We start from the raw sequence: 144,179 nt of genomic DNA on the forward strand, positions 1-144,179 counted from the left end.
CCTGCAGCAATGGCAATGAAGGCTCTCTTGATTTTTCTGCACTATATACTTTTAGAAATCCTAGGGACTCGCATATAATGTAATGTAATCAATGTCCGAGTCATTAGCCGATTGACGATATTACTGGAAAGCGCCCTTTAGGAACTATGAGAAACTCGGTGAAGATACATTCTTTGCACTTAATACCTTCAAATGAACAAGTGAACTGTTGGTGTGTACTAATGTACAGCAGCTAAAATGTTTGGCCTAGAAATGCAAACGACACATCCTTACTTATAATAGGATATTGTAAGGCATTTCTCGAGAGTGAGTATCTGAAATCTCCATGAAAGGTCGCAATTAAGGTGCATTTTAATGTAGATGTGCCCTAGATGGGGAAGTCCTCCATGAGACGTGGCTTTGCATGCGTGGCCATGGAACTCAGTGCAGTGCTCAAAATGAGTTCTTTATAGTCAGCTTTTAATACACTTCCTATTTTTCTACGTCGTATGAGTGTACATTATTCATTACAAAGGATACATTTAAAATAGCAAAAGCAACAGAAATGCAACAAAATCACAACATCGGTAAGGTGGGATTTTGAACAATGTGCGGCAGGTCAGTACCATGCATAGCTACCTCGGGCCCTGAACCGTATTTGAACGCGTTAAGGCATACGCTGTACCAAATAATCCAACTTGTTTTGGACCAGATTATCCCACTCTTGGATAGCAGATTCATTCAGTTGCTGAATGTTAGCAGGAGAATGGGAAATTACTCTCTTCCGTTCCAATTCAACACAGCTCATGTCCGCAGAATATGTCAGCAACACCATTCGCTGTATGCCATGCGTTTCAAGGAACTGGCTCAGCACTCTGGCTCGATGAGATCGGACATTATCAGTGGCTGTAAGTCCTGTTATTACAGTTTGGAGGATGTTGTCTCTTTATACTAGATCAATTATTTTACCCTGCATTGGAATTACAGGCGTACGTCGTCCAGACATGTTATCACCCCTCAAAACATGATGGAAACGGAACTCCATTTCAGGTGACGATGCTCCAGGTTGAAGGACTTGTTCCGTCTCTCACAGGATCGTTTTCAGTCAATAATTCTCCTCTAGTATCGGTGCAGGCTTATGGTAACATCACAATTCTTTAAATTATTATTATTGACATGACCTTTGTCGAGGAGACATTTGGTGATAAACACCGTACATAGATATTAAAAGTAGTTCACCATCGCAATTGCACACAGTACACAGCCAATTACATAGTTACTTTGAAATAGCTGTTCATTTTGTCCAAATCAGCCGAGCTCCCTCAAAAAGAAAAACACCAACACAAAGATAATACTAATGACAGCAACCACAATTATAAGAACTTCACTGAATTACTTAGACACACTTCCAGTCTCTTCAGAAAGGAGGAAATTTCCCAGTATATTTCCTCTGGATAATAACAGGTGAACATTTGTTGGCTGTGGACCTCCACGGTGCACAACAGCTTTGATGGTGTCTAGTGTTTGGTATAAAGTCCTCGTGCATTCAAACAGAGAAACATCACAAAAGAGCGTACTTTTACACTATTTCTGATGACATGGACTATGAGTTGTTGCCCGCCTCACATGAGCTATCTTATGGTATGGTTTAAGAGAAGGTTTTGTAGCAGGCCTCCTTCATAACAGTCCTCCGTCGTGTAGCTTATTTCTCACCGTCCAATCAAAGTAATTCATTACGGCGTCCTTCAGAAGATCCTAGCTGAACGAGGTGGCAGTAGCAGTGGGCCTACGACATGTTAAAACAAAAATATACAGATCCCACCTGCGAGTTGTATTGCATTATCACGATCAGCAACCGTTTGTGTCAACCGGAACTTTTTTCAAACTCTGGAGACTTCACTCTGACTCGCTCCAACATTAGCGGTGACATCCAGTTGTCACCATCCTCCTTGCAGCAATATCACAATTCTAATGGGGTCAGTAGCAGAAATGGGTGGTCTTGTCACGTTTACCTCAGACCTACATGTGCTGACCGAGGCTAAAAAGGCCTCCTACCGGACTGATATCGAACCTTAGCTTTGTATCACTATGCGTTCCAGACACTGGCTTACTGTGTATATTGTAAACATGTCTGAGGTACGGTGACATATACCGTATGAAATTGTAATATGGAGAACTTCTTTAGAGCGGTGTACAAGGTCTGAACCGTTTGCCAACTGCAATGCAATATCGATCTCCAGTACTCTGTAGACGGAAGTGAGTCATGACAACCGCCTTTACTGGAATGCAACGTGACTGTACTACCTCATAGACGATTTCTTTGTCGATTGGAACCAATGTGGATAGGGCAGTTATAAGACAAGTTTCGTTGGCCAGCAAGAAGCCATTTGCCTGTAATTGAGAAAAATAACGTAATACTATTTTTCACATTATTATAGAGGTAATTCAGAATCTACTCAGACACAAGCGTTCAATAAGAAAGTGGATTATTGTCTGAACATGAAGACGAACTGTAGTTATGCATAACAAAGAGAAATAATGCCTGACTTCCGACGACGCACATCATTCAAAAAGAAGTGTTTTTGATAAACAGGTGCAAAATCGTTTGATGTGCTTCATTGGGTCGAAAATTACCGATTTACTGAGAACAAAGGAAGGCCCGCTAGAGAACGGTTTCAACGCCACGGGCTGTAATAATGAAAAAGATCAATGTTAGTACTATTATCATTATTATGAATTTTTGAACAATTTTGCTGCACGTCGCGCCGAAACAGATAGGTCTTACGGCAATGATGGGATAGGAATGGTAAGGAAGCGGCCGTGACCTTAATTATGGTACAGTCCTAACATTTGCCTGGTGCTTAAATAGGTAACCGCGGAAAACCACCTTCATAGCTGCCGACAGTGGGATTTAAACCCATTCTCTCCCGAATACAAGCTGGTAGCTGTATAACTCAAACCTCGCAAAGACTTGCTCGTTATTATTATTATTATTATTATTATTATTATTATTATTATTATTATTATTATTATTATTATTATTATTATTATTATTATTATTATTTCGAAGAGATGTTGCGTCATACATAGTCACTGTTTGAAATTTGCTAATTAGAATGTAACACGAGAATCAAATAAAATCTCTAGCAGTCCTTACATACATTATACTGTAGGAGTGCTTTGCCGTCCTTCTTAATCGTTTAGCTTCGCCGACATCATTACGTATAGATGTTACTCCTTAACTCTGTGAAACCCGCTAAGTACAGAATGTATTGCGGGCTAGGGCAATCTTCCGCCAGCTATTACTGGAGTGGTCATTTAGTGATTTAATATTAGAATTACTCAAAGATGACTGAAATGAGAGACTTATCAATGCCTGATAATTCACCGGCGGGAAATTCTGAAGAGGATTATGATCCAGTATAACGGCCGGACGGACTGGGAAAAAGTGTTATTAGTTAACATTTTTAATATATAGGTCGATAATAACTATTACTAAAATATTTCGACATAATTTCTAAGCCAATATGGAGGGATGTATTCACTTTTGCGAGTTCCTGTGGTGGTTGGTAGTGCGATGAGTTGTGGGTAGGCCGATATAACAATATTAATAATAAAAAACAACGTAGTCACCGTCCAGAGACATGAGACTTTCATAATCACGTTGGATTTTTGAGGCGAAAGCGGTAAGACTGATCGCCAGTAAAAGAACCCTTATAATCTATTATCCCAGTCGCGTAGTATACGTACAATGCTTCGGGATTCGATGACAGTAAATTAGGGAGGGGGGGGCTGGACCGATTACCTTAGATGTTAGGCCCCTTTAAATAACAAGCATCATCAAACTAGGTGGGCAATGTTTATGGCAGAGAAGTGAGGGGGAAATGACCATAAGAAGGGCCAAAATGTGAAATAAGAAGATGTAGAGGAACAGAAAATTACTCCGACAGAAAGAAATGCCGAGCTCTTGTACACCACTCCTGGGAAGCTGAAGAAGGAAAATGATGAAGGTGAATATTTGTGTCGTCAACGTGAACTACTCTCGACAAACGACGAGTCCAAGGCTGACCGTTCAGTCATGTAGGCAACAGCGAGGAGACGTCTTACCTGACGGCGCATGCGCGTGTGCAAGCGTGTGCGCCCTTTAGAATCGCCTTCACACACATGGCAAGCAGTGGACCAGCAGGTGGCCTTGAAGTACTGGCGAGTGCTTTGGCCATTCAGAATGCAACATTTTTCTTTAATAATTTAAAAATATACGGAAAAATAGTTGTTTGCTTTTAAAAACACTCTGCAAATCTACAGACCAAGAACTTTCGTCAGAATGCTTTACGATGCCAATCGGTTCTGCCTTTCCCTCGAATTTGCGGTAACAAAAATCAGTCTAGTATTTAAATATATAGATAATAATAATAATATTAAATAACAATAATAATACCAATCAACTGGCTGTGTGTCTGGGTCACGTAGCTACTAGCTTGCATTCGGGAGACAATGGGTTCCAACCCCACTGTCGGCAGCCCTTAAGATGGTTTTCGTGGTTCCCTATTTTCAAACCAGGCAAATGCTGGGACAGTACCTTAACTAAGACCACCGTCGCTTCCTTCCCATTCCTAGCCCTTTCCTAATCCATCGTACACATAAGACCTGGCTGTGTCGATGTGACATAAAGCAAATTGTATAATAATAATAATAATAATAATAATAATAATAATAATAATAATAATAATAATAATAATAATAATAATAATAATAATAATAATAATAATAATATGAATTAGAATAGTCATCATCATCATCATCATCATCATCATAATCATAATAATAATAAGCCACTTCAGTGCACCTCGGCCATCTATGGCAGCTTATGACAGCTCTATTGAGGATACAACCAGCCCTCGGGCTGAGTACTGTTATTATTATTATTATTATTATTATTATTATTATTATTATTATTATTATCATTTTCCTTTTTCAATCCGCGTACCCTCCAGGGTTGGTTTTTCCGTCGGACTCTGCGAGGGATACCACCTCTACCGCCTCAAGGGCAGTGTCCTGGAGCGTAGGACTTTTCTATAGAATATTTTCTATTTTTGGAGCAAAGATTCACAATACGGTCAACCGTATGGAATTGAGCTTGTTAATCCCTCGTGTTGCCGCAACGCGGTCAGATTCACAACAGATAAAGGAACGGTCTCGTACATAGATGAAACCGAACACAGAAATAAATTTAAATAATAATGTTATTGTTTTTACGTCCCACTAACTACTTTTGACGGCTTTTGGACATGCCGAGATGTCGGTATATTGTCCCATAGGACAGTAAATCTACCGACACGAGGCTGACGTACTTAAGCACCTTCAAATACCACCGGACTGAGCCAGGATCGAACCTGCCCTGTTGGGGTCAGAAGGCCAGTGCCTCAATTGCCTGAGCCACTCCGCCTGGCAGCTTGCTTGTGCAGTCGAAGATATCGCCGTTGGGGAAGTATTTTATAACAATTATGCACATTTCGGAATTGCACAAATGTGTCGTTGGGCCGGATGTTCTCTGTACATCCACCAGTTCAAGCTAGAAGTAATTGGGAATATTCTCAACCAAAAGCGAGAAAGATTTGGTATATAAATTGAAGTCGGTCTTCATCCCTTTGAAGTTCTGAAACTCCTTAAAAAGGGACCGGTTGACAGGCTGGCAAGGCTAATGTTCTGCTGTCGTGCGTCCAGAGCGCTAACCTTTCTCTCCTCTCTCTTCGACAACACTCAATCCAGCATTACACTCGAGGCGCAAGGCAGGAGCACTGTTTGGCCAGACCGGATGTAAACAAACACTAGTTATCGAATAACTCGTTGATATCATTGTTTCCAACCAACCCCGAGAAGATAATGTACTACTACTTTAAAGTCTCATGTCAGTGGATGAATTTCTGTTAAATCTGAGACTCATGAAGGGGTTCATTTAAACACATAGATCGGATCAGGAATGACACCCAAATTAAAAGTCGCACTTCCTGTCTTTTGAAGCCACACACATATTGTATATATATCAGACGATCTTTCAGGAAATGAAATAGCCCTTAAGAGAAAAATACGAAGGTTACACATGACATCATTTTCGAGAGGTGTAGATATACTTTTCACGGCTTTTGGACATGCCGAGATGTCGGTATTTTGTCCCATAGGACAAAATACAGGGTGAAAAACTTTTTTTTTTTGCTATTTGCTTTACGTCGTACCTACACAGATATGTCTTATGGCGACGATGGGGTAGGGAAGGCCTAGGAATTGGAAGGAAGCGGCCGTGGCCTTAATTAAGGTACAGCCCCGGCATTTGCCTGGTGTGAAAATGGGAAACCACGGAAAACCATATTCTGGGCTGCCGACAGTGGGGCTCGAACCCACTATCTCCCGATTACTGGATACTGGTCGCACTTAAACGACTGCAGCTATCGAGCTCGGTGAAAAACTTATAAGATACTACCTAGCATGAACTAAATAATTCAAATAAAGGGTAAGTCATAACAACTGTTTCGAATGAATTGGTTTACTATCAGGAATTACCTTCCCAGTTTGAGCAGTGTCGACCACATCTTCTAGTATTATTACACCCACTGATTCCTCATTAGGCCTGATCTCCCCAGAGGCTTTTCTCAAGCTGGATGTGCTGAAAATACGCCCTGTCGAAGTAATCCACTCCAAACCTGATGTATTGTTTTATATTAATCAGTGATCGTTCATAGTGATACAGCAATAACGGTATTTCATGGTTAATGGATTCAGGTGCTCCTACGCCAGTTTTAGCGTGAATCTTCTGGTGTTCTTGCAGCCATATGATTGTCTACCCCTGAGGTGGAGATAGCGTACCCGTATAGTATTTACTACAAGATAGTGAAATCTAATATTTTACTTACAGAAATACATAAATCTAAGAAATGGTCTCTATCACTTTTCAGAATACATTCAGTACAACGCAAAAGAAAACTCATCTTCTTGGGAGTCCTTTCGGGTAAAGTCCTTAACTATCAAAGTCAGTTTATAGTAATATCTTAACTCCCTTTCAAATTGGTATGAATTCTTTTAGGTTCGCCTCTGTGGTGTAGTGGTTAGTGTGATTAGCTGCCACACCCAGAGGCCAGGGTTCGATTCCCGGCTCTGCCACGAAATTTTAACAGTGGTCGAGTGCTAGAACGGGGTCCACTCAGCCTCGGGAGGTCAAATTAGTATAGGTGGGTTCGATTCCCACCTCAACCATCCTGGAAGTGGTTTTCCGTGGTTTCCCACTTCTCCTCCTGGCAAATGCCGGGATGGTAGTTAACCTAAGGCCACGGCCGCTTCCTTCCCTCTTCCTTGTCTATCCCTTCCAATCTTCCGATCCCCCATCACTCGGCCCCTGTTAAGCATAGCAGATGAGGTCGCCATTGGTAGTGACGATGGATACTAAACACACATACTTGTAACAACAAAAATAATTATTTACCACGTGATTCAGCCGCCCCTTCCAATGTAGTTTTATCCAACGCGCAATATTTATTCCGTCCTGAAAATATCTGCCCTGCCGGTATGCTCAGACAACACAACCGGATATCTTGGTATTTACCGCCCCACCATGATAGGACGCCGTATTATTATAGTCGTATTAAACACTGGAAGGCATGCGTGTGCCTTCTGGATCATATGAACCTGACACGCCGGTGAAACACTAAACTGATATTGTATCCGCAGAATACCTAATACATGCTATAAGCTGCCCAGTGTGCCGTATGGAACCGTAGCGTAGTTGGTAAAGGCGTGGTGGAGAGGTCCTACGTTGAGGTCGGAGGGTTGAGTTCTGGGCGAAGGTACTGTATTTTAAAAATATTTGTTTAACACGCACCGCACGTACTGTAATGTAAGTTTCATGCATATTGTGTCTGAATGAATGTGTCTGTGGCCCTAATAAGGGCCAATTAGTTAACAGGCCAGGCACATACGGACCGGAAATAATAAGAACACATCTGTCCCGACAATGTTTTATCGAAGCAAATGCTCGATGTGATGGCTCTTTTGGTTCATGCAAATTCGGACCCGGTGTCCAATAGAACGTCTTGCGCGCTGAAGCATTCGAGGTGAAATTGATCGCCAGGCGTCCGTGATGAATTGCCAGAGCTGGTCGGGGTTTTCCGGCGTTTGTGTGTATACGACGTTCCTCAAATGCCCCCACAAGAAGAAGTCTAACGGCGTTAAATGCGGTGGTCTGGCGAGTCAGGAAACAGGGCCTCCTCGTCCTATCCATTTCCCTGGCAGTTCCTCGTTCAAATGCTTCCTTGGGGTAATCACATAAACATGATTGTAAATAATCGGTACAGATCTCTGCACATAGTTATGAGAGTATTTAGGGGTTGTAGTCAGAATGTAGTCCGCCTCTGTGGTGTAGTGGTTAGTGTGATTAGCTGCCACCCCCGGAGGCCCGGGTTCGATTCCCGGCTCTGCCACAAAATTTGAAAAGTGGTACGAGGGCTGGAACGGGGTCCACTCAGCCTCTGGGGGTCAACTGAGTAGAGGTGGGTTCGATTCCCACCTTAGCCATCCTGGAAGTGGTTTTCCGTGGTTTCTCACTTCTCCTCCAGACAAATGCCGGGATGGTACCTAACTTGAGGCCACGGCCGCTTCCTTCCCTCTTCCTTGTCTATCCCTCCCAATCTTCCCACCCCCCACCAAGGCCCCTGTTCAGCATAGCAGGTGAGGCCACCTGGGCGAGGTACTGGTCATCCTCCCAAGTTCTATCCCCCGAACCAGAGTCTGAAGCTACAGGACACTGCCCTTGAGGCGGTAGAGGTGGGATCCCTCGCTGAGTCCGAGGGAAAAACCAACTTTGGAGAGTAAACAGAATAAGCAAGAAAAAAAGTAAGAATGTAAAGGAGAGGGCATAAGTCCCTGGTAAGACACCAACTGGAGTATGGTTCCAGTGTATGGGACCCTCACCAGGATTACTTGATTCAAGAACTTGAAAAAATCCAAAGAAAAGCAGCTCGATTTGTTCTGGGTGATATCCGGGAAAAGAGAAGCGTTACAAAAATGTTGCAAAGTTTGGGCTGGGAAGACTTGGAAGAAAGGAGACGGGCTGCTCAACTAAGTGGTATGTTCCGATCTGTCAGTGGAGAGATGGCGTGGAATGACATCAGTAGACGAATAAGTTTGAGTGGTGTCTTTAAAGGTAGAAAAGATCACAATATGAAGATAAAGCTGGACTTCAAGGGGACAAATTGGGGCAAATATTCGTTTATATAAAGGGGAGTTAGGAATAGGAATAACTTACCAAGGCAGATGTTCAATAAATTTCCAATTTCTTTGCAATCATTTAAGAAAAGGCTAGGAAAACAACAGATAGGGAATCTGCGACCTGGGCGACTGCCCTAAATGCAGATCAGTATTGATTGATTGATTGATTGATTGATTGATTGATTGATTGATTGATTGATTGATTGATTGATTGATTGATTGATTGATTGATTGATTGATTGATTGATTGATTGATTGATTGATTGAACCGGCAAAGTACAATGTGGTGGAACTCCATCCTGTTGCAACCACATCGTCAAACGATCGTGCAAGGGCAAATCCTCTAGCAGCAGTGGGAGTTCATGGCGCAGAAAGAGCAGGTCGCGTAGGCCCGTTCAATCACCCTCAAGGAAATAAGGTCGAATCAGGCGATCACCCAAGATCCCACACCACATGTTAACTCCCCATTCTACTTGATGGGCCGCTTGTCGCACCCAGGTGAGGATTGTCCGGACTCCAGTAATGCATGTTGTGGCGATTGAGGTTCCCATTATTGTGGAAGCGCGATTTGTCCGAGAACAAGATGTGCGATGCGAATGCTGCATCATTGTACAGCCTGCCTAACAGCCACCGACAGAAATTCATTCGATCTTCGAAACCCCGCCCATGGAGCTAATGGTGTAGCTCAAGATGGTATGGGTGAAATTTATCTTCATGCAGTACTCGCCAGATTGACGGCTGGCTGGTGTTCACCTGTCGTGCAATCGCCCTTGTACTCACGTGTGGATTATTAAGAGCTGCCTCCAGAAGGGCCTCTTCTGTTTCACTCGATGTTTCGTCCAATCAGAAAGTACCTTACTATCATTCCAAGGTATGAAGCCATTCCATCCCTGCCTTCCCACTATGTTTCACCATTTCAGGTTTACTTTCATCTATCCTTGCTGCTTTATCACAATGAAGTTCGTTTACCATCCTTTCAACTTCCTCAAGCGTGATTTCATTAACATCGTTCTCTTCCTCTCCATAAGCTCGGTTGTTCAATACGTCGCCAGAAATATTTTCTTTTCTGCCATTGAGAAGAACTTCAGAATACTTTCCAGATTATTACCGAAATCTTCCCATGACTTCTTCTTGCATTCAAGAACTATTTTTTCGCTCTGTTTCCTTCATGTACGTACAATTTCCTGTTTACACCAGTCTTTGATAAGAGCTATTTCTGATACGCCTTCCTTCTACGTTTACAAACTGCCCTCCGTTCCTCACTCCACCAAGACGTTAGCCTTTCCCCATCTTTACATACAGTGTTTTCTAGGCATTCACTTGCTGTTTCTATCCCTGTATACCACTCAGTCTCTTTCGATAGGGCCTATCCTGAATCTGCTTATTGTGTTGTTTGGAACTTTGCACTAGTCGTATCCATGAAGTTCCGTCTAAATCAGGGCCTCTCAGGGTGCATGCGCGTGGTGCATGCACTGTGCACGGTGCAAGAGACGACTTGGCTTGGTTGACCAGAGTGCAGACCCCCCACTCCTCGATTTGGAGCAATAGCGCTTACTCTCTCTTTCCTCACGCCTGTCTCGCTCGCTCCGCCTGTCTCCCTCTGCCCCACCTGCGCCGTAGCGCTCCAAATCCAAGCTGACTTGAGCCGAGCATAGGCGAGTTGAGCCGAGCTTAGCCGAGTAGCCCAGAAACGAAGCGTTGATCCAAGCCATGCCGAGCGGCAGCGATGCACAGTGCACGGAGCTCTTGCGCCTCTATCTGCACGCGTGAGATTTTGGGCGTTTGAGAGGCCCTGGTCTAAATCTCTCGTCCTGGAGATTTTCTACCCTTATTCGTCTGCATAAAGATTTCACTTTATCTGTCATAGACCTAGAGGTACCTAGTTCATTGCAGATCAAATAGTGATATGTATCATCAAAAAATCCCCATAATACCCACTCATTCCCACATTTCGTGAATACATAGCCGATTATGATATAGTCTATTTTGGATCTGGTGCCCCTACCTTCCCATGTGTAGCGCTGAATAACCTTATGCTTGAAGAAAGTATTCGACTGATAATCCTATAATAGCACATACGTCCACTGAACACTTCCCATTCCTACAACCTTCCATATCTTCCCAACATTTATACATCAACTTTTCTTATCCTTCAGTTCTATTTCCAACTTCCGCATTGAAATCGCCCTTTAGCACTATCCTATCCTTGATGTTAATATTGACTCCAATTTCAAACATTACTTCGTAAAACTCATCAACTTCATCCTCATCTGTACCCTCACATCGTGAAAACACTGAGACAATTCTCGTCCTAATTCCTCCAACAGCTAAATCTACCCAGTAAATATGTCGGTGTTAGTGCTGTCAACCTCTCGTGACTGTTCTCATTACGGCTCCGGACGATAATGAGGAGAACAAGTCCACTTGACAATGTAACCAAGTGCTGGCTTCGTGGTCCTCAACTCCCAAGAACAAGCACTGATTACAAACAGACACAGTATGTCACGAGAATGTCAGATTCTGCTTCAGGTCACTCCCTAGCATACTGAAGAAATTTAAAAGTATTTACAGAAAGTATTAAGAGAAGCGTGTTTATGCGGCCTTCTCAACTAAATGGTCTACGATCAGGCCTTTGGTTGAGAGGGTTCTGGGTCCAATTCCCAGCCGGGTCAACAGTTTTAACTCCTCCTGGTTAATTCCCCTCACTCGGAGACAAGGTGTTGAAATTTATCCCAGTACACTCCTCTCCATGTACACACCACTACAGAAACACGCAATTGTGAATACATACCCCCACATAGGGTTGTCGTCAGAAAGGGCATCCGGTCGTAAAACCAGGGCATAGTCCTTATTTACGACATTATTTGCTTTTGCAACCCCACCAGGGTGTGAGAAAAGCGCTATAAACAGATGATGTTGATGATGATTCTATGAAGCATATTTCTTTTCGTTACCAGTACACACAATTGTATCTATCACGCACAGGTACTGTACCTGTAGAGTCAAGTATTTGTGCCCTGGACGAGGTTTACGATGAGGAATAATTCTTTACGAATTCCTCTGCACAATACAGCACACGGTTCGTGTCATATAGCTGTGAGCTTGCATTTGGGAGATAATGAGTTCGAACCCCACTGTATGCAGCTCTGAAATGGTTTTCCGTGGTTTCCTCATTTTCATAACAGGAAAAATGCTGGAGCTGTACCTTAATACTAGTTTACTTACATTCTTCAGCTTATCCTAGGTATTTCTGGGGTCGCTGGAGCTACTCAGGCTCATTTTGGTTCTGGCCGGCCAGTTCGAGGACAGATGCTCTTGCTGACGCCACATGATTTTTGACATGAAAACATCAATCCAGGATACGAACCTCAGCCTTCCGGGTCCGAGGCCAGCAAATAGGAAACTGAGCTAATTTCGGACTCCTGAGATTTTCCAATGATATTGTTCCCATTTTTTCTTCAGATGATCGGGAGAAATTTAAACCAAAAAATGTATATTCACTCTTTCAGAGCGAAAGGAATTTCAACAAACTGCCGGCACGTAGTTGGCAGCCCGAACAATGCTCGCCGTACTTGTGCTTTTTGAGATATTCTTACTGACTACAATAACGTCGTGAAAGCTAAATATTCAATTCTAGTAGCCGACAGCAGGCGACTAGCGTGCACTCTAAAGTTGCGCTGTCCCTAGAGCCAGGTCTGTAGCTCAGATCTCCATCAGCAGGAGAAGAATGACCGAGGCTATTGTAGCTCAATCGGGAGAGCATTCGACTCAAATTCAGAAAGTAATGGGTTGGTTTTGCCCCGGTAAGCGATTGGCTAATTTTGTTATGTATTTAACATCCCTTCGACATATACTGTATGCAGTCAACAAGGCATAATAAGCTTGAAGTCTGCTTCAAATATAAAGTATTTCTTTCTCATTTGGTTCGTCTTAAATTATGATAGATACTGGAGTAGCCAACCCTAACCTCTCAATAAAACCTCTCTCTCTCTCTCTCTCTCTCTCTCTCTCTCTCCACGTGTGTGTGTTGGCGGACTGTTTATTTCCTAGCGCGCGCTCTTTCATCGGCCCATCATGTTTTAATACAGTAACGGCTCAACACATGGCTGAAATTGGTTTATTCCTTCCTTTTGATCGTATAATAAAGCAGAATGTCGTGTATCATAGCATCAGTTTCGGGAAGTATAAACAAAAATTCCCTCCTTAGAGAAGAGTTCTGAAGGGTGAGTGTAATCATCCATGGAGAATAGTAAAGTCTGGCAAGAGACGTGCTTCATCTGGAGTAGTTTACATTTACCGCTAGATATCGTCAACAAACTATCACAATTAAGTACCAACTCCGCCTTCTCGCTTTCCAGTGCTGGAGATCACCATTCAGCCATACAGAATGATCTACTGTAAGAATTCTAAATGCGGTTTAACTGAAATTTGGAGCCCTTTAAATAAAAGATAATCTGCCTTAGTAGCCAAGCACGTCAACTTGTGCACCATAATAGGGCCTGATTTTTTCGTCGTTCAGAAGTACGAGGTTCGAATCCAGGAAATGACAATAGATACACCGAGTATAATTTTATTCTGACTTCTTCACATTCATTTCATGAGAACTCTGGTATGATAACTTAGTTCATGTTCACTGACGTCTGTCTCCGGTCTCAAACAGTTACAACAGTTAGCCTTTGCACACTACCGCAGACCCTGTGACAACACAAGGGGTAGATCTTTGACACGATGTTTACTGTTTACTGTTCATACTGATTTCAAATCTGAAAACCGATTTGCTCTATCACGTCAGATTTTGAAGATACTGGCGAAGTTTTGCTTTTCATGGAACAGCATTCTACGAGAATTGCTTTCACAGTTTTTTTTGTTATTTTTCATGCAAAGCCGAATATTTTCATTTGCTTCTTCTTTATTGTCAGTGACAGTGGACATTAAGGGGTCTAGAGGTTGCATTATTTCACCAGATTTGATTTGCTACGTGTGCGGCTATGTAACAGACAAACCCACACCAATGAAGCAAACTATCTGGGAATCACATTAGATAGAACCCTCTCCTTCAAGAAACACCTGAAGAAAACTGCTGAAAAACTGAAGTCTAGAAACAACATACTTCAGAAACTGTGTGGCACTACATGGGGTTCGTCAGCTGACACTTTACGCACCACCGCCCTCAGTCTGGTCTACTCAACAGCTGAGTACTGTTCTCCAGTGTGGCTCAATAGCAGCTATACCAAACTTGTCGATGCCCAATTGAATCAGGCAATGAGAATTGTATCTGGCACAGTAAAATCAACACCTACATTCTAGTTACCAGCACTGAGTCACATTCCACCAGCGGAACTTAAACGAAAACACGCCTTACTCCGGGAGTATAAGAAGATAAATGCAAACGACCAGCTACCAATACACCAGGACATCATTGCTGCTGAAGCCAGGCGTTTACGTTCGCGGAACCCCTCCATCCGGACAGCGAGACACCTGGTGAACAATAATTTCAACCTCTTACAAACCTGGAAGGATGAATTAATAAAAAGCATTCCATGTCAGCTGCAAGACATCACAACACCACCAAGTGGCTTTCACCTACCCCGGAAAACATGGTCAACACTGAACAGGATAAGAACAAACCATGGCAGATGTGCAGATCTTCTCTACAAGTAGGGACATATACCTTCGCCAGAATGCAGTTGTGGTGCTCCCAGACAGACCATACGGCACATAGTGAATGACTGCCCGACGTATTCCTATAGTGGCAACTTCAGTGACTTTGTGGAAGCAGGTCCAGCTGTAATAGACTTTATTAACAACTTGAAAGTCAAACTGTAAATAATGTAAAAATGTCTGTTTTTTTTCTGACTAATATTGATATGTACAGCCAAACGCTAAATAAAAATAAATAAATAACAGACAAATCCAATAAGTGCCATGTGGCGCAATTGTACTAATCTTAGCTAAAGTCACATTAATTAGTAAGTTACTTCATAGTAGTGTAAAGTTGACAGTTCTGTCGCACCTCCTCCTCCGACCTCCTGGACGAGGCCTCCACCTCATTGACTGCACTCACTAAGACTGTTTGCTTAACCTTACTTGGTGGGCGATTTGAAAAGTAAGGTGGTTGGCTAAGACTTTACCCTTAACCTTACTACGTGTTCAGACTTAACCTCACAGACCCCCGGTTCGACCCTAGGCTTAAGAGCCTAATGCCCAAATTCGATGCCAAGAAGTGCAAGCTGATCCCAACTGCTAACGTGATTATAGTCAAGAGTTTAAGCTTAAATTAACAATTACGGATTCGACTCCAAGCTTAGCCGTAAGTTCTGGATTCGACCCTTGGCTTAAGGGATGTAAAGGAGAGGGCGTATAAGTCTCTGGTAAGACCCCAATTAGAGTACGGCTCCAGTGTATGGGACCCACACCAGGATTACTTGATACGAGAAGTGGAAAATATCCAAATGAATGCAGCATGATTTATTCTGGGTGATTTCCGACAAAGGAGTAGTGTTACTAAAATATTGAAAACTTTGGGCTCGGAAGACTTGGGAGTAAGGAGACGAGATGCTCCATTAGTAGACGAATAAGCTTGAGCGGAGCTTTTAATAGCAGGAAAGTTTATGAAGATAAAGTTGGAATTCAAGAGGACAAATTGGGTCAAATATTAATTTATAGGACGAGGAGTAAGGATTGGAATATTTTATCGATTCACTTCCAAGTTCTCAGAAAATGTTTACGAAAAAACTAGGTAAAGATTTTTTTTTTTTTGCAAGTTGCTTTACGCCGCACCGACACAGATAGGTCTCATGGCGACGATGGGACAGGAAAGGGCTAGGAGTGGGAAGGAAGCGGCCCTGACCTTAATTAAGGTACAGCCCCAGCATTTGCTTGGTGTGAAAATGGGGAAACCACGGAAAACCATCTTCAGGGCTGCCGACAGTGGGGTTCGAACCCACTATCTCCAGAATACTGGGGTAAAGAATTGATAGGGAATCTGCCGCCCGGACGACAAAACTAAATGCAGATCATTGATTGATTGATTGATTGATTGATTGATTGATTGATTGATTGATTGATTGATTGATTGATTGATTGATTGATTGATTGATTGATTGATTGAAATTTCGATGACTATGTTCATAATATCAACAGCCGCCTAAAACAGCAAGTTTCGATCCTTCTAATTTCTGTTTCTCCCTGGAACGATGGTCCATCCAATCAACTCTGAACCTGAGAGTCTCTAATCTGATTCCTGGCGACTTCGGTTGATTTTGACAATAGGACTAGCGCATGATGACAGGAAGGATACCTGGCCTTAAACCCGTGGCCAGGATTAGAACCGAGCCCGCGTGCTTCGCCGACCCCACAGAAACGTGGGAATGTGGCGTTGAAATGAAATCGAACAATTTCTGCATACGGTAATACACAGGAATTATGAGCAAAGCTGTACCAAAGCCCCTAATACCAAAAAGTGGAGGTTGCGTCCTCATGATAGTATTTGGTGGTTGTGAAGGATGTTTTACAAGAGAACTTATTCCGTTTAATTCGGAGACAAAAGGTACGAATCCCGTACAGACAGTAGGTAACCTGAATATGGTTTTCTCATACGATTTTCCGAAACAATTAGTTGATTTTTTATACATTTTCCAGTGGAAGGGTTAAATAGAGTTTCATGAATTACAGATCTGAAAAAGTAACCACGATGTATAGGGCATAAAAGGGAAAAAAAAGAGTAAGATATCGACCAGATGAGAAAACTTCCCTGAACTTCTTCTTTCCTACGATGCTAGCTGTGGAGTAGAATCCCATAGTTGTCTATAACTATTTAACTAGAGCAAATTGCTCTCACTCTCAAGGTGGGCTATGAGAAGGAGCAAACTTGTTGCTCTGTAAAGCATGTAATATCTTCGAGATGGAAAGAAAGAAGTTGGTCCCTCGTTCCTGGATAGAGAATACTTCGAAAGTGCATTTCTTGATGTAGCTCCTTTCTATTTCTGTTAATAACTGCTGACCTCCAAAACCGTGCACGTCAATTCGCTTACAATGAGTCATATTATTATTATTATTATTATTATTATTATTATTATTATTCCTAGTCTTTTACAAATTATTTTGGGTAGGTATTTCTCTTGGAATAAGCCCAGTTTTGCTGTCAGATGCCTTTCCTGACACCAAACTTATATGGAGGGATATCTTCACTCTTGCATGTGTGTCGTGTTCCTGTAATGGGTATGATGAGATATGTTGTATGGAAGTGTGTATTAAGACGAAAAGAAACAATTTTCTTTTACGCCGCATGGACACAGGTAGTTCTTATGGCGACGATATTATAGGAAAGGGCTCTGAGTGGGAAGGAAGCGACCGTGGTCTTCATTATGATACAGCTCAAGCATATGCCTGGTGGGAAACCACGGAAAACCATCTTCAGGGATGCCGACAGTGAGGTTAGAACCCTCTATCACCCAAATGCAAGCTGATAGCTACGTGACCTAAACCGTACAGTCATTTTCCCGGTGAACACAAACAACCAACCAACTCCAGACGTAGAAGAATTAACCAGACGTGGCTATAAACCCCAGCTCTCCCGGGAATAGAACCCGGGGCCGATGGTCACTACGCTAAACCTTCAGCCAATGGGCTGCACCATTCGTGTACCAGGAGTACTAAACCAAAATTGAGTGATTCCAATCCAAGTTAAAGTTAATTACGATGGTAATCTACAACATGTCAATAACATTCTTCTTTAATCATTTCAGATAAACAGTTCAAATTCCCGATAAACTTCACCCTTATATTCAACAGTTATACATATGGCCACAAATGACACCTATACACCGACTTCATAGCAGAGTATCCTAATTAAGTGGTAAATAGTTAATTTTACACTTATTTGTATAAAAACCACTCACACGTGAGTCCTTCATTTCAAATATACTGCACCCTTTAGTCGTCTATCACCTATCATTTACCCTGGCTACGTAGGCGGCATGTATAGGAGATTCTTGTAGTCTCATAGGGTTTATGGGCTCTTCTACCACTTGTTGACATGATCGACAAGGAGAAAGAAAATCCTAGCTACCTTAAATTAGAGGCAAGAGTAATGCTGGTTAAAATATATTGTACTCGAGAAATAATATAAACAAATGTAATGAACGACTAAAAGAAGTTAATGAACAATTTAAAAACTGTTGTAACCAAGGTTGAAATTTACAGAACACAACTTTTATTGCTTCACTTTATGATATTTACACAAATAACTGATATTTATTTTGAAGCAAAAGGAATATTGAATCTTGAGAAAAGTCTGTCTTTATACAATATGTACAGGTTTACAGTCTTTATATACACTTCTATCTTGAAAAGATAGTCTTTGTGAATTGACACGTTGATAGTCGAGAACTATCTGGCACACTAACATAAATGTCTTTGAGAGTCCTTGTTTGTTGAAGTGCCTGAATTCCTAAAAAGCAAGTTCAATTGATTGAAGAAATTCCACCTAGCGAAACTAAGGGAGCTTGCATAACTTAGGGAATGAAAATGGCTTGTAAAAGAATTACGGAACATAGGCAGCGGAAACAGGTAAGGGAGCGGTGACCAGAGGTGAGACCTCGTACTGCCAGAAATTCAGTCCACCTGGTCGAAGCACATTTTCAAGAGGAGTAGCCTCCGTGCTCGACGTAGGGTGTATTCTGGAGCTGGACACCGGGGCAAGTGGGCAATTGAGCAGGCAGGGAGCTCCTATTTATAGTACACTCGATGGTCAGGCACGCGCACTGAGGGCTGCGCGTCGAAGCTAGCAGAATGATACACAGGCGCGCGTGCAGCTGGCTGACGGAGCGAGAAGAGAGCGCCGGACATACAACAAAAACAGTTAATAATCAACTTACAGTTAACTAAAACAACTACACCACTTCTTCGCCGTATCTAATTATTTTGCCTTATATGCTGCATCATTGTAAAACGATAACAACAAAACGTGGAAGTCGTAACAGTCGACTTCCATGAATAACCGCGACTTAATCCACTTGATTCGTGAAAGTTCAATTCTCGTAAACCTAGCTCCATACTTTCTTTAAGGTTGTCGACCAACGTAATACCATCACAAGGCACCTTACAATCCGCCGCATGGACACTTAATTGCGTCGAAGTAACCTCCAGTCCTCCAGTTCTATTTGGACCAATCATTTACTATTCACTCATATTTAAAACGGCTAACTGTGCTTACAACAAAACATTACACTCCAAAGTTCAATTCAAATGATTGAAGATAATTAAATGTGATTGCACCACTTGTCATAATACATGCAATGTCGTATGGATTTTAGGGCCGGGATGAGTCCGAGGACTTCGGCTCGCCAGGTTCAGGTCTTTTGATTTGACTCCCGTAGGCAACCTGCGCGTCGTGATGAGGATGAAATGATGATGAAGACGACGCATACACCAAGTCCCCCTGACAGGGGAATTAACTAATTATGGTGAAATTTCCCTACCCTGCCGGGAATCGAACCCGGGACCCCTGTGACCAAAGGCCAGCACGCTAATCATTTAGAAATGGAGCCAGACACTCGTGTCATAAATTGGCATCGTAAAAGTATCAAGTACCGACAATGCTCAAATACACACAAAATCATTGGCTATATTACAAGAACTACTTATTAAAATACCGGTAATCAGATAATTAAAGGAATTCATTAACCTCCCGGTTATTTCTATGTTCGTCACTTGAACTTGCTTAAACAATCGCGTACGAGTTTAGCCAATAAACTATAACATTGAACAAATAACTGAAATAAGCATTGGGCAACAATAAAACTAACATTTGAACATCGAAAATGGTTTTTATTTATCATCAAAATGGTTTTCATCAAACAACAAAAATGGTTAATATTGAACATCACAATTTATTGATTTTTTCTTTTGTGTGAACAGAGTACTAACATAGGTGTTGAGAACATGAACATATGGAATGGCCATTCCACTGCGATCACAGTCTTAGCATTGTTACAACCTTTTATACAGATCGAAATACTTCAGAAACGCTGCTTGATTCACACTGTATTTGATTTCCTGTTATTACTCTAATGTAATAGTGAAGTGGAATGCCTTTTTCTGAGGTGATATTAAAATATCAATGAAGTTCTCTTATCTTTAACTTGTGGCTAAAACAAAATAGCTCACAGCTGCGTGTTACCTCATACAGAAGACATGGCGCTGAGGGTTCTCGATGACGTCACCGACGACCAAGCGTGGTGGGGAGACCTGCGCGTGATCCCTACCTCTCACTCTAACTACCTTAGTCTCAACTGCCTGGTGTCGTAATACATTCAGTATCTCGTCATTTGTACAACGCTAACAATGCAGACATCTTGGAATACCAGTCCTGTCTGGTCTGAAGAATTACTAAGTCGTCCTGGAAGTTCGTTACATTATTTGTTTCCACATGGAGAAAAATTTCTAAGTGTTGAAAACGACGTGAAATTTTCTGAATCCTCAAATATAATATGTGCAGAAATTTCCAGAGTCCACGCACAGCCACTTGAAAAACGACTCAGTTCTCTGGTAAACCAACATTACACGGAGCAGCATAGAAACACCTTCCCTCTTCACAATAAATAATGGCTGATCATCTCATCTGCTTTCTTTTACGTATAGTCAGAATCATTCCCCGCCGGAATCGTGGTGCAATGTCACGCCATGAACTTTCTCGTCTACTGAATTTCACACCATAATGTGTTCCTAATATTCCGAAAATTGTCGTCATCCTAGATTGAATAACAATACACCTTAATTTTCAGGACATTATTTAAGGCCGTAACGCTTAATGCATCACCTTTCCTAACTCGCGTCTCACGACGACCCAAGGACTCCCATGACCTCAGTAGTGTGATTTAGCTCGACATTTCTCAGGCTTGGGATTTACGTATGATTTCCCACTGAAACATTCAATTATTTTCTTGGCTTCCTGCCTTTCAGATTTGGGCTTTATATGTTCCACAGTGGCTTAAACATTATTAAAAAGAGTGTCCGACTCGTTGGCTGAACGGTCAGCGTACTGGCCTTCGGTTCAGAGGGTCCCGGGTTCGATTCCCGGCCGGGTCGGGGATTTTAACCTTAATTAGTTAATTCCTACGGCACGGGGGCTGGGTGTATGTGTTGTCTTCATCATCATCATTTCATCCTCCTCATGACGCGCAGGTCTCCTACGGGAGTCAAATAGAAAGACCTGCACCTGGTGAGCCGAACCCGTCCTGGGATATCCCGGCACTAAAAGCCATACGACATTTCATTTCATTTCATTGAAAAGAGTTCTCCGAATGGTTCCAACCTCACGATACTTCACGAACATTGCTAGCTTACTTCAGATAAAGATATTGTCGCTCTGGATTGATGAGCTCACAAAATCCGTACGAACATGAAGGTCGGTAACATATTGATAGCTTTTTCACCCCCACAGCCTTACATAAAGTACACAAGATGGCGTACTGTTTCAGACTCTGAAGATAATTGGTTCAATACCATACTTCTGCAAAATAAATGTATCAGCATATCAAAGACGCTATTGTCGTTCAGAACAATAGACTTCATTATAAAGTAAGACAATAAAGAAATATATGTTTCAGATAGTTTTCGCAATCTCTCCGTTAACGCTTTGAAAGCCCACACCGGACTCCACGTGGAAAAAATGAACTGGAATGGCGTATGGCTTTTAGTGCCGGGAGTGTCCGAGGACATGTTCGGCTCGCCAGGTGCAAGTCTTTTGATTTGACGTCCGTAGGCGATCTGCGCGTCGGGATGAGGATGAAATGATGATGAAGACGACACATACACCCAGCCCCCGTGTCAGCGAAATTAACCAATGATGGTTAAAATTCCCTACCCTTCCGGGAATCGAACCCGGGACCCCTCTTACCAAAGGCCAGCACGCTAACCATTTAGTCATGGAACGGGACACTCCACGTGTAATCTGTCATATACAAGGTAAACATGCTTTTGTTTGAGAACCATCTGTCATTGTCCGATAGGTGAACCGTGTGGTCATGCTTAACGTCTGAGTACTGTAAATATGGAAACAAATGATATCTGGTAAAACGCTGGACTTGATCAGCCCCCTGTCCTGGATAATGACCCCAAACCTCCATGGCACCACAGCCCTTGAAGGCCCTTGGCCTACCAAGCGACCGCTGCTCACCCCGAAGGCCTGCAGATTACGAGGTGTAGTGTGGTCAGCACGACGAATCCTCTTGGCCGTTATTCATGGCTTTCTAGACCGGGGCCGCTATCTCACGGTCAGATAGCTCCTCAATTCTAGTCACGTAGGCTGAGTGGACCTCGGACCAGCCCTCAGGTCCACGTAAGAATCCCTGACCTGGCCGGGAATCGAACCTGGGGCCTCCGGTAAAAGGCAGGCACGCTACCGCTACATCACGGGGGTCCTGGATAATGAGTCCATTGATATTTGTACTAAAGTACCAAACTCTCAAGTAGTTCTAATCAGTGTTCGTTTGCTTGGTTGGTTTGTTAAATGTAAGAGAGGTTTTATCTTACCGAACCACCAATCGGGTGTGATTAGGCAGTAGAATAATTGTCGCTAGCTATAGACTGTGACCCAGAGAGGTATTTCAGCGGCCGCTATACGGTTGCACTCCGTAGACATATATCACTCGCACCCGGCCAAAATATTTTTAATTCATAGGAACGATTGCAACGGAAGCAGCTTTTCATTTGACATAGAATAAAGCTCTTCATCATAACGAATGAAATTAGATTTCTTCTATGTATCTCATATTCTCAAAATGGAAAGCCAAATTCATATTGTTCGTAATTTACTTTAAACTGTATATTTTGCAGGGTAAACTTAACTAATTCCGTGACATTAAGCATTTTAGTTATTTTTAAATGATAAATATTACAAAAATGTATTTTAAAAACTGTAAATTACTGTTGAATGTATGTTCATTGAGGTCTTGCATGTCAACAAACCTCAGCAATACCGGTTTTGAACACAATACGTCTTTGAAAAAACAACTGCATTTCTCCTAATTCTGTGGTAAACTCTTTAGTTCCGTGATGCGCAGTGTGTCACGAAGTACTTCTGCGTGCTTTCCATTGTGATATTTTGTCGCTAATGCGATAAAATTCTCTTGTTGGCTGTAAAGGACAGTTAAGCATCGCAGGAAGTCACCGGTGCATATTTCGTTATGGAGTTTATTAGAAACTCTGACCACAGAAAGGCACCTAGCCATCCCAGATTCTGAGAAAGACTTAATGCTGCTGTATGCAGTTGAGACACTCGAACTTACTGTATTTCACAGATATAGGGTTAGAAATCGCAATTTTAAAGCGAACTTTAGCAATTGAAACTATATTCTATACGAGATGAAATTCACCAATTACTTCACTATACTCCGAAAATTAAACGAGCTGAAACAATTTTTCTTCTTCTTCTTTTTAATCTGTTTACCCTCCAGGGTTGGCTTTTCCCTCGGACTCAGCGAGGTATCACACCTCTACCGCCTCAAGGGCAGTGTCCTCGAGCTTGAGACATTGGGTCTGGGGATACAAATGGCGAGAATGACCAGTACCTCGCCCAGGCGGCCTCACCTGCTATGCTGAACGGGAGCCTTGCAGGGATGGGAAGATTGGAAGGGATAGACAAGGAAGAAAGAAGGAAGCGGCCGTGGCCTTAAGTTAGGTACCATCTCAGCATTTACATGGAGGAGAAGTGGGAAACTACGGAAAACCACTTCCAGGATGGTTGAGGTGGGAATAGAACGCACCTCAAGTCAGTTGACCTGCCGAGGCTGAGTGGACCCCGTTTCAGCCCTCGTACCACTTTTCAATTTTCGTGGCAGAGGCGGGAATCGAACCCGAGGCTCCGGAGGTGGCAGCTAATCACACTAACCACTACACCACAGAGGTGGACTGAAACAATTTTTATTTTTTAATAATTACCTAGATATGTACAAAAATGTTACATTGTTCACATAATGTAAAAGTATGTAATATTATTAAGAAGATGTAAAAGCATGTAAAATCAAACACAGGTATAACCATATCAGAACCACAATTCGCCGACATTTTCCATATTTAGTCGTCTAAACGTAAACGAACTGAATAGGCCATTACCGATTAATGATGTTATCTGACAGATAACTTTTGAAAAATCATTCAAGATGCACCCTACATAGTGAGAGCTCATTTATTCGTTATCACGGAATTAAGTGAGTCACGGAATAATATGAGTATACCCTAGCTCAAAATAGGCCTGATAGTATTTAAAATAATCTAGAACTATCCGCTCACCTGCCAAAGTACTAAATATTATAGTGACTAAAGCGTAAGATAACTACTTTTGAGAATAAATATGTTATTAATTCATGTTTATTCATAAAATCAGACATGCCACGTTTACTTTCGTGTAAACATGAAGTAGTAGGGATCAATGAACATGCTATAAATTTTCGTGAAAAGAACAATTTAAAAACATTCCAGAAATGGCCTTCCTTCATTAATTAGTCTGTTACAAGAAGATCAGTGTCATTGATGATGAAATTAAGAGCGAAAGGTATCTTAATCCGACTTGCAGCAGTTCGTTGAGAAATTTACTGCTATAAAATCAAGCCAGTGCATTAGACAGCATTAAGTAGACTGATTAATCGAGTCATCTATATAAAATGAGTTTTGTCTGTACATTGCTCAGAATTTGAAAAGAATGGTATTTCTGTATCGATCATGTCCACAGTAACAAGAAAATGCAGTTTTTACTTTTCCGTAATGTCTGTCTGTCTGTCTGTCTGTCTGTCTGTCTGTCTGTCTGTCTGTCTGTCTGTCTGTCTGTCTGTCTGTCTGTCTGTCTGTCTGTCTGTCTGTCTGTCTGTCTGTCTGTCTGTCTGTCTGTCTGTCTGTCTGTACACGCATCACGAGAAAACGGCTGAAAAGAATTTAATAAAAATCGGTATGTAAAGTCGGGGAGTAAGCACTAAAATCTAGGCTATAAATTATTTTGTTCACGCTGAGTGAAATGGTAGTTTAGGGGAAGGCCTGAAATTTAATTCTCAAATATTTATGCTATTAGTGGCCCTGTCGATAAATATTAAATAATTAAAGCTATATAAAATTCAATTTCCAATCATTTATGTCTTATACATTTTTACCATACAGGCTATGATAAGAGATATTCCTGAATTTGTATTTTTGTTGCTAAGTCCATATCAACGCCGAGCCACGAGGAAATGGGTGAACCGAATTTAATGAAAATCGGTATATAGTCAGGGAATAAGAAACTACAGTACAGTCTAAGCTATAAATAGTTTTATTCACCCTGGATGAAATTATAGTTCAGGGGAAGGCATCAAATTTCTTTTTATTACCTATGTTATTGGTCCTGTCGAAAAGTACTACATAACAAAAAGAGAGAGAATACCATTTCCGATCATTTTGTTTTATTCAGTTTTACCATACTGACTATGATAAGAGTGGTATTTCAGAGTCGGAAGAAAACTAAATGTGAAGGCCTATAATGTCGAAAGCTCTTAACATTGATCAACAATAACATTATATTGACCATTGTTTGTTGTGATGTTCTTTGTCTCTTATGCTGCCACTGAACTCCGATAAAAGGGATTACTGCTGCGTACCGAGTATAACAGTCTGACTGAATATTGACAGGAAATCGCTTCTTCTTTATCATGCTATTCCTCTGGTTCAAACATTTCCTGATACTGTTGGTGCGTAACACACTGGTTCATCATAGTATTCCAGCTATTCGATCCCTACTCTGACGCGCAATTTTGAATGAGCAGTGTGCACATTTAAGGCAAAGGCTCACGTCGTAGTAGTAGTAGTAGTAGTAGTAGTAGTAGTAGTATGACCTGGTCTAGAATTACAATTTAGTCCTATTCCAAATTATAGCATCACAATTCACTAAACAACCCTGAAAATAGCTGTTTCTTAAAGAAAGCTTCTTCGTCTTCACTTTTATTAAATTCTACATTCATTTTATTCCAAAGTAGCAATGAAGAGGGGGATTGAGATTTTCCGATTCATCGGGTACGGTAATCCTAGGAAACAGATTAGCAAAAGAGCATAGTTTTTGGCCTGGGACTCTCCACTATTCGATCCCCCACCGCCGGAAAATGACGAAGAGTTTTCACGGATTACGGCTGTCTGTGGCTTGGTCATTCCAGCTCTGGAACTTTGGACTTTTAAATCAGCAGTGTAGTACTGTTCGTTAAAAGTGAGAAAATGTGTTGTTTTTCATTTGATCGAGTATTTCATATGAAAGTATTGCTTTTAATCGTGCCATTCTTACTGACGTCATTGTAATGACCTATGTTCATTTCAGTTGGGAAATCCACTAAGAGAGTCTTTCTGAGAATCTATAAAGGCAGGCGGAGAGTGAGTGTCTGCCATTATAATGAAAAATCCCAAACCTGATTGTGATTGATAGTAGGCAAGCAGGCCTACCGTTACAATGAACATTTCTTAACCCAGTCTTCATGTGAGAAGAGACGTTTGGTGACTTCCCCGTCGCGTTTCTAGGGTAACGTTGAGAGCTATGCAACTTAATACAATCTTGCTTACAACGTGTACACTACCTAACCTAGAATTCTGTATACAGTGTAGAATTCCGTAGCGAAGCACGGGTACATCAGCTAGTACTTACATAAAACAACTTAGTGTAATGTACTGGAGTTTAACCAAATATTCTAAACTATCTGTTGACCAGTAGCTATTACTTTTAGCGTTAGCCCGTCCATGCTAGTGGAACCATGCCTCTTCACTAAAAGACACCAACTGCAGGTCCAAAATACCTCCATGCAGTAAGAAAATCACTAGCAATAATTTATTCTTACAGGGTCGGGGACCTAGAAATAAATTTCGGTATCTATAAATGAAGATGAGTAATTTGTAGTGCGAAAACAGATCTAGGAGATATCACAGCCTTCTCGCACTAGCTTTGAGAGATTTTTTCCTTTTGATGATTGAAGAAATCAATCATGAACATCACCAAGCTATTTTCCTGGTTTAATGTGGCACCTTGTACTACTTTTTTCTGTTCAATTCGTTCCCTGTTGTATGAACTGTCCAGCTATTAACCCTCTACGGCACTAAACTGCAGGTTTGTTTATTTTCCAATAGAATACGGATTTTTTGCCATTAAGTAAATAGATAAAAGGATTGGTCAACTGCAAACATGCACGCTCGCAGAAGCATGCTGCATACGCAGGACACAGGTCTGCTGAAGACCCACCCACACAAGTGAAAACTCCGTCGAGGACATATCGTACAACACTTTAATTTACTTGTTATACTGTAGAATATTGTTTAATTGTTGAGTTGTGGTACCTATACTATAATACAATAATCTACCGACACAAAGCTGGAATATTTCAGTACCTTCACATTCCACCAGACTGAAGTCAGTATCAAACCTGCCAACACGGGATGAGAAGGATAGCACTCGACCACTTGAGCCACATATATAGAGTGGTCACAAACAACGTGAACATCGGCGTTAGAAGGTTGGTGATGCTGATAAATAATTTGAAAGAAATAATTCGATATCTCACACCGTTTTCATTTTTTCAGCAGATGAATTTAGCCAATCAGATCTCTTCGCGGGCGAATTCACGTGGGCTTTGCGAGGCGGTGTTGCCAAATCTGTGTTTAGCTTAAGACCATCAAGAAGATTAAAACTCCTGCAGGGGAGCGGTTTAAATATAGACCTCCGAGCTCACAGCATTGTGCTACGGCAACACTGGCGGTGTGTTTGTGTTTGATTTCTCGGCATGGCTCTCAAGCTGGTCTTAATTCAAGTACAGATATGGCAGCGGTGCCATACAAGGCACATTTCAATTCGCTCGCGAAGCGATTTCATTGGGTAACTTCAGCAGCTGATAAAATTATTATGATTTGAGATATTGAATTATTTCTTTCAAATTATTTGTCAGCATGAACAACCCCCTGACGCTCTCATATATCCGCATCACGTTGTTTCCGACCACCCTGTATCTATAGTTAAAACACAAAGCGAAGTCATCTCCGTACAGGCCATGATGACCCTTGGAGCAGTGGAAGGTAAGGGCTTCGACTATCCGTAACTTCGGCACTTGGCGGGGTAGAGTACGTCCGGCCACCACTGTCCTCATGAATTAACTGGTACTCATTTTTCGTGTAGGCTGAGTGAACCTCAGGGCCATGTGCTCGTTCCGAAGTGGAATCTTGTTTCTCACTATTTTTTTCACTTTAAGCATTTACTAGACAAGTCGAAAAAAACGTACAACTCAGTATAACACCTCCTCAACTCAAAGTCCGAACTTGCCACCACATACAAGTAGCAAATATATAAAACTTACCTTACGTCTTTCACACTAAATTCTCTGCATCAACAGCGGTGGGCACAGCTAAGGAGCGTTACATAAACACACTAAGAAAGTTTCGAAGCAAAATACTCCAAATCATTTCGAATTATTGTCAACGCCCATTACCACTAGCCAATAAGGACATTCACAAGCAGCTAAAAGTGGCTACTATCACAGAAGAAATAACCAGAGCTGCCAAACGCTTCTACCAACCTGACCAACAACATACCAGTGCACTCATCCATCGGCTCCACGACATGGATTCTGGCGTGTTCTACCGATATAGACACTCAAAACCTCTCGTCAAAGACTAAACCTAAAAAATTAATTGCGGAAACACAACAAGAACTACCACTGCTACATTTCAGATAGAAAGAAAGAACTAAAGAAAAGCTCGGCGGATTGCCTATCCTGCCCAGCAAATTGCATAACATGCCCCTGACTACATGCGTTAAATCCACCACTTTCAGCACACAGAAACCGATCTCTGCTGCCGTGAATACACACGACTCTTACAAACCCACAGATACACACGCTTGAGTGTACATGTAGATATGTAAATTAAAGTCACAGGCTTCCCGGGTTCGATTCCCGGCAGGGTCAGGAATTTTAACCTTAATTGGTTAATTTCGCTGGCACGGAGGCTGGGTGCATATGTCGTCTTCATCATCATTTCATCCTCATCACGACGCGCAAGTCGCTTACGGGAGTAAAATCGAAAGACCTTCATCTAGTGAGCCGAGCTTGTCCTCGGACAATCCCGTCACTAAAAGCCATACGCCATTCTTACAATAGTGTAGCTTAACTTGTACATACATCTGTATATACATATTACCCAAACTGTAAATAACTAGTCGTACGAATCTTGTGCATATGGCCATAATACTTGTATATAGCATGTAAATACCTCCGTACAGTAATGTTAACTCCCTCTACTAAATACTGGATGACCCTCCTTTACACACACATCCCCCTCGCTCGAAAACTTTATACCCCCACCTTTCGACCCTAAGAAGCTAGTCCTTGGAACCTCGTTAAGAACGGTCTCATGTACTCCAAGAAATCCAGCTTCTAATTCGAAATTAATAATCTAGATACAGCAATAATAATGTTAATTTTTGTCCCGCAGGTGTTCTTTTACGTGCCACTAAATCTACCGACACTAGGCTAACATATTTGAGCACGTTCAAATACCACTGAACTGAACCTACCAAATTGGGCTGAGAAGGCCAGCGCTCTACCATTTGAGCTACAGAGCCCGACTACATACAAAAGAACACATCCCAACAATAAGTTAATTCACACAACAATCTCACACTCCAAATTTACCTAACAATACCACCAGTCCACTCTCTAAGAGCCGTCAAGTTAACTTGAAATGTAAGACCAAATTGGTCGGTAATTTCAAAATTTTACCATAGCTGCCGCTCTTCTCAAAGCGAAACCTCAGATCTCAAAGACAGCGAGCGAACAAGTGAATTCTAGTGCGTTTTCAGTGGAAGTAGTTAGCCCGATTTACAATAAACTGATACAATTATCGCCATACCCATGCAAAAGCGGCTGATGAGACGTGGTAAAAAGAGATCCCATGAAAGTGATTTACAGAGGGCTTGTCCTCCTGCAAAAATATTCATTCCTAATAAGGATCAGGATTGTAATTTAATGAAACTATCATGAATTTAATGATTCCTCCGCGTCAACTTCCGCTCCAACAAGCAATATCAATTCTACACCCAAAACGAAAGTGTATAAATATAAACACTAGGTTTTAGGTTTTACCAGCATTCCTTTGAATAAACAGGAATGAATTCAAGGCCTTCTTTGTTTGGAGATTTTAGCCAACGACAGCTTGAAGCCTGTGAAACTTAGGAGACACTTACAGACGAAACATCCACATCTCGACTGCAACTGGAAGGGGATCTAAGGGTTACTCTTTCAAAGATCCAACCAAGACTGGGTCTACTTTCGCCACAAACTCATTATCACCCATCAAAATCAGAAATACCAGAGAATTACCGATTTTTGAACCATGTATATTTTTATCCTCCTGTTTTACACTTGGTTGGGTGAGGAGTTGAAATATTTGCTAATGCACATTTAAATGCTGAAAATTATAAATTATATATTTTTCTATTGTCATTTATAAGTCACGAGCTTTCGAATATCAAAAACATTCCATATGAACTAAAAGCAACACAGGTGCCACAGTTACAAGAACTAATTCGCAAAAAAATGTGTAGCGAATTATACGAATGTTCTCTATTCCAATAACTGCATATGCAGCCGTTGTTTTTTCTAATATAAGCAAGTAGTAATATATAACCTTCAACACCTTGGAATAATACAAATGCATGAACATTTTTTACAAAAAAATATTGAACTCTGATGTGCTCTAAGAATATTACATTGTGTTATTTATTATTGTTGTTGTTGTCGTAGTTGTTGTTGTTGATGTTGTTGTAACTAGGAGTTGCTGTAATTATATAAAAATCAAATACTGTAGATCTCATGAGCCGTTTTTGTGCCAAGTAGGCTCTACGTTACACCCACAAAGTTTGTACAGTGACTTACGAATAACCCTGTATTATTGTTACATATTTATGTTGATAGAAAAATAATACATCTTAAAGCAGTCGTAAGCACAAGCCGAATACATTCTCTGAAACTGTCAATAATGGCACCATCCTCTAAAATATCGGAGGGCGATCATTACGAAATAGGATACTGCAGGCAAGCAGTGCCAAGTTACTTCACTGTGTTCGAATAGAGAAATGCTGGCCTAATTAAGTGGGAAGGTAGGAAGAGATGATGGCAAGCAATAGCAATACCCTCGACAGTAGAAGATATCCCACCGGGCGAGTTGGCCGTGCGGTTAGGGGCGCGCAGCTGTGAGCTCGCATCCGGGAGATAGCGGGTTCGAAACCCACTGTCGGCAGCCGTGAAGATGGTTTTCCGTGGTTTCCCATTTTCACACCAGGAAAATGCTGAAGCTGTACCTTAATTAAGGCCACGGCTGCTTCCTTTCCATTCCTAGGCCTTTCCTGTCCCATCGTCGCCATAAAACCTATCCGTGTCGGTGCGACGTAAAGCAAATAGCAAATATATATATCCCGGGACTAGTCGCAGTCATTGACACAGAAGTATGTTCTATGTAATGTGTAGCGAGCTAGTGGGCCCTCACATTTGGGACATGATGGGTTCAATAGAAACCACCGGTATCCCTGAATATGGGTTTGCGTGCTTTCATATTTTTACATCAACGAAATGCTTAGGCTGTGCCTTAACTACCGCCGCTATCCTTGCGTCGCCGAAATCCTTCTATGCGTTAATGCAACGTCATACCACCCTAAACGTAGATTTACGTTCCTCGATAACGGGCACTTGGAAAGAAAATTTTAATAATAATAATAATGTTATTTGCTTTACGTCCCACTAAGTACTTTTACGGTTTTCGGAGACGCCGAGGTGCCGGAATGTTGTCCCGCACGAGTTCTTTTACGTGCCAGTAAATCTACCGACATGAGGCTGACGTATTTGAGCACCTTCAAATACCACCGCACTGAGCCAGGATCGAACCTGCCAAGTTGGGGTCAGAAGGCCAGCGCCTCAACCGTCTGAGCCACTCAGCCCGGCAAGAAGAAGAAGAACATGTTAAGACGGTTTTAGTGTTTGGGTAGAACGCATATATTGCCGAAAGTGTTTGACTTGCGATTATGTTTAATGTTTCAGTTGACAGATAAAAAGGAGGCTACCTGTTGCCAAAACCAATTGGAAATCTGAATCGTAGATTTCGTGAAATAGCGCTTCAAAGTCAGGCAAAATTTGTGCTAAATATGTGACGTCAAACGCATACTCTGTTACAAGATGGCGCTGTGTTGACTCGCGAGCTCAGCTGTCGTTGTGAATACATCGTGGTAAGTTTCTAATAAGTAAGTTTACGCCGCTGCTCAGCCCGAAGCCTGCAGATTACGAGGTGACGTGTGGTCAGCACGACGAATCTTCTCGGCCGTTATTCATCTCTCTCTAGACCGGGGCAGCTTTCTCACCGTCAGATAGCTGCTCAGTTCTAACCATATAGGCTGAGTGACCTCGAACCAGCCCTCAGATCCAAATAAAATCCCTGGCCTGGTCGGAATCGAACCCGGGGCCTCCGAGCAGGAGGCAGGCACGCTACCCCTACACCACGGGGCCGCCAACGTCAAACTGGTAGAAATGAATATATCTTCGTTCAAGAAACAAAACCTCGTATATAACAATACTCTTCCTTAAGACTTGCCGCGCCTCCCAACCACACATGGATATGAAGTCCATCAGAACATTTTTCGTTGTGTTCGTTTTCCTATGACGATGAGTAAAGGAAAATGAACCTTAACTCACCGGACTGTAGGAATGAATGTTTTAATGGCGTATTTACGCCCTCCTACAGTGTAATGTATTAAAAGTTCATTTTCCTTTACACATTGGCACAGCAAAACGAACACAACGAAAAATGCTCTGATGGACTGCATATCGATGTGTAGCTGGGAGGATTGACAAGTCTAAAGAAATATAATGGATAGGAAGAATATTTGGGATACGAGGTACTGTTTCTTCACCGACTGTATATAAAGTGAACACACCGCACTTTCTGCTGTTTGTTGTCTCTTCCGCGCCGCCATCAGATTTGCCTAGGCGATCCATCGCACACTTCAGCGTGTGAGACAACGTCGTAATAGTCCAAGAAGGTAAAATTCAGACAGCTACGGCAAATTGTTGTGGTGTTAACTTAGTGTTTCGCCGTTCGCGAACAGGTCATCTTTGCTTAAGATAGTGGCTGAAGATCGTTTCCGTGTGGTAATCACCAGGCCAACCTCTATGCCCAGAGCCTTTTTTGCAACGGGCATCAGGAGTCCTAGTTCTCCCCCTGAGCGTCAGTGAAATGCTGCGTGTGAAGTCTTTACGCTCAGGGTGGTCCTCCATGGTGTCACCATAGTTGCCCGCCACAAAGTGCACTTTAGCAGTGGCCCCAAGCCCACCACGGATGTGAATCGCAGTGTGGCGTTTTTTATATTCACAGACGGTAAACCTTGCATCCCGAAACTTGTCTTACAAGGGTCTGGAAGATGCTGGGACTGCTTGCCAGGCTACAGCAGTCCAACAAGTGCACGTGTATCAGTCGTGTTAGGGACTGGGCTAATGACCTAACACTGAAATTAGAAACGCATTTGGAGAGAACTGCAGAATAATGAAGTCGCTTGTATCTTACGGATAATTACAATATGTAGACCATTTTAACAACTTACAAAATACGTATACAAAGCCACTTTTTATAAAAGAAATGTATGATGAATTTATCTTAAGCGTTTTAGTAATTAATTACATCATAAACTGCATCGTACTGACATTCTGGTATAAGTTCAATTCCTCAGTATGCAGTTTCCTCCACAGACCATTTCCCTGAGCATAGCTACAACTGTACAAATGGTAATGATGTCAGCTGTTTGTTAAATAGAATTCAATTTTTTATAAGCGTGCATGAAAAAGCAACGAAAAGCAAGACGCTGTCAAAGATTTTCTGACTGCCAAAATCTACACGGCGTTTGTCGAGAAACGCAACCTTCTTCGGGCTGGTAACAGGAGAGAAATGTCTGCGGCAAGTGAAGGAGCTTCCTTCTACAGAGCTCATCTGTCATCTGTGACAATGCGAAAAACTGAACTATAATTACCACTCCAAATATTTTATTATTCAAGTGTAGATAAAATAACGTAATTGTGTAATTAATTAATAGCGTTGAGAAATATACGCATTAAAAACATCGCTTTGCTCGCAAATATTCACAATAAAATGCCCAAATATGCAATATGATACGCCAATATGCACTAATAACCAAGAATGTGCAACGTTACTGTTATATAGAATAAGCGGAAAAGAAAACGCGTGCAACATAATATGGAATGTTATAAATATGTGGGTTCCTCCCCTGTGAACCATGTGACCCCACCACTAACATTCTCCGAGATTAATGACAAATGAGGCGTGATCGTAATGTTATTTCCTAGTTTCGTACCGTGAATGTTCATTACTGGAAAGTTTTAAAATCCTGATGAAAATTAAGTAAATAGGTTTAGTTACTTCATTCATTTTTTATTACAATTGGCTTTACGTCGTACCGACACAGATAGGTCTTATGCGACGTTGGGATAGGCCTAGGAGTGGGAAGGAAGCGGCCGTGGCCTTAATTAAGGTACAGCTCCAGCATTTGCCTGGTGTGAAAATGGGAAACCACGGAAAACCATATTCAGGGCTCCCGACAGTGGGTTTGGAACCCATTATCTCCCGGATGGAAGCTCACAGCTGCGCGGCCCTAACCGCACGACCAACTCGCCCGGTACTTCAATAATTTGGAATTAACTGATACATATTGTGTAAGTTTTAAGAAACTCTCGGGTATAGGAGTCTGCTTGGAAAGCGCGCCGGCTGTTCAAACTGCCGCAGGTCTTTCACAGTGGGATGCCGCCCGCAAGAGGATAGCTGGGTTGCATTTCCCGGCGAACGCTATGTAGGCCTACGTAACAAATACTTTCAGTTATATCCGAGTGATTACAGCGGTACTCTGTAAAATAGATTGTAATTTTGCCAAAACACCTTACCGGCGCAACATAAGCGCTGATAAGTGAGAGAAACGGACCGTAACGATATTAGTAGAAATCAGTATTCACGCTTACGATTCAAAAGTGTACCAATCGTGGTAATGGGCAAAAGTACCAGGAACATAATATTCTATCTATGTATGTAAGACAGTGTTCAGAAAGTCTGGGTTGTACAAAATATAACTGTTGAACGACTGTTCCAGGCACCAAGTTCCTATGCAGCGAGGTGATCGCGCCCATCAAGAGCGAGGTGGACGATATCTGTCTGTATATCATCAACTTCGAGGACCTGACGGCGCCACCCGTGACCCCTGACGAGGGAGTCACCGCAGCCAGCAACAAGCTCAGTAAATGTAAGTCGCTCCTTTCACTGTTGACCAATAAGGAATTCCTGACGAAGGAACAGTCAACCCTGCCTCTGCTTTCTTTGATACTTGCACGCACAGCTCACACTGGACTGTAGTATAAACTAATTGTGGTGATGTTCCTAGCAATATTTAAGGAAACTCTGCGGGGTATTTCATCTGAAATCGGATGGAAAAGGAATTTTAATTTTGAAGACGTGCCTCAGAAAAATAAAGTGGTTGGAGTTATTCAATTCTGCACAAGATCAGCTTTCTCTCTTCAACTGCCTTCGTTATATTGAATGTTGATATATACGTAGTATATTTTCCTGACAGTCATACTTTTACAAATACATTATGAACAAACTATTAAAGATAAGTAGAAAACAATACGATTTAGTTATTTATTAGCATATTATAAAATATATTTAATAAATTTGATCTAATTCCCCACATTAATGAAATATTTTTAAATTCACTACAATTTCCACTTCAAAGTAGGAGGTGGACTGCGTTTACAAAACTTCGTAGGTCTTCCTGTATTTATGTTGTCAGGTCATCAGCTCGAAGGTTGGTTGGATTCTCAAATATAACCTTTTTTACAAGTTGCTTTACGTCGCACCGACACAGATAGGTCTTACGGCGACGATGGGACAGGAAGGGGCTAGGAATGGAAGGAAGCGACCATGGCCTTACTTAATGTACAGCCCCAGCATTTGCCTGGTATGAAAATGGGAAACCACAGAAAACCATTTTGAGAGCTGCCGGCAGTGGGGTTCAAACCCACTATCTCCCGAATACTGGATACTGGCCGCACTTAAGCTCGGTCAAATAGAACCACCAAAGGATATGGGGTTATAGGAAAACTGTCAAAATGAGGCGTAAGCCTACTCGGCAGGATGAGGAATGAAGAAGTTTGCCATTGTTTTCTTCACTGGGCCAGAAAGTGCCATTGAAGCACGACCAGCCCTATGTGTAGCACCTTTCGTAACACTCAGAAGCAATAGTTGGGCTCAGCACCACACATACCTCAGTAGCTTCCACACTGCCACAGCTGTCAATGAGACTGAGACTTTTGTGGAAGCTACATTTTACACTGGCCTGTGCCAAGAGACAGATGCAAAATTGCTGCATCCATCAAGAAATAGGAACATGCGGAACTGTACTTATATGATTGTGAATTTATTTGTTCAATTTTCGAAACTGGCACATTTAACTCATTGAACCCTCTACGAACTGCAACCACCGACACTGCGCACTACAGCTGAACATCCGCCTTGTTAATGACCGCTTATTGAGTGGCTATGTGCTTCAAAGATCAATCACTACTGATCAGCATTTAGGACAGTCGCCCAGGTGGCAGAATTCCTATCTGTTGTTTTCCTAGAATTTTCTTAAATGATTTCAAAGAAATTGGAAATTTATTGAACATCTCCCTTGGTAAGTTATTCCAATCCCTAACTCCCCTTCCTTTAAACGTAGATTTTCCCCAATTTGTCCTCTTGAATTCCAACTTTACCTTCATATTGTGATCTTTCCTACTTTTAAAGACACCACTCAAACTTATTCTACTACTGATGTCCCCCCCCCCACGCCATCTCTCCACTGACAGTTTGGAACATACCACTTAGTCGAGCAGCTCGTCTCCTTTCTCCCAAGTCTTCCCAGCCCAGACTTTGTAACATTTTTGTAACGCTACCCTTTTGTCGGAAGTCACCCAGAACAAATCGAGCTGCTTTTCTTTGGATTTTTTCCAGTTCTTGAATCAAGTAATCCTGGTGAGGGTCCCATACACTGGAACCATACTCTAGCTGGGGTCTTACCAGAGACTTACATGACCTCTCCTTTACATCCTTCTTGTGGGAGGTCACTTTCACCAGAGTAATCATTGTAATATAATCCCAACACTTTTGCTTCCGAGGGAGTCCACAACTTTTAAGACCATGAGACCTACAGCCAGTGAAATTTCTCTAAATCACAATTTTTTATTACTTTTTATTCGTATGCCTTTCACAACGCAGATTCATTCAACTGCCGAAATTAAATGCACTATTATATTCAGTTTTTCTTAGTTTTGGAATAAAACTGAAATTAAAACATTCACTAGCCTGCAAAATAAAACTTTTTTTGTGCGGTAAAAACGAAACCAGGTGGGTTTTATGAATTTCTTAACGCAGAATTCGAGAAAAAAATTATTTTTGGCGAATCACATCTGGTTTGGTGGCAATTTTACGAAATATTATTTTGTTCTTACGTAAAATTGTTGATACTTAGTACTGATTAAATTTGATGTATTAATGTAAATTTCAGCTTGCAAAACCCAATCATATTTTTCATGCATTGAATACACATAAATGCTGCTTTGTAAGCAAGTAGGTAGTATGTATTATATTTTTAATATATATTGAAATTCGTGAAACTGGAGCATAAAGCGCCTATTTAGTTTCGACTGTACAGTTGCTTTTAAATTAATATAACCGTACCTTGAATAAAAATTACATGGTTAAACATACATAGTTTTGTTACTTACATTATGTGCAGGTTAGATTCACACCTCCGTCTTTTCCCGTTTCCCGTGGAATTTCCGGGTTTTTGAAGTTCTTGAATGATCTCTAGAAGAATCGTCTCGTGCAATCGACCAACAGTAATCTGCCATCATATTCACATCCCAACGTCCCTGATAGCGTCGTTCTGCATCTTTGAGATCCTGGTGAAACCTTTCACCTTGTTCTTCACTGACAGCTCCGAAATTTAGAGGGAAATAATCCAGATGCGAAACTAAGAAATGAAGCTTAAGACTCATATTACAACCGAGTTCCTTAAACTTTACCAACATTTTCCTTACAATTTTTTTGTATTGAGGGTCCTTAATGTTGCCAAGAAATTCAGTCACTACATCTTTGAATGCGTTCCATGCCTCTTTCTCAATTTTAGTCATCGTGTCTGTGAAAATTTTATCCTTCATCTGTTTACGAATCTGTGGTCCGTCAAGTACGCCTTCTTTGATTTTTGCATCTAATAATGAAGGAAAGTTAGTGGATAAATATTGGAAGCATAGGCTACTTTTATCTAATGCCTCGACATACAGTTTCATCAATCCAAATTTCTTCTGCAAGGGTGGAAGTAAACTTTTTTTCACGGTCAATAAGACTTACATTCAAGACATTTTTGGATTCTGGTTGTAGTTGTTTCCTTTCTGTCCAATTCACTGTATCCCAATGTTTATCCCGTGCCCTGCTATCCCATTCGCATAGGAAACAGGGACATTTTGTATAGCCTTTTTGTTGTCGCAGCAACAATCCAATGATCTTCAAATCACCGCAAATTTGCCACCCATGCTCATGATATTTAATTTTTCAAGGACCAACCTTAAGGTCTCGTATGTTTCAGACATTTTTGTGGAGTGCGCAAGTGGACGAATGCCAGAACATTTGTATTATGAAGCAAAACAGCCTTTAAACTTATTTTGGTAGAGTCAATAAAAACACGTCACTTACTAGGATCATAGTCTTTCTCTCCCAATCGACGTAGAAGATTTGAAACATCCGTACAAAATACAAGTTCATCTTCTTGAGTATAATACTTTCGGACTGTTATCTTTGAAAGGAAACTGCTTTATCAGTCCATCATAAACATTGCATAAGGGCTGGGGCTTTTAACACGTCTGATTATTCAAGTGGTCTAAGATGAAAGACAAACTCTCAACTGTCTTATCTTCAATCCTACATACCTCGCGGTCTATTGCGTATCTGGGGGAGTTTGTTATGAATTTACCAGGAAATCCCCAACTACAAAATGAAAATTTAGACAGCAATAAACCTATAATAAAATGCAAACAATAACAAATCAAATCACATAATTGTATTATAAAAAATGTTGCGCGAGAACATCCCTCAACATTACATCTTACGAATTCATGCAGATACTAAAACACCGAATTGCGTCAAAACTACACGTGATAGGAAAAAATAGCATTATTTTCGGAATCAGGGCAGCGATTTCCATAAGAATTACGTATTTTCTATTTTACCGCAAAATCATGCTGGCTATAATTATTGAATATCTCAACAATGTCATCAACAACCCACATGTTTTAGATACGATCAGAAAGCTTACAATATACGTGTGAAAATAAAATCTCATTCAGTTTTCTATCTCTAAGGATAACTGAAATATGGACCTCGCAATTTACGAAAAATAACATTACGATAAATCAAAGGAATTTTTCTGCAAGTACCATTACTGTTAGGAAAACATATTTTACATAATCTTGATTTTGACGCATTTTTACATCTATTTTAGAATTTTCTAGATGTAAAAATCATAAATTAATTTTAGCTGATTTCTTTCCTGATTCGACATGGAATGTCCCCTACATATCTTGTACGGGCCTGAGCACAGGCGAACTAAGGATTAAGCATACTGAACCGTAATGTACTTGCATGACCCTCCACGGAATTCTGTGCTTCAGCATGGCTTCACGTCATTTGGTAAAACTAGAATTAAAGGGTAAGTGTTCCATACTAGAGCTTAGGTAAATGCTCAGCAATCAGCTGGAATGTTCTCTTACCCTATGTTATTGCAGTCTGTGTTATAGTAACCTCCTTTGCGGTTGGCCTGGCTTTGATTCTAGGATTTGGCACAAATTCCAGGTATTTGACATGCATCTTCCATGCCATTACTAAGGCCAAACCAAGCCCCATGACACTACAGTAGTGACGGTCTACCAAGCGATCGTCGCTCAGCCCGATGATGCGTACCCAGCACGACGAAACCTCTCGGCCGTTATTCTTGATTTTCTACACCAGGGCCACTATCTCACCGTCAGTTAGCTGCTCAGTTGTTCTCACCGAGGCTGAGTGAACCAGCCGTCAGATCCAGACAAAATTCACCGACATGGCTGGGAATTTAACCCGGGTCCTCTGGGTATGAGGCAGGTCGTAGACTGCGGGGCTGATTTCTTATCATTACTACACCACAGCTACACAGGTTATGCCAAACACAAAGTGAAGGAGCTGGCTACCCACAATGATCTAACTACTTTGGGCCTGACATTGAGGTTTATGGAAATCTTAATTTCCAGTTAGGTACTATCCAAATATTTTTCTAGAGGTGTGTTTCTTATTAATGATGCTTGTTGTGTAAAGGAGCCTAACATCTAGGTCATCGCCAATCTTATTAATGCAACACTAGAATATCCGAAGACAAACTTCTCAACTTCTGATTCACAGTCGTGTCATAGGGTGTCTAGTGCCTCGACTCTGAACATGCATGTCTAAAAATAATTAACAAGGACATGGTTCCTCTGTACGTAAATCTTGTAATGTCGACGATCCAGGCTCAGTCCGATGATATCTCAAACGAAACCAAACCCCATGGCTCAACAGCCCCGAAGGGCCTTGGCCTACCAAGCAACCGCTGCTCAACCCGAAGGTCTACAGATTGCGAGGTGTCGTGTGGTCAGCACGACGGATCCTTTTGGCCGTTTTTCTTGGCTCTCTAGACTGGGGCCAGCATCTCACCGTCAGATAGTTCCTCAGTTGTAATCACGTAGGCGGAGTGGACCTCGAACCAGTCCTCAGATACAAGTAAAAATCCCTAACCTGGCCGGGAATCGAACCCTGGGCCTCCGGGTAAAAGGCAGGCACGCTACCCCTACACCGTGCGGCCGTCAATGATATTTAAATGTACTCAAACACGCCAGCCTCATTTCGGTACGTAAAAGAACTTCTGCGGGACGAAACTTCCTACACCTCGACGTCTCGGAAAACCGTAACAAAGTATTTATTGGGACAAGTAAAATTGTTGCTCTAAATGCCACTGCATGGAGGTTAGTTATAACAAATGTTTATTAGGCCTATTTTCTTGTTGTCCTTACAATTGTTACAGCTTTAACATTAGAAAGACGGAGGGGTCATTTTTGACACTTTCATGAATTCACAGCTCTGTTGTTGCCGTAATTTATGTTACATTCAGTTCAGACTATATGACATGTCATCATTTAGACTTTATTTACCATTGTTGAAATTTAAATGCCCCAGCCTTAACAGCCTGGCTCATATAATTCAATCAGTTGGAATTACTCTTCTTCTTCATCTGTTTCCCTCCAGGGTCGATTTTTCCCTCGGAATCAGCGAAGGATCCCACCTCTACTGCCTCAAGGGCAGTTTCCTGGAGCTTCAGACTCTGGGTCTGGTATACAACTTGGAAGAATGACCAGTACCTCGCCCAAGCGGCTTCACGTGCTATGCTGAACAGGGGCCTTGTGGGGGGATGGGGAGATTGGAAGGGATAGACAAAGAAGAGTTAAGGAAGCGGTCGTTGCCTTAAGTTAGGTACCATCCCGGCATTTGCCTGGATGAGAAGTGGGAAACCACGGAAAACCACTTTCAGGATGGCTGAGGTGGGAATCGAACCTTCCTCTACTCAGTTGACCTCCCGAGGCTGAGTGGACCCCGTTCCAGCCCTCATACCACTTTTCAAATTTCGTGGCAGAGCCTGGAATCGAACCCGGGCCGTCGGGGGTAACAGCAAATCATGCTAACCTCTACACCACAGAGGCGGACTAGTTGGAATTCGAGAGGACAAATTGGGCGAAATATCCTAAATTGCCGGAAGTATCCTTTCTGACTCCTGTTGAATTTTACGAAAATGTGCTTTCTATTTACGTAATTTAGCTTCATTTTTCTTCCCGCTGTACGGTATTCACGATTTGTGTCTTCAACCACTCCATGTTACGTGGTACCCAGAGTTCCCGCTGTATCACCGAGAGTCAGGAGTGGAGTATATAAACGAGCCATTGGTTGTGGCTACAGTGCAGTTTGTTGGATTTATTTTATGAATGATTCCAAAAACATCAGGCACAGAAGGAATCTGCGACAGTAGGATGTCATAGCTACTCTCCAGAAACCCGCAATGATGACTCTGGGGACGAGAGCGGGAGGAACAGCGGAGTAAATGGCGACAATTCCACTCAAAACTCTCCTTCAGATTCTTTGTCTGAATCGAAGAATGAAGAGTTATCCAGCTGACACATCTCCGTCGGAATCGGATAATGAAGGAAAGTCACATGCGACATCTTTTCCACAACACTGCAGCTAGCTGAAAAGCTAAATTACTGGGGAACCAGTCTCCTTCATGCAATAAATCGAGTCAGAAGGGAGGTTCCACTAGAGCTCAAACGTTCTAGTTCTCTGCTGAATGACACCCAGGGGCTCAAGATATTAGACATAACTCTGACTGCTTATCAAGTTAAGGTCAGTTTCCTTCACCCAGATGTCCAGGAAGAAGAAGCCAGACACGCTAATGTATTACAACGGAACGAAGAATGGATTTGACGTTATGGATGAAATGTCCAAAAAGTGTACCGTCAAGCCAGCTGCGGATAGGTGGCCGTTACTGACATACAGTAACATTCTAGAGTGTCCGGCTCCGTGGCTAAATGGTTAGCGTGCTGGCCTTTGATCACAGGGGTCCCGGGTTCGATTCCCGGTAGGGTCGGGAATTTTAACCATAATTGGTTAATTCCCCTGGCACGGGGACTCATCACGTCGTGCAAGTTGCATACGGGCGTCAAATTAAAAGACCTGCACCTGGCGAGCCGAAGTCCTCGGACACCTGTCGGCACTAAAAGCCATACGCCATTTAATTTCATTTCATTCTAGACTTGTACAAGCAAGTTACAAGAATTAGGGTCTTGTGCTCAACATACCTGCTACAACTCATCGAGGAACTTACTGAGCCAAACACGCAGAACAGTAACCAATTGCTCGACATTATCGCAATTAGGCATGCTGAAATGTCTGCGACCTCAGCCGAGATCAAATCCAGTGCCTTGGTAATAGAAAGGCAACGACTAACCAACGTGCCACTGGGGCCGGCTAGTAGATACCAATAATAGTGGTGCGTAGATGCTGGCTATAAGGTCATGTGATGTCAAATGATACTCTGCAGATTTTCTCGAAGACTTCGAACACTAACCACAACAAAAAGGCTCCTATAATTTACATACAAGTAATATTGAGTGTTCGCTAGTCTCTTATTAACTAGTGGGTTTGTGCGTAAAAAGAACGTGTTTGTGGCCAAGTTATCTTAATAAGCATCAATGAATGACGAGCAAGAAATAAATCCTAGGCTCTTTAATTTTCTAACTCGTGTTTACATGGAAGTAGTTCGTGATACGGGCTATTAAATGCTGGATACGTTCAGGCTAATCGTCCAGCACTTGGCCAACCATTTGTCATCCAGCGAGCAGCTGTCTAACAACTTCCAGTTGGGTCACTCTCTGGATTTCAAACGAGAGTTTACAGATTTCGTACAAGATGGCGATAAATCATTTATCTGATCGGAGGATCCCCATCATTACCCTTCGACATTAATGTGACGCCAACATCCAGTCTCTACTGTATGCCATGGTTACATTCCATTCAATCGCAATGAACAGAGTTCTTGCTGTGTGCTCTTATTGTCGGCATATCGCAAAGAAGTTTGAACTTTATCGCACGTGCTGCTGATGATGTTGATAGTATGCGAGTATCCCCAAACTGTCCAAATTGCTCCCAACGGAAACAGCTACGATATCTTTGTCACAGACTGAGATAACATTTTTCCGATCAGTTTTCATAAAGTAGTTTGGGCAACGAAATTGATCTTCAAAGTTACCATTCTCACAATCAGTATTTTGGTTTTACTCCATGCTTTGAGTGTAGTCTTAGTTTTTGGAATGCGAGTTCTAGTCCTCCATATCAGTCATATTTCTGAAGCATGAGTTGGAGTCCCCTATGTTACTTAATCCAGTCAAATAGTGTAGACATTGACACTAGAGCTGTGTTCGTGTCCTCGACCCGATGCAATGCGCCTGTTTTCAAGCTAGAGTGACCAACCGTCGTGCATTTTAAGTTATTTTGTAAATGTCCCACACGGGACGTCATTTGTCCCGCAGATGTTTCATTTTCTATCTAAAGCAGGGCCTCTCAGAGTGCATTGCACTATGCACGGTGCAAAAGACGACTTCGCTTGGTTGACCAGAGTGCAGACTCCCACTCCTCGATTTGGAGCAATAGCGCTGTCTCTCTCTTTCCCCGCGGCTGTCTCGCTCGCTACCCCTGTCTCCCTCTTCTTCACTTGCTCCGTAGCGCTCCAAATCGGAGCTGAGTTGAGCCGATTTGAGCCGAGCTTAGCCGAGTAGCCCAGAGACGAAACGTTGGTCCGAGCCGAGCCGAGCGGGACCGATGCACTGTGCACAGGAACTCTGCGCCGCTGTTTGCACGCGTGAGATTTTGGGTGTTTGAGAGGCCCTGATCTGAACGAATCTTCGTGTTATTGTGATCGGTATGTTTACTCACAAGACGCAGCTGTTCTGCCATCTAGCTTCAACTAAACATAGTGTAAACGTGCCAAGCGTATGATCTTTGAAAGTGTAGGGAAGCAGGTTATAGTATCTTCAGAAGAGCGTTCCGGATCTACTGAATGACAAAGAAATGTTGGCTTCTGCATGAAGTGCCGATCAAGCAAGATAAATGATGCAATAGTTTTACTTATTGTATGTTGGAATTTTTCAGTATTTCTGTACTTGGTGGTTATAACTAGAGGTTGAAATTTACAAGAAGTGCTGATGCTTGTTTGTTGTTTAAATTGGACTAACATCAAGGTCATTGGCCCTATAAGTGCTGTTAGAAAGTATTTCATGTAAATTATGAAACTAAGAATTGCCATCCCTATATTTTCATTTTTTTTTTACTTGTGACAACATTTAAGCTATAAAATGTCCAATACTTGTTTTATTATTTCAGAGTTTGTTGACTTTTATATGTTTTCAAAGTGTCTTCAACCCACAGACGGTAAAAGAAATTCTATAATACAGATAATTGGAATTTTCCATGTAATTACATCAGTAAGAGTACTTCTGGCAAAATAAAAAAGGGAGGGAAACTGGCAACACAATGCTTTTGAAAACATTAAAAATGTTGTCGTTTTAAATTTAGAGCTAAAAGTGTAATCGTCCCCCAAAACTATGGAATGTCCCCCTTCTTTTACTGTCTTGTCCCTTATTCCATCCTTCTACAGTTGGTCACCCTCCAAATTCCCCACACGTAGACAATAATAATGGCGTATGGCCTCCGTAGAGGCCTGGTGTAGGTCTTTCGAGTTGACGCCAAAGGGTGACTTGTGCGTCTATGAGGATGGGCCCTAACTAGGATGAATTCTAATGTTGTGGTCGGAACACACACATTCAGCCCCCGAGATAGAGGAATTACCATTAAATTTTAAATTACCCGACCCGGTCGGGAGTCAAACTCAGGACCCCTTGGACCGAAGGCCAGCATGCTAACCAGCCGGATCCCAATGGGGCTGAGCTGCATGTACCATGTTTAACCGGCCTACCTGAAGTTTCTGGAAGTAGCGGGAAAAGAACCTAGGCCTCCGAGGACAACAGTTAATAGTGTTAACCATTACACTACTCAGGAGTACCACTGCTGGTTGCTACGAACTCTGGGTGTTCTATAGGTGTACGTTCTGTTACCAAACTTGTCTCACAGACTTGGAAATCTTCATAACGGCAATTCCTTCGTTGAGGTACCACACACACAATGCCCACACTCTTAGTAAAAGCTATGACGTGCGAGGGGGGGTAGCATAAGTATTGAAGCGGTCGTGGCTTTAATTAAGGTACAGCCCCAGTGTTTTCCAGCTGTGATAAAGGGGAACCTCAGAAACCAACTTCATGGCTGCCGATGTTCAGGTTGGAACCCACCATCTCCCGAACGTAAGCTTACAGGTAACTCGCTCGGTTTTACAAAAATAATTTTCACATCAGTTTTGTTTTAATGTATACAAAGGTTTATTGACTCTCTCCAAGGAAACACACAAAGTACTCTCAGCAGTCTACACCAGTTTCATTAACTGTAACGCGTGAGTTGGCTGTACTTTATGCATTCGGGATATTACACGAGTAGGACAAAAACTGAAAAAAATGGAATTCATTTAGGGTAATTCCGGGAGAGTTGCCACACTTTTTATGTCTTTTGTTATATCTCGGTATATTTACTTTAAAAATTGTTGCAAATTCATCGAGCATAATTTGAAAACATGTACATTTGATCAGGGATGAACAAAATATTGGCAATTGAAAGTAAATGGGAGAAAGGAGTGAACAAAGGAATTGTTGCATCTGCGGCGTCTCTCCCTGCATCCCGGTATAGATGCCGACTTTGCTCGGGAGAGATGCCGCGAGTAAAATAATTAATGACAAAATCAAATTTAAGCCAATTTCTTCAACTTTAATATAACCGAACACTAGAACGTACTACAAGACAATTATATCCACATAATATAATCATTCAATGGAAAAAATCTATCTGATAATTTACAACATTAAAATCATATTTTAATTTCGATTTACTATAAATGTGCATGTGCAATGGATTCTTCACTGTGTTATATAAAACCCCACGGCACTTAACACCCTTCAAATGGCTCTGGCCTGCACAGCGACCGCTGCTCAGCCCGAAGGCCAACTATCAGGGAGAGACGCCGCACGCTCCTGTTTTCATACCTCAAGGCTATCATGGCCCAAAATTAGCTTACTCTCAACTACAGTTATGTTTCTGACGTCTACTGTACTAAAAACGTCTGATTTAAGCATTTGAAGCCAACTTAATATACAATAAATTAACACACGCAAAAACTTTGTCAGGAGGAAACATGTACTCGCGTCATGATATCGGCTATAATTGGCGTAATATACGAGCAAATTTCGTCACACTCGCAGACAGTAGTTCTTCCTTAGAAACTGAAAAACCACACATATTGCCATGTAGCTGTAACGATGGGAACCTTTAGCTACAGTGTATGCGGCATCTCTACCGGGGCGGCATCTGTCCCGGATTTACATTATTTTTTAAGAAAGAACAAAATATTAAAATAGATGCAAAAACAGCTTAAACATAAATATTACATAATTAATTTTCTTAACTGTAGGCTAATAGCGCTCGCAGAAGAAGTAGTTAAATTTATCGTATTATGTTATTTTTCTTAATTCCGTAGTTCGTATTTCAGTTATGCTTAGAGACAGAAAATTGAATCAAATTTTATTTTTACACTTGTAATATAGGCTTTTTAAGTATATGTAAATGATGTGTGTTGTTAACGACATTAATTAGATAACTCAAATGTTAAATTTATTCCGCAATGGAAAAATATCTAAATACATAAATGTTTTTAGTTTCGCAGTTGAATAAATCTGCGTTGTCAAATTTATGGGGCCCGTGGATGTTAAACAAATAAAAAAGTGTTAAGTAATTACTATGGTGAGGTTTAGGTCACACAGTGAGCACACAGATAGTCAACAAGCTGGCAGCAATGCAGTACGTGTTCAGCTGAAGTGAGCAGAGATGGCATTTCGTGTAGGGCACGTAAGTTTCGAAAAGAACAAATACATTAACTTCCATAGAATTACAGAACACGCCCAAAGTGTTGTAAACGTAGTCCGTCTCCTGCTTTGAAGAGGAAACCATACTGACTTTCGAAATCCATATTTTAACGTGGGGAAGTCGATCAAAAATAACAAATATTGATTTACATCGCACCGACACAGATAGGTCTTATGGCGACGATGGGATAGAGAAGGTTTAGGAGTGGGAAGGAAGCGACCGTGGTATTATTTAAGGTACAACCCCAGCATTTGCCTGGTATGATAATGGGAAACCACGGAAAACCATCTTCAGGCCTGCCGACAGTGGGGTTCGAATCCACTAGTCCCGAATGCGAGCTCACAGTTTCGTGGCCCAAACCACACAGCCACTTGCTGGCTAACAAATAGTTTTTCAGACCTTGTTAATAAAAATAATATTCTCAAGAGAGTCATTAATTAATTCTATGTGGTATTATATTTATAACTTGTTCATAATATTTCTGTAAATGTCGAGTGTAGCAAAAATATATTATATTCAACTGACTGATTCAGAAACTAGTGCTCCCTACTTGGAGGTTCGATTCCGATGAGGAAGAATTTTCTTTCGTTGATAATGTTCGTGTGAGTTGCGTAAATTGGGACAAATCTAAGTCATGATCTTACGGCAGATGCATTGCATCCTTAAGTAGCTCTTAAATGAGCCACTTGTAGTAAAATAAGCTATTACCGACACAGGTGCATTGGGTTTGTATGTGGCCGTTCGATTACTCAAGTAAATGTTCAAGAAGACCTCCTTCTTTGTTAATGCAAATCTCAGCATGGTGGAGGAGAGATATTCTTGCACGCTGTAGCATATGTGGTTAAACTTGCCTGCAGGCTTCAGCTGATGAGCCACTGTAAATGATTTGGTCTCTCCAGCTCCTGTACATAACGTTTCCCTTTAATTTACCCCAGAGGAAAAAATCTAGTGGAGTAAGGTCGGGTGATCTAGCCAGCCATGTGACAGGACATCCTCGTCCAATCCATCGTCCCGGATATGTCCCATGGAAGTGGTTCCGTACTGCCAACGACCAGTGTAGAGGAACTCCATGGTGCTGGAACCACATCCTTAACCGTGTCGTAAGAGGCATATCCTCCAATTATAGTGGGAGGTTTTCTCGAAGAATCTGTAGGTAGCGTGGTCCCGTGAAGTTTTGTTCGAAGAAATACGATCCAGTTAACTTGTCACCTATTATTCCGTACCGCACATTGACTCTCCATAGTACCTGAAATCGAAATCCCTTATCCAGTGAGGATTTTCAACGCTCAAGTGATGGTTAACAGTTCCATTGTCATGAAATTTGGCTTTGTCAATAAAGAGAATGACCATAAAGAAATCCACATCAGCTTCAACTCGTTGCAATATCCATTGCGAATATTCAATCCGTTTTTGGAATTCATCTCCGTGAAGTTCCTGATGTAGTTGTTGATGGTTGGGATGGAACTTATTTCGGTCCAATACGCGCAGTACAGATACATGACTGATGTTCTGTTCATTCCCAATGGCCCGTGAACTCGTATGCGCTTTGTATGCAGTTGTATTTTGAACAGCTTCTTCGTTATTTTCAGGGGTCACTGTAGCCTCCCGAACAGGAGGTATACTATGAAATGACCTCGTCGCACGCTACCGTCTTCCAACCTTACGGAACATGTCTACACTTGGTAGATTTCGTCCAGGAAATCATTCTTGATACAAGCTTCTCGCCTCCCATGAATTCTGTCTTGCTTCCGCATACAGTAGTACCATATACACTTAATCATCCTGGGGCGCAAACAACCAAGTATTGAGATCTACTGCTCTAGCTCTTTGCTATTCAGTTGCCGAATACTGCGCTTCAACTTGGCTGAACAGTGCTCATACTGCGAAGATTGATGCTTAACTAAATCAAGCAATGCGCATTATAACTGGTTGTATTCGCTCTACAAACGTGGCCTGGCTGCCTACACTCAGTAATATTCCACCGCCTTGCTTAAGAAGGTCTGAAGCTCTTCTAAAACTGTGGAAGAAGACCAGCCAGGACTCCAACCTCCCCGTTCACCAGGATATTACTCAACCTGCCCCTCCACGACTTAAGTCTAAGTCTCCACCCTGGCGCACTGCACTTACACTGGAAGAATCTGGGTTCTCCATCACGAACTCCTGGTTACACCAATGGCAGCAGTCTTCTGTTCCCAATCAATATTTTGTGACTCAACCTCATGTTCAACCTCCCGGATTCTATCTACCCAGACGTCAATCGAGGACTCTAAACAGGATAAGAGTCAATCAAGGAAGATGCGGCTATACTCTTTATAAATGGGGCTGGCAGAAGTCTTCTGGATGTGATTGTGGAGCTACCTCACAGACCATCCACCACGTAATTGCCGAGTGTCCACAGAGAGCATTTCAAGGTCCTTTGGAGGACATTCATAACGCAACTGAGGATGCCTTAAAATGGATCAATGGACTTGATTTGGAACTATAGGCTTCTGCTTGTATATATTGTATACTTATTTATATAATCTATCTGTGCACATCATACGATAAATAAATAATCCCATGAATACATAATTTTTCCTCTGCGATAACCGTGACCAATTCGTACGGTAGGCGCTCGCTCTTCGCTTCAAAGATTACGATATGCTGATTCACGTGCCCTACGTCTGTAATCCAGACAGCTGTTATTTTAGTTGTTATTCGAGTCGAATGGGTGTGTCATAATGTTGATAATGAGTGCAGTGCGCTTAAATCGTCTTAGATATTTACCATATCAAAGCCGCAAGTTATTCTTTCCTTCATATGTATGCTTTCTTTGTAAAGGTGAAAAGTTACATTGTTTGTACAATTTGCTTTACGTCACACCGATGATAGGACAGGAAAGAGCTAGGAGTGAGGACGAAAAGGGGAAAACACGGAAAACCATCTTCAGGACTGCCGACAGTGGAGTTCGAACCCATTATCTCCAGAATACTGAAAACTGGCAGCACTTAAGCGACTGCAGCTATCGAGTTCGATAAAAGTTACATTGAAAATATAACGAAGTTAACCTTAATTACGAATAACTACATGAGTATAATATTTAAACAGAATTAGAACGTTTGAAACTACATAAGAAACTAGCTGATGTACCCGTGCTTTGCTACGGAATTCTACATTGTATACAGAATTCTAGGTTAGGTAGTGTACACGTTGTGAGCAAGACTGTATTAAATTGCAAAGCTCTTAACGTTACCCTAGAAACGCGACGGCGATGTCACCAAACATCTTTTCTCATGTGAAGACTGAGTTAGGTAATTTTCACTGTAACGGTAGACCCGCTTGCATACCATCAGTCACAATAAGGTTGCTGTATTAAATTTTCCACTTTGAACGTATGTTTCAATTTATTCAAGATTGAGCTTTCAAGTAATACAGTGTTCGTGTGCAAATAACTAAATAATTAGCTCATACATGCAGAATTTTCGAAGTATGTGGTCTGCTAAATGATCTCAGGAATCATACCAGTATGCTGCCTATTCTCTGTTGACATCAATATATGCCTGACATCTTGCATACAAGCGGTCATTGGGATCCTGCACTACGTTGCTGTACCTCCGCTGCAACTGCTTTGGCAACGTTAAAATACTTCTAGGTGTTTTGACAGTACATATGAAGTGTTAAATCACCCTATCCCAAACATGGGGAGAGGTCCAGAGATCATCCCGTCCAGTGAGTGGAACAATGTTGTCTGGATGTACGTGGTACTGACCAACATCCTCTTCATAAACATCAAAGGCGAGCAAGAGTTTTAACTAATGGTACGCCATGCGTTAATCCTAGGAATGGATCTCTGCCGTGGGTGAAGACACTTTGGACGATGTTGCTCTCCTGGCCAAAGTCGCACATCTCTTGCGTGCTGACAGAACCTGTTGACACCGAAGAAAGAAAAAAGGCGCTACAGGACACAACTTGGGATTTTTTGTTTAAATGGTGCTAATTCCACTTCAAAATATGCTTTAGTATTCTGTCCACATGCATTGCAGTAGTTAAATACTATCGAATGCCGTGAGCAATCCAGACCAGAAGTATGTAATCCCTTAAAGGTAGTACCATACCCATGTTCCGTGTGCCTTCAAATATACGTTTCCTTGCGTTTTTCCACAAATTTCTCAGAGTGGAGTTATCGCCTTTTAAACAGATACTTCTCAATTCATGCTCACGTATACACCTCTCATGACATGGCGTGACGCAAGTCTAAATCGACCCGAAAATATGCGTGGCCTGCTTTGAGTAATCGATTCCTAATTATCTGTTTCGACACTTGTAGCACATATTTGCCTCTGATTTACGCTTGGAAGCCGCAGAATGCGTCAGTACAGCCAATTGGAAGTGTCGATCCTAATACTAAATAGAGGAAAAACGGAAATAGAGGAAATATCTTCTAACTCTTCATACGTTGTTTTGATTTCACCACCATCCGCTGAAGTAGAATGCATATAGACCTGTACTATTGTGGTGGGCATTGGCTTTATGTCTACCTTGACGACAATAATCCGGTGTCCATAGCAGCTTGCTCGCTTCGCTGTTCTCGTATTCATTTACCTGCCAGAACGTTGTCCATTTGTGTCCCAACATCGGAAAACACGGTTTATGCGTAGCGGGCAATATAGGCCTACACAAAAGAGCTTACTTTAGGGCCATCCAGCTTCCAAACGACCTCAAGATGATGTAAGAGCGGTACTACGGAACATCATGAGAGAAAGCTTTGGAATATTAATCATATAATATATAGCCGCTAAAAAGTGACCTGTAATACACCCCAGTCTTTCAAAATGACAGCGAAAAGTAATCGTCTCATCATATTCCAGTTTGCTGATCTTGTTAACCCCTAGTGGTGCTTGTATAGTATCTGTATGTCTTGTGACTATCCCCTGAATCGAGTTCGTCGCTCTGGGTGATAGAGTTCTGCACACTGCCTCACCTTCCCTCCTGGACCTCACGGCTGGCCCCAAACGTCGGCTGTCCTGAGAATTGTTTCCTGTGGTTTTCCATTCTCGTGCACAAAGGCGAATGCCGGGACAGTTCGTAGTATAGGCCACGGCCGCCAAACCCCTCACCTTCTCCGAAGATCTCCTTCACCGTAACAAATCTCCCGGCCTGAGAGACGGCGTCACCGTCTAAGAGGCCCGCATCCCCCTTCAGGGGAGGAATGAAAACATTTATAGTAATAGTAGTCACCTTCCCTCTAATACACAAATGGTATATTACCGACCGAGTTGGCCACGCGTTTCGGGTCGCATAGCTGTAAGCTTGCGTTCGGGAGATGGTAGGTTCGAATGCCACCTTCGGCAGCCCTGAATATGGCTTTCCCTAGTTTCCCATTTTTTTGCTAGTGGTTTTATGTCGGACCGACACAGATAGGTCTTATGGCGACGATGGGAGAGGAAAGGTCTAGGAGTTGGAAGGAATCGGCCGTGGCCTTAATTAAGGTACAGCCATCTTCAGGGCTGCCGACAGTGGGATTCGAACCCACTATCTCCCGGATGCAAGGTCACAGCCGCGTGCCTCTAACCGCACGGCCAGCTCGCACGGTTTTCCCATTTTTACTCCAGGCAAATGTTTGTGATTTACCTCAATTAAGGCCAAGGCAGTTTCTTTCCTTTCCTTTTCATTCCATTTTCACTCAAAAGCCTGTCTTGATTAAGGCGATGTTAAACCACCATCAAAAAAGAAGTACAAGTAATAAGATCTCCATGTTTTCGGCAGCGAAGGAGGAAGGATTAGAACTGAAGTGGTTTCTCCACATGGAAGACATTCGTGCATAGTCTGCATTAGTATGTCTAATAGATTTTAATATGGGAGAAATAGAGTGAATCTGTCAATGTAGGCACGTATAGAACACAGTATTACAAAGATCGATATCAGACAGTAAGTAAATTATTCATATACATCTTCGTTTCTCTATTGATTAGCTTCCCCTTGAGCAGACCTATACCCAGTGTAGCGGCCACTGACTGATTCCAAAAAGCGAACCCTGATACATCAATAAGGCCAAAATCAACCAATGCAAACTAGTGTAGAAACATGAAAAGTAGTCACATTGCATAATAAAAAATGCATTAGTTGCCTGATAATCAGTGTCGTGATAAATTTAAAATTCGCCTATGACCTCTCACCGGTAGGTACGTACTCATAGCCAACTTGCTCGTTCCTGAAAGTTTAGCGCGACGTTAAAACACTAGGACATATACATATTACACCGATTTAACCGAACATAAAAGAAATTGCAGTAGTTTAGGAGATAGATAAGAATACAGTTGGGAACTTAAAGTAACGATTTCTTTGATTTAAATAATGTTATAATAAGGCACAACAATCACACGACACGTGACAGTTATCTGTATTTAGAAAATTACAAACGCTATGTAATAGTGCAACACGAATAAACACTTATAACAACAAAAGATCACATCTTCATAAGTTGGCAATGACTAGAAAGGACAGTATTAAGAAGGACATTACATCGACATGCGCTATCACGGAAAACGTCACAATCAGGTATACAGGGTTGATGAACTGTCCCATACCCCTTACATGAAGCACTACAACACTCATAAAACATCACCAGAAATGGAATGGCTATGCATTTCATATCCAAGGAAATTCTGTTGAATTAAACAGTTTAAGGCAGTAGTGATGGGACATTCGATTCATTTTACTGAATCGATTCATTTGATTCCGTTCACGTTACTGAATCGATACAGTGATCCGATTCACGGCACATTAGTCACCGCTCCTACTGCATCTGTGTAGTACAGTTTGTACTGGTAAGACAGCAGCAACAGCATTCAGTGCTCGCAGCTGCCATCTGGTCTTCATACTATGAACTCCTTTCTTAGAAAAAATGCTAGTCACTCTAATACATCGAAGGTTTCCGGCGACGCAGGATGGGATATATCTAGGATTAGGAAGGTAGCAGCCATGGCCTTAATTAAGGTACAGTCCCAACATTTCCTGGTGTGAAAATGGGGAAACTACGGAAAACAATCTTAACGGCGGCCGACGGTGGGATTCGAACTCACCATCCCCCGAATACAAGTGCATAGCTACGTGATACTAACCGCACGTCCAACTCGCTCAGTCATTTTTGAAAATATGTATTTTTTTATCAGCTGAGGATTTTTTTAAATCGTTATATTTTGTGTAGGCTACCCGAGATGTACAGTAGCCCGCTGGTTTTCTGATTCAACATACTGATGGTTAAGTTATTGCATCTGTCCACATGTGATTGAAGTCTTGTGTAACGATGTGACGTATGAACTGAGAGAATACTGAGCTGTTCTTCCCAATATAAAACAGGTACTTTTGAGTGGTCATGAGCATGACTCATAGTCATAGGGCAGGCTAGAGTCGAGTTTAATTGTCAATGCCGGAAGTTATAATACTAAGATACATTAAACTAATAAACAGTATAACCTAACAGCCTACCTACTTACTAGCTACTTCAGAATTATGTTTGGACTACCTTTTTAACACTGCAAATAAATCCATCTATTATTTAAACCTCCCTGTAAGAAGAAGATAGTGAATGCAAGTGGGTATTATTTTCAAATGAGCTGAGCTCGAGAGTCCATTATAGCATACGATTCTTTAGTGTACGATGGCTCACTGTATGTCTCGCTGCAGCGGAAGCTCGGCTCCCCGTCAACGTCCAGTGAGTGCGCCACTCAGCACTGTCCGCTGGGAGTAAGCTGAATCGTGTGCCGTGAGCTCGCCGTTCCTGTGAATCGATTCACTCGGACACTTGAATGAATCGATACACTGCTTCGAATCATGCATTCAGTAGCCAACAGTATAAGGCAGCGGTGACCAATAATTTGCTCTCCTCTCGTACTGGCCCGCCTTTCCGGCTGTTCCCCGCCACTGCAATATTTCGTGAATACTTGTGAGAGATGCTGACAATCGAGGCGGGCGGAGGTGATTGGAAGGTGTGTTCGAGGTGAAACCACACTGATCGAGCAAAATCCATGTTCACAGCCTTCGGAATCAAACATAATATGACGACAATAACAATAGGCCTATTATGTACTTTATAATAACAACAATTTCAGGAACAAACACGCAGTGCACATTAACGGGTTTCAAACACAACCGATTGACAATGAACCGAGAACGCAGTGTAAAAACCGAAGGATAACATTTCTAGTTACTTTTAGTTCAATATGTGGTAATATTGTTCACGCAGACAGCACATAAGGAGCTGCAATTATTTTTATGGTTTTAGGTAACAACTTTTAACAATCGCAATATTAATTATTGTATATGAAATACTGCTCCGACAATGCGTGACAATGGAGGTAAGCGGTAAGGAAACTAGCGTTAAAACACCTTCTTTCTGCCCTAGCACAGACTCTCAGAAATAGCACTCAGGTCATTTTCCTGTCATTACCATTATGTTACCCTCACCTATATATTTCGGGTTTTCACCCTCAGTTCTTTGTCAATCTCTTATGTTTGAAACCCGTTAATGTGCCTGCGTGTTTGTTCCTAACAGCTTAAAATGCTTTCGAAAAGGCGCAATGCTGATAGCGAGTGTAAAAGGCTTATGAATTTTGGTTGGGAAATTATTTCGTAAAAGAACATGGAAGTAAAGTGATTTGTGTTATATGCAGTGAAGTTTTAGCAGGTAAGGAAGATTACACTATTAAACATTATCAGACGAAACACTTTTATGATTTTGATAAACTTATTGACCATGAACGTATTACTAAAGCTAAAGAATTATCTATCCGGGAGATAGTAGGTTCGAATCCCACTATCGGCAGCCCTGAAGATGGTTTTCCGTGGTTTTCCATTTTCACACCAGGCAAATGCTGGGGCTGTACCTTAATTAAGGCCACGGCCGCTTCCTTGCAACTCCTAGGCCTTTCCTATCCCATCGTCGCCATAAGACCTATCTGTGTCGGTGCGACGTAAAGCCCCTAGCAAAAAAAAAAAAGAATTATCTGCTAAAATCACAAAACAACCTCAAACTTTTATAGTAGGTGGAGGTGTGAAACAAAAAATCACGAAAATAAGTTATGAGATTTCAAAGCTGATTGCGAAGCACGGAAAAGCTTTTGCGAAGGGAGAATTTGTTAAGAAATGTCTCGTAGTAGCTGCAGAAACATTGTGTTCTGATAAAACCGACATTTTTATTTCAATATCTCTCTCGAGACACACTGTTGGTAGATGCATGGAAAAATTAGCGGCAGGAATTCAGCAGCAGCTTATTAAAAAAGGCAAGGAGTTTGAATATTTTTCTATTGCATGTAATGCGAGCAGGCCGGCCCCACAGTGTAGGGGTAGCGTGCCTGCCTCTTACCCGGAGGCCCCGGATTCTATTCCCGGCAAGTTCAGGGATTTTTACCTGCATCTGAGGGCTGGTTCGAGGTCACCTCAGCCTACGTGATTGATTACAATTGAGGAGCTATCTGACGGTGAGATGGCGGCCCCGGTCTAGAAAGCCAGGAATAACGGCCGAGAGGATCCGTCGTGCTGACCAAACGACACCTCGTAATCTGCAGGCCTTTGGGCTGAGCAGCGGTCGCTTGGTAGGTCATGGCCCTTCGAGGCTGTTGCGCCATCGGGTTTGGTTTGGTTTGGTTTTATGTAATGAGAGCATTGATATAAGCGATACTGCTCAACTTTTGATAGTTTTTAGAGGTGCGATTCCACTATAACCGAAGAGCGTATAGTAGTGAGAAGCATGCATGATACCACAAACGGGACTGGCGTATTTGAGGAGGTATTAAAATGTGTTGATAGCGTCGGACTTGAGTGGATTAAACTCTGCAGTGTAACTACAGATGGTGCACCATGGATGTCGGGAATTCATTCGGGAGGATGGAACTAGTAAAGTAAAAAGTAGCATCTTTTGGGGGGCACGGTGCACAAACTTCATTGCGTTATACAACAAGAATGACTTTGCACAAAATGCATTAAATCCCGCTCGAGTTGTGCAGACTGTCACAAAATTAATGAATGTCATTCGATGTCGTGCCTTGACTTATCGAAGTTTGAAAACGTTCTTGGATGAACACACCAGTGAATATAGTGACGTAATTTATCATGTGGAAGTAAGATGGATGAGCCGCGGATACACACCGGCACGATGTGTTGCACTTTGACAGGAAATCCGGCAATTTCTTGAAGAAGAAGGAAAGTCGTTTGATTCGTTAAGTGACCCTGATTGACTATCCTACCAGGCATTCCTTGTCGATATGACAAAATATTTTAATACCTCGAATACAGTGTTGCAGGAAAAATCAGCTAATCAATGTTGTCTAGAGTGCAGTAAAATAATTTCAATTGAAACTGAAATTATTCAAGAAACAAATTTCTGCCTGAAACTGGATATATCGGACGAGTTGGCCGTGCGTGTAGAGGCGCGCGGCTGTGAGCTTGGATCCGGGAGATCGTGGGTTCGAATCCCATTCTCAGCAGCCCTGAAGATGATTTTCCGTGGTTTCCCATTTTCACACCAGGCAAATGCTGGGGCTATACCTTAATTAAGGCCACGGCCGCTTCCTTCAACTCCTAGACCTTTCCTATCCCATCGTCGCCATAAGACCTATCCGTGTCGGTGCGACGTAAAGCCCCTAGCAAAAATAAAAACTGGACATATTTTCCGATAATGAATGACCAACAAAACCAATACCCTGACATAGTCTACCTTTCAAGAATGACTTTTTTCGTACAAGCATTGAAGATCAATTTGCGTCCAGATTTGCTGATTTTTACAAAGGGATTCACATTTTTTTCCTTCACCATTTATCTTTGAAGCTGATAAACCACCTGATGAACTTCAGTTAGAAATACTGGACTTGCAAGACGATGACACATTGAAGGGAGTCTTTGGTCCTAATGATCTTAAGTTTTATAAGTTGTTGCTAGAAGAAAAGTATCTAACTCTGAAGAAAGAAGCCCGGCGTTTGAACACCAATTCTTTTTTCAAATTATATACGTGATTAAATATTCTCCGAGTTGAAGATCCAGAAATCAAGATTGAGATCGACGCTGAATGATGCTACTCAGCACCACCAGTTCCACACTTCTCACTTGGTATTTACTGCATGCATGTTTTTGCATAATTTAGAAAATAGAATCAGTTAGTATAATATCACTAATCACTAAGACTAAGGGAAACAATATACAGAGTTTTATATGTTTACTAACAGCGAGGTTAATAATAATAATAATAATAATAATAATAATAATAATAATAATAATAATAATGCTATGGGTTCGGAAAGGGACGTTCAAACTTTCTTGTATGGAGGGCCAATAGTTATAAAAAGGGCAGTTCTTGGGCTGCAGACTAGAATAACATATAATAATATCTAATAATAATAATAATAATAAGCGGCCACCTGGCTCTGACTGTAGAGCGCTTGTCTTCTGAGCCTAAGTTGGCGAGTTCGATCCTTATACAGTCCGATGGTACTTGAAGGTGCTCAATTACACCAGTGTCGTGACTATACAGTAGCTTTAGCGACACATGAAAGTACCTACTCGTATGGGGCAAAATTCCAGCACCTTAGCATCTCCGAAAGGCTTAAAATGAATTAGTGGAGCAAAGTAATAATAATAGTAATAAATGACATGATAATACCTAGCTCGTTGGCTGAACGGTCAGTGTTGCAGCCTTCAGTTCAGAGGAACCTGGGTTTGATTCCCAGCCAGGCCACGGTTTTAGGAGCATTTGTTGAATTCAGTGTGTACTTAATTTCACCTTACAGTCAAGTCCGTGTGGATCGGATTGCATGTAAAACTGTAGGTCCCGTGGCTATGATCGCGATATCAGCTTTCACGCAAACACGCAAGCTTAGTTAGCATTTACTTTCGCTCACCGTTTTAAAAGACGCTGGACGACCAGAATTCCGCTCTAGAATGGGGTTTGCCAACACACAATAAATTTCCTGAGAAGAGTCCCTCGCATTTAAGCACTTATCTGTGCCACCCGACTGCGATCATGAAACTGGGAACATTGGTCTGTGTGCGCCTAACGAAGTACTGTAGTCAGCACGTCTCTTGTATCAGTGTCGGCGCTCAAACAAGATGGTGTAGACTATCCGAGGAAGGCGCTTGTCTCTAATGTACACATCTGAACTCAAAATACGATCGGCTCCGTAATGCAAGCTGCAATGTTCGTGGTACAGTTGCCATCAAATGTGAAAGACATTTGACAACTCGAATTCAACCATTACCTCTTGCCACAAGGTTGGTATTCTGAATGAAATGGGACTGTACATAGGAAATATGTTTCGTCCTGTCGTAAATATCCCGAATGACAATTACGAAAGTAAAGCAAAATGGTACAAGTTATTGGTACTGAAACGGACAGTACAGTCAAATGCCAGGTTTAACGAGCACTCTGGGAGTGTCTAATTGTGCTCCTTTATGCTCGTTGTGTCCACATTCACGTCGGGGATAACGATCTCTTGGTGTCCGGGAAGTAACTACCAAAGCTACCCCGTTTTGTTCATTAGAACAAGCGCGAATACCCAGTCCCTGGGTCAAAGGAATTAACCAGACGTGGCTAAAATACCCAAACCAGACGAGAAAGGAACCAGGGCCCTTTGAAACGAAGGGCTCGACGTTGACCATTCTGTAAGTGTCCGGAAAAAGTACTACGAGCATTGGTTGCTTAAAATCACACTCTCATCCTAAAAGTGGCGTTCGTGACCGGCTCCTTCGATGAATGATCAGCGTTCTGGTCATCAGTAAAGAGGACCCCTGGTTCAATTCCTGAATGGATCAGAGATTTTTGCCTTAAATGATTATTCCCTTGGATCGGGGACAGCAAAAAGTCAACTCTTGCAACTCGCTTCCTCCCGGGTAAAATGTTACGGAGGTAAAACATTCGGATATCCGGGACGGGAGTACTCGAGAGGAGGCAATAATCAGGAAGATTAACACTGATATTCATATGTCCTCCATTAAAATAACACGCTGTCTACCACGCACGGCAGATGATGCCCACCCTCGTCGGAGTGTCTCTCTTACAAGGGCTGCACCAGGCGATGTTATGCTTTAGTGATTGACGTACTTCAACTCTTTCTCCAGTAAAGTCCAGACGTTATCCTTATCCACAGCCTGCCAGCATATTAAACGTGTTTACACCGTGTTTGCAGCCTAATATGCTCCCACCCTCCTGTGGACGATGTGACCTTGCCGGGGTGGAGAGGCTTCTGCGTCCCAATGAAGAAAATAGCCGAGTCGTACGTGCGACCATATCGGGTGGCTTTCTGTCGAGAAACCAGACTAACGAATGGTTCATCGAAAGTGGGGTAGCAGGCTGTCGAAAGTTGTAAGGGCGGCAGTCTGGATGATTGACTGATATGGCCTTGCAATAATATTTAACATGGCCTATCGATGGTAATCAATCAGTCAATACTGATCTGCATTTAGGGCAGACGCCCAAGTGGCAGATTCCCTATCTGTTGTTTTCCTAGCCTTTTCTTACATTATTTCAAAGAAATTTCAAAGATATGGAATCTGCCACTTGGGCGACTGCCCTAAATGCAGATCAGTATTGACTGATTGATTACCATCGATAGGCCATGTTAAATATTATTGCAAGGCCATATCAGTCAATCATCCAGACTGCCGCCCTTACAACTTTCGACAGCCTGCTACCCCACTTTCGATGAACCATTCGTTAGTCTGGTTTCTCGACAGAAAGCCACCCGATATGGTCGCACTTACGACTCGGCTATTTTCTTCATTGGGACGCAGAAGCCTCTCCACCCCGGCAAGGTCACATCGTCTACAGGGGAGGGTGGGAGGGTATTAGGCTGCAAATACGGTGTAAACACGTTTAATATGCTGGCAGGCTGTGGACAAGGATAGTCATCTCCGTACAGGCCATGAAGGCCCTTGGAGGGGTGGAAGGTAAAGGCTTCTACTATCTGTAACCTCGGCACTTGATGGTGTAGAGTGGTTACCTCTACGTCCGGGCGCCTTTGCCCGCAGGAATTAACCTGCTACTAATTTTTGGTGTACGCTGAGTGAACCTCAGGGCCATATGCACCTCCAGAAGTGGAAATCTCATTTCTTAAATTTTACGACTTCATGACGGGGATTCGAACCCACGTCCTTGCGGGTGAGCCGAGCACGCCTTTACTGCCTCGGGTAGGCAGCCCCTAACTACGTAAACCACTAACGCATAATATCTCGTGGTACTGCTAGCCTGTATTGTTATACGGCTGAAAGCAACGGAAAATTACAGCCAAACTAACTCCCGAGGTCATGCATCTCTCTCTCTCTGTATGAATGAATGCAATACTGACGGTGGCTCCCTCCCGGGTAAAATATTCCTAAGGTAAACCAGTCCCCCATTCGAATATCCAGGACGGGGAATACTCGAGAGGAGTCAATAACCAGGAAGATTAATACTGATATTCTGCCAGTCAGAGCGTGGAACGTTATACGTTTGAATCGTTGTGGTAGGTTAGAGAATCTGAACAGGGAAATGGATTGACTAATGTTGGATGTAGTTGGTATAAGTGAAGTACGTTGGCAGGAACAGCTCGAATATTGGTCTGCGACTACATTATTATCAGGGCTAAGGAGGATAAGGTAATCCAATAGGAAACTTCGGTCTGGGACAAAGGAATGGAAGAGTAAGTTGGCTGGGTGAAATCTACACCGATCAGAACTTATTCATGCTCAAACCTGGTTCAAACTCCACAAACAATGACTGCCTACGTGGACAACACACAGAGACTCTGTAAGGTATTAAATAGAATTCATTACGATTAGGCAGAACTTCAGAAACTGGATGCTGGATTGCACACCTTTCCCAGGAGCAAACGTGGGCTCTGACCACAACTTGGTGGTCATGAAATGCCTAATTAAATTGAAGAAAGGATGGAATTCAAGGAGATGGGAGCTAGAAAAGTTGAAGAAAAAGAGAGTGAGGGATTGTTTCAAGGAACATGTTGCACAATGGCTAAATGAAAAGGCTATTAGGTGTGGACAGTCGTGAAGAATGAGATCAGTAGGGCTGCTGAAGAAGGAAAAGAATGTAAGATCGAATAAGAATCAGAGGATAACTCAGAAGATATCAGACCTGATTGACGGACAGTGAAAGTACAAGAATACAACAAATAAGCATGGCAGAAAATAATACAGGAGATTAAGGAACGAAGTAGATAGAAAGTGCAGGACAGCCAAGGATGAATGACTGAAAGAGAAGTGTAAGGATGTTGAAGGTTGTATGGTTGTAGGAAAGGTAGATGCTTAGCAGAGCTCCGTTGGACAAACCCATGATGGGAAAGAAGACAAGGTAGAACGATGGCAGGAACATATTCAACAATTGCATCGAGGGAAAGAAGAGGATGATAACGTTGTGGATTAAGAAGAGGCCGTTGATGATGGTGAAATGGGAGACCCAATTTTTAGGTCAGAATTTGACAGAGTTTTGAGAGACCCTAATAGGAGTAAGGCACCTGCAACTGATGACAAACCCTCGGAATTACTGACGGCCTTAGGAGAAACCGACATCGTGAAGTTATTTCATTTTGTGTGTCAGATGTATGGTACAGGGTATGTAACATCCGAGTTTAGACAGAATGTTGTTACACGTATTTCCAAGAAAGTAAGTGTTGACAAATGTAAAAACTACCGTACCATTAGTTAATATCTCACGCTTGCAAAATTGTAACACGTATTATTTAGAGAAGAATGAGAATACAAGTTGGGGAGAAGATCAGTGTGGCTTCAGGAGATATGTAGGAACACGCGAAGCAAACTTGCTTTTACGTCGCACCGATACAGATGTCTTATGGTGACGATGAGAGAGGAAACGGCTAACAGTGGGAAGGAAGCCACCGTTGCCCGAATTAAGGTACAGCTCCAATGTTGATTGGACCAAGCTGTTTCAATCAATACTGATCTGCATTTAAGGCAGTCGCCCAGGTGGCAGATTCCCTATCTGTTGCTTTCCTAGCCTTTTCAGAAATGATTTCAAAGAAATTGGAAATTTATTGAACATCTCCCTTGGTAAGTTATTCCAATCGCTAACTCCCCTTCCTATAAATGAATATTTGCCCCAGTTTGTCCTCTTGAATTCCAACTTTATCTTCATATTGTGATCTTTCCTACTTTTATAAACGCCATTCAAATCTATTCGTCTACTAATGTCATTCCACGCCAGCTCTCCGCTGACAGCTCGGAACATACCACTTAGTCGAGCAGCTCTTCTTCTTTCTCTCAATTCTTCCCAACCCAAACATTGCCTCTTTTGTCGGAAATCACCCAGAACAAATCGAGCTTCTTTTCTTTGGATTTTTTCCAGTTCTTGAATCAGGTAATCCTGGTGAGGGTCCCATACACTGGAACCATACTCTAGTTGGGGTCTTAAAAGAGACTTATATGCACTCCCCTTTATATCCTTACTACAACCCCTAAACACCCTCATAACCATGTGCAGAGATCGGTACCCTTTATTTACTATCCCATTTATGTGATTACCCCAGTGAAGATCTTTCCTTATATTAACACCTAGATACTTACAATGATCCCCAAAAGGAACTTTCACCCCATCAACGCAGTAATTAAAACTGAGAGGACTTTTCCTATTTGTGAAACTCACAACCTGACTTTTAGCCCCGTTTATCAACATACCATTGCCCGCTGTCCATCTCACAACATTTACGAGTCACGTTGCAGTTGCTCACAATCTTTTAACTTATTTATCACTCTATAGAGAATAACATCATCCGCAAAAAGCCTTACCTCCGATTCCACTCCTTTACTCATATCATTTATATATATAAGAAAACATAAAGGTCCGATAACACTGCCTTGAGGAACTCCCCTCTCAACTATTACAGGGTCAGACAAAGCTTCACCTACTCTAACTCTCTGAGATCTATTTTCTAGAAATATAGCAACCCATTCAGTCACTCTTTTGTCTAGTCCAATTGCACTCATTTTTGCCAGTAGTCTCCCATGATCCATCCTATCAAATGCTTTAGACATGTCAATCGCGATACAGTCCATTTGACCTCCAGAATCCAAGATATCTGCTATATCTTGCTGGAATCCTACAAGTTCAGCTTCAGTGGAATAACCTTTCCTAAAACCGAATTGCCTTCTATCGAACCAGTTATTAATTTCACAAACATGTCTAATATAATCAGAAAGAATGCCTTCCCAAAGCTTACATACAATGCATGTCAAACTTACTGGCCTGTAATTTTCAGCTTTATATCTATCACCCTTTACTTTATACACAGGGGTTACTATAGGAACTCTCCATTCATCTGGTATAGCTCCTTCGACCAAACAATAATCAAATAAGTACTTCAGATATGGTACTATATTCCAACCCATTGTCTTTAGTATATCCCCAGAAATCTGATCAATTTCAGCCGCTTTTCTAGTTTTACTTTTGTCATTGTTATCATATGTAAATTTTATTACATTTTTGGCCTTAGTCTCTTCCTCTATCTCGACATTATCCTTGTAACCAACAATCTTTACATACTGCTGACTGAATACTTCTGCCTTTTGAAGATCCTCACATACACACTCCCCTTGTTCATTAATTATTCCTGGAATGTCCTTCTTGGAACCTGTTTCTGCCTTAAAATACCTATACATACCCTTCCATTTTTCACTAAAATTTGTATGAATGCCAATTATGCTTGCCATCATGTTATCCTTAGCTGCCTTCTTTGCTAGATTCAATTTTCTAGTAAGTTCCTTCAATTTCTCCTTACTTCCACAGCCATTTCTAACTCTATTTCTTTCCAGTCTGCACCTCCTTCTTAGTCTCTTTATTTCTCTATTATAATAAGGTGGGTCTTTACCATTCCTTACCACCCTTAAAGGTACAAACCTGTTTTCGCATTCCTCAACAATTTCTTTAAACCCATCCCAGAGTCTGTTTACATTTTTATTTACCGTTTTCCACCTCATACCTGCTTTATCAGCCATATGGTACTGCCTAACAGTCCTACTTTTAAGACCGTCCTTTCTATCGCATTTATTTTTAACTACCACAAAAACAGCTTCATGATCACTAATACCATCTATTACTTCAGTTTCCCTATAGAGCTCATCTGGTTTTATCAGCACCACATCCAGGATATTTTCCCTCTGGTTGGTTCCAGCACTTTCTGAATCAGCTGTCCTTCCCATATTAACTTATTTGCCATTTGTTGGTCATGCTTCCTGTCGTTCGCATTTCCTTCCCAATTTACATCTGGCAAATTCAGATCTCCCGCTACAATCACATTTCTTTCTATGTCGTTTCCCACATAGCTGACTATCCTATCAAATAATTCCGAATCCGCATCAGTGCTACCCTTTCCCGATCTGTACACTCCAAATATATCAAGTTGCCTATTATCTTTAGAAATGAGCCTTACACCTAGAGTTTCATGTGTCTCATCTTTAACTTTTTCGTAGCTTACAAATTCTTCTTTCACCAGAATGAAAACTCCCCCTCCCACCTTTCCTATCCTATCTCTACGATACACACTCCAGTGCCGTGAGAAAATTTCTGCATCCATTATATCATTTCTCAGCCATGATTCAACTCCTATTACAATATCTGGTAAATATATATCTATTAAATTACTTAATTCTATTCCTTTCTTTACAATACTTCTACAGTTCAACACTAACACTTTTATGTCATCCCTACTTGATTTCCAGTTCCTTGTTCCCTTATCACCGCTCCCTAGGCCATCCCGTTTCCCTGAATGTACCTCCCTATTACCCTTCCAAACAAATTTACTAACTTATACGTACCACTGCGGTTTAAATGAAGGCCATCCGAGCGCAGATCCCTATCTCCTACCCACCCATTAGGATCTAGAAATTTCACTCCCAGTTTCCCACATACCCACTCCATAGTCTCATTTAAATCCCCAATCACCCTCCAGTCAGTATCCCTCCTACACAGTATTCCACTAATAACAATCTCCGCTTTCTTAAACTTCACCCGTGCTGCATTTACCAGATCCCACACATCTCCAACTATGTTGGTACTTATATCAGCTTGCCTTACGTTGTTGGTACCAATGTGAAACACTACCACCTTCTCCTTCCCCTCCTCCCTCTCTTCTACTTTCCTCAACATCTGCCTCAACCTAATTCCTGGATAACATTCTACCCTGGTTCCCTTTCCTCCACACACTTTCCCCACGTGTCTAACGATGGAATCCCCCATGACCAGAGCCTCAACCCTACCCACCTCATTTGATCCCCTCCCCTCCTGGTCAGCCCTATCTTTGCTGATAGCTGCAGAAGCTACTTCCTCCTCCCTTTTCTCCTTCCCATGACCTTGTTCCACCTGTCTTTTCCTATCCTCTACTCTACATTTTCCTTTCCTACCATTTCCCTTCCTCCTACTTCCATGCATCTCAGCAACAGTTCCCTGTCCCTCATCTTCCCTCTGTTGTTCTACCTGGAGTGACTCGTACCGATTTCGCACAGACACCTGTCCTGAATTCTGATCCTGAATAGAGCCCTTGGCCTGCAATCTCCTTCCCCTTAGAACATTAGACCACCTGTCTTCTACAACTCCTCCCTACAATCTGCACAAAAGCCACTCTGCAGAGATAAGAATCGAGGGCTATGAAAAGATGCAACGATCCAGAAAGGAGTGAGGCAAGACTGCATTTTCTCCCTCTCCTTTTCAATGTTTATATGGAAAACGCGGTAAAGCAACTCAAAGAGTAATTTGGAAGTGAATCTCAATCCAAGGAGAAGTAATAAAAACTCTGAAACTTGATGATGATATCGTTATTTTGTCTGAGTCTGCAGAAGATCGGGAGAAATTGTAGACATAGTCTTGTAGAAGGATTATATGAAGAATATAAGTAATTCCAAAACAAAAGTAATGGAGTACAGTCCAACGAAGTCAGGTGATGCAGGATATATTAGAATAGGAAAGGAAGTCCTAAAGGAAATAGATGAATATTAGTATTTGCGCAGCATTATTCGAATCACGAATGATGAGAGGAGAGTGATTTGGCAAAATTTGACCAAAAGATGAGATAGAATAATAGGGCACATAGGACACTCAGGGCTTGTTCAGTTGTTTTTTGAGCGAAGTGTACGTGGTAAGAACCGTAGGGGTAGATCCAGGGATGAATATGACAAAGATTTAAGTAGATGCAGGATGTAACAGTTACGTAGAAATGAAAAGTTTAGCATAGAATTGGGTGGCATGGAGAGCTGCACCAAGCCAGTCTACGGACTGATGTATCAAACAACAAAATTGTGCCCACTCATTTGGCACAGAAAAATATTGAGCGAGGGTTCGCTAACCACTTGTGGAAACTACTCCCGTAACTGGGCGGTACAAACAAGCCTGACTGATGGTATTGTGATCATAGCCACGGGGTCTCCAGGTTTGCTTCCAAAGAGAGGTGGATTTTGATCTTCAAAATCCCCCATTCGTTGGCCGGGATTCCAAGCACCTTGATGAGGAGCTAGTGACAACAACCCTTGAATGAGCAGTATCTTCTCCGTATGAAGTGGTCTTGAAGTTCGACCAGCCGTGGAGCAGTTATCCTTGTTGAAACGGTGAGGTTGAAATCTGCAATTTGCAGTTTATTTCACTGACATAGAGGCCTCCGTGGCTCAGGTGGCAACGCGAGGCCTCTCACCACTGGATTCCGTGGTTCAAATCCCGGTCACTCCATGTGAGTATTGTGCTGGACAAAGCGGAGGTGGGACAGGTTTTTCTCCGGGTACTCCGGTTTTCCCTGCCATCTTTCATTCCAGAAACACTCACCAATATAATTTCATTTCATCTGTCAGCTATTAATCACTGCCTCAGAGGAGTGCGACAGGCTTCGGCAGCCGACATAATTCCTATCCTCACCGCTAGATAAGGCTTCATTCGTTCCATTCCTGACGCGGTCGAATGACTGGAAACAGGCTGTGGCTTTTCACATTTTTTTTCATTGTCATGGATTAAACCTGTACAAGTATCTTTCGGCCAACAATCTTGGTACATTATTGTGAAGGTTATCATGGTTATTATTTAATTTTGAAAAAGAAAGAGTACAACTACATTACTACATTACTACATTACTACAACTACATTGTTTGTGTTGAAAATGGGCTTGCAATATTCTAGTATTAACACGGTATTTGTAATAACTGTTAACACAGTTTGTAGTTGTAACTTTATGTGATAGATTGCCTGATTATGCTAACTACAGTCGATCTTCAAGAACTAATCTTGTGAAGGTGATTTCAGGGCTAAAAGTGTCGAGCACCCCTGATCTGCACTAGTATAGTTCGTTGCAGTTTATCATGGTCTAAAAGCAACTAAAATGACTACTGTGAAAGACAGTGTGTTTTACTATCCACTAAATTTTATTCTACAATTTCCCTCGCGTTTGAGTTTTCCACAACATATTTTTCTCTCGGGCTGTCACGCTGCACACCGGCACGTTGAACTTCTCGTTTCCACACGGCTTCTCACTGCGCAGTGTCGTTCCAGAACAGTTCACAACTAACAAGGCTCGTCTAACTCCGCATAACCCACTGACGAACTCGCGACCTTCTCTACCTGCTTACTTGCACTCGCTATTGACGCACTCAAGACTGACTCTAGACTGACTGGCGTGCACTAGTTGCGCTCTTTATAAAGGCCCGTATAAGCTTCTAGTAGTTCCCACATTCAGAACAGTCTGGGCGCCTGATCCTACTGAGCTTCCAGCTTCTTCTAAAAACTTCCTCGGCAATTCGCCGGTACTCTCTCGATCTCGTAGCTGGCCTCGTCCTCGCAACAGAGCAGCAGTTATCATTTCTCGCTGGCATTATTGTACTTCTATGGAACAGAGACAACACGATCGTGTAATAAATGTATTCGGCAAGTTTTATCAACGTGGATCAGCTGATCGGAAGTCTTTGTGTGTGTGGTGGAGAGGGTGTTACCAATGAAGTGACAATGGCAACAACCAAACCAAACCCCATGGTGGTCCATCCCTGATGGACCTTGGCCTGCTAAAACTGTTGCAGTGTAGCTGCAGGCCTACCAAGCTCCCAGTTGAAGGCTTGCAGGTTACGAGGTGAAACGTGGTTAACGCAACGAGTCCTTTCAGACTTTATTCATGTCCTTGTAGATCACGAACACTATTTCACCGACAGATATATCTCCAATTTTCGTTACGCAGGTAAAGTAGACCTCGAACCAGTCCTCGGATTCTGGTAAAATTTTCTGACCTGGCCTGAAATCGAACCAGGGACCTCGAGGTGGGAGACAGGTGCCCTACCCCTAGACGGTGGGGCTGGCAGAGGTAAGAACTACTCGACATAAATTCATTCCCTGTAGCTGTTATTCAGTTTTCACAGAATGTTATGTAGCATACTTCATGACTGGATCTGGAAGAGAGCTTCCTGCAAGACCCGATACACTGATGGCAGGCTGAGTGATTTATTTTGATGTTCTCCTCAAGATCTATCATTAGTACTATCGCTGTTGGGTTACAGCCAGAAGTTTATCGTGGTTGAAAGACGTACAATATGCTAGACGATCACGTCGTTAGCAGGCATGGAAATCCTCCTTAATGCTTAGAGGTTCACAGTAAAATGCAGAAGGTCAGGAGCTTCCACTCGAATTTTGCATTCACTTAATTCCCATTCCCTTTCCACTCCTCGGATCTCACGCCGCTGAAAGAATCTGTTTTCTGGTCCATGACTTACCTAGAAGTATTCTGGAATTACGAGAGCAGATGCGGTCAGTTCAGTGCCCTTGCGTCAACCTGAGTTCATCAACTTGTTTGACAATATACGGGTCCGCTATGAACAATGCGTGAGACGTAGAATGCACACTATGAACTCTTGCTGTACCGACGCAGTTAGATGCGTGTTGCTGCCGTGTTATAGTGACGTATCTTGATGTTCAGATCATGTCTGTTTGTTTTGCTGCGTACTGTATATATTCAATGGTTTGAAATAATCCTCTCATTTACATATGTATGTTAGTTTTAAAACCTGTAGAGGTCAGCTGCTCTAGTATGACTTTCTTTTATTCTCTCTGTACGTGTACGAATTACGAGCCATTAACAGCTAATTCAAGGAACTGAGAACTACAGCGGGGAAGATATAGTGTTCAAAAAACTACTTAATGCCTAAATAGGGTAAATTATCTAACTTAACTATGCTGTTTAATGTCACACTACCACTAGTAGGTTTTGGGCGGCACGGGAATAGGAAAGAGCGAGGCCTGGGAAAGTATCATTGTAGCCTTAATTAAGAAAGATGCCGGCATCCGGGTGTGAAAATGGAAAACGACGGAATACCAACTGCAGAGGTGTCATCAGGAGGCTTGCAACTCACCACTGTTTTAATGCACGCACGCTGTTACCCGGCCGGTACCGCGTATCTGAGTCATTCGCTAAACACGTAACAAGAAGCTTATGTATATCCATCTACTGAACCTTTCACTGGAAGCTTCCTGAATGGCTGATGACTGTGTATAACGTGATTATGAGGCAACTAAACAAGACAGGTGATCTTACGCATCTCAGCAAATGTTTAGGATGTCGAAGGATTACTGCACAGTCACTAAGCTGGCAGTTTCGTCCTAAGTTCTTGTTCAAAATCAACTGTTCGTTGTTGACACTTCTTAAAATGAAAACTGCTACGCCTTGAAGTGGAACCTCAAAGCTTCAGTCGAGCATTCAAGACGGAAATGATGACGATGAGGATGATGATGATGATGGTGATGACGCCACTTTCCAGTTTCTCTGTGGTCAAGTTTGAACAAAAGTCAACATAAAATGTGACCACATAGAGCTGTAATACGAGTACATTGTTGAATGCTCCTAGGCATAGAGTCAATAAACCCTCAATCACCGCCAGTAGAGTACCGAGCCATGCTTTTTGCACCGCAAGCATGAGCTGTGCCGTAGTTCGGGGAGCTTTATAGGTTACCCATGAAGCCCACAACCAGTAGCGTATGCTGGGGTCAAGACGTGGGGTCCACTAGACTTAGGTTACCCCTTTTCGATGGTTGGTTTAGTGAACGTCAAGCCTTCAGCGTTTTGAGCTGCAGCCAATAGCCTGCTGTGTTGTCAAGGCTGCTTCAAATGCTACTGCCCAGGCCTCTACTACTGCAAATGCTCAACCCCTGATCAGTGGAGATGGTAGCCTAAGGTTTAGCAAGTTAAAGTCCGGCTTTGTTGCTAAATGAATAGAATGCTTGCCTTTGTTCCGATGGCCCCACTTCAGTTTTCAGAATCAACCCCCTCATATTGTCAATTCTCTTGGCTTGGGGACTGGGTATTTATGACGTCTTCGCCATTCATTTCATCCTCATTAGGTCACCACCAATCCTATACAGATGCCATGCACCATTATTACTATTACCGGTAAATAAAAATGTTGAATTTTACAAATGTCCTACCCATCGTTCACTGGTTGATTAGCTTCGTCGGGAAATCAGTGGTGGTGTCCAACCCATGATCACGAGTTCGATTCCAACCGACAAAAGAGAACACTAAACCTGAAAGAATGCATTTCATTTTAGTAGATCTAATAATAAAAAGAAATGTATATTGCTCCTATAACAGCAGCCCTGCAGTGTCTTCGTACAAGGATGGAGAAATAAACTGGAGTGAAATACCAGCACTCTGTTATCTATATAATGAAGTCAGAAGTATGAGGTGAGGAAGTATATTGTACGATGAGTAACGCATGGTTGATAGTTAGCAGTGGCGATCTGTCAGACCGAAGCCTAGCACACCTATCCCCCCCCCCCCCCCCCGCCCTGTCCCCTCTCCTGTCCGATATACAGCAGCAAGCCGCGTGGGGAGAGTCGAGGGGAGAGGGACGAGAGTCTGGGCTGCAATATCAGTCTCCGATGCCTTGCTCTCAGAAAGACGTACGACGTTTTTTCTAAACTCTTTCAAGTTTTGTAAATGGCACAATCTGTCAGATGCTTACATTATAATGTGCTTTAGACTTACATCATTCTCAATTGAGGTTTGGGCTTCACTGAGAGCCTTGGTAGCCCTCAGTATACGCCACTGCGCACAACAACAGGGTTTAGATCTGCGGACCTGAAAACCCACTGTAATGTTATGATAGCGTGGGGACCTGCCATGAAAATGCGCGCATTGTCCAGCTGAAACATTTCACTTGCAACGCTAGCCATCAGGATAACCACTGAATCGAGTACACTTTCAACATGCTATAGAGCATTCCTATGGGCCTCAAAAATACCGAAATCCTTTTCTCAATAAATCAAAAAAATCCCAGGCCATATGGTCTGGTGTTGACCCGCAGAGCCTCCCGGGAATAAGTTTGTAACCAAAAATATATAGAAAACTATTATCATAGCATTTATTGTTGCGATTTCATGTTACATTCAAATAAGGACATAGGCTATAAGTTCTCTTCCTTCGCGTGAATGTGACAACCGCCACAACGTAATAGTCACACATGTCTGCTTAAGAAGTCTTAAATCACAGCCAGAAGAACTGTGATCAGAATGCTAAGTGTAAGGGGTAGACGAATTATACATAGAAAGATTGACCCTTGTCTTCGAGAGAGCCCATCACGCAGAGGCTGGAACAGTTTGTATTAAATATTTGTTTGATTATTAGATACATCTTTTCTTGGTAAAATTACTGTTTTCGTAATTCTTGCTGGACCGTTGAATATTTCAAGAACACAGTATTAAAACGTGATATAGGCTAGTACAAAAGCGCTATGTTTCAGAAATACAGTATATTCCGCATGATGAACTGATTTTCATGTGATCAAACCTTCACATTACTATTTACAACATCACTACGATCATTACAAGCATAAGCAACAGTTTGTTTGTTCTTTGGACTTCTTCAGTCAATCAGTCCTCACTGATTTGCATTTAGGGCAGTCGCCCAGGTGGCAGATTCCCCTTACCCCCCTGTTCTTTACCTAGTCTTTTCTTAAATAATAGCGAAAAATTTGGAATTTTTTTTTTTTTGCTACTTGCTTTACGTCGCACCGACACAGATAGGTCTTATGGCGACGATGGGACAGGAAAGGGCTAGGAGTGGGAAGGAAGCGGCTGTGGCCTTAATTAAGGTACAGCCCCAGCATTTGCCTGGTGTGAAAATGGGAAACCACGGAAAACCATTTTCAGGACTGCCGACAGTGGGGTTCGAACCTACTATATCCCGAATACTGGATACTGGCCGCACTTAAGCGACTGCAGCTATCGAGCTCGGTCGACAGTATCTTTGCACATTCAAAGGCCTGTTTCATAATGTTTGATTTAATTCAATGTAGAATGTGTTTTGTATGTCTGTTCCTCGGACGAGGTTTCAAAGGCATCATTTATTACATAAGTATTCTACCTGCAATAAAACTTACAACCAAAATTACCTCTGTTAAAGTAATTAAAATGAAGTAACTTAATTACATGTGAATATTGTTTACAACTACATAACTCTCGTTCTCACATGAAAAGAACGAGACGGATGTTCGGTCTTAAAATAATTTGTTCGTGATGCATAGACTATATAACATTTAGTGTAATGACCTACAAACAATTAGACACATTTTAGGATATTACCACTCACAAAGTAAGAGACGTTTATTTGTTGGAAGGCTACTGGCTTGGTTTTTAAGACTACGCATGCAAGACGCGAAGTGCTAGGCCTGCCCTGCATGCTACCTTCACAATGATGTTTCGAGGTTTAGTGGTTTTTCGCACTGCGAAGTGACGTTTCTTCCAATGGATCTCAGTACCTGCGTGCTGATTTTGGAAAAAGGACGCGGTTGGTGAAGAAATTCTTCCGGGCTTTATTAGTGGGAAATGCCGACGGAGCCTACAGCATTCTTGGAGAAAGCCATCTAATAGACAATGAAACTAAACAAGTGCCATACCGCAAGAAGATATGAATTAACAAACCTGTTCTATCCAACTTTGACGCGATCTGTCTCCGTATATTTTATTTCATCGCGTTGTTTTGTACCTGTTGTTTTTCAAATTGTGTGACAGGGTGAATTCGAACTTTTTCAATCAGTTTCTCGTCTATTTCGTCAGTAAAACTCATCTTCATAACTGATAATAATTCATAATTGCCGATACCTCACACAACTGTGGCGTGGCGAACTTATCCAAGGTGTCGGACCGAGATATCTCTGCGAAGTTGCCCACACCACGTACCAGGTAATTTTAAAACACACTCTCTTTAGATCCTGTAGTTTGGATATACGCGTCGTGGCTACTCCCTCGCCCCTCATATGCGTCGAGTCTTCCTTTTTTTGCATGTGGCTTTACGTCGCACCGACACAGATAGGTCTTATGGTAACGATGGGATAGGAAAGGCCTAGGAGTTGGAAGGAAGCGGCCGTAGCCTTAATTAAGGTACAGCCCCAACATTTGCCTGGTGTGAAAATGGGAAACCACGGAAAACCATCTTCAGGGCTGCCGACAGTGGGATTCGAACCCACTATCTCCCGGATGCAAGCTCACAGTCGTGCACTCCTAACCGCACAGCCACGAGTCTTAAGAACTAAGGCTTAACGAAACACTATAGAATATTTCATTACTCGCAACATTCGCACTGCAGTCATTATCTGCAAATAACACAGGGATTTATTGAAAAGGATAGAATTATTTTAGGTTATGATATCGGCAAGTTGCCGAGAGTAGAATTACTATGGAACAGAACATTATATCGGTGACAGAGTGAAGCAAGTATCTCTTGTTACAACGAAATGTTGCCTGTAATAACGTTGTGTTACTATTCATATAAAGGTCCTGAAATAGGTCTCAAGGGAAGTGGCCGCTTTATGTAAGCCAGGAAGTCTGTTCTGTAAATTGCTATGATAAAAATGTCTTGATATTTGTTTATTACAGTCGATCGTGCTCGTCAGTCCTTTCGCCAGTCGTTACGCATGGGGTCACTGCGGGGCCGCGGCCTGCGGCTGGCCGGCTACCTCACACCGCCCAGCGACGCCACCACAGAAGAAGTAGACGAGGAGGAAGGTGAACGGGACCGCCTCGAAAAGCGGTACGTAGTGCACAACTCACTTAAAGGTAAGAACCATCTCAGTTGGACTGAAGTACCAATTCTTACTCGACAACACCGTCCTCGCCTCCACATATTCAGTGGCTATCAGCATTCATTGAAGGATGGATTCTGCGCTGTGACTACTGCTTCAAGACTTCCAGCCATTCCTCTGATGGACAAAACTAACTTGTTTTCAATTTAGTATAAAATAAATATTACCTGAGTTGAGTTTAATTTTTTGCACAATCTGCAACATTTTCGGGAACATAAAAGTTGCTAGATTGGAGATATACGCTGAATTTAGCCGAATTCTCGGTTTCAGTTTCTTGAGAGATTTTTGAGTCCCGTGAATGACAATACAAATCAAATGAGGGCTGTCCTTATGTTACTCAAGTGTCGGGGTATTCACTTCTTCAACTACGAACTGTACTCCTAATGCAGACAATATGAAATGAAATGTCGTATGGTTTTTAGTGCCGGGAGTGTCCGAGAACATGTTCGGCTCGCCAGGTGCAAGTCTTGTGATTTGACACCCGCAGGCGACCTGCGCGTCGTGATGAGGATGAAATGATGATAAAGACAGCACATACACCCAGCCCCCGTGGCAGCGAAATTAACCAATGATGGTTAAAATTCCTGACCCTGCCGGGAATCGAACCCACTGTGACCAAAGTGTCCAAAGGCCAGCATGCTAACCATTTAGCCACGGAGCAGCACAATAAAACTTACTGAAAATGAAAACCTACAACCTGTTTTCCAGTCATTGACCGGGTCAGGCATGGAATGAATGAAGCAGATATAGGCTATTAGTACGATGGGGTCGCCACTCCCAAAGTGATTTATTAATGACTGATAGATGCTATAAAATGAGAATGGAGAGTGTTCCTGGAATGAAAGATGACAGGTAAAACTGGAGGATCCGGAGAAAAACCTGTCCCGCCTCCGCTTTGTCCAGCACAAATCTCACATGGAACGATCGGGATTTGAACCACGGTATCCAGCGGTGAGAGGCCGACGCGCTGCCGCCTGAGCCACGGAGGCTCCCCAATAAAACTTACTAAATACACATTAGTTCAGACTACACAGTACCCTGTGGACCCATTGCTTCTAAAGTTCGCAACAGAGAAAAAAACCTGTTATAGTTTGGATTCTTCCACGTCACAGAGTGATCCAAGCAGTGGTGCTCTGATCCAAAACAAGTCTAACGAAATCCTCGAGATCATGGACCTTGTCAGAAAAAGACTGATGTATACTTATTAAAAGTACAATACTCCATTTTCAACAGAAAAATGTAATGGACGACACATGGAATTTCGTAGTGCGTTACAACGAAATACAGTCACGAAAATTGAATATCCACCGTTGATTTTTATGTGAATTAGTATTATGGAAGAACGGTCTTGAACAATCCTACAAGCCACAAGTTCAAATGTGAGATAAGGAAGGGGAGATTTGTCTGTATGTCAACAGGAATTGCAGGTATTCTGAAGGAGTTATTTAAGTTTGCTACAAGAGTTTATGAAATCAGTCCTCAATTGAATTATCATTTCCTCTGGGTTATCAGTTCACAGGTACCATGATGACAGGTTGTGTGACCTGAAGATATCTGGATACTTCTGTTATAGTTTGGATTCCCCACGTTACAGAGTGCTCCAAGCAGTGGTGCTCTGATGTAAAACAAGTGTAACGAAATCCTCAATCCATGGTACGTTTACCTAACATCAGCATTGCGTCTCTCAAGAGCTTTCTTGACTCGAATTAGGTGAAGAATCGTGAGGCCAAATGTTGGCCGTCAGCATCCAGTAATTAGTGGAGGAAAAAATCTGGGCTGTGACTACTCTTTGAAGACTCACACTCTGCAGTCATTCCTCTTATGGACAAAACTAACTTTTTAATTCAGTATAAAATAAATATTACCGGATTTGAGTTTATTTTAGTTATATTTGCAACCTTTTCGTGAAAACAAAACATGGGTCATTACGCTCATTTGTGACAGGTGTACGGAAAAATATAATTTCTTGTTACTGAGAGAGTTACGAAAATAATCTTCGCATGTCTGAAAATGAATCAGAGAGATATGATTGCTTATGCTATAATTTAACGTGTGTTTGTTTCTGTAGACTAGGTACTTTGCAATTTAGGTTTCTTGTGTCTCCTTCTCTAAACAGAACTCTCAGCAGGCACCGTCCTTTAAAAGTGTCCAAACCTGAATGTAACATACTTACGAAGTATGTAGAGGATAACTACAGCGACGTCTTGCGGTAGATTGGTGAAAGCATCGTACGTCGACCTTCTTTGTTTGACGAGATCTTACAGTTTTATCTTGAACATGCATTTTGAAGGTCTAATTATGCAATATAATGAACAAGTTGGCTGTTAATATTCAGCTTCCATGATCCGGTATTATGATTAGCAGTCAGTGTAACAGAAGAAGAAACAACATAAAATGTTGTTTAATTACTGTATGGGCAGCCCGATTAATAACATATCCAAAAAGAACCACAAAACCGTCGTTAATACAGAGAACAGTAAAGCTGAAACTGGAAGAATATCTTCCATGACTGAGAGAGAGTGGTGAATTCTTATTATTATTATTTATGTCCTTAACTACAATTTATTGTGGTCGGTACTTGATGTAGATTTTGGAACAGTTTTACTACGGGATGCTCTTTCTGACGGCAAACCTATGCGGAGGGATGTATTCCCTATTGGGTGGTGCTATAGTTTTTAGTAGTGTATTGAGACGAACACAAACACACAGTCCTCGAATCAGAGGAATTAACCATACGCAGTTAAAATCCTCGGCCCGGTTGGAAATCGAACCCGTGCCCCTCTGAACGGAAGACCAGTACGCCGACCATGCAACCAAGGAGCAGGAATAAAATGATGAATAATCGCTAGTTTGAAAGAAACCTCCTGCAAGCCGACAATAAATCTTATCTCTAGCAAGAGACTAGTAGACAAAATAATGATAAGCCCTGTAACTGCATTTGCGCATAAGCTATGATCCTTCAGATTATCAATGGCTCACAAATTTAAGAAATTCCTGCAGAGTTCGACGTTGGATGGTAATACTATACAAATACCATCAAATATCAGACAGCTGATCAGTCTCATACGTCGTTGCATTTTTTCAAGTTCATGTCAAAAAGACTAGACACAAGCGACAGGCTGAGGCTCTAAAACTTGAAGAAATTGGAAGCCATGCTTAAGATTGTAGGGAAGGAGTTGAAAGTGACGTAATGAAGATGACTGAAGTTTGGTATTCTGGTGCCAGGTGGTAGTAAGAGACCAACGTGGATATGCTGCGTGCGTGTGACCCTTTGTTAACCAATAACGAGTGAGGTCCAAGCTGTACGTGGTATACATAGAAATGTCGGTGGCGTGCAAGAGAACATTGACGCCGAAACATGATAATATTAACTTTCCTCAAGGTATTGAATATGAAAGGCGTTTTTTAACCCAGTTGTTAGATGTTACTTGGAGAATACAACTTACAAACACTTCACAAGTAGCACATTAGGAGCAGTCAAAGTTCTTAGTACTTCTTCCTGGTGAAGTCAACCTTAGTCGTTATCTTTCGACATCCCAAAAAACTTTGTGATCATTTTGCTTCTTGATTTCACATTTTGAATCTGAAAATTGAAAATGTTAACTACTTGGGACTCCCACGTGTAAAATATGCAAAATTGATATTACATTTAAGTATGAATTATCTGCTCATTTTATCTGTATGTTTTATACGCGACTAAATTTACCACAGAAATGACCCTGAGGCCAGCGGACGTTATAGTTTAAGAGCAAGTGAACTGTATAGCAGTGTACGAACGTAAAAATATGTATCACTGTGTTCATGATCGAATTACCCGTCGTCGGTCGTCAGTGTTTAGCTCTCAAGTAACAATTGTTTGTCTTCTTTCACATTTAGACAGTAAATGTATTTCTTCAGTATTTCTCTAGCCTGACTTTTTTGTCTCAAATCTCGCTTTTTGCTGAATCTGAATTCTCCGTTGCTTCGAGAAAGTTTCTAGAAAAACTTAACTAAAATCAACGAACACTTCAGAACATTTCTTGCTCTAAAACTAGAGATGATACCATAACTGAGTGTAAACTTGGTAACCTGGCTTATAGAACGAGGCAAGATACCGTCTAGGGCTGTGATGGGATTGGCCAAGATTCGAAAGGCGGCTATCTTGGTGAGAAGTAAGCGAAGAAGTCACCAATTATCATTCCTCCTATCTTAAGTGAGTTCTTCAGTAAACCTTCTGTAATGACCATAAGGAGAATACTTGGATGGTTTCTTGAAAAGAAGCCCCCATGCTTTCTTAAATATGGTATCGGAGTAGAGAATATTTTGTGCGCGTGTGTCTAACAACAGATACTCCGCACACGAATACATTCACAACGTCTGTCACAGCCTACAGTCCTGACAAGAATGAAGAAACAGTGTTCAGTTTTATTTTTAGGCATATCATTGACACTTTCAAATGGTGTCCACAAAGTGAAATGTTTAGAGGAACAGTGCAAATATATTTGCCTGGTACGGCTAACGATCATAATTAAATATTGGACCTTTCTTCGGCGACGCTGGACTGACCAGCAAAATCAGTCTACTCACATCATCTTCAGGCAAAGGAGAGCCATGTTCATGGTCGAAGCAATGTCAGTAAATAGAGACGTCACACCCAAAGAGGTGCATCACATGGGAGTGCAGTAGTCCTATTAGATTTCAGGGCTCTGCTATATGGACAGAACTGTAGTCCTCGTGTGTGTCCTGTTTTATGGCCAACCCTATGTGTGGGGGTGGGGGAATGTATTCACTGCGGTGGTGTGTTCTGTATGGATGAAGATGTGTGTATGGAGACAAACACAAATACCTAGTCCTCAAGCTAGGGGACTTAACCAGATGCGGATAAAATCTCCGATATTATCAGGAATCGAACGCAGGACCCTCTAAACCGAAGGCTAAGATGCTGATCATTCAGCCAAAAAAGTATCTCCTAGTTGCAAAGCAAGAAAAATGCTCCTCTCAGAAAGAGCATTATTTCCCGTGAAATGTTCGCTCTCTCTGTTTCATGCACTTTTTGCAGTCCATAGTAAACTGCAATGCACTTCAATAAGTAGAAAGTGATCTGCCGAATTGAGTGGATATTTATTAATTTACTTTTACATTTTGCAGTATGTTCGTTATCTGTAAATACTTGGCTGAGTATTGTCTCATCTGCCTATAGGCTTCACAAATGTACTTGCCAGGAAATAAGAAGCTACGCATTGTGTGATGTGTCACTTGTTTGTTGTAGACCGTTGACTGCGCCCGTCAGCCAGCTAGCCATGGAGAACGAGCGGACACGTGGAATTTTCATCAAGTCTCCACCGCCTCCTGACTCGGGACCAGAGATGCGAGTTTTGCGGTCACTCACCCAGCCAGCGCGGGAAATAAGTAAGGGTAGTGTGACGCAACCAGTAAGCACGACGCCGCCCGCTCCTATTGCCTCGCCAGAAGTGGTGAGTTATACTTCTGAACTAATCCTCTCCATGTAACTTCGAAACCAATTCGACTACATGTTATAGTTCTTTTTTATAATGTCGTTAGGCATAAGAACATTAAATAGTGCGAGGGGTTGGTGTGGGAGCGTCCCTGTTGAGTACTCAACAACCGGGAGAGTTGGCCGTGCGGTTAGAGACGCACACCTGTAAACTTGCAGCCGGGAGTTAGTGGGTTCGAACCTCACTGTCGGCAGCCCTGAAGATTGGTTTTCCGTAGTTTCCCATTTTCACTCCAGGCAACTGCTGGGGCTGTACCTTAATTAAGGCCACGGCCGCTTCCTTCACCCTCCAAACCCTTTCTTATCCCATCGCCGCCATAAGACGTAAACAAATTGTAAAAAAAAAAAAAATACTCAACGGGTTGGAATTTAACTTCACAATGTCTGGATTAACAGAGGTTGTCAGGGACTGAAACTGCTCTCTACGTGAGTTGTGACACTCGGTACTGCAACTGCTCAAACATTCGATAAAGACGTTGTAGCGGCCATAGGTAGTAGTGAATTCTTCGATCTACATGAAGATGCTAATAGACCTAACCAAACAAGTTTGTGAATAGTTGGATGGTAAGATTCACAGTTCCATAGAGCAAATTAGTGAGAAAAGTGGACTCGGTTAGCGCAACCTATGAGTTAGCTCCTGCAGTTGATGGAGGTCATCCAAGGCAAGGAATTTCTATTTGTTTTGTGGACACCATACACGGTAAAGCCTGTAAGCACCTGTCCCGTTGAAATCCCTCACGAATGCAGTCACGAAGAAAATAACCAACAACAAACCAATCATCGGACACTCGCGAAGAACTCATCCCACTTCAAGGTCGGTAAAACACTGATCACAGAAGTTCACTCCATCTACATCAAAGCGAACTTCTTCGGTGTGGTACTGTAAATCATTCAGGATGACCATACTGTTATCATCAGTAGTGGTTACACATATGATCGCCCTAAATGGTTTACCATACCGAAGTTTTGATTTACTGTAGGTGGAGTGAACATATGTGATCAATATAGTGACTGGTTCTTCATTCGCTGATCATAGAGCTTTGTATCATTTACTGAACTCCTACGATGATCACGTAATTCCTGTCTCCTATAGGTAATTTTCCTGTTCACAGACAAATACTTCTCCCACCACCTTAATGTAGATTATCCACTGTTTTCATGTGGACAAAATGTTCCTATCGTATCTAATATTTCATATAAGAACTAGAAGCTGTGTGGCACTTCTTCCTTTTCTTAAATTTATTTAATTTGTTGGAACAACATATGGTTATCCTCCATGTACAAGGAACACTCACAGCATACATACAAAAATATAAATTGTCAGTGCAAAGTACATAAAGGAACGAAAACCAAATCGTCCACAATTGATGACTTGTAGATCAGATAGTTCAGATGGAAAGCGAATTCGAGATGAATAATAAAGGCGACACTTGAACAACATGTGATTGAGATCTCCATCCTCCGCATACTGGCGTCAACAGCGCGGTGAATCCAAAACTCCTATGCGATGGAGATGCGAAGGGAATGATCCATGATTGAGCCTCATTCGGATTACTGAAACCGTTAGACCTCGTGACCGATGAAAATTATAATACTATGGCTTAGGAGGGATATTGGGTTGTACGAGAGCATAAGCTCGACTTTTATGCAGTTGAGATGTTTCCCATTCCGTAGACCATTTGTGACGAATGTGTTGTCGAATAGTGGGAATAAAATACATCCATGTGAGTTGCACCGCTGTAAGTATCCCTTCTGATGCACCACATTTGGCTAGTACGTCAACACTTTCATTGCCAAAAATTCTACTATGTCCTTTGACCCAAAGAAATGCTATGGAGCAACCTGAAGAGTAGATGTTAAAAGCTCGTTCCGCGATGTCATACAAGTAACCATGCGTTTGGAGATTCCACTGGAGATTTTGTAATTTCTTCATAACACTTTGGGAGTCCGTAATGATGAGAGCGGAATCGAATCGCTTGTTTTGGCAAAAACGAAGTGCAGCACATATAGCTAAAATTTCCGCTGTATAAATAGAGGTTTCGGGAGGTAGTTTCAGCTACCACATTCTCTCGTTTGTTGGCAGTAATATGCATATCCCACCGAGTCTTCGAATTTGGAAACATCCTTGGAGATATAAGTACTATTGGGCCATATGGAACGAATCAGAGCCGAAATGAAGTTCTGTGTATGAGCTTCTGTGGTGAGATATCGAGGTAGATAGTATATCGGCAGTCGATTTGAAGAACGCTGAAATTTGGCTTCAAATCCGGGCATGGTTCGTGTTTTGAGAGTTAGTGAGAAAATCGTTTTCAGTTCGCTGTAGCAGAAGCTGTGGTTTGAATCGTGAGCGTAGTCCATGTCTCTCCTCGATAACGGTCAATTGTTGAAGTGCAATAAGAATGGGATGCTGTGAAATAGCAGAACGTTGTAACAGAAATTTCTTGCCTATCATTTTTCGGTGGATTTGCACAGACAATTCTCCAGCTTCTATTAAGAGAGCATTTGTTGGTGTGGATCTCATAGCACCCAAACAGATCCGGATCGTCCGAAATTGTATGGTGTTTCTTCGTGACGTATGCAGGAGCATTCCCAAACAAAAAGCTCCCATAATCGAACATCGAACGTGTTATAGAATGATATAGAGTCAAAAGTATAACGGGATCAAACTCCCCACCAGGTACGGCTCACAAAGCGGAGAATATTAATCGCTCGTTCAATTTTTGGAAGAATGTGAGCAGTATAGCACCTCCAAGATAGTCGATTATCAAAGTGCATACCCAATAGGCGTAATGATGATTTCACTCGAAATGTGAATGGTCCTAAATGGATATCACCAAGCTGAGGTAAAGTCATCTTCCGGATAAAAGTCACCACAGTATATTTCGATGGGGACAAAGCAAGACCATTGTTATGCAACCATTTCGCCAGATCGCAGCCCACATAATGTAAACGAAGAGATGTAACCTCGAAGCTAGAGGAAGTAGTGTAAATACACACATCTTCCAGGTATTGTAAAACGCGAATTGAGGGGCTGAATAGATGCTCAAGATCAGCAGTATAAATTGTATACAAAAGCGGGCTGAGCACAGCACCCTGTGGGAGAACTTTACACACGCGACGAGGGCCATGCAAACGACTGCACCCATCTCGTACGTAGATATATCGTTCTTGTAACAATGTCTGAAGACCATATATAAAAGCTGGAGTGATATGGAATGTGTGAAGCTTACTGAAGAGAACTGGTGTACTGAGGTTATCATAAGCTGAGCTGATATCCAGTGAGAGAGCCGTAAGATATCCATTAATCGCAAAAGCATATTCTATTGCAGAAGTGAATATACTGAGATGGTCCAATGTTCCTCTCCCACGGCGGAATCCATACTACGACTGAGGAAGCGGCTGCTGGTGTTCTAACCACCACTCGAGTCGCGTTTTCACCATCCTTTCCAGGGTCTTTACCACACACGAAGAAAGAGCAATTGCTCTATAAGAAGAAGGGTCACTAGGGTCCTTTACAGTCTTCAGAATAGGGATGACAATTTGAGTAATCCAGTCCAAAGGTAATTCTTCCCGTGTCCATATTTTGTTTAAAATGTCCAGTAATAGAACATGCGCTGGGCAAGAGAAATGGGATAACGTCGAGTACTGGATGTAGTTCTTATCAGGGGCAATGTTGTTACGTTTTAACGCAAGCTGGAGTTCCGTGTAAGTAAATGGCCGTAACAGAAAATGATTGCGATCCCAGTTGAGTGAAAATCGCCAAACGGGCAATTCCGGCACAGTCGGTGGACCAATATGACTATGAAAAGCCTCGACGCAATCAGACGGATATGAAGAACGTGGAGAGCTACTCCCCACCCCCTTTAAGGATCTTACTTTATTCTAGATTGTAGTAAGCGGGGTTTCTCTGATAATTTATTCACAGTATCTTCACCAATTGGATCGCTTTTTCTGTTTTAAAAATAGTTGTTTGACCTGTGCGCTGATACGTTGATGATTAGAATAATTTTCCCCGGAAGAAAGACGTCGATATTGTTTAAAAGCAAATTTTCTCCTTGCAATCATTCGGGAGCACTGTGTGTCCCACCACGATGTAGGGGTATATTTCTGAAAACAGAAAGGCCGTTTCACTGGGATACCAACCGAAGCTGCAGCATTTATGATGTGTATTAAACAGTCATATTTTTAAGTGGGTCGGTAGGGAGAGTTGCAGTACAAAGTTCGGAGCCTATGTTCTCGCTGATGGCAATCCAATTTGCTCGTTTGGTGTTCCATTTTGTGGTGGGGTAGATGGTTTTAGGTAATGCGTAGCTATTTTTTAAATGAATTTCGATAGGAAGATGATTAGATCGCAAGGGAGTATCGTCATGCTTCCAGGTTAGTTTGGCACCAATGGCTGGAGAACAAATAGTTACATCTACTGCCGAAAGTCGATGTCCAGACCGAGATATAAGGATAGGACTACCGTCGTTGAGTATGACCAGGCGGTAGTCATCCATCATATCTTGAAGGGCTATTCCAGCTCGGTCCGTAAAAGCACATCCCCAAGCTTCACTATGGGCGTTCAGGTTCTCCACATATAATGTATGGAGTTTCCAGTTGGTTAAATAAACTGTCCCATTCACCTGGCTGAATTACAATACGTGATGGACAATGGATATATATCAATGTAAATGCCACCGTGGGGAGGAAAATACGAGCCGCTACCACTTGGAATGAAAGAACTCCGGGAAAAGTAAGGGATATTGCACTGTGTCGAATAATGTTGCCTATTAACAGACCACTGCCTCCATATCCACCATCGCTGTCTGAACGCAGAACGCGATATCCAGGAAACATAGCTGGTATACCAGCGCGAAACCAAGTCTCATATAATGCTGCCAGATTGATGTGCAGATCATGTAATTATTTTTGAAGACTATGTTTATGAGACAGCGCTGATTGGCTATTCCACTGCAATATTTTTATTTTAAAAGCTTCCATGAATGTTTTGTGTTATCATTTCGCGAAGTTCCCATGCCGAAGGGATACCACGATTTAATAGAATAATACCATGCAGAAGCTGTGTAACTAGGTTAAGGATGCCAGTAATAAGGGATTCTGATTAGATAAGTGGTGGTTGAGAAGAGCTGCCAGGCAAGGGACTTGCAATACGGGGTGCTATTAAGTGCGGCTGAGGTGGATAAGTGTTTGGGCCCACGGGACCCCCACTGACTTCATGGGAATTGTAAAATACCTGTGGGTGTGGGGGATGTATGTTCTGGTAACTCCGAAGGAGGTCGCCGACGTTGCAAAAGGGTATTTTTTTGTTTTTGTTGTCTTGGTAAGGGAGGAAAAACTTGCTCATGTATGAGAGGTAATGGATGAACCACTTCAGCATTTGATTTTTTCGTAATCGCTTCTTTAGCTTCATTGAATGGTATATTATATTTGGCCGAAACCTCGCTTACCTCTGACCGTTTGTTTTACTTTGGGCAGTCTTTACTCAGGGCATTGTGTTGACCTTGGCAATGTACGCACTGAGGTTGAGGCAGTGAGCAGAGGTTTGGGGCGTGTGACACACCACAGTTATTGTATCTACCCTGAAAGCGACAGTGTTTACTAATGTGTCCGAAGCGCAAGCAATTGTAGCAAATACGTACTGGAGCCACAGATGGAGAATCCTCACAAAGTGCCCCATATATTGACACACTGTCTGGCAGAGTCTGAGAGTCAAAGGTAAGTCCGTGTTGGAATAGCAGTTGAAACATTGTCCTTCAGTATGCGCCTATATATACGACGGAATCGTCTGATTTTAACAGAAGAATCTATCACTTGTAATAGTCCGTCTTCCTCTATTTCTGTATGCACATCTCGAATGACACCCTGTCGAGTTATGACGTGAGACGAAACGTAACCTTTTAATTGATGTGAGGAAAGGAAAGTAGGACTAACGAACCAGCTTGCTGCTTGTGCTGAATGAAATTCCACTTTAAGACGATTTTTCCCGTTTGAAGAAATATCTTTGTTATTTCGACGTTGAGATGGACACTCCCGATAAATCATTTTGCCAAACGCCACCGGATGTAGTTTACATATGTTTCCTTCTTTCCCTTCCACTTAGATGGTGTAAGGCCCTGAAGAATCAATGTGATACCGGTTAGCTTTGTTATAATCATATGCACTGAGCCGAGGCGGTGCTCCGCTGTTTCGAGGAGAAAGCACAGCTGGTACCGCATTCAAGTCAGAAACATTATCACCTTGACTAGAAGCTGAGCTAGACCCTGAATCACTAGGAGAATATATCTGTTGTGAAACAGTACCTGTAACGTTTTCTGGTGCAACTGCTTGTTTCTCATCGATGTTACCTGAAGTTTCTTCTAATGCTCGCTTGTTTGCCACCATAACTGATGGAAAACTCGCCTCCATATTACAGTCGTAGGTAGGTGGTGGATTTAGAACCGCCAGAGCACTCCTGACGCCATGTGACACCTGCTGTATACTGTGTTAGGTATGAGTACATTAGACGGTGGTATGGGGGAGGACCACCCTCCCCATATAGGCCCCCTTCCATAGCAGTAACTGCTAATTAAAGTGCGAGGTATGTCATTAGGCTACACACTAGTAGACGTAGTCACTGAAAGGCACGAATAAATGTCCACACAACTACTGCCGTACGATAAGTGAGCGTGAGTCACACGGAGCGAACACACAAGCAACTGCACGCCACGAAGGTTACGAACACACTGTGCGTGCGTGTGGCACTTTCGATGCTATCGAAATACTCGTACAGATACCTACGTTACAGGGCTCATTATATGAGTTCTAAGGTTTTTACACAACCTTTTCCAAAAATCCCTCTTGGAAGAGTTTCTGCTATTGTACACAGAGGGTATATTGGTTGTCAGACTATTGCACTCAATTATTTTAGGTACATAAGACTGAACTCAGTGGTGCGTCCTTCTGTTTCCACAATAGAAGGTTCGATCGGGACTGGGGACATGCTCGACAATATCCGACTGAAACAGAGCTGTGCCATTAGCATCCAGCGTGTTAAAGAATCTGTGAAGAACAAAATATTCAGACCCCTGACGTCTCTGAAAATATTTTACAATTGAAGGAACGTTAATAAATGATAATAATAATAATATTATTAATATTAATATTAATATTAATAATAATAATAATAATAATAATAATAATAATAATAATAATAGTCCGGTGGGAGCGCTACACTTGAATGCTTTTACAGCGGAAACGGGCGTTTAAAACTAACAACTGAATCACCAAAATGATACCTAAGTGGTAACGTGGCAGGCGAGATTCTCCTTCTGTTCTCAATGTTGGGGGGTTTGAATCCACTCCTTGGGAGAAAATTACCCTTTTTGTTCGTATAGAAGAATTTGAGTAAGAAAGGTTTGACAACTCATCAATCGTGTACACAAATACATTGTTACTGTCTGATTGCGTGTAATATATACGTATATGAAAATCAAAAGTGACTCGAGATTTCAAGCTGTATCCTTTACCAAAGTTCAGGTCAATCGGTTCAGTAGTTTTCGAGCCCATACGGAACAAACAAAACAAGTCGCCATCTCATGGTGTTAAAAAAACCGATTCTGCCGGGAATCGAACCCGGGACCCCTGTGAACAAACGCTAACACGCTAACCATTTAGCCAGCGAAATAATGTAGGTGTTCACGTACTCCTCTGATCGTATACACGAGACGCTACTGATCTGTCTGCCTGTTAGGTCATCAGCCCAGAGGCTGGTTGGATCCTCAGATAGCACCACCAAAGGTTATATGGTCACAGGGAAACCGACACAACAATGGCAGTGCCGGAATGAGGCGTACTAGGCAAGACGAAGAGTGAGGTAGTTTGTCATTGCTTTCCTCATTGGGCTCACTTGGCTACACTGATCGACGCTACATCGGCCTTCAGAGAGCGAAATGTGAAGCCTATCAGACAATACGAACTCTATGAGGAACGCCAAAGCTTGTTCAGAAGTCGGTAAGGCGACGGACCGAGGGTAGTAAAGAGACAGAGGGTAGATATTTTGAATATAGGATTTTAAAACGTCCGCCTCTGTGGTGTAGTGGTTATTATGATTAGCTGCGACCCCTGGAGGCCTGGGTTCGATTCCTGGCTCTGCCACGAAATTTGAAAAGTGGTACGAGGGCCGAAACGGGGTCCACTCAGCCTCGGGAGGTCAAATGAGTAGAGGTGGGTTCAATTCCCACCTCAGCCATCCTGGAAGTGAATTTACGTGGTTTCCCACGCCTTCTCCAGGAAAATGTCGGGATGGTACCTAACATAAGGCCACGGCCGCTTCCTTACCTATCCCTTCCAATCGTCCCATCCCCCCGCAAGGCTCCTGTTCAGCATAGTAGGTGAGGCCTCCTGGGCAAGGTACTGGTCTTCCTCCCCCGTTGTATCCCCCGACGCAGAGTCTGAAGCCCCAGAACACTGCCCTTGAGGCGGTAGAGGTGGGATCCCCCGCTGAGTCCGAAAGAAAAACCGACCCTGGAGGGTGAACAGATAAAGAAGAAGGACAACAAAGTGTATCATTATTCTAGAAAATAACGGTATTCGACTACACCAACACCATACTTGTAAGTCAGGTAAATCAGAAACTAGGCATTTGCAAACCTAAGTTGGTATAACCTGTTTTTATTCCCCGCTTATAAAGAATCCACTCTTGAATATTGCCCTGTATTCTTGTACACCCAATACGTGTGATTACATCACAGATATTTAATAATCCACTCCCGAACTATGACAGCTTCTTATAATTTACTTTTATTCGCCGTAAGTGAGCCTTTGCCACTGACTACTCCATGTTGCTCACTAAACTTCCGTATTGAATTCGGGAGACGGTGGGTTTGAATCACACCGTTAGCAGCCCTGAAGAGGGTTTTCCCTTGTTTCCCTTTTTCACACCTTTAAAATGCTGGCCGCTACATTCCCAATCCTAGCACTTTCCCTTCCTTGCGTCTCCGAAAATATTTGATGTGTTAGTGCGACGTTAAACAACTAGAAGAACAAAACTTCAATATATTCAGTGTGCTTGAAGAAAAAAGTGGTGCCTTCCTCTTACCTGGAGGCCTCGGGTTCGATTTCCGGCCAGGTCAGGGATTTTTACCTGGACCTGATGGCTGGTTCGAGGTCCACTCAGCCTACGTGATTAGAATTGAGGAACTATCTGACGGTGAGGTAGCGGGCCCGGACTAGAAAGCCAAGTATAACGACCAAGAGGATTCGTCGTGTTGACCACACAACACCTCGCAATCTGCAGGCCTTCGGGCTGAGCAGCGGTCGTTCGGTAAGCCAAGGCCCTTCAAGGACTGTAGTGCCATGGGGGAGGGGGGCTTGAAGAAAAAGTGCATCTGCACCGTTGATCGGGGATTCCCTCAAAAGTATTAAAGTAAAGCTTGAATCATTTCTTTAACAATAGTCAAAATAAAGTTTAAAAACCGATAGCTGAAATATCAACCCTAACAAAATATGCCTTCATGGTACAGTGTTTTCTATTATGATTATTTTATAGACAGGTAGTTCTAGATATAATTTGGCCTCGAAGAAAAGTAATTTGCTGTAGAATATAGTGAAGTAGTACAGAAAAATTTGAGTTACCTTGGTTCTCTCTTGCACTAAAGTGCGAATTCGAAGAGAACACAGCTTGAGCCCCTGCTCCAAATTGTTCCTCCTTTGCACAATGATCTTGATGCCGTGTTACATACCTGACCAAATTTGACATAGCCACTCTCAAAACTGCGCTTTCTGAAACACACTCTACGGTAAAAGTTAGTTGATGTCACGCTAACGTCGTTGTTAGACGGCTGTCCTGGATGAGGCTAGTTCTTTCGTTCATAATAACTTGCAATTAACAGTCAATGAGAAAAAAATAAATAGGATAAATAAATTATTAAGTAAATAGGTGAATGAATAAATAAAGAAACAAGTACATAATTATACCTGAAAACAAAGCAAAGTAACGCCATGGCGCTAGAGCTCTGATGGGCCTTGGCCTACGAAATGACTGCTGCTCAGGATGAATGGTTGCGGTTTACGAAGTAATATGTGGTCAGCGAGACGAATCCTCTTAGCCGTTACTCTTGGCTTTCTAGACCTATCAGATAGCTCCTCAGCTGAACCTCGAATCTGCACTCAGAACTGTGTAAAAAAATAACCCGGTCCGGCCGTGAATCGAACCCGGGGTCCCTAGGTAAGCAGCAGACACGCTATCCTAACCGTTAGGAAATAGACCTACAGCACACGATCCCTCAGATGTATGTACAGTACAAACATGTAGGAATGTACTAATTCCTGTTGCATGTGTTGGAGTGACGTCAAAAAATTCCTTGTTCCCAAGACTTCAGATTCCCTGGCAGCCAACGTGGCGTATTTTTTAAGGTGGGAAATCCCTTAAGTCGCCGTGTCCTGTATGCACAATTTAGGTGTCCATCCAGCGGAACTCAAACTCTCGGTCTTATGATATAACACAATCAAGATATGTCTCAAGGCACTTCTCAAAGATTTATGTCTGTGTTCTACTCTGATTTAAATCAGTTACTCTTAGCACAATGTGTGTCAGCTGGGGGTACTCGGAGAGGACCGAAAGGGTACAATATTTTAGCCTATGATATTGCTAATAATATACAGAATATATATAAGTCCAGACAGTGCCGAAAAATCATTCGAAAGTTACTTTGTATTGCCAGTGTATGATAACGTACTACAGTAGTACGTTTTAACTATCGTAAAAAGGCTGTCTTAAAATATTAGTTAAATATTCCAAATGTTACGAAAATGCATGATGAAAATTAATTTCATGACTCGTTACTTCCAGTTGAAGAATGTTCTTGCATTTGGGCATCAACGTTGAGTAGGTGACTTCGCAGGTATTGACACTGTTAACATGTTACACCGCTAACTCAAGGTCTTTTACCCATCCTGTCATCCCCTGAAACTTCCTCATTCTAATACAGTATCACAACGAGCTAGCAGAGAAGCAGAAACTAACATTAATAATACTGAATCCGTTGTATTGCTGATAACTGTTGATCACCGTGCTTGCGCTTCATTAATCGCGGACTGTTAACATATTACTCGTCCGGCTTCTTGGATGAATGGTCGGTTTACTGGCTTTGAGTTTGGAGGGCCTAGGGTTCGATTTCCGGCTGGACCGGAGATTTTAGCTGGGTATGGTGAATAAATTCTTCTGATTCGGAAACTGGGTACTTGTGTTCGTCTCAATACAGTTCTCTTCATTTACATCCATTACACGACATTTCCAACTACCACAGTGAATATATCCCTCCACATGGGATTAGAGTCAGGAAGGACACCCAGCCGTAAAACTGGGTTAAATGCACATACAGTGCCGACACCAAGTAATTGGGAATATGAGTGAATCGTTTTCTGGTGGGGAAATCTGCAGCAGTTAATTGTGGTGGTGAACAACAACACGAGAGTAATGGATCTGCTGTGAAAGAACAATGTGTAGGTAAAGTATTACGACAGCTATCTTGCTTTCAGTTTCACAACAAATAACAGTACCGGTACACCTCCACTGCCAAATGTGGTCTAACAATTGTATGAAGTCTGAACTTCTCCACGAAAAGCATCCTTAAAATAAATTGTTAAGAATGAAGCAATTTTTTTTTTCATTCTTGTTGTAATTGTTCATATTTACATGTGTTTTATAGTGTTCTAAGTGTTCGACAGACTGAAAAACTAGTGAGTTTTATTATATATTCTTAAAATAAGGACAGGCTTATAGATTTTTAAAACGAAATGCATCAAGTAGGTACAACAGCACATAGTGAGGCATACGAGCTTCTTTTGAAATTGCGTAACTGGTCGCTAAACAAAGAAATCTCATAATCGTGCTGAAAATCTCATTATTCCAACAGCAATTAATATTGCTCAAAATACCCAAAGTCTATATTTGGAAACTCTGAGGGTGATGAGACAAAAATGTATTACGACAACTATCTTGCTTTCATTTTCATAACTAATAACAGTACACTTCCACTGCCAAATGTTGTCCAACAATTGTATGAAGTATTAACTCAAGTCTCACTCAAGTGATACTTTGACCAGAAGGTTTGGCAATATTGCAGAATATATAATTTTTCAAGTTGCAGAAATTTTTTATCAAAAAAGTAGTTTGTTTTGCGACGTTGGCAACGAATTTGAAATAAATGAACAGATATATGGGTGTAAGAAGCTCAGCATCAGAGGAAATGGATAAAAAGTTTTCTGAGTTTTCGACATGTATATTGAAACAAAAGGGCTATCTTGGGATGGTGTGTGTCATTGTGTACAGAGGGTGATGCAGGAATTGTTGGACGAAATATTTGGTCTTCTGGCATTTATAGGGGCTGTAAATCCACCTGCACCATACGTAGTCGCGAAACGAATGTATGGAGACTTGAACGATGTGTTGCAAACTGTTATTAATGTTGTGAATGTAATCGATATAAGAATGTTAAAAATGAATATTGGCAGCTCCAGGACGATGCTTTGTGGGGCCGGGTTGAGTGGCTCAGACGGTTGAGGCGCTGACCTTCTGGCCTCCAACTTGGCAGGTTCGATTCTGGCTCAGTCCGGTGGTATTTGAAGGTGCGCAAATACATCAGCCTCGTGTCGGTAGATTTACTGGCACGTAAAGGAACTCCTGAGGCACAAACTTCCGGCACCTCGGCGTCTCCAAAAACCGTAAAAGTAGTTAGTGGGACGTAAAGCAAATAACATTATTATTATTATTATTATTATTATTATTATTATTATTATTATTATTATTATTATTATTATTATTATTATTATTATTATTATTATGGCTTGTGGGAACCCTTTGCATCTACATCTGTATGTGAATTCCATTTTTCGTATCAAACTGAAACGAAAAGTAAGATCTGAAGCCGTTTAAACACAGAAAATGATCTAAGTGTTGCTACTCTTACAGTTTTGTTAAGAAAGGGTCAAATAATATCACGAAAAAAGGCTCAGATTTCATCTTCGTAATATCTGAAATTTAATAATCAAGGCTCTGAACTTTACTTTATGTAGTTGTAATTTAGAATAATGATTACTTTTGGTATCTGTGAGTCAGTAAAATAACTTCGACAATTTCACATTTCATGTGTTGGTATTCATTCTATTGATCTGTATATGGCTGAAGAAAGTAACAGAAATATATTAATGATTGTATAATACACACCTTAATAATAGTTGTAACAACTTAAATTAGTTTATTATTATAATTGTGATAATTACTCGGAGTGTATTTCACAAATATTGCAACTCAACACTTACAGAAAAGTTTAACTCTCTTCTGGTGTAGGCCTACACCTCGGAAAATACTTTGAATCACAAATAAGTGGATCACGAATTCGATCAAAATGTTCAAATACTTTCTCCTTAACAACCCTGAAATTTTCACTGCAAAGTTCCCAAATATCCATGGGCTGATAACCATGTGCCATATTCACCAGCTTTTCACCTAGGCAACCATGGTTCGAATCCCTGAGAATGCATATGGGATTTCTGAAATGAAAATTCCCATCCATTGGTTCGGTTTCCATATAGGCTTAGAACTGGAGGTCCCATAGCTATGATCACAATATCAATAGTTGCGTAAAACTAAACACTTGCTCAAATATCCTTTAATTAAGCTCAATAGCAGCGCATTACCAGCAGCAAGCAGCCCGATCTCATATGATTAATTTACAGTGCGGTACACCACAAATATTTCGTTCGTGTCTTGCATTTTTAGGCACAGTTCATTCAAGTGTAAGAAAATATCGTAAAGAAGTACGAACATAATTCTGCATTTGCCAACAGCACGGTGAACTCGTGATCCTCTTCATTGAGTTCAATGAATAATATTATTTCTTGATGTTCTGTCAAAGTGACGACTCCTTGTCCCACAGGAGGGGTTTTTTTTTTTTTTTTTTTTGCTAGTTGCTTTACGTCGCACCGACACAGATAGGTCTTATGGCGACGATGGGACAGGGAAGGGCTAGGAGTGGGAAGGAAGCGGCCGTGGCCTTAATGAAGGTACAGCCCCAGCATTTGCCTGGTGTGAAAATGGGAAACCACGGAAAACCATTTTCAGGGCTGCCGACAGTGGGGTTCGAACCTACTATCTCCCGAATACTGGATACTGGCCGCACTTAAGCGACTGCAGCTATCGAGCTCGGTAGGAGGTTGTTAACGACACTCTTGTCATATTGAAAATCCCTCATACCATCTTGAATGGTGGCTGGTTTGTGATCTTCATTTATTTCTTCACATCATTTTTGACCAAAGAGTTAGTTACTACTTGTCTCAGAGAAGAAGATCATTACGCGAGTACGTGGGTGTCTGTGTTCATTGTAATTACTGCGTGTTATTTATGATCTAGTGTGTGATAATGACATAATGTGGTAGTGTGACGGTGAAACTGGGAGTAGGTTTATAGCTTACTCCTGTTGAATTACACCACGGGGCCTGCTCAAGGTTTAACGTCCACGTCCAACAGACGAATCACCATCAACAATATCATTTCCCTTACTGCATATGAGCACTGTGCAGAGGTTTGAAATTGAACCCAGGTTTTCGGCACGCAATCTAATGACTAGGACCACAAAGACGATAATGACCACAAGGTAGGCAAATGAACATTTTGTATTAGCCTTAATTTTTGCATCGTACGTTCGGAAATCGTCGGTCAGTGAAAGCTTTCATTTCATTAAATTAAAGAAACTTGTCTTTGGATATAATTTTTTGACGTGAATTTGAACAATTTTTACAACCATATAGCTTGTTTGACATTATTAAGTGCCCCAGTAGGTTCGAATCCCACTATCGGTAGCCCTGAAAATGGTTTTCCGTGGTTTCCCATTTTCACACCAGGAAAATGCTGGGGCTGTACCTTAATTAAGGCCACGGCCGCTTCCTTCCAACTCCTAGGCCTTTCCTATCCCATCGTCGCCATAAGACCTATCTGTGTCGGTGCGACGTAAAGCTCATAGCAAAATAAAAAGAACCAGCATTTAAATAAACTTCTATAAATAAAGAAAATAAGGCAAAGAACTGTAATGACGATAGGAAAATGTTGTGCGTACATGCATGCAGAGAAATGGTGTCCTGATTAAAATAATCAACACTGCCACACTCCAGTGCTAAAAAGGAGGGGAGGAAGTGAAGGGTAGTGTTGAAGGACACTCCAGTACCAGCAATAAGGGACTGAACGGGTATAACAGTGCTCAAGGCACAATGTATGTATTGCTATACATCTACCACTGTGCCCATTTCAATCATAACAACATATTGTAGCAAGTAGTCTACCTGCAGCAATGCGTTAAGCATGGCGCTTTGTTTATATCGGGACACCATTTCTGTGCATGCATGTACCGTTGGATTTCATTGTAGCCCCACTGCAAATCTGTTGAGACAAATGAGTATTCTCTGATCAAGTTCAGAATTAGAAACGTGTGCATTCATAACCATTTTCATATTGTGTACTTTAATTTATTAATTTTTACGTTGATGTGTGGTTAGAATTCTCTTGGTCTACTTAACAGAGCATTTTCAAATCACTGAGGTATGAAAACAAGTCTTTCTTTTATTTTCATCCTTGATGTTGAAATGCTGTCTTGTTTACTAATCAAGTTATGACTAATGATTCTCGATTGTATGTTTTCAATGACTGTTACTGTCCCACTCACAAAGGAGAATTAGACTTGCTGTGAGGAGATATCAATTGAGAAGTTAATGAGAAGTAGAAAAATATTAGTGAATATTTCATTTCTTAAGAAATTGGTATAGGCCTATTCTGAATTTGTATGTAAAGTTGTTGACGCATATTTGTCATATCTACAGGTATCGCAACGAAGCAGTAACCTGTGGGACGCGGAAGAACCCCCTCCTGGCACACCTGGACCTCAAGTGCATTCCGTACCTCATGCCACGTCTTTAGACGCTATCTCCCGAAGACATCGAAATCAAGAAGTAGCACAAAGTGTACATAAAGGGCCCGCGCGAAGTGCAACTGTTAGCGTCTGTAAGTATCATTTAAACTGTATCTACTGTTCGCTGAAGGTGTTAATATAAGGAAGGATCTTCATTGAGGTAATCATATGTTCGAGTAAAAAAGGTTACAGATCTCTTCACATGGTTATGAGAGTATTTAGGGGTTTTAGTAAGAATGTAAAGGAGAGGGCGTATAAGTATCTGGTAGGACCGCAGTTAGAGTACGGCTCCAGTGAATGGGACACTCACCAGGACTACTTGATACGAAAACTAGAAAAATTTTCACAGGAAAGCAGCACGATTTATTGTCTGTGCTTTCCGACAGAGGAGTAGTGTTGTTAAAATGTTACAAACTTTGGGCTGGGAAGACATGGGAGTAAGGAAACGAGATGTATGTTTCGAGCTGTTAGTGGCGAGTTGGCGTGGAATGACATAAGTAGAAGAATAAGCGTGAGTGGAGCTTTTAAAAGTAGCAAGATGAAATTGGAATTCAAGAGGACACATTGGGGCAAATATTCATTTAAAATTATGAGACGAGCAGTAAGGGATTGGCATAAATTATCAAGGGAAATTTTCGATAAATTTCCAAGTTCGTTGAAAATATATAAGAAAAAGCTAGGTAAAAAATGATAAATAAATATGAGGTAAAAAATTGTTAAAGAATCTGCAACCTGGACGACCGCCCTAAATGCAGATTATTGATTGATTGATCGAATGATTGATTGATTATAAGAACATTCTAGCATTTAAAAACAAATAATGAATAATTTAGCAGTAAAATACATTTTTCCTACGTTAGATCCCAATGAGGATCTGCATGTAGAGGGGTTGTGGAAAACTGCAACAGATAAATACAATGTTACAAGGTAAAGAATGAAATGCTGAAAATAATGTTATGTGTAAAAGCTTACAAACTGACACTATGAAACTTTGGCAAGGAGAATATTACATGCTAAGATGCGTTTGAGCGGTGCGAGCAAAAAAAATATAAATAAAGTGGCCATCGCAAACACTTTTTCCCATTTATCTAACTAACCATTGGAATTACGAAAAATCGTTTAATACAAGAAATATTGTTACATGAATTCTACACAGTCCGCCTCCGTGGTGTAGTAATTAGTGTGGTTAGCTGCCATCCCCGGAGACCCAGGTTCGATTCCTGGCTCTGCCACGAAATTTGAAAAGAGATACGAGGGTTGGAACGGGGTCCACCCATGCCCCACAAGGCCCCTGTACAGCATAGCAGGTGAGGCCACCTGGGCGAGGTATTGGTCCTCCTTCCCAGTTTTATCTCCCCACCCAAAGTCTCATGCCCCACAACACTGCCCTTGAGGCGGTAGAGATTGGATCCCTCGCTGATTCCGAGGGAAAAACCAACTCTGGACGGAAAACGAATTAAGAAACAATTTACACAAGAAAGGTTATTACCAAATTTTATATAGGACTGTGTTCTCAAAAAGTTTACTTTTAGAGTTTCCAAAAATAAAAATGAATGTTGTAAGTGTGAGTGTTTTTCCAGTACATATTTACATTATTTCGACACCACTCGATAAAAATAGTTATAAGTAATTCATTCCTAACACCCATAAATTAACACATATCTCCATCTCCCCTATGTTTTACAGTATAGGTAGGCATAGGAAATTGAAGGATAAAAAGTATCGTACCTATATAATTTTAACGTTTAATGAAAAAAAACTTTGGAAAAAGTGCTGAGGTTACGGATTTATATAGGCAGAGTACAGATAAGCAATAATTTTCACTCCTTCAGTGAAAACCTACACCCTGTTTTCCAGTCATTGACCGGATAAGGGATGGAATGAATGAAGCCCCCATCTTACGGCGAGGCTAGGAACTGTGCCGGCTGCCGAAGCCTGTCGCACTTCTTTGGGGCAATGATTAATGACTGTCAGATGAAATGAAATGATAGTGGAGAGTGTTGCTGGATTAAAAGATGACAGGGAAAACCGGAGTACCCGGAGAAAAACCTGTCCCGCCTCCGCTTTGTCCAGCACAATTCTCACATGGAGTGAGCGGGATTTGAACCACGGTATCCAGCGATGAGAGACCAGCGCGCTGCCGCCTGAGTCACGGAGGCTCTACTTATCCTGCAGTGACATGTTTAATTACAATCATCGTCACTTTCAATGCAAATCGCACTTACAAGGGGGCATTCCCTACTCGTCACCACCGATTTCGCTCAAATTTATAGAACATGCAGGCCTTGGCTAGAAGTGAAAGTACCCGAAGTGGAAACTCCAGATGGCCAAGCGTATAGAAAATAACGACCATCTAATTACTAGTCCAAGCTCTTACCGCTACGCCAACTACTGCTCGGCGTGCGCACTAACGTAAGTGGCTTATACGGTACGAGAGCCGCGTCAACATTATTATTTTAATTTTTATTTTCTATACGCTTGGCCATCTGGAGTTCCCACTTTGAGTACTTTCATTTCTAGCTAAGCCCTCCATGTTCTATAAATTTGAACGAAATCGGTGGTGACGAGTCGGGAATGCCCCCTTGTTAGTCCTAAATCTTCATGATCCCCATGCCCTCACTGTCCCATATTATTACCATCGCACTTACGCATTTTGGTACACCGGAATCCATTCGACTGACATGTACATGGAGAAGAGCAATGCCAATGTTCCAACATAAGCTCCCTACTTTCTCTTAGTTTCCCTGTCTCCTGTCTACTTTTCCTTCTCAAGACATTAGCTACCGTATCTTTGAGTTTACAGTAAAGTGACACAAGTTCCTAATTAACACTGCCCCAAGACGTGAGACAGGGTGTCACCCATGTCTGCGCCAGGCACCGTCTAACAACTGAACTGTAGCAACATTAGACGATAGAGAGCCCGCTCTTGTTAGTTGTTTATTAGCTTCGGGCACTGAGCTGTAGATTCTGAAGTTTCAAACTTGCGGTAACAGAGTTCATTCTGGAATTTTATCACTGATGACGTCGTCATTTCTGATGGGGGAAGAAAATTAAAGCGGTCACATGCAATTTTTAAGTCATCTACCAACTCCCTATTTATTACTTGATTGGCACTCGCTTGTTCCTTCACAGTACTTCCCACTCAGCCTCGAGAGGTCAGAGTTCTGTTCTTGTGTTCTTTTTCTCTTTTTGTGTTCGTCCTGTATTCCAAATCTTATACCATTTGTATTGTCCGGCTCCGTAGGTAAATGGTTAGCGTGCAGGCCTTTGGTCACATGGGTGCCGGGCTCGATTCCTGGCAGGGTCGGGAATTTTTACCGTCGTTGGTTAATTCGGCTGGCATGGGGGCTGCTGGGTCGTCTTCATCATCATTTCATCCTCATTACGGCACGCAGGTCGCCTACATGCGCCAAATCAAAAGACCTGCACCTGGCGAACCGAACATGTCATCGGACACTCCCGGCATTAAAAACCACATGCCATTTCATTTACCATCTATGTATTAAAAAAATTATGAAAACTAGTCAGTCAGTAGGGCCATTCTATCCGGTCGATTTCCTTCATTTTTTTAACTGAAAGGTATTCATGCACAGATTTGTCATCAGGTACTATAAATCACTCAACCTCGGGAGGTCAACTGAGTAGAGGGATTCAGTTACCACCTTAGCTATCCTCAAAGTGGTTTTCTGTGGTTTTCCCTCTTCTCCTACAAGCAAATGCCAGGATGGTTCCTAACAAGGCCATGGCTACTTCCTTCCCTCTTCCTTACCTATCCCTTCCAATCTTCCCATCCCTCATAAGGGTCCTGTACCTTTGTTCAACTGAACTAAAATGCTCTGCTGAATTATCTTCAGAATTGCCATACCGTTTGGGGATCTTCCTGCTTATAGGCAGAGTGGGGGAATGGACTTCTGCTACTTTAAGGGCTGTTCACATATCTCGTCATGCACCTCTCATTTTACATTGTTCGAAATGAATTCTGAATTGATCATATGACCTGGTTTGTGATTTTGAGAGCCACATAACAGGAAGTTACTACCATTGAACATGCCTTGCTCGAATACCTTCACTTCTGACAGCATTGTGTAAACTCACACTTACAAAACTTATATTTTCCTATAACCCACAATTCTGCACCTCATTTGACTGTACATGGATAACATATTAATCGAATTGAATTCTTCTGTGGAAACACCAGGGAGTCCAGGTAGCTGTCGTAGCTGTCAGTCAACTCTTGGGTCACCCATCAACTCATTGCTCAACCATTGTTTCAAGGGACGTACCCCTCTCACTTCAAAAACCAATTGGTGGGAGCTCACCGGACTCTTTGGTTATAACTCCACCAGTGCAGCTTAATTCATCCCTCAGCAGACTTGAGAGAATCAAACTTGGGACTTCGTTCTTAAATCTTGTTGCAATGAAATAGCAAGGAAGATTAGTATGACACCACTTGACAATGGCAAAATATTGGTACTTAGGTCATAATTAAACATTCTCACATATCACAAGAGCAAAGTATTGGGGTTTCTAGTTCTGGATGTCTAGCTGTACTCACATAGCACTCTTTGAACACAGAAAAGTGGTTGAAGCACGTTTAGGATGTCCAGTAACCTGTAGAGAAAAGAAAAAAAGGAAGTGAAAATTAAAGATGCTTGAAGATTTTGAGTACCATCAAGCATTATATTGTAGAACTAGCGAATGTACCTGTGCTTCGCTACGGTATTCTACATTGTATTCGAATATCGAAGTAAATAGTGTACACGCAGTAAATAAGATTGTTTTAAAATTGCATGTCTCTTAGCGTTATCCGAGAAAGAGCATGGGGAGGTCTCCGTACGTTGTTTCCAATGTAAAGTGTTTGTTACGGATTTGTGATATAACGGCAGGCTCACTTGCCTACTGCCATTCACAATCGAGTTCGGAAGTTTACATTATAATTGCAGGCCCCATTGCCTACTACGCGGACAGAATCGATTTGGGGAGTTTTCGTTAAAATGGCAGCCCCCCTTTCCTACTTCCAGACAGATTACAGGTTACACCAAGTTGGTGAGTTTCCATCAAAATAGCAGGCCACTATGCCTAATGCCAGTCACATTTTAGATGAGGACATTTCTTTATAATGGCGGGCACCCTTGCCTACTGCCAAACACAATCGGGTAGGGGAGTTTTACACAAAACTGCATGCTCACTTGCCTGCTGCAAGTCAAATCGAGAAGTGAACTATTCATTACAATTTTAGGCCTTCCTTACTAATGACAGTTACACAGGAGTTGGAAAAGGAACCCTTTCCTACTGCCAGTCAAAGTCGGTGTGGGGAGTACTGATTACAGTAGCAGACCCACCCTTTCTCGATCGCTACAAATCGACATCAGTGAATATATATAGATCGACATACGAAAGTATATGCGTGTTTACAATATTGAAGACCTTCATTTACAGATTAACTGCTACTAAACGTACGTCATATCGACAAAGGATTATACCATAAGACATGCCGGATTTAGTGGCCTAAATGGCTGGTCCTATGATATGTCGTCTATTCTTGGGTCAGATTGAGTTAGAAACGTGGAACAGGGTAAAGGTTTTGTAAGATTATCTCACATTACATTACTTTTCGGATAATTATGTGACAGCTACATACATAGCATTTGGCTCATATATGGCTACTGGGTGGGCCAATTTTCGTGAAGAGTTTGATGATTCTGTATTTCATATAAGTAATTGAAAGTATGAACTATGCATGTGAAAATTCCAAATTGACTTAACATCGATTAATAGAGAAAAATCAAATGTAAAAGGGTACAGATACGGCAAAAAGTCATAAGACCAAGGTTGTAGATCATTCCAAATTGAACGGAGATTGTGCAATCCGTTATGTGATATGAATTTCCGAAGGTATGTACCATCATTAAAACTGCCTGCATATTTCGATATTCTTCGGGGATAAAAAGTGAAAAAATTAATGATCTTGGTAGTTTTCTGTTCGTTACAGGCTAAAACGTATAATTTTGTCAAATTTCAATTATCTTCTTTTTCTTCTGGCAGATTATGCCGCAATCTGGATTTTGGGCGAGGCGGGTAAAAATTAGGACTTTCAGGAAACTAAACCAAAAAATTATGCAGATGGTCATTATTACCCCTTAAACGGAAAGCTGTACGAAAATTTCGCCAAAATAGTCAGTGTAGAGGCACACAGTCGTTACGATTTGATTTATATAGATAACGAATCTGCTCCGTGTAAAACACCTTTTGGGCTATGTCCGCTGGACTTAACCTGCAAAACTGACCATTCATGATATCTCCCTTATTAATCCTCCTGACGAAAAAATGCACATGAGAAAAAGGTTTAGAGGTGGAATTCCATCACGTTTGTTCGATTTCCAGTCAGGTTGGTCTTGTTCTGTATATATTGTGGAAGAGTAAAATCACCATTTCGGTTCCCTATAAACCGCCAGTCCATTCCGGAACATGAAATGTTATTTACGTTTAAAACCTACCTTTGGACAGGTGGATGCTAAATATGATTTTTTGGTTCGAATGTCTTCAGTAGTTTTCAAGTTGTAAGGAATACGCTTTACACGCACCCGCTCGTGAGTTAAGTCTCCCTTATTAACCCTCGTATCGAAATGATGCACATGAGAAAAAAGGTTTAGAAATTAATTTCTACCAAGGTAGGTAGACCTCCATTAAGTTTGGTTGTGTATATTTTGTGGAAGTGCAAAATCACTGTTTCGGTTTCGTATAAACCCCCAGTCAGTTCAGGGATTTAGAAACAATATTTGCCCTAAAACCTATCAAGGACAGGTGTATTCTAAATACGAATCTTGGTGGAAATGCATCCAGTAGTTTCTAGCACTCACGTACATACGGCGTAATTAAGGAAGAAAATAATACAGTTAAGAAAGTTGAAACTAATAGAAAATGGATTATAACAGAGGACAGCCCGGATAACGACAAATATGTAAATGCCAAGTGAATGTATTGGAAAATCAAATGCCCCTCAATAAATTATGCTAGTGTGAGTTATGGATATAATAAAGCGGTAACAGAGGAGAAATTTAGGTCCAGTGATTCTTAGGTAAATAAATAAGATGACTAATAGTGTTATTACTTAATCTATTCGAGGGCGGTTATAACCACCAACGATATTCCGCCAATATCCCGCAGATGGGCCGATTGACGCCTCTCTTGCCATCTACCCAAGGAACAACCACGAATTTAAAAGCATGATGAAGAAAAGGTGTATACGTTACTTCCCTACTGGCATGCAGTCAGAGACGTTGCCATGGTAACCTGTAGGTTCGTTGTCGGTCTGTCGGTCACTAAATGCAGAGCATGATACCAGCATAAAATTGTAAATTTCTCCGTCATGTGAAGAGTAAGGTAAATTATGAACATAACGAAAGTTGTTTATAATGAAGAGACGTTTCATGTACGGTAAACGAAGTTTACAGAAAATCAATAGTATAAGAGAAAATGGAGGAAACACCCCGTCTATTCAAAGATTTTAAAATTATATGCATATCGGAACCTTCCCCGGGATGAGTATACTCTAAATATGAAGTTTGGCTGAGATCTATCCAGCCGTTTCGATGTGATGGTGGAAAAACCATTCTGGTTTTCCTATAAATCCCCCCGTCTATTCAAAGATTTTAAAATGACATGCATATCGAAACCTTCCCAGAGATGAGTATACTCTAAATATGAAGTTTGGTTGAGATCTATCCAGCCGTTTCGACGTGATGGTGGAAAAAATATTCTGGTTTTCCTATAAACCCCCCGTATATTCAAAGATTTTAAAATGATATGCATATCGAAACCTTCCCCGGGATGAGTATACTCTAAATACGAAGTTTGGTTGAGATCTATCCAGCCGTTTCGACGTGATGGTGGAAAAACCATTCTGGTTTTCCTATAAACCCCCCGTGTATTCAAAGATTTTAAAATGATATGCATATCGAAACCTTCCCCGGGATGAGTATACCCTAAATATGAAGTTTGGTTGAGATCTATCCAGCCGTTTCGACGTGATGGTGGAACAGACAGACAGACACGAAACGTAAAAACCACCGATTCGGTCTTGAGTTGACCTAAAATGGATAAATATCTGAAAAATTGGAAAAACAAAAGAAATTATAGACAGCGGACCCCCTACAATTTTATTTATATAGATTCCTATTGTCTGCTACTGGGTAATTTCATACAATAGTCAAATGTGACAGAGAGAGAAGATAAACTTACAGTAACATTACAAGCCAGATAATAAAATTATTCCTGTGTCTCAGTGTTACAAAGAGAGAATATGTTGCTTCATACTTACAGAGTAGTATTATTTTACACAGTGTGTACTGCTATTGGCTCACTATTCACAGTACAGGTACGATTTGCTAACTCTGTATTCATGGTCATCAAGTTAGTAAGTCAACTTTTATATAATCAGTGTAAGAATACAGTATGTGGTTGTGAAGGGAATACTACCCTTGTTGTAGTATTCATGGCTGCATAAATAAAATTCAGAGAAGAGTGACTTACCTAAGTAAGGAAAGAAAAGAACTGCACTTAAGTCTAGACGAACCAAGAAGTGAAGATTAATCCTAATAGAAAATAGGGCATTTTTAGCCCTGGAGTTGCTACGTTAGTTGATTGACAGAATATTATGTGTTCTTTAATGGACTACATTTGATCAATCAGAGAAGGAGAAGAGATCAAAACAAAATTATTCTAAAGATTAGCAAGTGCTATGGTATAGATAAGGGAGATAAATGACAAGGTGGATTTGAAAAGGAGAGGAAGAGAGTTGTCATACAAGGAAAGAAAAAAATTGATGGAGAGGGTGGGCCTATTTAACAAGGACAAGAAGAAAATGGAGTGCAATTTTGAAGTCTCTCAGTGCAGGAATGTGGGCAGACTTTAACTTTGAAACATATAAAGAGGACATTATGTGTGGGTTGAGGAATCATTTGTGTGTTTCAATGGTTCATTCATATGGACCATGAAGTGAAGATTAATCCTAATAGAAGACAGGGCATTTTTAGCCCTGGAGTTGCTACATTACTTGATTGACAGAATATTATGTGTTCTTTAATGGACTACATTTGATTGCTGTCAGGGAAAACTACACTTTTCTTGGAAACAATTGAACCTATAGATATGTTGTTTGTTATGGGTAACCAGAGTGAGTGTGTCTCCATGGAAGGTGAATTATATTTTGATAATATCAGTAATTAAAATAATTAAAATTAAGTATGATAAAATATTGAATGTGAGGAACATACAATAACATGTGCTTATTCTTGTTTTTGAGCACTATACATTTCTTTCACATCCTTGTCGAAGGAGGTCATTCTTTCAATAATTTTGTTATGCAGCCTAAGTTAGTGGCTGTATTTTACAATGAATTACAATGTTATTATATATATCTATCCCTTTACTGATTAGTAAATTCTATTCCATATTTGATTATAAATATTATATGATGGAAAAATCTTCCATATTAATATCACTATGCATATGGTATTACAAACAGCTTTACAGAAAAATATTTGCATTGCACAACTAAAATTAATATCTTACTATCAAATACATATGGTTATTTATTAGTGTGTTCTCTTTGTTGCATAATTTCCAATGAATATGGTATTAGACAAATGTGATATTGTAATATAACATTGGAAGCAATGGTCATTGTTATCTGTTTATCCTTTATGATGACATAAAATAGTGAAGTTAAAGGATTGGATATTCTTTTATAAGTGCCAATGACTGCCTGAAATGCTGGAGGGGGAAAAGAATTAACGGAGCAAAATTTGTCGAGGCATGTATGTATTTATCAGCACCCAGGAATAGTAATCTGTTTATATAAATCCCACTTACATTCTTCCTTTTCATGAAATTGTCCTGTATTCATAATGTATACAGGTATCATGAATAATAAAATGAAAAAACACAAAATGAAGTAAAAGTGCTCTGAGAAACACATTATTCTTCAGCCGTTCTATCCATCTCTGATATGACTCACGAACTGCTATTACACAGAAAGTTCAAGAAAATGTGGTTTGATTCCGAAACTGCTGGAGTGACAACTAAATGTGACACCTTGAGCTCTTTACATTTCTTACTTGACAGGTCAAAAGTAGAATAGGCTAATAGTTGTATATTAAAGCCAAAATTCAGCATGTGAGGCTAAAGAAGGTTCTATTCTTTTGAATGGAGAATAATTGATAGCATATACTTAACATTTCTAGAAATAGTTTTATATCTATCATTTTTTATTACAGTATTTCTCAAACAATGTCTGCATGTTCTGAAATAAATCTACTAGTTTTGATAGTCAGTCTATTGCTTCCTATGTTAAATTATAGAGAAGTACATATATTTTTACAGTGTGTGTCATATTATCTAATGCTTTCCCCACAGTAGCAGCCCTGAGAGCGATAGAGCCCAACATCAATGAATCCAAACTCCGTCCTCATACACTAGATAACTTTTGTCAAGGTAAATTAATGAAACAGAAGACTCTCTCCTACAGTTTTAACTCACCACAAGCTGATATGGTAGTAAAGTTTCCTTCGGTTGTAGTGCTTTCTGCCTGATCACTTTTGCTTACAAAAATCAGAACTCATTCTGGTTCACTATAGCTCCACAGCTAAATACACAACTAATTTTTTTATCACTGATGCTTGTGAGGGAAACACAGTAAGAAACACTACTCAAGACTAGTCTGCTACTTCTCAAACTATGCTATGCAAACTCTCTCTTATAACGAAAATGTAATGGGCATTCCACTTTGAAGATACCAGTTAATTTCCTTTAATTCCATAGCATTTTGGCATAGATAATGCTTTTTCTTGAATTGACCCTCAGCTGTGCATGTAGAAATGAAGGAAAAACAGTACTGTAGAAAACGTTCCACAATAGACTAAAATTAATAGTATTCAAATGGGAATGCTATGTATGCTACAAGTACTGTATGATGCGAGTTAGTTCTCCATGAATTACAAGAAAAACAACATTATCTGTAGATCACTCAATGCTTTATTTGATAGACATAAAGAGTTTTGGCATGTCATTCTCCTTAGTAAAACTTAGTGATTTGCAAAAGACCATAATATACTCTTTAATCAAGAACCCCATAACCCTATGAAGATATTTTTATACTTCTATGAGCTACAGTACATGCTTTTTTGTTTGGGTTGAAGTTTATTATTATAGAGGCATGATTAGTGTTGGGGGAGGGGTCTTAGTAGCTGGCTTTCCATCCAGACAGCTGAGATTCATATCCTGGGAAATCAAGGGTAGTAATTTTCACCTGAGAAGTCATGTGGTAGCAGGAAGTGGATCCGGCCATAAACCCCTGGCCAAAACACGAAGTGAGCTTAGGTGGCTGCAGTGACCCAGGAATACCTGGGGTAAGGTGAGGACAGTTATTATATATTGATTCTCCTAATACTGCTATTAGAAGAAGAAAGTGAATTTTATATCTGTATTCTCCTAGAATGGCAGTAAAACGAGAGAAATTGAATCAAAATATAACAAAACTGATGCAATGAGTTCACTGTTGTGATGAGCAAAATACTGTACTGGCGTAGACTTGCCCTGTCACACACAATGCACAAATATCAAGAATTTTTTTTCTGGGATCTACAGAAGATCATTTTTATAAAACAAACCTCGAAAATTTAGCCTGTTCTTACTAAAAATTACAAAACAGTTTCAGCGTGCAGACTTTGAAGAAGGAAAAAGAAAGAGTCTAAGTCTCATATACTAGTATATTAATTTTAATGCACTGTGCTTTTCATCTTACATTCATATTTTGTATTTTAATTACAATAGTTCAGATAAAGTTATTGTCACAGCCTTAAACATTTGTAAAAGGGACTTAGGTATACTTTTTTAGCTTCTTTGATAAAAAAAGAAGGCTACTCACTTAATTTTAATTTTCCTTGCCTTTTTTTTTTTTTTTTTTTTTTTTTTTTTTGGGTAGCAAACACTTTCACTAACTTCCCATATCTTTCTCTGCATATTAGTTTTGATAACAGAGAAAATTTCATTAAATATTATTGCAGTTATCTCATTTTGAATATCCTTATTAAGATAATCAGTCTTCTAAGTCTTGCTATTTACTGAATATGTTTGAGTTTAAATCAGGATCATAATTTATCCATTAATTCAACTTCCACAGGAAAGTTTCCATTTGTTGGGTTTCCCAGTTCCTCTTGATCACCCAATAAAGGAAGATACCTCTCTGCCAGAAATACACTAAAGAATTCCTAAAAAATTAACCTCCTTCTTCCTTTTTTGACTAATTTTGTGTTATTTGGTCCTTTAATGCTGAGCATTGAATTTTTGCACATAATTCCACATTTTTGCATATTTGCTCTAATTTATATGATTTTGAGATAGTTCATGATTAGAAGGAACCTTTGAGAGTCCTGGCCAGTCTCTATATCAACTACCAGTGAGTGAGTCACAACTTAAGTTAAACAACTTAAAATCAGCATGTTTAACACTACAAGGATGCACATTTTTTGCCTTTTTATGAATTCAGCACTTTGCTGTCACAAGATCTGTATCTTAGATTTATTCCAGACTATATGACTTTTTACATCATTTAGACTTTATTTACTATCATTGAAATTTGAATGCTGCATCCATAACAGCTTGGCCCTAATAATTCAATTAACCCAGAAGAATGAAAGGGTCATTTCTGACCCCTACTGGTTTTTATAAAAACATGCTTCCTAGTTACATAATTTCACTTTGCTTTGTTCCCTTTGCATGGTATTCATGATTTGCATCTTCCCTCACTCCATGTGACATGGTACCCAGAGTTTCCACTACACCAGCGTAAGCCAGGAGTGGAATATGTAAATGCACCATTGGCAATAACTATTGTGCAGTTTGTTGAACTTTGTTTTTATGAATGATTCCTCAAATATGGGGCACAGGAGTAATTTGCAACAGAAAGATATCATAGCTACCTACTCTCCAGAAACTAAGCAAAGGTGACTTTGGGGATGAAAGAGGGAAGAACAGCAGAGTTAATGGTAAAAATTCCACTCAATCCTCTCTTTTAGATTCTTTGTATGAATCAGATAATGCATAGAATTATCCAGCTGACTCATCTCTATGTGAATCGTAAAATGAAGACAGTTATCCACCTGATTGAGCAGAAGCAGCAACTGTTAGAAAACTACAGGTCAACAAAGGCAAAGGTAATAATGTTTACAGTTTACTTTTTGGCATGTACAGTTAATATATATGTTCTTCACATTTATGCGATACGCACACTGCAGATGCTGATTTCTTCTTTACAATTAGGTGTTCGAGGACATTCACAATGTGCTCAAGGAGGGCAGGTGAACCAAACAGGATGTATGCCTACTGTTGGAGTGACAGGTCTACCTAGATGTGCTCCCAGAAGTCAAAATGGAAGAGGAGGCAAACAGGTTGCCAATACTTCTCTTGATAGCCAAGCTCAAGTCTCAACTCCACATCCTAACCATGGTCGTCTTCAGCTAGGTAAGAAGCATGCTTCATGTTTTGTTGCTGGTTCCATAATCACTGCTCCAGATGACAGTGAATGGGAATTTGGAGTCTGTGTAACATGAATGCTGGCAGACAAGCTCAGAAGAATATCCTAGAAGACCAGTCAGGCCCAACACCACACGTGAAACTAAATATTGCCGAAGGGTGTGTCACGTGACCAGAGAGACTTATTATTGATGAATTTAACTGGAAATACATACAGAAATGTATAGGAACAGAGGCCCAAAGGCAGCTGCAGTGTAAAGATTGTTCTGTGGTAATAGACGAACTTGACGCAGTTGTAAGTATATAATATATTTTTAAGGAAACTTGTGCAAAAAGCCTGGATTTGAAATCACTGTAATTGAAGAAGTGCGGACTGTCACTGTGCAAGAATGCTATGTTCTGGGATCATTGCATAGAAATTTTGAGGTTTATGAGATTCGATATCAAATCCAAAAGGTCAGTGAGACTGAAAACTGGTAAGTTTGCCCTAATATTGGAAGTGTAGGACATGTTTATTCAAACTGTAAAATGTGCTATAAACCAGGGCCTTGGATTACTATACATGAGCAACTGTCTCCCAGTGAAGCTCGCTGTAGATTTCTGCATTGATATCTGAAAAGCTTTGGCACAAATTCTGCATGGCTCTAGATAAAGAATCAAAATATATTTTTATGCATTTTCTTATGCAGGAAAGGATGAACAGCACCCAGAAATTTTGTGTTTCTGTGTGACTATGTTGTAGAGAAGCTGATGGTATCATTCATACATATGGGAAGGATTATCAAATGTGCTAACTTGTTAACATCATTGCAGCTGACTAAAAAACTAAAATCCCAGGGAACCAGTCTTCTTGAATGGGACAAGAAGGGAAGTTCCACTGGACGTCAAACATTCTCATTTCCTGCTCTATGACACCCAAGTGCTAAAGAAGGACAAACTCTGACTATTTATCATGGTACGGTCAATTAGAACGTACAGGTTCTCAGTTCTCTTCACCCAGATATCCAGGTGAAGACTGACAGAAAGAAGAAGCCAGGCACAGTAATGCGTTACAACAGATAGAGTTGACATTATGGACCAAATGTCCAGAAAGTATACCATCAAACCAGCTGTGCGAAGGGGCCATTCCACACATTCAGCAACATATTAGACTTAGCACGAATAAACACTTGGGTGCTGTACAAGCAAGTTATAAATATCAGGATCTTATGCCGAAAGTGTCTGTTATAACTTGCTAAGGAACTTACCGAGGCAAACACACATAACACAAATGAAAGTACCTGAACCACAGACAGTGATGATGACAAGACAATGAACCTGAAACAGACCACAAATGCAGAAAATACCAAGTGAGCAATAAATATTAAAAAGGACACTACACATGTGTAAGGCATGCAAAATGATTGTCTGTAAGAATAGCATTGGAACAGAGAAAATGATTGTCACCTGTGTACAACGTTTGTGAATTATGATCTTCGAGGGTGATATATTTCATTTACATACATACTGAACTTAATCACATGCTATTCATACCACTGTGTATCAACATGGTTGGATAGACTGGATATAGAATCTAATAATGAGAACTACATTGATATATTCACCCGTGACATTTAGTTTATTGAGTACTTGTATGTATGGATTTATAATGTGTATATAAAGATTAGAATACATATAATGATCGAGAAGAGCATCTGAACTTCTTTTCATTGTAGAAATCCTATCCCCATCCCAGATTATATTCATAACCAAACTTAGATGTATATCTCAAAAAGGGGTCATTTTTGACCCCTTTGTACTTCAAGGTGGTAGGAGTTATACTCTCTTTCTAAAACACTGATGTTAGCACTGTAACATACCTGTTATATTGTTTAATAGTGTATGGTATATTATTGTTTTCAACCGACTAATAAGCTTTAAAGTTACATTAACTGAGTTGATGCTGAAATATATATCAATTTTTCTCTGACTGCTTTTGTAGTTTTAAACTTTTTTATCTTATTGTAAATGTCTTCGTTATTGTAGGTAAATTTTTTTACTTCAGTAGTATTTGTCACCTCTTCTATCTGGACATTTTCCTTGTAACCAACAATCTTTACATACTGCTGACGTTGGTGTGACATAAAGCAAAATGTGCTGCTGACTGAATACTTCTTCCTTCTGTAGATCCTTCCATATACACTCCCCTTGTCCATTAATGATTTCTGGAATATCCTTCTTGGAACCTGTTTCTGCCCTAAAGTACCTATACGTACCCTTCCATTTTTCATAAAAGTACGGTTTCCTTCATAACAAAACATCGGACAATGTGTAATATTTGCATATATAATATAAATTATAATGATAAAAACACCTCCTCAAAAGATCATGAGGAAACAGAAGAATTTTTGGATCTATTGGACCAGGTCATAGATAACATCCCCAAACACCATGTAAAATTATTAACAGGCGACTTCATTGCTCAGCTAGGCAGAGAAAGAAAATACCGTGACATCATCGGAAAATGGCCAGCACATATGAAAACAAATAAAAATGGAGAGAGACTAGTTGACCTGTGTAGAAACCTCAAATCTCAAAATCTACATGTTTTAGGAGAAAACCTCAAAAACTCAAAACATGGAAACACCCTGACTACACTAAAGTAGAATGGTACCTGGATCACATCTGCATGGTCAAATACCACTACAAAGAGATCAATAATGTCAAAGTCCCCTGAGGAATAGACACAGGTTCAGATCACTATGTAGTTAAAATTAAAATTAAACTCACTCCCCAGAGGAAACAACAAAAACAAGCCCCTAAAACTAAAAGAAAAATAGATCCTACCCAGCCAATCGACAATGAAAATTACCAAAAAGCAACTGAAAAAATAAAAATCACAGATGAACTTGAAGACTTAGTACACAACCTTAAACAAATTGCAGAAGAACTGGCTCCAATTAAACCACATAAAAAACACCAATGATGGAACAGCAAATGTCATGAAACAGTGGAGAAAAGACATCAGGCATGGCTATTACATCAGTCCTAAAAATCACAAATATCCTATCAAAATCTAGTAAAACATAGAAAAGAAACGACGGTACCGAAGTCTTAAGAAGAATAAAAAGACAGCATCATAAGGACACACTGCAATTAATTGATGAAGAATTCAATAAAACTCAGTCAACAGACTACTACAAAACCTTCAGAAAACAGCTCCGAAAATATGAACCCCCGACCCTACTGATGAAGGATGAAAATGGTAAGCTGGCTCATAACAATACAGACAATGCAGACATTCTGGCTAAATATTTCAACAAACTTCTAAATTGTGAGGAACCTACAGAACTTCTTCATTTGGACACCAACACCCCAATAAAAACACCACCAGAGAACATCAATCCCCCCCACAATAAAGGAAGTCTACCAAGCACTGAAAAAATTAAAAACTACAAAGTACCAGGGGAAGATCAGACCTTTGCAGAAATCTGGAAATATGCACGAAGATCAGCAAAAGTTGCCCTCCATCAGTAACTTGTCTCTATCTGGATTAAAGAAGAACTAGCAGAACACTGGGCAACAGCCCTCATTCACCCACTGTACAGAAAATGAGACAAAACCGACCCTAACAACCACAGGGAAAACTCGCTCCTAGACATAACATACAAAATATTTTCAATAATCATCCTTAATAGGATAAGTTTACAATTTGAGGAAGAGCTAGGAGAATATCAAGGAGGTTTCAGATGCTGGAGGAGCTGTCCTGATCAGATCATGAGTCTTAAGTTGATAATGGACTATAACAGGAGAAGAAACAGAGATATGGTGATAACATTTGTAGATTTCAAGAAAGCTTATGATTGCATCCATAGAGAATTTCTGTTTAAAATTTTAAGACACCTTGGACTACACCCCAAATTAATAAACATGATAAAATTAACTCTCTCTAACACCAAATCAAATGTGAAGTTTAGGGGTGAAATATCAGAGTAATTTGAAATTAAAACTGGATTATGGGAGGGAGATGGGCTCTCACCACTATTATTTAATTGTGCTCTAGAAATTGTAATGAGGGAATGGTTTAGAAAATATCCCCCAAAAATAAAGATTGGCCAAAAAATCAAAACAAATTGCGTGGGTTTCGTCGATGATTTAGCATTACTAGCAGTTGACATAAAAGAAGTAAAAATCCAGATATCAGAACTTCAAAACATTGCAAATAAAATTGGCCTCAAAATATAATTTGAAAAAACAGAAATTATGCCCCAAAAACCAACACAACTAAAAGAAGTTACCATAAATGGTAATAAAATCAAAATAGTAACACAATTTAAATATCTTAGAGAAGTACTAATACATAACCTAATTGAAAAAAAAAATTCTGAATCCAAACAAGAACAAATAGATTAGCTAAAACACAAAAATTAACATGGAATATCTACACAAAGAAATGTATATCAATAAATGCAAAAATTAAGCACTACAACACAGTTATAAAACCAGAAGCTACATATGTAGCAGAAACACTTTTTCACTAAGGACTGACAGACTTCAGAAAACTGAAAAGAGAATTGGAAGGACCTGCATCACCAAAAAATAAGAGATAGATGGAGAGTGGCAGATAATACCTAACAAAGTCATGTACAAAGAACATGAACCCATTACAGATACTATGTGTAAGAGGGGACTGGGATTCTTTGGACATATCATGAGGATGCAGGATTTGAGACTTCTGAAACAACTAGTTCAGCACAATCTCATCTCAAAAAATATCACAACAGGATGTAAATGGATCAGAGAAGTAAGAGAGGATCCAAAGGAAATAGGCCTTACAACAGAAGACACCACAAAAAAGATAAAATTGAATACAAAACTCAAGAATACAAACCTCCGCTTTAGCCTTACACGAAACAAACCAACAACATGCATATTTTCAACCGAGGAAAGGGCACGAAGATCGGAGCATCTCAAGAAGTACTGGGAGGACTTCAAAGCCTGAACAATCCTTTCCAAGAGATCGACGATGGACTGACTAAAGTGATCCTATGTGGTCATAAAACAAGATGAAGAAGAATATAAATGAAAATGAAACATCACAATTTTAAAGCATATGAATCGTTCCTTATTGAAAGGCACTAAGTCCACATTTTTGACAAATTTGTTTTACAGCGATTTTGAGTTCTAAGAAGCAAGATGCATGTTTTGGTGTTGAAAGGAACCATTTCCTGGCAGCGCTTGTGCCATTACCACAGCCGTCAGGTTAGTTATTCCATGTTGAAAGGAACTTAGTCCTACAGTTAGTGCGTTTCAACACGGAATGTCTACCAGTACCAACCAAGCTATGCAGAGAGCATTGCTGTGTTTCGGATGTCAAGATTGGCACGCTTGTTTCACTTGTTTGCATAGATGTTGAATGTTGTCATTGACAATATATCCTACATGGTTGTTGTGCTCTGCATATTATTAACCTTCTTCTTGCTGTGTTCTTAAAGATATTTTCATCATGGACAACAAAGTTATGGCAGGGAAGAAACGTAAATGCAAAGAAGAAAACTATGCCAGGAAGAAAGTAAAGCGATCAAGGGTAAAGAGTACTGCATATATAGGCTATGCAGGAAAGGCAGTTCCTCAGAAAAGTATTGGACCTCCCTGCAGGTATGATGGAAATTATTGTTTTTACCTAAATATTATCTGTTCAACCATTTCACTTTCATAAAAGGGATTTGAATGATTATTGATATTGAAGTTATGATTACTTAATAGATGTCTGACAAAGAATTTACCTAGATAACTTGTTTGTTTTAGGTGCAAGCATCACTGCTCCAATATATTGCAAGAAGAAGAGAGCTTGCAGATATTTAGTGCTTTCTACGATTATGAAACCAAAAATGAACAGGATATCCACTTACAGAAACTGATCGAATGGCATCCCATTAAACGGCAAAGACCTAGGACTGTTAATCAAGATGGAGAATGGTCGAAAGTGGGACGTGAATCAGCATTATACATATTTTTTTCTTAGAAATCAGGAGCATCTGCAGGTCTGTAGGAATGCATTCATTAGTTTACACGGAATAACGCAGAAGTGTGTATTCAGGATTGCTAAGGTGTTGGCAAAAGGCAAAAGCCCAGTGGACAAGAGAGGATTCAGTAATAAGACACATGCTATATCACATGAAATCTGCACTGAAATTCGGGACCACATTCTCAAGTTTCCAGTCAAAACTTCCATTATGGGGATAACAAAGTAAATTATTTGGATGTAAGGCTGAACCTAAAAAAATGCATGATTTATTTTGTGAGAAACATCTAATCTTGAAGTAAAATATGCATTTTATGTTGATTATTTCAATAAGAACTTTGGCTGTAGACTCCAAATAGATGTGTGCAGTATCTGTGAAGAACTTCAAGTCAAAATGAAGTCTCTGCACTTATTACAAAATGTTAAATTAGCAGCAGCAAGTGAGCTAAATATTCACAAGCGCAGTCACAAATGTTATTCTTCTATGAAATCATGCTCAGAATCTTGCCAGTCTGATGATACAATCTGTGTTGCCTTTGACTACATGCAAAATTTACCTCTACCTCATATACCTGTTCAGGAAATGTTCTACCTAAGGCAGCTATGGGTACATGTATTTACAATACACAACTTCCAAGACAATAGTTCCAAAGTATATATGTATCATGAGGCGCAGGCCAAGAAAGGGGCCAATGAAGTGTGCACATTCATATTGGACTATCTCACTAATGAGATTAAACCAGGCACGAAGAAACTTCTCTTGTACTCGGATGCATGTTCAGGCCAAAATAGGAATCATTCATTTATTCGTTTCTGTATTGGCTTGGTTGAAGATAAACTATTTGAGGAAATTATTCACCGCTTCCCTATTAGAGGTCATTCCTTCCTGCCTTGCGATAGGGATTTTGGTGTTTTAAAAAAACAAATTAAGTGCTGCAACAGAATCTACACTCCAAAAGGACATTGTACAATCATTGCTAATTCAAAAAGGATGTTACAATAATAATAGTTCAAGGAACTGACATCACTGATGTGGATGCGTGGTGGCCTAAGCATTATAGGAAAACAACTCTAAGTGATGAATCAACAGGGAAGGACGTTCCTAGAAGTGCGAAGGTGGTTTTTGCTCCTGCATTGTTTTCCGAGTTCAACAGCAGATTTAGAGGTTCAGTTGCGTCAGCTATTGTGGGATCTTTCTCAGGAGAACATCCGACATCTATATGCCTCCATGCCCCACCATATTGCCACTCATCTCTGTGCTATGAGTGGTCCAGCACCTTACTAAGTGCACCCTGCAAGTGGTTGTTACCCTGCAATAAATGCTTAGTGTACCACAATGTTTTGATGTTTTCTTTATACTACCATGTTCAATGCCTGTACCCAATAACGTTCCCCTGCAGTGGCTTCTTCAAGATTTGCAATTTACTTTTCATTCTTATTTATTTATTTATTTATTTATTTATTTATTTATTTATTTATACTGAGGTCCTGGAATTATGATCAGAAGAGTGTGATTCTTCCAAATTGGTATGACACACTGAACTCCTGCAGTTTTGTGTTCATTACAGAATTATTACTTGACTGAAATACAATATTGCAGTGAATGGAAGAAAATGTTGCAGCTTGTGGGTTAAACCAATAATGTGAATAATTTGAATAATAATTTTACTGGCTGTACAACCCACTGACTACTTTTACGTTTTTTAACCCATGAGTGGTCACTATATGAGATTTTCTCTCACATTATTTTTTATTGTGATATTACTTCACAGTGGTGAAAGGGAGGTGACTGTTCCCTCTTCTAGCTGAGTTTATAACTGTCATGAGTGGAGCGATTCACATTTGAAGGGTAAGCACCCCATCCCCTAGTTAGAACAAAGGTTCCTATGTGTCCGTGCGCTCTGCATAAGAGTTTCTCTCATTGCGTGACTAATGACGTTGGTGTTATATTGAAGTGGAGCGGGAAACTTACTCCTGTTGTACGCGTTAGTTTTGGTTTATGAGCACTTCCTCTTTTTGAAAATGTTATTGTGTTCAGAAACCTTCCTTTGTAAGTAAATATTACTAGATATAATGCATGTGTGAGATTTTATTTTTTACAACTTCAAGACGGAAGTTATTTTTATGTACATTGCATATGTTATTTTAAGTAGTAATTTGTGTCTTTAATAGAAAGCTACTCATGACTGCCTCCATAGATAAATGATTAGCGTGCTGGGCTTTGGTCACAGAAGTCCCAGGTTCGATTCCCGGCGGGGTTGGGAATTTTAACCTTAATTGGTTAATTTTGCTGACACGGGGCTGGATGTATGTGTCATCTTCATCATCATTTCATCCTCATCATGATGCGCAGGTCGCCTACTGGTGTCAAATCAAAAGACCTGCATCTGGTGAGCCGAACTTGTCTTCGGACACTCCCGGCGCTAAAAGCCATATACCATCTCTCTCTCCCTCATTTCATTTTTATCTAAAATATGTAAGGTAGAACTTGTATTTCATTTTAGTAGTAAATTTCAGCCTTGCGCCCCATAAAACTGCGCAAAATGTCATATTCATTTTAATGTGAGAGAGTCTCATGGGCGACCACTCATGTTACATTTCGGCTAGCAACCACTCGCGAGTTAGGAGACAATGAGGTGCCGGAATTTAGCCCTACAAGAGTTTCTTTATGTGCCAGTAAATCTACCGAGTTGAGGCTGACGTATTTGAGCACCTTCCAATACCATCGCGGACTGAGCCAGGTTCAAATCTGCCAAGTTGGGGTCAGAAGCACAGTACCTCAACTATCTGAGCCACTCAGCCTGGCTGAATAATTTGAAAAATGGATATTCCCATAAATAAGCATCAACTCAAGATTATTGGTATACTACTGTATATAGTTCAAGAATTGTTCAAGATTTTTCCTTTATTTATTGGTTTACTCAACTTTATAGGACTACTAATGGAGATGATATACACATTGTATCATTTTGGCTAGGACAGGGAGGAGATACAATAAAAAATCCTTCAGGTGTACAAGGAAAAACACTACAGGAAAGCAATTGTACAGTGGCATAATGGCTGAGTAATGTTGTTTCTGGCTTTTCAGCAAGTTAGCCACAGGTCAAATCCTGGTCAATGCATACAGAAATTTTGAAGTAGAAAGTTCCATCCATGTGGTTCAGATTCCACATAAAACTAGAGGTTGTGTATCTACAAGTATGATGTCAGTATTCACATCAAATTACAAGATGGAATTTTCTTTTTTTACTGTACAGTTCTAAAAAAAGAAACCTGTGGCTTATAGGGCCCAGACAACTGCTTCCCATCAGATGACCTACAGATACTGATGTGTCATATGGTTAGCACAACAACTTTCTTGCATCTACTGCTTGACTGTCTTGATCACGTCCACTGTCTCATGCCTGACAGCTTTCCAGTGGACCTCACATGACTGAGGGAACCCTCTTCCATCCTTCATTTCAGCATTAAAATCCCTGGATGAGCTGAGAATTGAATCTAGATCCTCTGAGTAACTGACCGACATGCTACCCCATACCAGTGAGCTGACTATTCAGTTCTATAAACCTAAATGAACTGAATGCTAAAACCTATTAAAATAGTATTCAAATTATTTACTCCTATTTTTCTTGATTACAGTAAATGCAAGTAGTCACAGAAAGTATAGTTTCTTTTTACTAGTCTTGGTTTTCCCTTTACATATTACCCTGAACTGTCATACATTCTAAATATCTCAAAGTAAGTCATTAATGATTATGAGTTACAGTTTTGTGAAAAGCAGAATTATTATGTAATGCAGAACGCAGTTTCTCACAAAACCTCACCTGTTTATTTATTTAGCATATGGCTAGAGATACAATGTCTTAGGTAGGAGCTACACTTCTCTATACGTATATCTCAATTTTGGAGGTAGTCTATAATTTCTGGTGTCACGAGAGCAAAGTCACTAGCACTGCCTTTATACTTTCTTGCCTTACGATCGGTAATGATGTGCTGGACTGTCTGTTGTGTAGCACCGCAGTCACACTCAGGCATTGAAATTCTGTTCCACTTGTAGTGGAAGGCTACACAGTTCCCGTGGTAGGTTCGAATCCTGTTTAGTGTGGATCATTGTCTACGAGGGAGGTTGAAACTAGGTGGTGGTGTCTTCTTCACAGGAGGCATTTTTGAGTAGTATTTATCATTGAGACTTGTCTGCCATTCCATGGAAGTTTGGTAGTTGCTCTTCCTTAAGTTCATGGCATCTCTTGTTGGTGGTTTTCTTGAATTCAGGTGATTAGTCTTTGCATCACCGATATCATCATGAATCAGCAATTCTGGATTGTTCATTATTTTGTTGGATTCTCTTAGGAGAACATCTTTATGTATGAGATCTCGAGGAGAAATATGACTTATCACTGGTAACCACTGTATGGGAGTAGATTCGATTGTACCAGTGATGAGACGCTTCATGGTGTTCAGTTGAGTACCTATAATATTTGTGTGCGCACTATTTAGTCAGACAGCAGCACACTCTTCGGCAGTTGAATACACCAACCCTAGAGCTGAGGATCGCAGAGTTGCAACTGCAGATCAGCAAGTTGTTCCACATAGTTCATGAATTATGTTCTTGCAAGTCCTTACTTTTCCTGCAACATTCTTGAGATTTTCTATCCTTGAAAGTGTCTCTGTCATGTCTGCAGTGTATAAACTAAACAACAATGGAGCAAGAACTGACCCTTGAGGCAGTCTATTGTTCATCAATCTTTGGTTGCATATATCTTTCCCCTTATGTACACGGAATTATCTTTGATTCAACGTGTTGTTAAATAGTCATGCAGTTATTCTACATGGGATAGCTTTCAGGAACTTGTTGAGTGATCCATCATTCCGGACTGCCTCATAGACCGCTGTTATGCCTATAAATGCCACTGAAGTTTTGAGTTTTCTTTGGTAGCCTGCTTCTATGTTATGTTATAAGAGACATAACTTGATCTGTTATATTTTTCTGTGCTCTGAAGTTTGCCTGTTCCACTGTAATTTTTTTGAGTATATCAGGACCAATTCTGTTCAGCAGAAGTATTTCTAGAAGTTTTTATGCAATGCTGAGCCAGGCAATAAGGCGGTAGCTCTCTGGATTTTCACTTGGTTTACCTTTCTTCAGTATGGCAATAATCTATGTCTGTTTGAAGAGCTTTGGTATTTGGCCTCTTTCAAGGATATCAGTGTAGAATTTGGGCAGCCAGGCCTGAGCATGTTCTCAGCAATGAGTGAAGAACTCAGGGTGTAAACCATCCTCACTAGGGACTTTACCTAACTTAATATCACTGATGGTGGTGTTTATTTCATCCACACTAAATGGTTTGGGTTGTGCCACTGGGAAGCTATTTTTAAGAAGTTCCATTTCTTTCTTTATGCCCTTAGTAAGTTTTTTGCTCCTTTTGCTTTTGGAAGCCATGACTATATGAGAGTTAATCTTGTTTGGATGGATTTCTAATGTCATCCTTGCAGCTGTTTCTCCACCTCCAAGTTTCCTTAGAAGAGACCATGCCTCTCAGCTTGATTTTGTCCAGTCAAGTGATTAGTGAATTGATTCACAGGAACGGCGAGCTTATGGCACACGATTCAGCTTACTCCCAGCGGACAGTGCTAAGTGGCGCACTCACTGGACATTGAAGGGGAGCCGAGTTTCCCCTGCATCGAGACAGTGAATCATGGCACATCGAAAGAATCGTGAATGAGCACGGCTCAGTGAGACACAAGATACACACGGCTCCTCATTGGCACACTGGACACTGGCAGAGAGTCGAGCTTCCACTGCAGCAAGACATAGAGTGAGCCATCACACACCAAAAGAATCGTGAACGAGCACGGCTCAGTGAGACACATGATACGCACGGCTCCTTATCGGCACATTGGACACTGGCGGAGAGCCAAGCTTCCGCTGCAGAGAGACATACAGTGAGCCATGGCACACCGAAAGAATCGGATCAGTGAGACACGTACACGGTTCATTATCGGTACACTGGACATTGGCAGGGAGCCGAACTTTCTCTGAAGCAATACATAGAGAGCTATGGTACACTGAAAGAATCGTATGCTATAATGGACTCTCAAGCTCAGCTCATTTGAAAATAATACCCACTTGCATTCACAGTCCTCTTCTTACAGGGAAGTTTAAATAATAGATGGATTTATTTGCAGTGTTAAAAAGGTAGTCAAAACATAATTCTGAAGTAACTAGTAAGTAGGTAGGCTATTAGGTTATACTATTTATTAGTTAAATGAATATTAGTATTATAACTTAGTTGACATTTGACAATTAAACTCAACTCTAGTCTTCTCTATGACTATGAGTCATGCTCATGACCACTCAAAAGTACCTGTTTAATATTGGGAAGAACGGCTCAGTATTCTCTCAGTTCATATGTCACATCGTTGCACAAGACTTCAATCATATGTTGCCAGTAAGTGAGCTGACTGACGCAATAACTTAACCAACAGCATGTTGAATCAGAAAACCAGCGGCCTACGGTACATCTCAGGTAGCCTATACAAAATATGATGATTTTAAAAAATCCTCAGCTGATAGAAAAATACATATTTTCAAAAATAACTGAGCGACTTGAACGTGCAGTTAGTATCGCGTAGCTATGTGCTTGCATTCGGGGGATGCTGGGTTCGAATCCCACCGTCAGCAGCCGTTGAGATGGTTTTCCGTAGTTCCCCATTTTCACACCAGGAAATGCTGGGACTGTACCTTAATTAAGGCCAGGGCTGCTACCTTCCTAATCCTAGACCTTTTCCATCCTGCGTCACCGGAAACCTTCAATGTATTAGTGTGACTAGCATTTTTTTTTAAGATAGGAGTTCATAGTATGAAGACCAGATGGCAGCTGCGAGCACTGAATGCTGTTGCTGCTGTCTTACCAGTACATAATGTACAGATGCAGTAGGAGTGGTGACTAATGTGCCGTGAATTGGATCACTGTATCAATTCAATAATGTGAACGGAATCAAATGAATTGATTCAGTAAAATGAATCGAATGTCCCATCACTACAAGTGAGCACACTTCATCTTCCCATTATTTCCTCCTGGCTACATCTAGACTGTATTAGAGTTGATCTACAATTTCATGGTCACTGTTCTCAAGAAACTGTCAGTAAAGTTTTTCACTTTCCTCACTCCATCCATGGATATATTTTTAGCAAAAGCTTCTAGGGATATATTTCTTTGCTAAAGATATCATAGCGCATACAAATCTTTCATAAGGTTCATGTATAGGTGGTATCCAACGTGCACATTTATCAAGTTCTTCTGTGAAGCCAGGCCAATCAGCCCTATTAGAAGTCCAGCATGGTCAAAGGCGAGAAGTGATCAGAGGGATATGAATGCCAATTTTGTATATCACAGGTCTATGTTGGCTATGTGGGAAGTCATTAAGCACCTTTTGAGTAGTTGGTAGATGTTTGTTTCCTTCGTCTCTGGACACAAAGCATAGATCAGGACAATACTCTCCATTCCAGGCTCCTGATTTAAACATGAAAGAGGTTCTTTCTCTCTATCTGTTCACTACAGCTTCACCATTCTCATCATTAGTTTTGTATTTCACAATCCTGGTGGTGACTGGGGAATTTTCCAATGTATACTGCTGGATGTGGTTGTATATTACAACATGGTTGGGCCAATTGGAGTTCAGAAGTTTGTAGATGTTTGTGATCTCAGTGTCACCTACTCTAATGACAATGGAGCAGATGTCCTCCTCAGTACTAGTCGGGCTGAGTGGCTCAGATTGTTGAAGCGCTGGCCTTCTGACCCCAACTTGGCAGGTGTGATCCTGGCTCAGTCCGGTGGTATTTGAAAGTGCTCAAATATGTCAGTCTCATGTCGATAGATTCACTGGCATGTAAAAGAACTTGTGCGGGACTAAATTATGGCACCTTGGCGTCTCCAAAAACCATAAAAGTAGCTACTGGGACCTAAAGTAAATAACAAATATTATTATTATTATTATTATTATTATTATTATTATTATTATTATTATTATTATTATTATTATTATTATTATTATTAAGGCGCTGCCTGGCCGAGGCGGTAAAGGCGTACTCGGTTCTTCCGGAAGGACGTGGGTTCGAATCCCTGTCAGGAAGTCAAAATTTTAGGAAATGAGATTTGCAATTCCGAAGGTGCGTATGGCCCTAAGGTTCACTCAGCCTATACCAAAAATGAGTACCAGGTTAATTCCTGGGAGCAAAGGCGCCCGGGTGTAGAGCTAACCACTCTACCCCATCAAGTGCCAAGGTTACGAATATTGGAAGCCTTTACCTTCCACGACTCCCAGGGCCTTCATGGCCTGTACGGAGATGACTTCGCTTTTATTATTATTATTATTATTATTATTATTATTATTATTATTATTATTATTATTATTATTATATTTCACACATACGTCGCCTTACCATAGGTTTGATCATAGGTTGCACCCAGAAGATTGTATCCTGGTATTTTCTCTCTAGCCCACAGCTGCTGTTCATCAGTAGTGTGTGTTTCTTGTATGACTGCCAGATCAACTTCATGAGAAAGTAGAAGTTTAGAAAGGTCTTCACTTTTAGCATGGCTAATACCTACTATGTTTAGAAGGCATACATGTAGGACAGGTTCCAGGTTCCTAGTGGTAGATTGGCCCTTAGGAGGGCCCTTTAAAAAATCATTTGTAATCATTGTAGTTCTATACTGTATCTTGATCAGTAAGTAAAAGCTTTACATCTGATCACCTGATCGGTGTTGCTCCCTTAGCACCACTCAGGGGTCATGTGTAGGGTCCATTAAGGTTAAACCTATGAATGTGAGCGATGATTGACCTGTAATCCGTTAACGTACATTTTCCTGATACACGGTTGGGGATGACGGGAGATGAAATTGTATGGCATGTTTATGGCAAGATGGATGCGCTTCATGATGCCAGCTTAGCTTGAGGAGCTAATGAAGATGAAATTAATGATATTGAATGAAATTGGGTAAGGAGGTGGAAAGAATGGGTTACCGTATTTCAATTTTGTGTGTGTGTGATCCATTTAGTTCCATTAACATTGGTATTTAGTGTTTATTTGTAGTAATTGAGTTTAGTGATATTTATTTAAATTTTCCACTGAGTAGTTTTGGATGCATTCAGTAGATTTTACTCTGCTTTGGTTCTGGCTTGGAAGTAAGATGAAATAATATTAACTTTTTGAAATTTAAATAATGGTAGGTTTGTTGATAGAATATTTACAAATGCAGAATATTATAAGGAGTTGTAACTTCTGCAGTGTTTATATACATACAGAGAGAAACTCGCTAGTTGCACCTATCTTAAAGGTAATCATTTCTTTAAATAACATGTTACCCTTGTAAAATTTATTTAATGTATGAAATTCAAATGAATATGCTGTATTTCATTGGTGAAATAGTTAACAGTCATTATATTGTTATTGATTATTGCAGCTCTTCATATTTAAATTATTGCGATGTTAGTCACTGATTGGCCAGGGTATAGTGTGGTGAAGAAAATCAGAAAAACAAAAATCTGATTCCCACATTCTGGTAATTTATTTGTAGTTCCAATTAGGTAGTTCAATCCGGCGTAATTTATACTGCACACTCGACCTTTCAGCATATAAGAGGAGGTTTTCATTTCTGTTAGCTTGTAGGAATAAAATCAAAACAATTTCTAAATAGGATTTAATTTTAACCAGATTTCTGTTGACTCAATTAACCAGTAGTCTGGCTCCATGGCTAAATGGTTAGCGTGCTGGCCTTTGGTCACAGGAGTCCCAGGTTGGATTCCCGGCAGGGTCGGGAATTTTAATCATCATTGGTTAATTTCACTGGCACAGGGGCTGGGTGTATGTGTCGTCTTCATCATTATTTCATCCTCATCACGATGCGCAGGCACCTACGGGAGTCAAATCAAAAGATCTGCATCTGGCAAGCCGAAAATGTACTCGGACACTCCTGGCACTGAAAGCTATACGCCATTTCATTTCATTTAACCAGTTATAATTAAGATACATCTAAAATTAAGTTTAGAATTACTGTAGAGTACTGGTAGTTATTAGAAATTATCACGCTTACTGTATCATTGTATAATATTTGTCTAGTAGGGTAAAAGTCTTCTCTTCTGCTAGGATGTAGGTAGAGAAAGAATAATAACCCTACTAAGTACCATCAAGTATTTAATTTTAGCTCCAATTCCATTGTTTCAGCAAACCTTCCTAAGTGCAGTTGTGAACTGTAATGTAGCTATTTTAATAGGTAGTATCTTGCTTGCTACATTCGTATGTTATCCTTGTGTACGGTAGCCCTTTCTATATTTCAGCATTTAAGAAAATGGCTGTTTTAATTTCCATTAGAGTATAGTAGGGTAAAATAGTAATAATAATTACAATCATCTGTCCACATAGTTAGCTTTGTTGTTTAATCCTTGTATATTTCTTCTGAATTTCAACATTTAACAGCAATTTTCATTTCTGTTTGGGAGTAGTAATACCCCTTTGTAATTAGGATGTCTCTGAATGCAGTTTAGACCGACTGTAGTGTAGTTATTTTATTAGAAATTAGTGTGCATGTTTTATTACTGTAAAATATTTGTATAGTGGGGGAAATCTTTCTCTAGACTAAAATTCTATTGTTGTAATTAGGATAGGCTTAACTGCAGTTTAGGATTATAGCATAAACATTCTCATTAAACATTATTTTGCTTGCTTTTGCCAGTAATCATAGTAGTAGTAGTAATAATAATAATAATAATAATAATAATAATAATAATAATAATAATAATCTGTCCATTTAGTGTAGCTATACATTTGTATAGTTAGCCTCTTATTCCTAGTATTTTATAATCAGGATACGTTTAACTAGAATAATTGAAAATCCACAGCCTGTTTCTAGTAATTCGACCAGGTTAGGAATCGAATGAATGAAGCTCCCATCTAGTGGCAAGGATAGGAATTGTGCTGGCTGCTGAAACCTGTCGCACTTAATGACTTATGGATGAAATGAAATGATATTGGAGAATGGTGCTGGAATGACAGATGACAGAGAAAACTGGAGTACCTGGGGAAAAACCTGTCCCACCTCAGCTTTCTCCAGCACAAATCTCACATGGAGTGACCAGGATTTGAACCATGGAACCCAGTGGTGAGAGGCCAGTGTGCTGCCACCTGAGCCAAAGAGGCTGTAAGTAGGATAATGGTAGTGTAGTTATTGTATCAGTTAGTTTCGTGATTGCAATACTGCCATGAAAATTTTGTGTAGAATGGATTATTTCCTCCCACTGATATACATACATCAGTAGCGTATGCTTGGATCAACATTGGCTACCCATAGGTGTAAGTTATACCTTGTTGATAGTTTGTTTAGTGAATGTCAAGCCTTAAGCATTTTGAGCTGCAGACAATAGCCACCGGAGTAGCCTACTGTGCTTTCAAGGCTGTTTCATAAACTATGGCCCTGGCCTCTGCCACTGCCAGCACTCAACACCTGATCGGTGGAAATTGGAAATGGTAGCCTAGTATTTAGCAAATTAAAATCCAGCTTTGTGGCTAAATGGATAGAATGCTTACCTTTGTTCCAATGGCCCGGTTCACTTCTCGGAATCAGCCTCCTCCCTGGCTTGGGGAGTGGGTGTTAATGATGTCTTCGACATTTATTTCATCTATTATTATGTCATAACCAAGCCTTCCCATAGGCCATTTATTATTATTATTATTATTATTATTATTATTATTATTATTATTATTATTATTATTATTATTATTATTATTATTATTATTATTATTATTATTATTATTATTATTATTCACAAATAATTTTCATCTATTAACAACCCATATGATGTGCTGCACATGCAACAACAAACATGTGATACCATTTGTATATAGGTCAATCATGTCAGTTCGGATACTTCTGGAGAACTTTGAGGCATTTTCTTACTTCTCTCTCCCTTGTTAGCAGTGTTGAACTGACAGAGCGAAGCCTAGCACACCCGTCCCCTTGGTCCCTGCACCAACTGAACATTCGGCATCAAGCCACACTTTGGGGAACAAGGGTAGAGGGACATAGCACCTGGGCTGCAATATCCGTCTCCGATGTCATGCACTCAGAAATACGAGCAACTTTTTCCTCATTGCTTTCAAGTTTTGTAAATGGAAAAATGTGTCAGATGCTTACATTATAATGTGCTTCAGATTTTCATCATTCTCATTATTTGAGGATTGAGCTACACCAAAAGCCTTGGTATTCTTCAGTACACATCACTGATGTACATACTTCTATTCATAGAATATGCTATTTTATTTCTCTTGACATTTCCATATTATTTCATGTTTCTTTGAAGAGATAAAAGAATGTCTGAGAGAGGTAGGTGTAAGGACTGTGGGTGTGAGTAGGAACTAAGAAAGATGAAGGAAGAGATAGTGAGTTTGAGGGAGATACTTAGACTTTTAACGGAGGACAGGATGAAGATGGGTCTCCCTCGATCAATGTGCAGGATATGGTAGGTAAGCAAGAGGGAGGGGAAAGAGGTAGAGAAGTACTGGAAGACAGGTGGGTAATGTTTTAAGGTCAAGGAAAATGAAGGCTAAGGGTTTTCCTCAGGCAGTGGGACCAGGAGAGGAATCAAGGTGAGAAGTTGGTATCAGTCACTGCAGGTAGATCAGTAGAGGGAAGATGGAGATCAGGGAAGTGTTACAGAGGAGGGGTGGGACAAGAGGAAAGGGAGCAGTAGGAAAGGGAAATTTAAACTAGAGAATAGGAAGAGGGAGGTAGGACAGGGTAGTGAGGGAGGGAAAAGGGAGGAGGATGTGGGTTCTGCTGGCATTAGGGAAGTTCAGGGAGATCAGGTGAGGAGGGGTTCACATGAGGAGGGTAGGGTTGAGGCTCTGGTCATAGGTGACTCAATAATCAGGCATGTGGGAAAAGTGTGAGGAGGAAAGAGAACCAGGGTAGAGTTTTATCCAGGAATTAGGTTAAGACAGATGTTGAGGAGAATAGAAGGGAGGGAGGAGGGTAAGAAAAAGGTGGTAATTTTCCATGTTGGTCTCAATAATATAAGGCAAGCAGGAATAGGTACTAACATAGTTATCAGTGGGATACTGTATAGAAGGGATACTGACTGGAGTGTAACTGGTGATTTAATGAGGCTATGGAATGGTTATGTGGGAATTTGGGAGTGAGATTTGTAGATCCTAATGGTTGGGTAGTAGACAGGTGATCTGCCCTCAGATGGTCTTCACCTGAACCGCAGTGATGCTGTACGTATAAGTTATGAAGTTTGTTTAGAAGGTAGGTACATTCATGGAAATGGGGTGGACTAGTGAGCGGTGGTAAGGGTACAGGGATCTGGAAGTCAAGTGGAGATGACATAAGAATGTTAGTGTTAAACTGTAGAAGTATTGTAAAGAAAGGAATAGAATTAAGTAATTTAATAAATATATACTTGAATCATGGCTGAGAAATGATATAATGGATGCAGAAATTTTCTCATGGCACTGGAGTGTTTACTGTAGAGACAGGATAGGAATGGTAGGAGCGGGAGTATTCATTCTGGCGAAAGCAGAATTTGTAAGTTACAAAAACTTTAAAGAACACAAACATGGACTTTTTGGTGTAAGGCTCATCTTTATAGTTAGGCAACTTAATGGTTTTGGAGTGTACAGACCTGGAAATGGTGACAGACTGATTCAGAATTATTTGATAAAATAATCAGCTATGCAAGAAATGATATCAAAAGGAACATGATTGTAGCAGGTGATCTCAATTTACCAAATGACAGTCAGGAAAACAAAAAACTTTGTTGCATTCAATGTCAACTTTACTCTGTCATCTAAATCAATACAAATGTGACCTGGCTGCTGAGTTTTTCTGCATCTACAACTGATCCAATAAGAATGAGATAGTTGTCTAGCTTGTTGGTTATTTCATATCAATTAAGGTCAAGGTCCACTTTTTTGTGTACGAGTTTTTGACAAGCAACCATTTCAGTTAAGATCCATATAAAGATCAACAAGGACTAGAATGTAAAGCAGATGGTTCCTAGACAGAAAGATCTGCTATTTATTAATGGTTTAAACACATATTGAATTATATAAATACTACTGTAGTTTCATTTAATGATTTTATTATATGTTTTTGTTTTTGAAAATTAATGGTTTTTACAAGGTGACACACTTAGTGTAAGCCAGTAAATGAACAGTTGTGATAAGAAAGCTGTTTGGTTTTAACATTTGAACATATCATTTTATCATTTTTATTTCTTTATAGACTCTGTAAGATTAATGAGAATACAAGAATTGATTAGATGTGTGATCTCATAAGGAGACACAGTTAAAGTTTTAGATCATTTAATCAACATTTTTCAATAGTTTTATGGATATATAAAATTATGCTGATGAGGCAAGGTCTAAGAAGTCCGAGAATATTTTGGTAATTTACACCACTGAAGAAGAGAACAATTTGAAGCTTCTCGAAACCTGTACGAATGTTAATTGCAAAAAAAAAAAAAAAAAGTATTGAGAAGGCGGATTAAGTGTGTTAAATATATAAATGTATGATTAAGTTGAAGTCAATACCGGCCATTATGGTTAAAATAATGAGCAATACAGTGACGATATATATGATACGAAGTATATAAAATTAAATGAATAATACAAGAAAAATATGTTAATATAGAAACCTAATAAGTTAATATTATTTCACAAACAGAATTATAGCACTTGGAGGTAATTACTTAATAATATTATTTCACAAACAGAACTATAGCACTTGGAGGTAATTAACTAATAATAATATTTCACAAACAGAACTATAGCACTTGAAGGTAATTAACTAATAATAATATTTCACAAACAGAACTATAACACTTGGAGGTAAATACCTAATAATAATATTTCACAAACAGAACTATAGCACTTGGAGGTAATTAACTAATAATAATATTTCACAAACAGAACTATGAACTTGGAGGTAATTAACTAATAATAATATTTCAAAAACAGGACTACAGGTCTTGGAGATTTAAATAACTAATAATAATATTTCACAAACAGAACTATAAACTTGGAGGTAATTAACTAATAATAATATTTCAAAAACAGGACTACAGGTCTTGGAGATATAAATAACTAATAATAATATTTCACAAACAGAACTATAGTACTGCATTTGAAAGTTACTTTCTGATGTTCTTTGAACTGACAATATCTACATATATATAGTTATGAAATAATATTTCAAATAACATTTTTCTACTGCTTAGTTCCAGCTTGAAAGTCTAAAGTGTAAGATAAAAGACTTCGTCCAATAATAATAATAATAATAATAATAATAATAATAATAATAATAATAATAATAATAATAATAATAATAATAATAATAATAATAATAATAATAATAATACTTTATTAACGGTAATACCATTTTACATGACAGTAGAGAAGAATAAATAAAACAAAACACACTAAAGAGAAAGTTCAATGGAGTATAAGTAGAAAAATATGTACAGATATATACACAGGACTACAGGATATATACATTATCCAGAAATATGCCCGTAACACTGGCAGCATTTCCTCACTGGACAGAAATTCCTATACACTGCCTCAGGAATTCTGTTGAAGAAGAGTCTCCAGTGACTGCAGATAATCGTTTGCCAAATCTGAAATCAGACTTTCAGCCTCTTGACACCATGTCCCCATCGCTTTGACTGCGAATACCACGAAGATGTAATTGTCCATCACTGCTCTGTATTTGGCCCATTTTTTTAGCATGGACAATTCCACAGCAGAACCAGCAGCCTTGCAAGTGTGGGGCTAATGAGATGGTGCTAAAGTATCAACATACATGGCATCCCACAGGATAGGTCTTCCTTTGTTCCATGGGACTAAAGACAGACCATTAGGGCATTTTCCATCTGTGCGACTAATTCCACTGGATTCTAGGACAGAAGGGACATTGGCAGATGTAAAAGCTCTTTTGATAATGTCATTAATTGAACAATGTCTTGAAATGATCACAAGTATAAAGATTGGACTTTCCCCCTAATCAATACTATTATTTATTACAAGGTACTTAATATATTTTTTACATTGCAGTACCAGTTTCAACCCTAGGTATGGGTCATCTTCAGCTGCTAATGAACCTTGATCTTATTAAAAATAACATATAATATTAAGTCACTACTTGTTCTAATTATAAATGACTAATTCTAAATTACATTAATGCGTTATAGTGTTAAAATGTGCTTGGAAGAGAAATTTAAAAGTCTAAAATTGTTCACCAGTTCTTTTTAATGTCACTGATCTTGATGTTCAATCACACACTCATTAATTTATTTTCAGTACTAGAACGTTGATACCCGTACTCTTATTTTAAGTTTTAAAAACATCTTCTTTCTAAGTTAAAAGATACTATGTTTTGTAAAACTTGCATCGGTAGGAAGTTTAGTAATAAAGTATCATGTTTTGATGTACTTGTACAATAAAACAGGTTGCAAGTCACATGTTTTGAGGGAATAAATTTGAAATCTTTTTGTGGTTTGCACAGGGTTGAGTTGTCTGAGTTTGATGTCTGATAGTCTAAGGGAGAATGTTCCCTTCTTCATAACTGTGATCTGTTGGACAGTGTCAGATTATCTAAGTAAGGAAAAAAAAGGCTATTAAATGATCTAACACCAAATTTCTTCAAAACCGGGCGAGTTAGCCATGCTCATAGAAGCGCGCGGCTGTGAGCTTGCATCCGGGAGATAGTGGGTTTGAATTCCACTGTCGGCAACCCTGAAGATGGTTTTCCATGGTTTCCCATTTTCACACCAGGCAAATGCTGGGGCTGTACCTTAATTAAGGCCACGGCCACTTCCTTCCAACTCCTAGGCCTTTCCTATCCCATCGTCGCCATAAGACCTATCTGTGTCGGTGCGACGTAAGGCCGTTAGCAAAAAAAGAAAATAATCCTCAAAAGTCATAATAATAGACACAGAAACATCACTCAAACACATAACACACAGATAAAGAACAACAAAATGTGTTTAAGAGATGAGATAAAATTCCTCCATAGGAACAAAAAATTTCTCAATATAAAACTCTAAGAAACACATCTTGAAGCATCCTATGATTTGCCCCGAAACCATTGGGACAATTTTCAACAACTTACTCAAGATAGACTAATAAATTTAGCAGTCCATAAACAGTACACATTAAACAAAAAGTTAAATGTATTGAGACATTCACAAACCCTCAACGGAGAAGCTGCCGCTCAGAGACTCATAAGTTTGAGTGGCGTCTTTAAAAGTAGGAAAGATCACAATATGAAGATAAAGTTGGAATTCAAGAGGGCAAATATTCATTTATAGGAGGGGGGGTTAGGGATTGGAATAACTTACCAAGGGAGATGTTCAATAAATTTCCGATTTCTTTGAAATTATTTAAGAAAAGGCTAAGAAAACAACAGTTAGGGAATCTGCCACCTGGCCGACTGCCCTAAATGAAGATCAGGATTGATTGATTGATTGATTGATTGATTGATTGATTGATTGATTGATTGATTGATTGATTGATTGATTGATTGATTGATTGATTGATTGATTGATTGATTGATTGATTGATTGATTGATTGATTGATTGATTGATTGATTGATTGATTGATTGATTGATTGATTGATTGATTGATTGATTGATTGATTGATTGATTGATTGATTGATTGATTGATTGATTGATTGATTGATTGATTGATTGATTGATTGATTGATTGATTGATTGATTGATTGATTGATTGATTGATTGATTGATTGATTGATTGATTGATTGATTGATTGATTGATTGATTGATTGATTGATTGATTGATTGATTGATTGATTGATTGATTGATACTCCTAATGGGATGCTCATCAACCCAATACAAACAAGAAAGAGTCCCCAACAGAAATGCCCCCATCAAACTAAATGAAGACGGTAAGCACACATTCCACCCGCTCATTAAAAACGTAACAGACATAAACTTTAATGAAACAGAATCCAATATATTGTGCAAGGGGCCAAAATACACTGACTGACAGAGCAAATGCAACACCAAGAAGGAGTGGTCAGAACTTTATGCCAATTGCAGGGTAGACTGACGTCACTGAGGTATGCTCATGATGTGAAATGCGCCACTGTGCTGCGCACGTAGCAAACGATAAATGGGACACGGCGTTGGCGAATGGCCCACTTCGTACCGTGATTTCTCAGCCGACAGTCATTGTAGAACGTGTTGTCGTGTGCCACAGGACACGTGTATAGCTAAGAATGCCAGGCCGCCGTCAACGGAGGCATTTCCAGCAGACAGACGACTTTACGAGGGGTATGGTGATCGGGCTGAGAAGGGCAGGTTGGTCGCTTCGTCAAATCGCAGCCGATACCCATAGGGATGTGTCCACGGTGCAGCGCCTGTGGCGAAGATGGTTGGCGCAGGGACATGTGGCACGTGCGAGGGGTCCAGGCGCAGCCCGAGTGACGTCAGCACGCGAGGATCAGCGCATCCGCCGCCAAGCGGTGGCAGCCCCGCACGCCACGTCAACCGCCATTCTTCAGCATGTGCAAGACACCCTGGCTGTTCCAATATCGACCAGAACAATTTCCCGTCGATTGGTTGAAGGAGGCCTGCACTCGCGGCGTCCGCTCAGAAGACTACCATTGACTCCACAGCATAGACGTGCACGCCTGGCATGGTGCCGGGCTAGAGTGACTTGGATGAGGGAATGGCGGAACGTCGTGTTCTCCGATGAGTCACGCTTCTGTTCTGTCAGTGATAGTCACCGCAGACGAGTGTGGCGTCGGCGTGGAGAAAGGTCGAAAGGTCAAATCCGGCAGTAACTGTGGAGCGCCCTACCGCTAGACAACGCGGCATCATGGTTTGGGGCGCTATTGCGTATGATTCCACGTCACCTCTAGTGCGCATTCAAGGCACGTTAAATGCCCACCGCTACGTGCAGCATGTGCTGCAGCCGGTGGCACTCCCGTACCTTCAGGGGCTGCCCAATGCTCTGTTTCAGCAGGATAATGCCCGCCCACACACTGCTCGCATCTCCCAACAGGCTCTACGAGGTGTACAGATGCTTCCGTGGCCAGCGTACTCTCCGGATCTCTCACCAATCGAACACGTGTGGGTTCTCATTGGACGCCGTTTGCAAACTCTGCCCCAGCCTCGTACGGACGACCAACTGTGGCAAATGGTTGACAGAGAATGGAGAACCATCCCTCAGGACACCATCCGCACTCTTATTGACTCTGTACCTAGAAGTGTTTCTGCGTGCATCGCCGCTCGCGGTGGTCCTACATCCTATTGAGTCGATGCCGTGCGCATTGTGTAACCTGCATATCGGTTTGAAATAAACATCAATTATTCGTCCGTGCCGTCTCTGTTTTTTCCCCAACTTTCATCCCTTTCGAACCACTCCTTCTTGGTGTTGCATTTGCTCTGTCAGTCAGTGTACAATTGGAAAAACACCTCAAGATTCCAAAATTTCACCACCATTATTGCAGAACCGAAAAAACTCTAAACAAAATTCCATCCGATCTACGTAATGAAATCAGTTACAATGTCAAAAAAAGATTACCACAATACATTAACAAACTCAACAATAACAACAACAACAACAGCAACAACAAAGATGCCATCGACAGCATACAACTTACGAAACTTAAGGGCAATATTAAGAACAACAACTTATTAATAACAAAGGCAGATAAAGGTAACACTACTGTCATTATTGATAAAAATGAGTACATAACTAAATCAAAACAATGCTTCCTTGATGACACATTTCAAATAAAACAAAAGGATCCACCACCAAAATCCAGAAAAATCTAATAACTTTACTTAAAAACACCCATTTCCTTCTAAAAGAACAAGAAATCTCAAAATTCACCATAATGAATCCCAGATTACTGACAGCTAAATCATATACCATTACTAAAATCCACAAGGAAAATATTCCTATGAGGCCCATCATAAATTTTAGGTCGAGTCCAACAGACAAAATATCACACTTCATTCAAACGTTCCTTTATAAGCACTACGTATTTTTTAGCTCAAAAGAAAGCAATTCGGAACTCAATAGAATTTTGCAAAATCACAAAAGAATTGAAAATCGAGCAATACCACAGTTTATTGAATATCATATGATATTACTAGCAAGATACCCGTGCTTCGCTATGGTATTATACTGAAATTTATAATTGAATGCTTAACGTTTTTTTATATAATCCGCCGAAATTCGCGATCTGACCCGTTTTCTGAGAGAATCCGTCAAAATTAACGATCTGACTCGTTTTCTGAGAGATTACGGCAAAATTCCTCCCATTTTTCAATCTTTCTTTCCAGCAATCGATTTCGTACTTCCCAGGCTACGTCCAGGTATTCCACTCGGTCAGTTTGACATCTTTTCCTATAAGCATTTTTAATATGGATCAAATCCTTAAGGAGATCTGGCGTGGTGACGTCCTGGATGCCTTGGCGGTACTGAACCCACGGCCAGACTGCATTCGTAGTCATTACCCGGCCAGGACCCGTTTCCAGCGCGGCCCGCACATTTTGACGACGGTCCAGAACATTATTATTATTATTATTATTATTATTATTATTATTATTATTATTATTATTATTATTATGATTATTATTGATGTTTTGATGTTCTGGCCGGGCTGAGTGGCTCAGACGGTTAAGGCGCTGGCCTTCTGACCCCAAGTTGGCAGGTTCGATCCTGGCTCAGTCCGGTCGTATTTGAAGGTGCTCAAATACGTCAGCTTCATAACGGTAGATTTACTGGCACGTAAAAGAACTCTTGCGGGACTACATTCCGGCACCTCGGCGTCTCCGAAAACTTTAAAAGAGTAGTTAGTGGGACGTAAAACAAATAACATTATTATAACATTATTATTATTATTGATGTTCTGGACTCAACTGCAAGATGCAAGACCGCTACTTGGCGGTACACTACGTTCGCCAAAGGAAAAGATGGCTCTTGAAAACGAACCCAGGAAATATTAAAAATGATCAGTTTATGATCAGAATAAGTACATTATGAACAGAAAAATCAATTGGTCTCAACTCTTTTTTCACCCCACCACCGTTAAGTTGATTTACCTGCCCCCTCCCCCCCTCCAAAAAAAAGAAGGCGTGTTTCTTTGAGATTCCATATACCAATATTCACGTCTGTTACCTTCAGTTCTGAGATATAAATATCCCCATAAAACACTTAAACATTTAAACACTTCCTTTCACACTCCCCCCCTCTCCCTAGGTGAATTATCCGGCAAAGATAATTGTTTCTTTAATGGTAAAGGATCTTCTAAATACCAATTATCACGACTCCAACATCTTCAGTTTTTATGAAATGTGTCCTCCTAAAAGGAATTCAACTCCTTTTCACCTCCGCCCCCAAAACGCTTTTTTCTTTGTTTTTAAAGGAGACCCAAATACCAATTTTAACGTCTGTAACAATTTTACTTTTTATTAGGTGTAAGTATCCTCATACAATTAATTCTATCAAATTTTCAATTCTTTCACCTCCCCCCCCCCCATTTCATTGGATTTTCGAAGCTTTAAAAGTTTTGAGATATAAATACACTCATTTTAAAAAATTTCCAAAAAAAAATATACGTGTTTCTTTATTTTTAAAGGAGATCCCAAATACCAATTTTCAGGTCTGTAATATCTTCATTTTCTGAGATATAAGTGTCCTCATTAAAGGCATTCAACCCCTTTTCACCCCTTTTCACCCTCCCTATTGGGATTTTGAAGGAGATTCCAAATACCAAATTTCACGCCTGTAGCACCTTCAGCTTTTGAGATATCAGTTTCCTAATTAAAATAATTCAACCCCATTTTCAGTCACTTTTACCCCTCCACCCAAGTGGTTTTTCAGAAAACAAAAAATACATGTTTCTTTATTTTAAGAGATAAAAAATACTATTTTTTTACTTCGATAACATGTTAAGTTTTTGAGATATTCTGTAGAAGTGCTCATTTTAAAATTTCACCCCCTTTTTAGTTCCCCTTAATTGGAGTTTCCAAAACAAATCACCTATGTTTTCTCACTTTTACAGGAGATTCCAAATACCAATTTTTACGTCTGTAAAATTTTACGTTTTTGAGATATACTGTAGATATAGTCTTTCTAAAAATTCACCCCAATTTGTCACTCCTGTTTAAGCCCCATTAATTGGATTTTCCGAAAGCAAAAAAATACGTGTTTCTTTATTTTAAGGAGTTTTTAAATACTAATTGTCAGGTCTGTAATATCTTCAGTTTCTGAGATATAAGTATACTCATTTAAGGCATTCAATCCATTCTTCACCCCTTTTCACCCCTCCTATTGGGATTTTCCGAAAACAAAAGAATGTGTTTCTTTATTTTTAAAGGGGATCCTAAGTACCAATTTTTACATCTGTAAGCTTTAAAAGTTTTGAGATATAGATACTCATTTTAAAAATTTTCCAAAAAAATACGTGTTTCTTTATTTTTAAAGGAGATCCCAAATACCAATTTTCAGGTCTGTAATATCTTCATTTTCTGAGATATAAGTGTCCTCATTAAAGGCATTCAACCCCTTTTCACCCCTTTTCACCCTCCTCTTTGGGATTTTCTGAAAACAGAAAATACTTATTTCTTTATTTTCAAAGCAGATCCCAAATACCAATTTTCAGGTAAGTAATATCTTCTGTTTCTGAGATATAAGTATCCTCATTTAAGGCATTCAACCCCTTTATCACCCTTTTTTTACTCCTCCTATTGGGATTTTCTGAAAACAAAGAAAAGTGTTTCTTTATTTTTAAAGGGGATTGTAAATAACAATTTTTACATCTGTAAACTTTAAAAGTTTTTGGATATAGACACACTAATTTTAAAAATTCACCCCCCTTTTCACCCTCCCATTAATTTTTTCTTCCAAAAAAAAAAATATGTGTTTCTTTATTTTTAAAAAGATCCCAAATACCAATTTTCAGGTGTGTATTATGTTCAGTTTCTGAGATATAAGTGTCCTCGTTAAAGGCATTGAACCCCTTTTTCACGCTTCCTATTGGGATTTTCCGAAAACAAAAAAACCCTGTCTCTTTATTTTTAAACAAGATTCTAAATACCAATTCTTACATCCATAAACTTTAAAAGTTTTGAGGTATAGATACACTCATTTTGAAAATTTACCCTCATTTTCACCCCCCACCCCCACCCCATTAATTAGATTTTCCAAAAAACAAAAATTACATGTTACTTCATTTTTAAAGGAGATCCCAAATACCAATTTTTCAGACCTGTAATATCTTCAGTTTCTGAGATATAAGTATTATCATTAAGGGCATTCAACCCCTTTTTCACCCCTTTTCACCCCTTCTATTGGGATATTCTGAAAACAAAATATGCATGTTTCTTTATTTTTAAAGGAGATCTTCAATACCAATTTTTACATCTGCAAACTTTTAAAGTTTTGAGATATGGATACACTCATTATAAAATTTCACCCCCCTTTTCACCCCCTTAGTGATGGAATATCCGAAAATCCTCCCTTAGCAAGCACATACATTGTACTATAAATGTATCCTCAAAATTTCATTTCAGTATGTCCAGTAGTTTTGGCTCGGCGATGGTGAATCTGTCAGTCAGTCAGTCAGTCAGTCAGTCAGTCAGTCAGTCAGTCAGTCAGTCAGGACATGTTACTTTATATATATAGATTAATATGTAACCCAATATACCCATACAAAAAAACAATAAAACTAATAGAAACCAATCTAAAGAAATAGTGGCTTAAGCATTTTAGAAATAGCAGAATTTGTAAATGTGCTAGAATTTGCTCTGAAAAACAATTATTTCAGATTTCACGATACTATCTACAAACTACAGGGTCTCCCTATGGGTCACCAACCACGAGGGTATTAGCTGAAATTTATATAGACCATCTAGAACATTCAAAGATCAGTAAAACTGTATTGTTGTATTAGACAGAAGATTCACAGATGAGAGAGAATAACATACTTGAACAGATAAACAAACTGGACCCTCACATAAAATTCACAATGGAGACTGAAAGAGATCATAGTTTAAATTATCTAGACATATCTGTCACCAGGCATGAAGATTACCTGATGTATAAAATATACAGAAAACCTACATAAATATCAAACGCAATAAAACAAGATTCCTCTCATCCCAATACCCATAAAAAATCAGCCTACAATAGCATGATATACAGAGCCTTTAATATACCCTTACCCCACAAAGACCTAAAAAACAAACTAAATTGATGAAATAGCTAAAGAAAATGGACATAACTAAGATTCGATCAACAGAATCATCCAAAAATTAAACATCAACCAAAATCAAAATTAATGAAAGACATATGATGTGATTTCACTTTTAATAATGTCAATATTCACCCCCATAACTAACATCTTTAAAAGACGTAATTTAACAATAGCCTTTAAGACTTCATGCAATAATGCCACTATCCTGCACAATACTAAATCCATTAATGAAAAAGACAAGTACAACCCCTCAGGAGTATACCGTATGAAATACAATAATCGTGACTCCAGTTACATCAGGCACATGGGCAGGAGCTTCTTCATCCGGTATAATGAACACGTAAACACTATAAAACAATCATTTTTCATCCATAGTACAACAAATAGAAAATTATAAACATAAATTTTCTAATATCGAAAATGATATGGAAATTCTAAGCATAAATTCTAATGGCCCTTTGCTCAATATATTGGAGTAATTTTACATCAATATGGATCAATATGCCAACCCAAATTTTAATCTTAATTACATAACAGAAGAAACAAACATCCTTTTCAATGCTGCCATCCCTCCCTTAGAAAAAATTTACTTAACCCGCGAGTGGTTGCTACCCGAAATGTAACGTGAGTGGTCGCGCGTGAGACTTTCTCTCACATTAAAATAAATATGATATTTTACACAGTTCTTTGGAGCATGAGGCTGAAATTTACTACTGAAATGAAACGCAAGTTCTACCTTATATATTTTAGATAAAAATTAAATGATTAGCTGTGAGAGAGAGAGAGAGATTGCTCGCCAGATGCATGTCTTTTGATTTGACGCCCGTAGGCGACCTGCGAGTCATGATGAGGATGAAGATGACACATAAACCCAGCCCCCGTGTCAGCGAAGTTAACCAATTCCCGACCCCGCCGGGAATCGAATCCGGAACTTCTGTGACCAAAGGCCAGCACGCTAACCATGGAGCCGAACATGATTAGCTGTTTATTAAAGACACAAATTACTACTTAAAATAACATATCCAATGTACATAAAAATAACTTCCGTCCTGAAGTTGTAAAAAATAAAATATCATACATGCATTATATCCAGTAATATTTATGTACAAAGCAAGGTTTCTGAACACAATAACATTTTCAAAAAACAAGAAGTGCTCGTGATACAAATACCGACGCATACAAGAGGAGTAAATTTCTCACTCCACTTCAAAATAACACCAATGTCATTAGTCGCGCGGTGAGAGAAACTCTCATGCAGCGCGTACGGACACATAGGAACCTTTGTTCTGACTAAGGGAGGGGGTGCTTACCCTTCAAATGTGAATCGCTCTACTCACGACAGTTTTAAAGTCAGCTAGAAGAGGGAACAGTCACCTCCCTTCCATCACTGTGAAGTAATACCACAATAAAAAATAATGTGAGAGAAAATCTCATATAGCGACCACTCGCGAGTTAAAGAGAGTCAAAAAACAGAAACAAGAACACACAACCAAGTCTCTACAGTAGATGCCCCCTCCTACCCCAGCCCATCCCCAAGTTGTCTCCCTTGCTCCATCACCTTTCCCCTCCTATGCTGCAATAGGTAGCCCCCATCGTACTTGAAGCAGTGCATGGCGCGTTCCCAACAATCACACAAGTGACAGGCCGAGACAGCAAGTAAGTAAATAACATGCATGTACAACATTTTTATAACATGTTCCATAGGCATTCTCTAATCAAAAAATCCTTTTTTTTTCTACTCAGATAATCTGACACAGTCCAACAGATCGCAGTTATGAAGAAGGGAACATTCTCACTTTAGACAATGAGACATCAAACTCAGACAACTTGACCCTGAGCAAACCACGAGAATATTTAAAATTTATTTGCTCAAAAACACGTGACTCGCAACCTGTTTTATTGTACAAGTACATCAAGACATATGATACTTTATTACTAAACTTCCTACTGACACAAGTTCTACAAAACATAGTATCTTTTAACTTGGAAATAAGACGTTTTTAAAACTTAAAATACGAGTACCGTTATCAACATTGTAATACTGAAATCAAATGAATAAGTGTGTGATTGAACTTCAAGATTAGTGACATTATAACAAACTGGTGAACAATTTTAGACTTTTAAATTTCTCTTCCAAGCACATTTTAACACTACAATGCATTAATGTAATTTAGAATTAGTCATTTATAATTAGAATAACACTCCTATCTCATGGGCTGAAGATTCTTGAGAAAACCCTAGAGAGCAGATTGCGAGTCATCTCAGAGCCACAGTTTGAAGAGGCCTAACAGGTCCACAACAGACCTAATCTTCAGTGTCCTTATGTTAATGGAAAAATATTGGGAAAAATTCAAAGATCTGTTTATGGTTTTCCTTGACATTGAGAAGGCATATGACAGCTTTGCAAGAGAGAAGATATGGGAATGCCTGAGAAAAAGGAACATGCCGGAGGGACTGGTGAGGAAAGTTCAGATGCTGTATGAGAACTGTACCATCTGTGTGCGATTGGGTGATGGACATTCGTCCTGGTTCAAGACTGAAAGTGGAGTACAGCAGGGCAGTGCACTATCCCCATTATTCTTTATCACCATCATGGATGACATAATGAAGAACATCAAGAAAACCTCTGGTGAACTAAATGCAATGGCCATTGCTGATGATGTTATGATCTGGGGAGAAACTGAGGAACAAGTACAATCGAGACTCAATGAATGGAAGGTTAAGTTCCAGGAGTTCAATCTCAAAATAAGCGAACTCAAAACAGTAGTGATGGCAATAAACAGGGAGGGACGACCAGCGAACATCATGCTAGGTAACTATCCACTAGAAAGTGTGGAAATCTTTACGTACCTTGGCA

The sequence above is a fragment of the Anabrus simplex genome, chromosome 2 (genome assembly GCF_040414725.1).
Source record: "Anabrus simplex isolate iqAnaSimp1 chromosome 2, ASM4041472v1, whole genome shotgun sequence".
NCBI classification, from domain to species: domain Eukaryota; kingdom Metazoa; phylum Arthropoda; class Insecta; order Orthoptera; family Tettigoniidae; genus Anabrus; species Anabrus simplex.